We start from the raw sequence: 102,382 nt of genomic DNA, 5'->3' as shown, positions 1-102,382 counted from the left end.
TAATTAAAGATATTTACTAATTGAAATTATTAAAGTAAGAGAAAATCCAAGTTAATCTCCGAGATAAACGAGTATTGTTTATCTCGTGGCAAAATGGTAATAAAAGTACATTGATTTAAGTGCTGGAGCAATAAACAAATGTTTTCTAAAAAAAAAAAGTTCTGACATTGAGCACGTGGCTTCAAAAAGTAAACTTCACACCGTTATTTGAACCATCCATCTAGCTGAACCCAGCTTAACTCACAATAACCAAGGGTTCATGGCCAATTCTTCTTCCTCCATTCTCTCACCTCCATTAGCAGATCTATAATGGAGAAATCGATGCGAAAAGCATGAACAACTTCAATGGAGAAGGAAGACAAGCTTTCCCTTAAGGGTTAACCATGCCCTAATTTCTCTAATTTTCCCGGGGTTTTTCGTTGGATTCGGCGGCGAAGCCGCCGAAAATCCGCCGCCGAAAAAGTGAAAAAGGGTGAAGAAAAGACAGGGGACAGCGAGTGGAGAATTGAAGTCAGACCCCTTAATGGAGTAATAAGGAGGACAAAGCTACACTACACTCACGAGATTTGCAACTAAACCAATTAAATTAGAGAAGAAACACAAAGTTTTAGCTGAATTCAAGAAGTAACATTTAAATTTTTGCTCGATAGAAAAACAAAAAAAATGTCATCAATTGAAGAAGAGTCAGTCAAATTGAAGAAGAAGAAACTTGGGTTTGGGTATGTCAGCGGACTTGACGGCAATTTAACTGCGGATTTCCGTCTATTTGCTTTGGACGTTATCACCCTTGCTTTTAAACGTGAAATGACGACTTTACCCTGAGATAAGCAGTCCAGGTTAATCTCTGCTCTTAAAGTAAAGAAGAGAACTGAGCATATGACTAATAGTAGGACCCACTACTATTTTACAAGTACTCTGCATTATTGTTTTTTTTTTTTTTAAATCAAAGTAAGGAAAAATTTGTCAATTGCAGCCATTTAAACTTTGTATTTTGTAAATTGCTGCCATTTAAAAAAAATTGCAAATTGCAACCCAAAAGTGTTATAAATTGTTGCCTAATTCAATTTTTCATCAGTTTGCGTGTCGAAAAATGTTCGGTTAAAGTCGTAGCAGCCATTTCAAAAAATTGCAAACCAAACCGCATTGTAGTGTGGTTTGCGGTTTTTATATTTTATTTTTATTAAAAAAATATAAAAGAATGATAATATATGAGCTTAGTTTTTACTATTAATTAATTGAAGGTTAAAAAAAGAGTTTAATATTTGAATTATAAATTAATAATTACAAAATAAAATAAAACTTTTGTTTTTAAAAAAAAATTATAATTTTTTTTTTTAAAAAAACATGCTGGTTAAATTGCAAATTGCACGTTGGTTAAATTGCAAATTGCTCCGCATTTTGCACTGTGGTTTGGTGCGGTTTAGAAAAAATACAAAGCGCACTGGAACACTAATCATATATGCATAGACTTTTACTTTAACAAAAACCTTACTATTCAATTTAAGGCAATTAAGTACTCCGCATTTTTGTTTATTTTTTTTTATCAAAGGAAGGAAAAATTTGCCAATTGCAGCCATTTGAACTTTATATTTTGTAAATTGCTGCCATTTAAAAAAAAATTCAAATTGCAGCCCAAAACTGTTATAAATTGTAAATTACATCTTAATTCAATATTTCATCGGTTTGTGTGTCAAAAAATTTTCAATTAAGATTATAGCAGCCATTTTAAAAAATTGCAAACCAAACCGCACTTTAATGTGGTTTGCGGTTGTTATATTTTATTTTTATTAAAAAATATAAAAGAATTAAAATATATTATTAGTGCCAAACCAAACCAAACCAAACCGCACTTTAATGTGGTTTGCCAATTATATTTTAATGTGCTTATTTTTCACTATTATTAGTTAATTGAAGGTTAAAAAAAGAGTTTAATATTTGAATTATAAATTAATAATTACAAAATAACATAAAACTTTTGTTTTTAAAAAATAATTATAATTATAAAAAAAATATGCTGGTTTAATCGCAAATTGCACTGCATTTTGCGCCGTGATTTGGTGTGGTTTGGTTAGAAGTGTGGTTAGGAAAAAATACAAAGCGCACCGTGAACACTAATCACATATTCATAGACATTTACTTTAACAAAAACCTTACTATTCAATTTAAGGCAATTAAATACGACTTACATAAGTTACATTACATAATTAAATTAATTAGGAATTCCCTTGAGGGGAGGGCTTACACGATAAGTTTTGCCACCTTTTCTTTTTCTTTTTTCATTTTTTTTTTCTTGCAGCTATTTTTATGTTTTTGGTTGGAAAACTTGATGAAAAATACTTAGTATTAGTCAGATTGTAAAAATTATATGCCATGAACTCTATTAAAAGGTTAAATTCTTATACGCCATTAACTCTATTAAAAGGTTAAATTCTTATGTGCCATTAACTCTATTAAAAAGTAACTCTATTAAAAGGTTAAATTCTTATATGCCATTAACTCTATTAACTAATTAGTATTAGCTTTTCTTTTTCAAAAAACAAAATCATTAAAAATATTGAGAATAAAATAAGACTATAAAAAAATTTATAACCACCAAAAATCTACTAAGGTAAGGGTGTCTAAGTCGTCTAAGACTAATAAATAAAATTAAAAAAAAAAACAAAAAAAAATAATCTAACGATCAATATGTTGTGAAATCTATTTGGTCCAATAATACATCGGTCATTATTTTGTCATAAAAACTATCAAAATCCGGCACTAAATCCTGAAGATCAGCATAGATGGAGTTATTCAGACCATCATTGTCGGAGCTGATGAGGTCGTTGTTGCTGTTAACCAAGCCATCATTGTCGTAGCTGATGAGGTTGCTGTCGTTAACCAAGCCATCATTATTGTCATAGCTGATGAGGTTGTTGTAGTTAACCAAGCCATCATTATTATTTTCGTAGCTGATGACGTTGTTGCTGTTAACCAACTCATAATCATAACCTACAAATTGGTAATTGTTGTTGGTGACAGAAGAGGGGTTCGAGCTAGTGTTGGAGAATTGTTGATTGTTAATTTCTTGTTCGTGGCTATTGATGTTTTCCTCCTCCACTTCTTTATTTTCTTCTTTAACTTGTACATCTTTTATTTCTTTTTTGGCTCCTCTATTGTAGTAGATTCTACATAGCACATAATCCAACTGTATCTCATCCAAAAAAAAAAAAAAAACAATTAGAATATATATATTATCTCCGTTAATTTTTAGTTGCAACAAAGAAACGATATTATTACACGTACCCTCATACTAGTATTGGTATCTTGTTGATGATCTCGTTTCCTCTTAGGTATTAATTTGGGTTGATCAGGGACTCGTAACTCTAGCATATGCCAGTGCGTCTTCTGATTATTATTCTTTTTCTTATCCTTTTTGTTATTGTTAGGTTTTCCCTTGAAATACACCAATGATCTTTGGTGTCCGATCAATGTACCATCATCGTCTTTGATTGGGTGGTCTTTTCCGGTGGCTTTCCAAAACCCATCGCCGGCTTTTCGGTCAGGACGACTCCCGTTCTGGTATTTTTTATTCCGTGATGTGAAAAAATACCAACTTTTACTTTTTCCTTTTCCTTGTGGATTGAATCTGGCTGCAAGGGTTAAATTACAAAAACAAATTACTCTAAACTAAAAAAGTCATCATATACGATCCTAAATGATAGTCTAATTGCAATATCTGAAAAAGAAAAATACATGCTTATGACAAGTAGGTTTTTTAATTTATTTTTATTTTTTATAACCCTAATCCGAGTAATTTACTTAAATTCAAAAACCCTGATTATGCTAGGGTTACTCGGTTAGGGGATACTTAGTCATGGGTTACTCGGTCAGGGAATACTTAGTTAAGGGTTACTAGGTCATCAAGATTTATCCGGTCAGGGTTTACTTGTGTGTCAGCCGGCCACAATTACGCATTGAATATGTATTACTACCTCCGGTCCAAATTACTCGCAACTTTGGAATATTTTATGTCTCACAAATAATACCCCAAAGTTACGAGTAATTTGGACCGGAGGTAGTATATGATTAATTTTAATTTATAAAAAGACTGCTAAAACGTAAGAATACGAAAGATTAATAATTACATCCAAACAACAAAGAACAGAGTAAATATGCTTTTGTGATTTTAGTTATTTTCGGCTTGCATAAAAAAAAAAACGTATTAGTAGGGCAATTGTACGTACCAGTGAGATCTTCAGGACCGTAGACGTTGATATTGTCAAGTTCGTGTATTGGATTCAGAGGCAAATCAAATCCATTGATCTTGGGTTTGAGATAATGAGTGATTAGTTCTTTATTATAAGGCTCAAATCTGTAGCCTGGTGGAAGGTTAACGAAAGATTCTCCACGTTTTTCTTCCATTGTATATCTTAGAGAGGTTTAGAGAAACAAACTTACGTTGTTGATGAGTTAATAATAATTGCGATAATCAAAATTTACTATTATAATTTGTCTTCACTTCGTCTTCACTTTTATAACCTTTGGCCATGCAACGTGAATTTGATGAAATTTGATACGGAGTATAATTCTATAGATAATAGGATAAGATATAGTTAAATATATATCATTAACTAACCGTGTGCAAAAAAAAAAAAAAAAAAAAAAAAAAAAACACCTAACCAACTAACCGAGTATAATATCTATTACTAGTTGAATTTTGTACAAATTCTATCTAATACTAGTATGTAATTTACAATAGGCCCGCTTGTTCAAAATTATCCGCAAAAATTTGATAATTTGATCTACAATTGATCCGAAATTTCGGAATTGGATGCGGATAATTCGATCCACAATCAATCCGAAATTTTGGAAATTGGATGTGGATTTGGATATTAATTTTAAAATATTTGGATATCCGATTTGATATCCGAAATATAAAGGCTGAAATAGTGAAATATATATAAATTTTTTTAATTTTTCATATAAAACGAATCATGTTTTATTCACTTATAATAATATACTCCCTCCGTTTATATTTTATTGCACCATTAGGACTTTTACACTATTCACTTAATCTTCTTTAACCATCATTTGTGATTTATCCATTAGAAAAAATATAGTCACGTGGGATCTAGTAAGATTTGTCTTGAAATCTTCTTTTCAAATATCAAATTTTTATAATTTTTGCAAAAGTATAATTAAAGATAATAACAGCTAAAGTAATGCATTGGCAAGCGTGAAATCCCTCAGGATGCAATAAAAAAAGAACAGAGGAAGTATTAATATTCTTAATATATTGATGATAATTTTAATTACAAAAAGACTATTATTTTTCCCGTAAAAAAAAAATTAGTATATAAGGTGTACAACTTAGCAATTAAAAAGATAAAGTTATAAATTTAGAAAATAATTATAATCTAATATATATATATATATATATATATATAAAGTAGGCATTTTTTGGGAGCATTGGGAGCGCCACATAAGAAAAGGTATATTTTCGATCAATCAAAAATTAGATTTTTATTTTATTTTAGAATTAAAAAAACACTCGCCACCTAAATAAAAGTGACGAATGAAATTTTAAATTTTTACCATGTAGGTAAAAACGACGAATAGTAATTTATTAGGATTTTAATTATTTAAGAACACTAAATTTTATCATTTTTATTTGTTACAAAACTAAAAATTATCTTTAGATATTCGGATTTATATTATTTAAAAAAACTAAAAATTATATTTTGATATTTAAAAAATATAAACAATCATTTGATGTTAATGGTTTTATGTAAATATCTAATGATATGATACTTTCATACAAAATTTTAAAACTTATAATGCAAGAAAAAAATTAAGAGATCACCAAAAAAATATTTATATAAAGAATGTATATAAAAATTCGTGCATCGCACGCCACATAAGCAAAAGTAATATTTCGACCAATGAAAAATTAGATTTATAATTAATTTAGAATTTTAATTTCCAGTCGCCATTTAAGAAAAAATTAACAAATGAAATTTGAGAATTGAAAACAAAAAATAGTAATTTAATATTTAAATTATGAAAAAAAAAAACAAAAATTATCTTTTATATTATCTTTTACATTAGGATTTATATTATTTTAACAAATAATTAGAAATTAAAAAATATATTTGGATTTAATGATTTTATCTAACTATCCGATGAATGAGATGATACTATTTATTTCAATTTATATATTCAAGTTCTATATACGTAAAATTTGAATAAGAATAATTTAAAACTTAACAAAATATTTTACCTTAAATTAATGTTAAAATAATAGAATAGAAAATAAAAACAAAAAAAATTAAGAAATTACAAAAAAATATACAAAATGAAATATTTAAAAACCATGCATCGCACGGGCTTACATCTAGTCAATTTTAATTAATACTTCGTATTGGATAATGGATATCCAGAAATTTTCAGATGGGATTTAGATATTAATTTTTGATATCGGAGTATATATTCATATATCTAATGGGTAGGGTAAAATATATCATGAATATGGGCCTGTTCACATTTACTTAATTTCAGTTCAGTTCAGTTCAGTTCAGTTCAGCTCCAATCAGTTCAGTTCAGTTCAGCTCTTAATTTCCCTCTCTCATAAAATATTCATTTCAGCTTAGTTCAGTTCAGTTCAGTTCAGCTCCAATCAGTTCAGTTCAGCTCCAATCAGTTTAGTTCAGTTCAGTTCAATAAATGTGAACAAGCCCTATATTTAGTTCCTCAGCTAAAATAAACTACTCTAATACAGTAATAATTTTTTAAAAAATGTCTTAAAAAAGTCATCTGTATAAATCCCTTTATAAATTAAACGACTATTTCACCAAATGCCACTGACAAATTTAAAAATTCATCAAATGCCATCGCACTTTTCAGAATTCACCGAATGCCACTCAGTTTTTTAAAAATTCACCGAGTGCCATTAATGACCAACGGCCGTTAACTCCGTTAGTCATTAGGGGTTATCATGACACATGTCATGATATTATTGGTCCATTTATCTTTATTAATAAAAATTAAAAAAAAAGCTGAAAATATTAAAAAAAAAAATCAGAAAATTTTAAAAAAAAACCCCAAAATTATTTCAAAAACCCCGACCAGCCAAAACCCCCATCAGCCACAACCATCCTCCCCGCCGCCGTTCCCGCCGTCCCAGCTACTGGATTCTGTTGTCCCACAGCACCGACGCCGCCCAAGAAGCTCTCCCGCAGCGCCGACCACCTAGAAGCTCCCTCGCAGCGCCGACGCCGTTCCTCCCCCTCCCCCTCCCCCTCCCACAAAACTCCCTCCCCACCGCCACGAAACCCAGTCCTCAACCCTCAAAATCCTTTCTCTGTCCCGATCCCAGCCCCCTTCCCTTCCCCAATCCCTTTTCCGGCTACCTCCCCTTCCCCACGCTCCGATTTCGACCCTTATCCCCTTCTAACTTGGCGATTTTGGCCCTCCTCCTCTTCACAACCTTGATTTCGTTAATGGTTGTGGTGGGTAAACGGGTAGGGGAGGGTTGGAAAGCAGCTCCGAGTTGGAGAACGGCGTGGCAAATCTGGCTGCTCTAGGCCTCGTCTGGCTGGTGGTAGGGGTGGCGAGGTGGTTGAGGTCACGGTGGGGCTAGGGTCTGGGGTTAATTTTAGGTTTTAAAGGGTCGGGGAAGTTTGTGTGGGTGGTTTTTGGGGTCGACGGTGGGTCAGGTGGGGCGCAAAAGGGCCGGCCGGTCGATTTTCGGTGGTTAAGGTGGTGGCCGGCCGTTTTCCGGCGATATAAGGGGAGGGGCTAGGGTTTGGCGGTGGTAGGGGTGGCTGGGAAAATTTTGGGGTTTTTTTTTTAATTTTAATTTTCTGTTTTTTTTATAATTATTTTCTAATTATTTTCAGCTTTTTTTTTAATTTTTATTAATAAAGATAAATGGACCAATAATATCATGACATGTGTCATGATAACCCCTAATGACTAACGGAGTTAACGACCGTTGGTCATTAATGGCACTCGGTGAATTTTTAAAAAACTGAGTGACATTTGGTGAATTCTGAAAAGTGCGATGGCATTTGATGAATTTTTAAATTTGTTAGTGGCATTTGGTGAAATAGCCGTAAATTAAATATGAAGTATAATTGTATAATTACCATGATATGGATACGGATACGAAGCACAAAAAATAATACTTGTGCAAATCAATACTCCTTCGTATTTAAACAATTTTATTTTACTTTTTTTTTTTTTTTGAAGGGACAATTTTATTTTACTTACTTCCTCCGCTTTCTTTAAATTGGCACGTTTCTTTAGTCACGTTTACCAACGCACAACTTCAACTATTTATATCTTTAATACCGATAAGCAAAAATTATGAAAATTTGATATTTTAAAAATATATATCGTGATGAATTTAATAAGATCCCGCAGGAGTACATGACTATATTTTTCATTATGTATAAATCACAAAACAAGATCAAATGAAAGTGTGTAAATAGCACTAAAGTAAAAAACGTGTCAACTAAAAAACGGAGGTGGAATTTATTTTTTCCAACCAAAAAAAAAAAAAAAAAAAAAAAAAAAAAAAAAAAAAAAAACTCCTTATTTAAACGAAATACTCCGTTTTGGCGCCAACCATGATTCATTCTCCACAACAACATTGAGAAGCTGGTGCCTGAAAACAGAGAAAAATGGCAAAGATTAAAACCCTTAGTTTCGAACATTATCATTTATTCTTCAACAATCCTTTAATTTCTTCATCTTTCAACTTCGACCAACTCAATCACATTCTTTACATTCATGGATTCTACAGACTTACTCGCCGAAATCGCCGTAAGGTATAATCATACCCATCTCCCTCATCAATTCACTTGTTTGTTTTTTAATGGATTATTTATTGTGTTTGAAATTATTGAGTATGATTTTTTTGTAGGAGATGATTTTGGAAGCATTGGATGCAATTGATGAGTTCATTAATCCTCATCGTTCAACTTTGAATGAAACCCAGATTTCTACCAACAATGATGTTTGTCTAAGTATTGATCAAGTTACTGCTGATCTTGATGCCCTTCAATGGCATGATTTCAACGATGACGACGACAATGACGATGACAATGAAGGTGGAAATATGGAGATAGTTGAGTACAAGAGGAAGAGGAAAGAGTTTAACCCAGTTCATTTGAAGAAGCCCAGGTCTAAGATTAAGACCCACAAGAGGAACAATATCAGTGAGATTTCTTTATTTATCTGATCTGCTTGTTTTTAATATTATGGGTTTGTTTTGAGGTTTGCCTGATAGGTGTTTGTTAAAATGTCCGAATGAAAATCCACATGTTCGTTGTAGTATAATTGAGGGAAGCATTTTGTGCAGGAATTTCAGGGTTTTTGCTTGTCCACTACTCCATATGTTTGTAGAAATGTCCAAGTTAAAACACACATATTCTCTTGAATGATTTAAAGGAGCATGTTACACTTGATTCTATAAATTAATGACTATTTCTGCGACTCGATTCTCATATTCTCATGTTACACTTGAGGAGCATGTTACTCAAATATGTACTCTTGTGATAAGTCATAAGGAAATAAAATGTGTCTATGTAACATGTCAATAATAGTTCCTCATATAAATTGATCTGCACATTTGATTTCAGCGAGCCTAGTCTATCTAACTTTCAATTGGAATAGACTTTATATCTGTCTTCCCTTATTCTAGTAATCGGCTTCTTCAGCACCATGAGCAAGCCTCAGATCATCAGGGAATACAATGCAGATGCTTGAGTAGAATTGTGCAGTAGGTTCTAATAAGAATGTCTCCATATTCAGTGATATGACGGGTGACCCTTTATGTAGGATCAGATTCTGTCCTGTTCACATTATGTTGGTGTATGAGGCTAAAAGAAAATTTAACTTGTTGAACTCAATATTATCTCTGTTCTCAACTTTAGCTGCATAACTTTTATGTTGGGTTCCCCATGTCATGCTTTCTAGTAGGTTGGGCTACGGGGGCTCCCTAATGCAAATTTCACTTGTTTATTAATTAGCCAAAAAAAGTTGTGTGCTACTAATTTGCTTCTTGCCTTATAGAGTGTCTTCTTCCTTAGCTTCGTAACAGGAATTTTAAATTTCTACCAGGGAAAGAGCATTTTTCTTTTCCTAACTTGACTACGTATAGATCATTCATATGTGCTTCAAACTGGACAACAGGTCGCAGAGATCAAGATGGAAAAGCTTGGGGAGCTTGTTGGAGTTGTCCGAGGGTGCATAAAAGAAGTGGGGTTTGGTCTCAGGAGATCAAATTTGAAGATGGGATACATACTTGGCCTTCAAGTCTCTCCAAGACACTGGTACTTCCTTTATCCCACTCTTTGTAATTATTACTGTACTAATTGTTGTACCATCACTGTAATGCCTGTTGCACAAGAATTTAGTGTTCGTTATAGTACAAAACTACAGATGTTATGGATGAACTAGATACTCCTATTAATCCTCTTCAATAACTAATTACCACAGCTCTGTTTTAGGTATGATTCTTGAATCATCTTTTCCATAGTGATTGAATTAATTTGACTTAAAACAGATGGTATGCTTCCATAGTGATTCTATTAATTTGACACATTGCTCTTGGTCTAGAATTCTGTAGGCGTATTTACCCTTTTATCCTGTTCGTATTTGGCACTTACAGGCATATGGGAATTGGACTCAACCTGATGAATGCAATTGAAGAATGGCTCGCAAATTATGGTGCAGAGTATGTATACCTAGCTACCGAGGAGAGCAATGTTGCTTCTAGAAATCTGTTTACCCTAAAAATGCCACTAGTATTGATTTCTATGCTTATATATGTTCTTATGGAAATATAAATATAGAGAAGTTGCACGTCAGCCAAGCTGTTTCTGTTATAAAATCGGCTCAAAATGCAAAGACTTTTATCCAAATGATACTGAAATAATCTTTAGTGGTAATCCAAGCCTCGGAAGATGGGCATGTTATTTCATAATTTCAATGATGAGGGTTGGGAAGGTCTGCATATCAAGGATCACAATACAGACACTACAGAGCCGAGCTCCTGGATAATTTTCAGCATATGGAATAGCCGTGAGGTTTACAAGCTTCAAATTCAAAGGTGTAGTCATCAATTTCAGTCCTTTCTATATGCAGCCTTAAGCCATGCTCTTGAATTCTAGACAAGAGGCTAGGATTTAGTTCATATTTTAATGCCATAGGCCATGTCTCTTATTATTGGACCTTCCAGTTAGTTACACTGTCATTGCCGGAAAGTTGCTATTGAATGAATTAATCCATTACACACTCTATCTTCTCGTATTTTAATTTTTTTTTTTTTTTTTTTTTTTTTTTTTTTTTTTTTTTTTTTTTTTTTTGTGGGACTGTGTTAGCTTGGTTTGAAGTTAAATCTATACTAAAATAAAATTGCAACAAAAAATTTAATCTCATGGAATTATGGAAATGATGTATTAAGGGACCGGGCAATCACATGCTTCATACTCTGTTTTCTGTATAAATGTAAAGTAATTAGGCAAATTCATTCCATTAAATGGAAATTGGCTGGATAATATTTGCTAGAAATTTTGTGGTCACAATATCACATCATTTAAAAAGTCACAAGTCCACAAGATATGTCAAATTATGATTTTTTATTTTTTTGAAATGTGTGTGACATGCTGACATATAATCAACGAAAAAAATTACAAGCCATGTCCATCTTTCCATGATTTAACTAGCAAATTCAATGCTTCTTCAGATGAGCCTCCTTCACTAAATACAACCTCAGCCTGGTTTTTCAAATCCAACACACGTTCCCTAACCACATCCCCTTCTTCCGAACTAATAATTTGCTTGACTCGCCTCTCAATTTCACTCGACCTCACAAAACTATCCTCCGATTCATCCATTGGTAACGCAATCCCAATCTCCTCCACAATCAAAATCTTATTAAATCTTTGCTCGGCATACAAAGGCCAAGCCACCATAGGCACTCCAGCACACACTGCCTCTAAAGTCGAGTTCCATCCACAATGAGTCACAAACCCACCTACTGACCCATGTCCTAACACATCAATTTGCGGGACCCACATCTTGACCACATGACCCCTATCTTTAGTCCTTTCCAAAAACCCCTCAGGAAGGAATGAGTCCAAATCTGGCTCCACCAATGACCTTGAAAGCACCTTAGCCTTATCTTTTTTAGGTGGCATACGAACCACCCATAAAAACCTCACCCCACTATTCTCCAACCCTAGAGCTATCTCCCTTGTTTGCTCCTTAGAAAACACACCTCCACTTCCAAAGCACAAGTACACCACGCTTCGACTTGGTTGTGAGTCCAGCCAACTTAGACACTCGTGTCGACTTTCTCCTCCTCCTTCACCGCCTCGATTTTTAGCTATCAAAGGCCCAACACAATAAACATGTGGAATTTTAGCTCCTGGAAGACAAGTCCCTTGTTTTAAACCCTTAACAGCTCTAATCTCTAACGACTCGAAAGTATTAACGATAATCCCATCTGATTTAAGAAAAGTTTCACCTAACTTGACAAACTCCTTATAACTTTCCCCACGATCAAGCATGCATTCGATCATACTACTAGTAGGAAAAGAAAACATCCCAGGAATCTCAAGCGAAACACGAAGATTCCTATAAGAATCGGTATATGTTCTATCATAGATAGGAAGGTTAAGGAAGAAAGCTAGAACAAAAGCACCCGAAGCAAAGAAAAAGTAAGTAGGGATATTGAGTGATTGAGAAACTTCAACCGCCGAGTAGCAGAAGAAGTCGAGGATAAAAGCGGAAATAGTTGAGGATTGAGCAATAGATTCGAGTGATTTGAGAACATTGGTGTTGTTACTTCGGAGAGTTTCGTACGTGATTTGTTCGACATCGTTGTATTTGGAAAGGTCGCCGAGAAGAAGAGGAACGGGAGGGTGGAAGACGAAGGTGATGGAAGGGAAAGAGGAGGAGATAAAGGAGACGTAAGAGGAGTACGTCGAAGATCGGCATATCGGAGAATCTGGGATGATAATGGTGATGGAAGAAATAGAAGGAGAGTGTGTTAAAAGGAGTTTACCTAGTTCAATCATTGAGATTAAGTGGCCTACAAATGGTGCAGGGTATAGTACTATTGTTTCCATTTTAATTGTGATAATTGTAGTCGTGATGAATCGAAGATGATCTCTTAAGAGATGATTGTAGGTTCGTTGGTGTATACTTGCAAGATGGGGAGGGTTCTAAAGGTGAAAACTTCTCCGATGATTAAGTTAGTACTTGATATTTTATAGTACGATGGAGAAATATATATCGAATGAGGTAGATGAAGGAATTAATTAAACATGGGATCGATTGGAGATGGGTGATTTTAAAAGTAGGCGAGAAGAATTGAGAAATTGAGTTTATATTAGGGGGAAGAAGCAAGGGAGGAATAACGTGTAAGAATAAGCTAGTAGGGATTTTATGATATGGCTATGAAATTATGACTTATAAAGTTGTGGTTGATTATTATTTCATACGAAGTAAATTAATATCACGTTGTACAAATGATGATGATTTTTTGTACAGTAGGTGGTGCATCTTATTCAAAATGATTGTACATATGCATGGTTGACTATGTAGAGATCGAGGGACGATGCAATGAATATGAATTGAATCGTGTGATCCATGTTTATTACTAGTTATATTCTTATCTAAATGTACTGTACTAATTCCATTTATTGTCATTTACTTACACTTTAATTATCTATTCCGCCCCCACCTAGACACCTTTCATTCGTAATCTTTTGGTGCAATTAGTAATTGAACATTAAAGGTTTCTATTTAATGGATATAAACAGTTAGGGTCTGTTCACATTTACTGAACTGAGCTGTTGAACTGAACTGAATTGATTGGAGCTGAACTGAACTGAACTGAATTGAGCTGAAATGAATATTTTATGAGAGAGGAAAATTAAGAGCTGAACTGAACTGAACTGATTGGAGCTGAACTGAACTGATTAGAGCTGAACTGAACTGAAATTAAGTAAATGTGAATAGGCCCTTACTCCATAGTATTTTTCATTCTGATGCATAAATGATGGTATGTATGACAAGTTTTAATAATTTAATAATCCAAAGTTAATGACTGAGATAAATTTAATCGTAGGATTAAAGGAGGGGCCAAGGGGGTGAGGATTGAACCCTATCACTTAAGGGTTGATTTTCATTGACTAGGTTATTTAGCAAAGATAAAAAGTATGTATTTGAGGAAATATTAATTTAATACTTACTCCTTTCTAAAATATATATATATATATATATATATATATATATATATATATATATAAATCGTAATAAAAATTCCTCAAAAATCGTGGATAATAGCCTTCAATTTTGGAATTTTTTGACATTTTTTCGCCCGGAAATAAAAATTGTCGAGAAGTTTGCCATGGTCCCTAATACCCTCTGGGTGTCCAATAAGGTGGGTGGAACCATCCAATTTACTTTAAAACGGTCAATTTACCCGTTAACAACTTGCACCGATTTCGTACACTCAAGCCTACCACGGACATTTATAATAGTGTATAAAGGTCATATATGGTTCCAAACGGCATTATATGATCCTGAGATGTATCCCCAAGGTCCCCAAGATTTTTCGCCACCAGGCCCCGTAACCTTCGAAATTCCTCAAAAAGCATGGATAATAGCCTTTAATTGTGGAATTTTTAGACCTTTTTTCACTCGGAATTAAAATTTGCCGAGAAGTTTATCATGGTCTCTAATACCCTCTGGGAGTACAATTAGGTGGGTGGAACTATCCAATTTGCTTTTAAACGGTCAATTTATTCGTTAACAACTTGCACCGATTTAGTGAACTCAAGCTTTCCACGAATATTTATGACATCATATAACGGTCATATATGGTTCCAAACGACATTATTTGATCCTGAGATGCATCCCCTAGGGCCTCAAGATTTTTCGCCGCCGAACCCCGTAACCTTCGAAATTCCTCAAAAATCGTGGATAATAGCCTTCAATTATGGACTTTTTTTTTTACCTTTTTACGCCTGGAAATAAAAATTGCCGAGAAGTTTTTCATGGTCCCTAATACCCTTTGGGTGTCCAATTAGGTGGGTGGAACCATCCAATTTGCTTTAAAACGGTCAATATTCCCGTTAACAACTTGCACTGATTTCGTAAACTCAAGCATACCACGGACATTTATGACATCATATATTGGTCATATATGGTTCCAAACGGCATTATATGATCTTGAGATGTATCCCCAAGGTCCTCAAGATTTTTCGCCACCAGGCCCTGTAACCTCCGAAATTTCTAAAAAAACGTGGATAATAGCCTTCAATTTTAGAATTTTTAGACCTTTTTTGTCTCGAAAATAAAAATGGCCGAGAATTTTACCATGGTATCTAATATCCTTCGGGAGTACAATTAGGTGGGTGGAACCATTCAATTTTCCTTAAAACCGTCAATTTACCCGTTCATAACTTGCACCGATTTCGTGAACTTAAGCCTACCACAGACATTTATGACAGCATATAATGGTCATATATGGTTCCAAACGATATTATATGATCTTGAGGTGTATCCATTAGGGCCTCAAGACTTTTCGCCACCGGGCTCCATAACCTCCAAAATTTCTCAAAAAGCGTGGATAATAGCCTTCAATTTTGGAATTTTTTGACCTTTTTTCGCTCGGAAATAAAAATTGTCGAGATGTTTACCATGGTCCCTAATACCCTCCAGGAGTCCAAGTAGGTGGGTGGTTCCATCCAATTTGCTTTAAAACGGTTAATTTACCCATTAACAACTTGCACCGATTACGTGAACTCAAGCCTACCACGAACATTTATGACAACATATAATGATGATATATGGTTCCAAACGGCATTATATGATCATGAGATGTATCCCCTAGGGTGACAGGGTAAAGTCGTATCCCCTAATCAAAAATAATTACCTAAATCACTAACTAAGGTAGATAGGGAAGTAGGGTCGATCTCCACAGGGAAACAAGTCTTTTTACTCCTAATTAATTATTATAATCTAAATTACTTAAGTAACCAATATTTATAGTTGAATAAGAAACTAAACTACAAAGAGTAGGAATAGGGAGAAAATAATATATAAAAGGATCTAGGGCATAGGTTCACCAATAAATAATACTCCAGGGTAAAACAGAGTAATCAATCATTGACATTGCATAAATAACATGATTAACAGGCTCTCGCAATTTATTAATCAACATAGATCTAACAGGCTCTCGCAATTTACTAGATCTAAGTTCTTATTGAAAATGGCCTTTAATATCAAATTAACATCTGCTCGATTCATCAATTTAATATTGCTATACTTTTACAAGCCGCAATTGTAAAACATTAAAACAATCCAATAAGAAATTATCATGCAATACCAATAATCAATAATAGTCAATCATCAATGCATCAATTAACCAGATTGTAAAGGGCTTTCGCTACGTATTACAATCACAGAATTAATCTACCGGTATTAAATCTCATCTCTCGAATCTCGACTTAACCATTTATAAATTAATCTGCCTATTGAAACTAGACCTAAACATTAATTCTCATCTCTCGAATCTTGAATCAATATTGTCAAACTCATGCATAAAAGATAGGCCTAATCTAGTCACAGAGTATTAAATCAATCAATAGGAAATTAATCTAGCATTGATAATCAACAACAATAATTTACCCCTTCATATTAATTATTAGATCCCCATAAACCCTATAAATAAAACTACTCACACATATTAAAAACTAGACAAATCAAAGCAATAAAATAAGACATGATTAAAGGAATAGAATAAATAACTAAGATTAAGAGAATAGGAATCGTTACCAAAATAAATCTGGAATTAAGAGTAGATTAAGAACAAAGGTTTAGAGAGAGAATTCTAAGAGAATAATTAAGAGAGTAAAGAAAGAGTAAAGAGGAGAAGAAGAAGAAGTCCTAAAAACGTATTACGGAGGAGTATTTATACTCCGTACAAAAATCCTAAACTAAAACAAATTAAAACTACGTTAAACATCTCCTAAGAAATACACGCGCCCGATCGGGCGCGCCTCCGGGCGCCAGCCTTTTTGGCCAGGCGCCGACCTTTGCTTCTCCCGCCCGGCCGGGCGTGCCTCCGGGCGCCAGCCTTTTTGGGCGGGCGGCTCTCTTGGGCCACTATTTGGACTACGATTGGGCTCCAATTCTTCGGGCCAATCTGGGTTTCCTCTTTGGGTCTTGAATACTCGGTCCAAATGCCCCGGTATCACCTATACTGAGCCCTTAATCACCGGTTCGATGGCTCTAACCGGCCCTGGGCTATAAAATCTGGTCGTGTTTCTCCAATGCTCGTGATTGCTCCAAAATATCTCGGGAAAATACTCCAAAAGCATAAATCCCTACAAAAGTCAACCAAATCTACGAAAACACTAGAAAACCCCAATTAGTAATAAAAGTGGCTCTAAAGAGCCAAAAACACTACTAATTATGACCAAGGGACGGGGGTAAAATACTATATAAAATAGACACATCATAGGGCCTCAAGACTTTTCGTCACCGGGCCCCGTAACCTCCGAAATTCCTCAAAAAGCGTGGATAATAGCCTTCAATTTTGGAATTTTTTGACCTATTTTCGAATGGAAATAAAAATTGCCAAGATGTTTACCATGGTCCTTAATACCCTCTAGGAGTCCAATTAGGTGGGTGGAACCATCCAATGTGTACTAAAACGGTCAATTTTCCCGTATATAACTTGCACCCATTTCGTGAACTCGATCAAGCCTACCACGGACATTTATGACAGCATATAATGGTCATATATAGTTCAAAATGGCATTATATGGTCATGAGATGTATCCCCTAGGGCCTCAAGACTTTTCGCCACCGGGCCCGTAACCTCCAAAATTCCTCAAAAAACGTGTATAATAACCTTCTATTTTAGAATTTTTAGACCTTTTTTCGCTCGGAAATAAAAATTTCCGAGAAGTTTACCATGGTCTCTAATACCCTTCGGGAGTAAAATTAGGTGGGTGGAACCATCCAATTTGCTTTAAAACGGTCAATTTACCCGTTCACAACTTGCACCGATTTCGTGAACTCAAACCTACCACGGACATTATTTATGACAGCACATAATGGTGATATATGGTTCCAAACGGCATTATATGATCCTGAGATGGGCCTTAAGACTTTTCGCCACCGGGCTCCATAACCTCCGAAATTCCTCAAAAAGCGTGGATAATAGCCTTCAATTTTGGAATTTTTTGACCTATTTTCGCATGGAAATAAAAATTGCCGAGATGTTTACCATGGTCCCTAATACCCTCCAAGAGTCCAATTAGGTGGGTGGAACCATCCAATGTGCACTAAAACGGTCAATTTACCCGTATATAACTTGCACCCATTTCGTGAACTCGATCAAGCCTACCACAGACATTTATGACAGCATATAATGGTCATATATGGTTCAAAATGGCATTATATGATCATGAGATGTATCCCCTAGGGCCTCAAGACTTTTTGCCACCGGGCCCGTAACCTCCGAAATTCCTCAAAAAGCGTGTATAATAACCTTCTATTTTGGAATTTTTAGACCTTTTTTCGCCCGAAAATAAAAATTGCCGAGAAGTTTACCATGGTCTCTAATATCCTTCGGGAGTACAATTAGGTGGATAGAACCATCCAATTTGCCTTAAAATGGTCAATTTACCCGTTCACAACTTGCACCGATTTCGTGAACTCAAACCTACCACGAACATTTATGACAGCATATAATAATCATATATGGTTCCAAACAGCATTATATGATTCTGAGAGGTATTCCCTAGGGCCTCAAGACTTTTCGCCACCGGGCTCCATAACCTCCAAAATTTCTCAAAAAGCGTGGATAATAACCTTTAATTTTGGAATTTTTTGACCTTTTTTCGCCCGGAAATAAAAATTGCCGAGAAGTTTACCATGGTCTCTAATACCCTTCGGGAGTACAATTAGGTGGATAGAACCATCCAATTTGCCTTAAAACGGTCAATTTACCCGTTCACAACTTGCACCGATTTCGTGAACTCAAACCTACCACGGACATTTATGACAACATATAATAATCATATATGGTTCCAAACGGCATTATATGATTCTAAGATGTATCCCCTAGGGCCTCAAGACTTTTCGCCATCGGGCTCCATAACCTCCAAAATTTCTCAAAAAGCGTGGATAATAACTTTCAATTTTGGAATTTTTTGACCTTTTTTCGCTCGGAAATAAAAATTGCCGAGATGTTTACCATGGTCCCTAATACCCTCCAGGAGTCCAAGTAGGTGGGTGGTTCCATCCAATTTGCTTTAAAACGGTCAATTTACCCATTAACAACTTGCACCGATTACATGAACTCAAGATTACCACGGACATTTATGACAACATATAATGGTGATATATTGTTCCAAATGGCATTATATGATCCTGGGATATAGCCCCTAGGGTCTCAAGACTTTTCGCCACCGGGTCCCGTAACTTCCGTAATTCCTCAAAAAGTGTGGATAATAGCCTTCAATTTTGGAATTTTTGACCTTTTTTCGCTCGGAAATAAAAATTGCCGAGATGTTTACCATGGTCCATAATACCCTCCAGGAGTCCAAGTAGGTGAGTGGAACCATCCAATTTGCTTTAAAATGGTCAATTTACTCGTTAACATTTTGTACCGATTTCGTGAACTCAAGCCTACAACGGACATTTATGACAACATATAATGGTCATATACGGTTACAAACGGAATTATATGATCCTGAGATATATTTCCTAGGGCCTCAAGACATTTTGCCACCGGGTCTCGTAACCTCCGAAATTCCTTAAAAAGCGTGGATAATAGCCTACAATTATGGAATTTTTTTACTTTTTTTCGCTTGGAAAAAAAAAATTTCGAGATGTTTACCATGGTTCCTAATGCCCTCCAGGAGTCCAATTATGTTGGTGGTATCATCCAATTTGCCTTAAAACGGTCAATTTACCCATTCACAAGTTGCACCGATTTCGTGAACTCAATCTTACCACGAACATTTATGACAATATATAATGGTCATATATGGTTCCAAACGGCATTATACGATCCTTAAATGTATCCCCTAGGGCCTCAAGACTTTTCGCCACCGGGCTCCATAACCTCCGAAATTCTTCAAAAAGCATGGAAAAGCCTTCAAGTTTTTTTATTTTTATTTTTATTATTATTTTTTTTTGAAAGCCTTTGATTGACAAGGTGGTTGCTAGAGCTAAAGTTTTGACTGCTAAAACTCTTGCTTACTCAGGTAGGCTGCAATTGGTCAAAGTTATTCGTTTGAGTTTACGGTCTTATTTGTGTCAGATTTTCATAATGCGTAAGAAAGTAATTAAGGAGATTAAGAGGATCTGCAGATTGTTTTTATGGACTGGCAATACTGTTTCTTATAAAAAAGCTCATGTCTCTTGGAACACTTTATGTCTTTCTAGAGTTGTTGGGGTTTGGAACATTAAGGATATGGTTTTGTGGAACAAAGCTGCTATCTGCAAGCTTCTTTGGGCCATTTCTTGTAAGAAAGATAAGCTTTGGGTGAAATGGATTGATGCTTATTATATTAAGAACAGGGATGTTTCTAGTGTTAGTTGTCCTGCTAATAGCACCTGGGCTCTTAGGAAAATCTTCGACTGTTCTCAAACCATTATCTCTGCAGGTGGTTGGGACAGATTTGTTAAGAAGGGGTCCTTTTTTATTCATCTTTTTTTAGTTCAACTTATATATGTATGTTTACTTTGTTACTTCGTATTAAGCAATAGTTTTCGATAAATCCTGAATTCTTGTCGTGTGACGAGGGAAAGAACTTTGGATGACTTGATCAAATACCTTACTTTCGCTTTTGGAACTTACAATTTTTATAGCTTTAATTATTATGGTACGTACGTAGCAACTTTTCCTTGCAACTCACGGCTACCTTAATTGGACCATATATACACAAATTAAAATTAAACATCTGGATTATTGTTATATGAAACCCAACTTAGTTCATTTAACAAACTCTTAGACTTTTACAAAGGTGCAATCATCGTTCCAAACTAAGGTATGTTGAACCCTTCCATATAGACTAATATGTATTTTATGAGCAATTAAGGTAGATTTTTATTTTATTTTATTTTTTTTTAAATGAATGAACCACAAGCTAAGGGAGATATGAATTGCTTGTGGGGTAATGGATTTGATCGAACTATAATTTTAACATATCACACATATGCAGTGATGAGAATCGATCCCAAGATTTCTTAAAATCGGGAGGGGAGCTCTAACCACTTGAGCTATTCCTCACTCTCGTAACAAGAGTTTTTTTAAGTATGAACATTTTGTTGTAACAATTATTCTACTTGTCTAGGTAAATCTAATTTAATCCCCCATGACAAAGGAAGCTACTCATCAAGAAGAAGAAAATGCGACAACAGTAATGCTAAAAGTGGGTCCATTTCCAAGTCCAAATAGTCGATTTTATCCAAGAAGCAGTGATGATGACAAGATTATAGTAGCTGATTGGGATGAAAAGGGAAGAACGAAAATTGCTCAAATGTTCATATCATATGACAATAATTATATCAAATCCCTTTCATTCCAATACATTGAAGATGGCCAATTGATTCTTTCTCCTATATTTGGCTCCCAATATCTCGATGGTCACACCTTTGATACGGTCTCTCTTTTCTCATTCTTACTTATATATATATTTCACGTTCAATTAATTCTCCATATGAGTAGTCTCACGTTAAATAAGTAGAGGCGTTTGATTTGATCCAATTAATTATATTGATCTCTTTAGCTTACATACTGTGTTGATCGAGACACATCAAACAAGATCCTCAGCTAGCTAGGGAGTATCTGTTAGTTACTAAGTGTCTAATTGTTGTGAATAATAATGACGTACAGGTGGCGTTGATGGAAGGCGGAGAAAGTGAGTACATCACAAGAGTGAGTGGGTATCATGGTTATAGAGACCAGAGAGGGCGTGGATTGATGTCATTGACAATCGAAACCAATAAAGCTACCTATGGCCCGTATGGAAGTGAATCTGTCTACGTCGATAAATTCAGCTTTAGCTTGGGACAGGGTGATCAATTTGGTGGATTTCATGGCAGCTCTTCTTCTGACATTATTACATCCATTGGAGTTTATTTGAAGCCTATCCAAAATACTGTTATCCTTACCTTTGTTAAAAGACCTGATCATCTTCCTATTGAAAATAGTGACTAATTATATACACATATGATGTATAAAGAGTGTGTAGAAGCACGCAAGGAAGCTATCAACAATAATGAAATTAAATTTGTACTCTTTGATTAAGATTCTCTCGTAGATTAATTATAATTGCATTTGGAATATTACCTAAAGATGCAAATATTTCAAAAACAATAAACCTTCATTTTCAATACTAAGGCCATGTTCACTCACTATTAAAAAAAAAAAAAAACCCTTAAACTTGGAGTACTATGAATTCAACCTAAACTACGGAATTAAAACAATCAGGCTGATACTTGGGGATTTGGGATTCAAAGAATCTATATACTGTAATTATTGGAGGGTTAAGTTCCCATAATATTGTTGGAGTTGGAAAAAATTCAATGTGATTAGCCTCTTCGTTTGCCAATACTATTCCGTTGACGTTTTGTTTGATTAGGGTTCCTAAAGTACGTATCATTGAAAAAACAGGGTGAAGGGCACGATTTCAGAATTTTTGTCTTTGATCCTTATGCTTGACTACAATTGGTGAGGGAAGGGAAAAACAAATACTTGTAATGCAGTTTTCTTAGCACAAATCAATTGCCTCAATAAAATGGAATTTTGTTATAACGCGACTATGTTCTCCAGTAACAAGAATAGATTTTTCTGTTTCATTACAATGTATACACAGCTCATGAAATGAATTTTTCTTGTCATACTATACAGAACAAGATTATGGACTTCAAATTTTTCCAAGGCAACAACTATTTGTATCTTTGCCTTGGTCTGAATGCAGTTCTTTGTTCCTTACTTTTTGCTATGGACAACAATGATGTTTCCATTTGGTCATCGAGTTTGTTTGGGTCAAGGGAAAATTTTTCTTTGATGAATGAATCCAAGTCAAAACCACTCTTATACCTAGCATCTTTTACCTCTGATGAGGGCGATGATCCTTCATCATTGTCCTTGGCTTCTGATGAATCTGGGGTCTTTCCAAATGGATCCTGCTCTAAATTCAAGAGTCTCTTTATGCTATCGAGTGCTGGATCAATGATGTCTAGAAACCCGTTCACCCAGGAGGCATCATCTACTACCTCTGTGCGCTGTCAAAAGTAGGTATAATTGAAATTAGAAACCATGTACAGCAGGACCTGAGCATTAACTATGCCTTAAGTTTCTAAAACAGTACTATCTCCAAGTTTTATAAGTTAGATTGTTTTCATTGGAAAAAAAAAACTTATGTAGTAAGCTATGCAGTAGTAAGCTATGTAAAAACAAACAAAGTGTGCTTGGAGAATATGTAAATATATAGTACTCCCTCTGGCGATAATAAAAACATTTCATCACTTCCATCTATGTTTTATTTACTTTGAGATTAAGGATATTAAAAAGACAGAATGAAGTAAGTGGTTGAATGGTGAGCCTAACGTTAGAGAAACAATATTATATACCTTGCTAGAAATGGGTCAATCAACTTCAAACATTCTATATTGCAATATGTTGATTTGTTTTAGGACTGAGTATGAAAAAAACAGGACAATAGTATTCTACTGTATATAGTAGATCATGTATAATTAATACTGATATGGGGATCCTATTTGGCTAAGCTAAGCTTGATTAGAACCAGAATCATCCGCATCATGTATATGAGCATCAAGCCCTAAGCCAGACTGCCAGTTACTTACCTGCTGGAAGTAGAGGTTACGGATTTCCTCAGCACGCACAGAGTTCCCTTGATCCTCCTCCAAAGAAGCCCAAGTCATCCATGTCACATAGCTTTGTGAATTTATGTTGAGTGACGATCTGAATAATCTCCTAGCTGCAGACAGGTTTCCAACTTTTTGCTCCAGAACACCCCACGCCTGAAACATATATACACCAGTTTTATTTGAAGTGCAAAAATAGGTGCAATGTACCTTTATCAGCCTTTATTACAAGTTACACAGAAAGCATGGTTTTCTGAAGTAGCATATCAGCTTTGATTGTTACCTGAAGGCAACGAGCAGCACTTTCTGTCGTTGAGTTGATGGATAGAGCTTTCTGGTACAGCTCTCTTGCAGTAGATATATTACCTTCCTTCCATTCCATCCAACCCCAGGCCTGAATAGCAGCGTAAATCATTAGTCACTTTGTGGGCAAACTACAAGTAATAACAAAAAAAAAAAAAAAAACATGAAAAAGGTTGGTGAGGCTCCTCTTACAATCCATACGGGTTGGTGCCTAGGATCCAACTCGGATGCCCTCTTGAACAAAATCCTGGAAGCATTTGCAGTGGAGTGCCTGTACTCCAGCAAAGCAAGAGACTGAAGAAGTACTGGATCCCTCGGGTTTACAAGATGACCTATTTTTAGAATTTTTCTTGCTTTGTCAATGTTTCCAAGATTAGCCTCAAATAGCCCCCATACATGCCAGGCAAACCTGTTTTTTGGGCTAGCCTGAACAGCTTTCTGTAAACGGAAATTGGGGTTGGAATTTCATGGATTAATCCATAAATTTTGTATAATTTCATCATGATTCATAGTATTCCATATTGTTATGATCAGTTACCTCAAACAAATAACATGCAGCTTGATTGTTTTCCTGCTGCATCTCTAACTGTGCCCAGGCCTGATTTTGGAAAGACAAGAGTTGCATAGGAAGTTTCAGCATAATAACCTCTATGAACAGAGTTAAACATTATTAATATTCATTGCTTTAATGCAGAAATTGACACAAGTTGAATGACAGGTTAATAAGCAAAAATCAAAAGAACAAGGAAAAAAGAAACACTTACAAGCCAACTAGCACAACTTTTGGGATTACACCTTGTTGCTTGTCTAAACAAGTAGCTGGCCTGCTCATAGCGATTAGCCTTAGCTTCAAGCAACGCGAGAGTCTGGTATACATACTCATTTCCACCACAGTATTTAATACCTTTGCCAAGAAGATTCCTAGCCTTCTTAATATTACCTTGTTTTAGCTCCAAAACTGCCCACCCATGCCACGCTGCAATGTGCTTCTTATCAGCAACTGTAGCCGCATCAAATAGTTCTCTCGCTTTCCTTGTATTTCCCAAGTCACTTTCTAGCACAGCCCAACACTGCAATATATTGAAAGGAAAATGTTGGATAGATTCGTAGCAATTCAACATTGAATGAAGCTGCTAGTATTCGGAATAGTAGATCATCAGAACAAACCTGCCAGATATAAGGGTTTTCACCCTGAGTAGCCTGAGAGCCTTTTTCATAAACAGCCCTTGCTTCAGTTATTCTTGATTGCTTCCTCAGTACCTTCCCCAATGCCACATATGGCCTCCCGTCTTCAGGCCAATAGTATATACACTTCAAACATAACCAAATCAAATCATTACTAATATAAGTCTAACAACAATCCTAACATATGAGCCATTACAGACTGTTGTATAGATTGTATTCCTTAAATGTTCTGAATTACTTGGTTTTGCAAAAGAACTAATTTACTTCATTTGAAAAGTTCTTTAATATTGAAAATGTCAGTGCCTTGTTATTAATCAAGGAACAATTTGTTCTTTAACATTAGAAGGGCAATGATCTAAAACTTGTTCAACACCGAAAGGCAACATCTTAGCGAGGTAATTGGCTATAGAATTATGAAAGAACTCTACTTGCCTAAACGAAGTTAGGCACTCCGGAAACAATTACCTCAAGTTGTGGTAACTAGAGCCTATTTCCGATGTGCCTACTTAACAACTTTATGTTTCCCACTTTACAATCCAATAAACTCCGATAGTTTGGATATGTCAACCAAACGACCACAAATGGATACAATTTTCAAAAAATTTCTCAATAAGATTATCTTTTATTTAACCAATACACTAACTTTTCCCATTAATATTAAACCATCTAAAATTCTAATGCTCATTGGTTCATTAAACTATTAAAATATCATTTCATCAACCAACAATTTCGCAAATAAAAATAGATAAAGAAACAAAAAATAATACTTGTATAATACAGAATAGATAATAAAAAATACCTGTTGTAGTATATTTTCAGCATCATCAAACTGAAAATTCCTAGTTAAAATCTTAGCTTTATACAAAGCCAAATCCAAATTAATCTTCAATGGCTTCTCAATAACTTCACCATTTTCATCTCCATCTTCACCTCTACCTGGTTCAAATATCGGCAACTTCTTCGCAAACTTCTCCAAACTCCGATCCAACGCCGACTTCTCTTCTTCCTCCTCCTCATCCTCATCATCACTGCTACTTCCACCACCTTCGACTTCATTTTCTCTCTCCTCATCTCCGCCGTCCGATTGAATCATCGGACGGCGAACAAGGAGTTGCTCCAAATTCTCTCTCCTCGATGAAACCTCATCGAGTTTGGGTTCCTGTAAAACAGGGGAGACCTCATTGTTGGAAGAAGATGAAGAAGAGGAGGTGTAGGAAGGTACAGTGAGGTTCGAAGGAGGAGATTGTAGGGACTTGATTGGAAATAATCTAGCTTTGGAGGACTGTTTTGAAGAATTCAAGAAAATTGTGGTTGAAGTTGAGGTTGAAGATGATGATGAAGAGAAAAGTTGCATTTTCTCTCTCCTCTGTTTTTTTTTTTTTTTCTTTTTTTTTTTTGGGAGAGGAAATTAATTTTAACGGATTGAAACTGTATGTGGTGTGAGTGTGTTCGTAGAAGTTACTTTAGGCGGGAGCTTCTTACGTGGCTTTTCATACACCTCAAGTATCCTTACTTACGGAGTATAATTTTTTGAAGGTTGAGGTAATGGAATAATGGTATCGTTCTATACATAATAATTCTTCTACGGAGTAATAAGACTACATAAGTTTAAACTATTGGAATTATCTCCACTATCAAATAGTATATTCGGAATTTTACTAGTAATGTGACATTTAAATCGAGGTCAAAGTAAAAATTGAATATGGAATAGTGAAAAAAAAAAAAAAGTGGGAATGTAGGATGGAGTGGTATAATCTTCTTCTAATGAGAGGGGAAAATAAAATGGTGAGCCTGACGAGAGGGAGTAAACTCCAGTAAAGGAATAAGATTTTAAGAGTGTTTAGATTTTTTCGGCTACGTGGCAGTCGCTTGTTGGTTAGATATCAACGTTTAATCTTCTTGCCCATTGCTCACTTGATCTTCAGACTCCCCACCATAAGAGCCAGCCAAATGTGGCAGTATTTTTAATTTTTTTGTTCTTTTCAGACAGTGGTTACAAACAAACGCCAGTTATGGACCGGGCTGTGCAGGTTTACATTTTGTGCTATGTTAGCGTGTCACGTACTTAAGTGGGCTACATGGAACGAGCAAAAAATAAGTCGGGTGCCAAACTCGTCCAATGTACTACGGAGTACATGGCAACATGTAGTTTTCGGGTTGTACTGTGCTAGCAGGCCTTCTAAATAATGTTTACATTTTTAGTAAGTTGGTCAAATATAAATAAGCCAATACGCAAATGAACCCACCATACTCATGTCGAGCTCATGCCAAAATTCAAAAATAATGTTCATATATAGGACATGGCCATCAATCTAAAGTCAAGTCGTATCAAGCTTGTGATGGCTCTTGCCCGATTAGGTCATTTTCGTATCAGCTTGGCCCATTCCTAGCTCTATTTGTAACTTTGTTCATTCCGAAGGATGAAGTATTAGATACCTCGCATTCATGTACTCCATAAGAACAACACTAATAATAATTGTGAACCTAACTTTAGGTGTGCCCGTAAAGCAAAAACTATGAAGTGGTAGGGTACTTGGGGCCATGGGCAAAACAAAAAGAATTTGAATTAATCTCAATTTCAGACATTAAGAACTTTCATCCTTAACTTGGGTGTTCGACATAAAAGTGGATTGATTTAATTTCAACCTAAAAAAATTAGAAAAAATTTGGACAAAAAAGTAGAAATGAAACACAGCTACCCATCTTCTTGGACACCCTTGAGAATTGACCGCTTTGAGCAAGTGATCAAAGAGAGATCAAGAAAGAACTAACATCCGTAATTTTGCACCAAAACCAGAAGGTAAACTGCGAAAACTGATATCTAGATTTCAGCAACTTCTCATCAATTGTACCATACGGAGTATATTGTAATGCAGACTGCAGCTACTTAGTATTGTAAAGCAACAAACCGAACATACAAATTTACAACTAATAGTTAAAATTCTGTAATATCACATAATGCAAGATACCACAATTTACCCCATGAAGGTAACGGGAATTCCTTTCGATTTTATCCAAGTTCCCTGCTTCTTTTCAATCGTTTGGTGAAAAAGCGGAATGTCCATTAGCACAGCACTAGTCAGCTCCTTTGCCAGCTGAGGAAGCTGTATCACCTGAAAGATGGGAGGATTTGATTTAACATGGGTGAAGAATGAAGACAAACCATTTATAACTTAGGAATTGCACTTTTGAGTGCTTATTACCATGTCTTGTAAACTACCAAGCTTCGATACTGATTCCTTCATACAAATTGCTTAAGAAATTCGGTAGCCACAAGCCTCCCCCGAGTGTTTACTGACAATTTCAACTCATTGATCTCTTTATCAATGTCCTGCAATTTTTATTTAACAACAAATTTTAGTAAGCAATCAAGTAACTTCTCTACTTTGTGAATATTTTGGTAACAAATCACGATGTCACTTGTCAGATTCCGAAGCTAACCACACTTCAATACTGAAAGAACTAAGCTCATTACATGAGCATAATTCCAAAAGAAGTTTAATACACAGCCTATGAGATGTCTATCTCTGCCCCTGACAGGATTGGGGAATGATGGGGCCTCACAAAAAAAACTGATTACTGATTGAGGAATTATCAAACCTCAGACCACGGTCAAGCTTTAAAATTTAACGAGTTGCTCAACTTTAATTTAGATATACAGGGCTTGGCAATTAATCCAACAGAAGAAGCAAGTTGGGATAGCGCAATGAGGTAAGGATACTAAGATCAATAACTCAATAACCTGAAATGAATATAGACACATCTTTTCTACACTCTAAATATTGGCCTCTTGCAACGGTGATAGTCCAACACCGGCATCACATACAGATCTTGTTTGACCAAGAAAGGGTTAGCTAAAGGCCTAAACCTGTTTGCAAGTCTGGATAGCTGATTGTGATTTGATTTGCTATCAAGATGCGAGGCAAAGTTGTCAGCCTTGCAGCAGTTTGAAAGTGTAAAATGGTATACAAAGGCATAATTTTTTTTATTTTTTTCTTTTCAACAAATGTGGCATGACACATAATTTTAGTAAAGAGTTGAAAGTATATGTCTTTTAAGTTGTTGAAGTACATTTGACAAGAATGTAATTTATTCTAAGGAAGCCAATTGTTAATCTATAGAAAGATTGCTGAATACAGGGTTTTAACAACATGAAATTGGTTAGGAGAGATATTTAAACTAATACACTACACACAAAAATCATATAGCCATAATATCAAATGGGAATTGACGGAAAAAGTCTTACCTCCATAAACTGCACAATAAAATCTATAAGTCTCTGTTTTTGCATCTCCTCACAATGGAAATTGGTGATGAGAAAGCTAATGTCATATCCCTGCAAAAGTGAATAAAGTGGTCGTACAATGTTATTATTTAGTCTGTCGGAAAATGAAACATCATTCAAAGTTCAAATCAGCATACACATGAATCAGCAAGTGACTGCCAGATCGTTTTGTTTACTCATGACTAACAGAAGTTGAACATTAATATGATACCTGTACAGGTTTTCTCCTCAGAACCTGAAAAGCTTCAGCCCTCATTGACAAAAATCTAAGGAACTTTTTGGCAAGTATATTCTCAAGTTCATCAGCCTGTTTTACCTGTAAACGTAAAAAATAATATGGCACAGAATGAACTTACTTATGAGACCAACCTTAAGTTATCTAAATAATCCATAAAACTGAGAAAACATAGCTACCTTAAGGCTGATTCTAAGGGAATTTATTGATGTTTCTATCAAACACTTTTCAGCCTCATTTCTACAAATCATTACCTGCAATAACATCCACAAAGACATTATTATATAAAGAATGAGTGGAAAGACTGACACAAAACATACAAACTAACAACTTCCATACATATAAGCTAAGATATCCGTTGCATGCACCATGAATGCTAAGCAACAAAACAACTATAACTAATATGACCCGAAATAGGATACATAACTAGCAGTTTTTGTCAATGGTTCTCTTGAATATTTTTTTCCCCCCTACTAGAACAGTCCTTCAGCAGCTAGACTTCTCAAGTTCTCGGGCTGTTAGTACTCATGCTCATCACATTGCAGGATGAAAGACGATAAAGATTTTAACACCATCTAGATAAATGAAAATGATATGCCACATTTGACAAGAGAGTTTCACATTGCCATCCTCATAAAACTGCTAGCTCCCCAGTCTTTTAGTTTGAAGATCTGAAGAAATATTCCAGAGCTTCCCTAAAATTTTCCTAAGCATGGGTTCCAGATTTCAACTCTAAGAAGCCTCAAATCTCCAACAGACAATAAAGAATTACACTCCAATGTCCAATGTAATTAGGAAGAGTCATCAAAATGGCATCCAGAAAAATCCATTCGAATTAGCAGCCAAATGAGATCACAACCATTGGCAACCAAAGTAGCTAATTTGATAAAGAAGTCAGAAGGCCTTGACAGAAAAGCTGAAACAGCAGCAAAATGCTTACAGTCCAAATAGATGCAACTATATACATGCACTGAAACAATCATGTAGATGTGTTTATGGGATACAGTGAAAACCTTATTCGAAGGCACATTTAAGAAAGCAAATCATAAGGATAGGACTTAAAAGGCAGATTTATATTGTAGCTCAGGATATTACTCAAGAAACTGCAGTCTTACTGAATATAGGAAATCTTCTTACAGGATTTAGTAGAAGCTCAGGGCTCGTCCTGAAAAGAAAAATTAGAAATATAAGAACCAAAGTGCAGCTTTCTAAGTAAATGAAGTAATGGACCATTATCTGAAACGGATAGGCCAAATTTCATGAAGATTGTAGAAGTAAAATTTTCCAAGGACATGAACACGAGAATAGAATAATTTTCAGACATCGCATATGATCATTTTAGCTCGAAAAGATCTAGTAAAAAACCATAGAAAAACCCCAAAATCTAACAACAGAAGAAAAGATACTATGTCAAAGTCACTCACTTCATTTCAACTTCTGGTTTATTATGTCTTTCTACTTCTTGACATGGAAAATTCTGCAACAAACACACCACAACACATTGAATCCTCCAAAAAAAGCAAAAAATATTTCAGCAACATTAATAAAAGAACCAATGCAGAAAATCAGAAATACCTGTAGACACATAGCAGCCTCCAAAGTGTTCCTTATGCAAGTCAGATACAACCGCATTGTGTTCGCCTGCACATTCAACAAGACTAATTAACAACACCATCGCAGCGCCAGACGGCCAGCTACAACTTAACCAACAAACACAACCCCTAAACATCAAGTTCACTTAACCAACAAACACAACCCCTAAACATCAAGTTCATATAGACCAATATATATATTTCATCATATACAAGGCATCTCAAAATCCTCAAATTTCATCAATCCCACACTCCCATTGCATCCGGCATTCGAAAATTCGAATAATGCAACCATCATTGAAAATAAGGATAAAACTTGTGACAGCAACTCTCCAAATAAACCCAAAAAAAATAAATTGGTAAAAGCAGCATAAGCATAACCCTACAATTCTTTCAACACAATCACATAACAAATTCAATAAAAAAAAAAAAACAGATCTAGACTTGCTTACTTTTTCTGCAGTAGAAGACATCCTTGAAATTTTTCACACAAAAGAAACCAAATTTTTATTGAGAACAATAAATTTTCATAAAACAAAGACTTGGGGTAGTTGAGCTAAGATCCAAAACATGTTCTTCTAGCATGACTTCCATTTTCTACAATATTATTTAAAAATTAATTGTCAATTATATAGACGTCATCAATCCAGCACCACAATATATTATAATAAGAAATTAAACAATCACATTTGAAACTTAATCTAAAGATAATGACGTTCAACAGAAATAAGAAATAAAATACATATAATTAACTATATTAATTACAATTGGTGTAAACTAACAATGAGAGAGATTACATATAAATAATAGATTACATCAAATTCCTTAATTACGCGAGATAATACTAACAAGAAATGATGAACCCGGATCAAAAGATCAAATTTTTAATCTGATTTGGTAGATTAGAGAAGACATACCATAGAAAATTGGGATTTTGATTTTGCAAAATTCTTCTCAGAAAAGCAAAATTATTGGATCAGCCAATTGAATTGGAAAGTGGGCAGTGAAATAGTGAAGGATTAAGAAGAAAGTTAAAAACTTTTAAAATAAATAAATAAATAAATAATTTTAAAAAAAAGGTGAAAAATAAAAAATCCGACCTGCCGGAATCGAACCAGCGACCTAAAGATGCCTGAAGGCTAATAACCCACTACAGTCTTCCGCTCTGCCAACTGAGCTAAGGTCGGTTTGTTGATTTTTTATCCCTAACAAAAGGATTTATATGTAACTAGATATGTCAAACAAATACAATGGGTATAGTCTTTAAACTATGAAATTGATAATATGTTATTGGTTGGTTAATCCTTAGGTGTAGGAGTTTTTTTTTTTAAAATTATTATTCATTTTTAGGTTTGGTTTTAAATGGGCAAAAAAATAGAGATTATAAATAGATATGTTGTGTTATGTCGTATCGTGTTGTGTCGTGCCGTGTCATGTCAAATTTGTGTTCGTACTATTGTACTAATGTGACTAGATTCATTAATTGTGTTTGAACATTCGACTACTTAGATAAAATTAAACAAATGTGTGTGTTGAGCAGACATGATTAAAGTAAAATGTGAAGAAAATTATAACAGTGATTAATTCCTTATTCCCAATTGCAACATCGTTTTATAAATTCATGTGTGACAAACCCTAACTTCCTACTCAAAGTATAGTTGCAGAATGTTAATCTCATATCTTATTTCAGGCATTCCAAAATGGTGTATATCGTGTCAATTTTGAGTTGAAATCACAGTAATATCTCGACACATCTACTAAACCATAGGGTTATATTGATCTATTTGAATTAAGGGACAATTGTTTGAAACTAATCTTTTTTATTGTATCATATTGTCATGTCGGGTCAACTTTGTTGGGTCAACTGAAAGAGATTTACAAATATAATAACTACTTCTTACCATCATAAGCAAAAGCTTGCCTTGTTTTCTTGGCAGTAAAAGGTGTTTAAAGAAGCACGATCTAGATCCAAAAATCGTGGTAACACTTGTTCAGTGCTCTTTAGCATTTTGCTCAACTATAACTTGGTTACTCCAAATCCATATTCAAAGATCTACTGTAAATAATTTCACTTTAGTAGATTTCAAGTGAGGAGAGCAAAGTCGAAGTGCCATAACTTGTCCAATTGCCTCAATTCTGAAAAGCCAGTGATTGGTGTTGCAATTGAGTGATTTGTAACACCAACACAGCACACACAGGCTATGAGACAGATTAGTGAATCACCTAAATATATGATGACAATGCAAAGCAGGGACAATTTATGCAGAACAAATATACGAGTACGTTTACTAATAAATTTATTGATAGCAAATGAAGATAGCAAATGAAATTACTGTCAACTTCCACCAAAATTTTACACAAGAATAAATCAATGTGACATTGTGATATGAAACTCATCCTATGTTTATTGTCTTTGCTATATAAAACTAAACCAAAGAAAACCAGTACCTCAGCTTCCACCCCATTTCCTTTTTCTTGCTGGCCGTTGTCCCTTGGATTCAGCTGTTTCAGCTAGTCTATCGCCTTCTGGCTTAGGGTCAGGATCTGTATCTGTTTTCACAGATACTGGCTCCTTAAAGCGCTCCATTCTCTTTTCCATCTTCGCCTTAGTCTCAAGTATTCGGTTCTCATCGTATACACAAGCACCATTCTGACTCACAGGTTTCTGATTACGAAATGGTTTTTCTTTCATAGGGACTTTCTGAGTTAAGTATACAGGACCAGGACCGTTCTTTACCTTGAGAAATTCAGCTTCGGGTTCTGCAGGTATTTGATCCTCTTCTAGATCAGTAGCATTTTTATGGTTCATTATAGGTAGCTTATCCCGCAGTGCTTCACTATTTAAACCTTTGTTCACCATCTTTTTGTGAGGGAAAACTTCAACTGGTTTCTGTTGCCTTTTGAACTGCTTCTGGAACCTCTTGTCAGACTGTTTACAAGCATCATCATTTGGCAGACTTCCAGCATTTGAAAATTTCCCAAGTAACTGCAGAGTGTATCATAATGAATTAATGTTACAAGATCAGGCATGTATACCCGTCATTGTTGATGGGGCGATTAACAAGTCTCATAAGGAAATGCAAGACAACCAATGCACAGCTTCAGAGGTTTCAGAGACAAACAAAACATCTAGCAATATGATTAATCTTAAAGTGGATAAAAGGAAGATGCGACTATATCAAAGACTGCTCATATAAGGGATACCTATGAAGCAGAGTACAACGCACTAAATTGAAACTAAATGAAGAGCCAACACGAACTGCCTTGCCCTCTTTATCATGACAGTTAAAGCTTAGTTTGCAAGCAATGGTACCCCGTAAAGATAAAAGATGAAAACATGAGGGCACTAGAACATATTCTTTGACAATTAAACTATATATGTGAACCTATTTCGACATGAATTTCTCCATCCCAATGTCACTTCCAATGTCAATGCTGCAGCCTGCAACCTTGTCAGTCCTAAAACTTCTTTAAAACTAAAAACACATGACTGGTGCAAACCCATTACAAATAAAAGGAAGGGCCGTCTATTTTCATCAATCCTCAACACAAGTTATGCAATTAGTATACCTGATACATATAAAAGCCTACTGTCACAAACATTCGAAACAACACCCCCTCTGCAACTGATTGATCAAGGGGAGGGGGGACAGTGGTATAGAAGAGCACATTAATGCATATTCAGTCCAAAAATAGATAAAAACAAACACATAAAAGGAGACAAAAAGCCAGCATTCCAAGAGAGATACAGCAACTAATAATGATAATAGCATTATCCAACAATGGACATGGGTCTTTACTGCAGCCCAATCACATCTACAAATTTTCATGAGAAGAAACCACATACCAAGATTACCAACTACTGCCTAACGCATAAAACATCAAGCATCAACACTTAAAGTTAAAAAGAAAAGTTCAAAGTTTTCCAGGTCCTTTGCAGATAGGAGCTAAACTCTTGGCATTAGAAATGCTAACATAGGAATAATGCTTGACATTATAAAAAATGAACAAGTATCCTCTTTTAACTCTTATCAAATGACTAATAGTTTGACTACCTGTCATTCCAAGAGTAATTGATACCAAAGTGTTCCAGTGAAGAGTTATCTTGATAGGTCTAATACTTCAGAATGCCTAATAATGCAATGATAGAAATGCTAGATTCAACTTGTGATCAGATACACAGGAAAGCTTGACAGACTTGTTCTACCATTGAGCTATTGAGGAACAAGAAATTCATCTTATTGTTTACTATCATGTTCTTGAATCATCACCTACGTGGTGTCAAAGCTAATGTTCCTCAAAGTCTTCGTTTATTTTTTTTAAAACTAAAGCAGAATATGTTTCAGAACAAATCTCACAACTCTAGTTTGAGAAGTCCATCTTCAATTTCACTTTAATCCAACATAAGATTGCATGGAGCTATGAGCCCTATAACCATCATCCTCAACAAAAATCCCTGTTTAAAGATGATAGAACATGAAATGAGGAGTGGATACAACCAAGTGACGTCCAGCTTATCATAACACCGACCAATACAAAGTCTAAATAGTATATTTTTCAGGTAACAATCTAGAAATGAAAATAATGATCATTTTTTCACCAGCTTTTTTAGACTCAATTCATTGCCTAGTCCAAAGAAATTATGAGCTAGCATGCATTAGCAATTAATATTTCTAAAATCAGCATATAAAGCTGTCAAAGAAGCATGTGTGCATGCATAAACTAAAAAGATTCAATCATCAAAGATCAGCATTGTGACATGAAGAGGACATTTTCGGAAAAGTGTACCATGACATAGGAACTATATATCAAGAAGCAGACACAATCAAAGAAAATGAAAATAAGTACACTTAGCTAATGATCCATATCGTTCACAAAATCTTATCACCAAACATTGACTCACATTACAGCTATGTGGCAGACTACATCAATCATGCCAAAAGGAATCCTGACATAAGAGTATAAGACCAACATACAAAAAAGCTAACAATTGCTAGCTCAGAAGTCAAAATTCACAAGCAATGATAATATTTAAAAGCCATTTTCTCATAAACATAGAATGGAAATCCTACAAAGTTAGAAGTGCACAGATACACTAAACTGTAAGCTACCTACTCCCTGCAATATTAAGACAGTATAAGAAAAGTTCATTTAATTGAGCACTTCAGTACAGCAAAATTTATAAATTTAAAAGATCTAATAGTAATTCTGAAGCCACTCATACTAATATTGTCTGAAAAAGGACAAGATAATCAAACATTTATGATCCCATAAATCTTTAAAAAAAAAAAAAAAAAAAAAAAAAAAAAAAAAAAAAAAAAAAAAAAAAAAAACTCAGTAATAAAGTCGATATTTTTCATAAATGGCATGGTCAGTATTTGTGTTCTTTTTTAAGACAGTGTATCCATGACCTAAGTTTTGAGTCCATACATAAGTGACACTAAACTATGTACCTATACTCTACACTTGTACCCGCGTAGAAGCCCTTGGCTCCAATTGTACACTACCCTCAAGTATAGAAATTACCTTGGCATGATGAAGCTTTCCCCTGAGAAAATTTCCAATACCTCTCCCACAACTACCACCAAAATAGATTCCACATTTCGCAATCTACTTGTAAGATAACTTCTTCTTCCAAGCCACCAGAACATCATTTGATTTACAGGATTAAAATCAACTAATCCAAAAGAAAGATAAAAATAATTGCAATCAAGAAACCCTAGGCAATAAAAGTAGGAAGTCATCAACTAACTCCTCATCAAGATTTCCACCTGCTTGCAAGATAATATTCCTTCATTCAAGTTCACGTCTGTAAGAAACCTTGCAGCTTTCAAGCAAAGAGCAATCTTTTTCTGGGGACTGCATGCTAAATTTTTACTACAGTAAATGTTGCATATTAACTAAGAAATTAAGGGATGACAACACAAAATAGGTTGAGTCTACATGTACAGATCGAACAGGCAAATACAGAGACATGTATCCAATTAGCACAATGATAAGTAGATATTACTCACATCATAAAAAGCAACACTAAGATTCACAATGATGAATATTTGAGCAATGCTAAAAGCTTGCGATTACATGAGTAATCAATTGCATTAATAACCATGAATATAACGTAGAAAAAAAAAAGGTTCAGAGGGAGAAATATCTGCATAACAAAATTAGCTTAAGAATGCATGCATAATACATCAAACATCCATGGACATGTTCTGGTGCAGAGAAAGAGATGTGCGCAATACATAAATGTAGCATCCCAATCAAAGCATAAGTGAAGATCCTAAGGAGAACTAATAGCTCTTTAGGTGGGTGCACATGGTTAGATGAAACAGAGATGATTGACAGAGATGGTAATTGGTGCATATCACTCAAGCATGAGAAACATAATTTAAAGACAAAGTTGTCAGAAACTAGTCAAGAAGTGATCCTTAATAACCAGTTACATGGACATTGAGTACATGAAAGTTCACAGTACTATAGCAATCACATTCACACCTAAAAGAAAACAAGTAAACAACAAAGATTGTGAGAGCTGCTTATAGCAGATGCAAATAGTTCCCCACAGTTATAAGCGCTGATTTGCACAACAGCAATCGCACTTAGATGCATGCCTTCGAGGATCCAAATAAAATTACACAGGAAAATTGAAGTATATTCAATACAAGAAACAAAATAAAGAGCATAGTCAATCCAAGTGAAAAACATACACCTTATATCTATAAGCACTCAATTATAAGCAATTTTTTAAAGTAAAGAGCCTTGCTACAGAGTTTTGTACAAAATTTACAGTAATTTTCATCACTGAAAAAAAGGTATCTAAAGTTTCTTTCCACTTTTACAATTAAGGAAATAAATTCAAAAATAAAAATTTTGAACTACTCAAACGCCCAAGACAATCTAACTCTGTACTCTGAGTGTTCCACTATCTATAAATTATATTCAAGCATAAATTTGACAGCTGACTATAATTAATAGTGAAGACAAGAAATTGAAACCCTATCTAGATCTTGTTAGGTTCCAAAAGTATGATCAGGTTAATTTATCTACACAGAATTTATGTTCCAATTTCATCTACAATGGTGCTACCACCACCAAAGTATAGACAGAGCAAGAGGATGAACAATCTTTAATAAATTGTTTATAGAGATCATGAAGAAGAAAGTACAAGGTATTACGCATTTGAAAAGAGATATGCATAATGCATTAAGAAAAATGATTCTCCCCAAAATATGGGGAGATATCATGGATACAAATACAATGATATAGAAGATCAAAAATAATTTCCCCAGCTTTACCTTTTTTTCCCTAACAGTATTTTGCACTTCCACTGAATTCCTGGCCCATAGCCCAATGCCTTCACGTACATATCTTGTTGAAGACTTGAAATAAGATTTACTACCACCACCACTTGCCACTCCAAACCTATTCTTCATTGTCTGTGTATGCATAGTAGTTCTACCAGGCCCAACTCTATGTTTGGCCCCATGCCAATTACATCTTGGAATACCATTGAACGAATCCAACATATTCTCAATGCTAAAATCATTATCAGAACATCCATCTAAGAGTTTATCTTCAGCCCAACTCGAACCCTTGGACCGAAAGGTATTTCTTCTTTCCTCATAATCCTCAAAATAGTCATCCTCATCAAGGTAGTTAGCAGCATCATATCTATTATAGGCATCCCTGTCATCATAAACCTGCCTACTACCTGTGCCCTTCTTGGCAGAAATAGACCTACTATGTCTTTCATGTCTTGTATATAATTGAGGATCATCCATATCATCTCTGTAGAGGGTGTTTTGATGCTTTCTTTCACCATGAGTAGGAAACCACTCATGATAATCATGAGCAGATGTGGGAGTTTGTCTGTTCCAGCATTCATCAACATCATCTAAAGTATATCGCGGATAATCCTCATCAAATGGACTTTCCAAACATTCATTCTCTCTGCCAGATGCTCCTACCTCTACTCCAGAATACCATAAGCGTCTTTCATGTCTATTCTCCAAATCTAGATAATTATTTTGCCAATCATCCAAGGGATTGGACCTGGCATATTTATTGTGCTCAGACCCATTGGAATTCCTAAATTGAAATGGCCGGCCATGTTTTCTTCTTTTATCAAAGTGAACATTGTCATATTCCCTTTGTTGTTTAGGCCAATTAGTATCATGGGAAGAAGAAAACCTCAACGTGGAATGTTCTTGGTTCCGAAAGAAAGGTTTTTCTTCCCTAATTAAACATTCTCTTTCCTGAAGATGCCAATCATCTTTTTGGACAGTTACACCTCTCATTCTTTGCATGCGTCTGTCAGAAAAGTATTGCTCCTCATCCCACTCTCTTTGAAAATTCAGATCTACTTCATCTCTTGATCCCCAATGATCTTGTTGATCAAAATCCATCTTTCGTTTGGCCCGAAACCTGTTTTCAACAGACCTTCTATCATAACATCCAAAGGAGGATTTGTTATCCCTATAACTAGGCCAATATTCATCATCAGAAGCAGAGGTAAGGCACCATTCTTCACTTCTATGATGGTGTACGCTTGAATGGTGCACTCCATAGCTGTGCTCTGCCGTGTCAATCAGATAGTTATTATCTTCAGAACTGTGGCTCTTCCACTTCAAATGTCTCCGAACTCTCCGTTCATTGTGCTTCAGGTCTTCTTTGATGAAGTTTCTGACTCTTACACGATACCTACCACCACTTTCATTCAACTTCTTATCATCCCTTCTGTTCCTCAAGTGACAATAATCAGCTTTAGCCACTTGGTTCCTTTCCTTTTTGGAATCTGAAGGTGATCTTCTCGGATCTCGATTTCTTCTTGAATCACAATAATCATCTTTTAATGCCTCAGACCAAGTATTAGAATTAGAAGGAGAAGGAGAAGGGCTAGTGCATCCATGATTATCATATGATAAATCTATATCTGCCACACATGGGTTTGCTTCTGTCGTATTGCTACCATTATCTGCATCCTCCACAGAGCTATTGAGAATTTTCATGACTCTCGGATTTTCTCCATAAGAATCCTGAAGCTTCTGACTGGATACTGCTGCAGACTCGTGTGATCTGAACAGACACATACATTTTCATAAATGTTTTAAGATTTTATCCATAGTGAGATAAAGTTGGATAGATGCACTACCAAGGTGTAACAAGAGAAAAGAATTATAAATGTCAGTTTAGGTCTTCAGAAGAATGTATACTGTTTGGATTCTTTAGAACATCCGAAACAGAGAGGAATTTAGATTTTGGAGAGGAGGGTCATGAGACAAGTATGAAGTTTTGCTACACATAGCAGAACCAGATATATTAAAAGGAGCCAACACAATAGTTTATAAATAATTGAAGAAAAAGCAATTTTAGAGTCAGATAAGATGAAAACCTTTTGCAATCAGACGACACACTCGAACTTTGAAATTTTTCCTCAGAATTCTTTAGCATTTCATAAGCGTTGGAACCACCAGATTTCTCGGCTTTAAGCTCAACTTGTCCAACGCCAAACCCTTTTTCAGACATTTTACATTGAGTTCCAAGTGTATTATCTGGCTCCTCAAGGCCAGAACTGGAGGGCTCTTCTGGATCTTGCACAGTTATCTAGCCAAACACAGTTTGTTTAGAAAACTCTTAATGTGAAGTTAATTGTGATACATGTTAAAATAATACCTGTATGACAACATCAGAATCACGATTACGTGGACGCCTTCCATCTGTAGATGGCTGACGCTCAACATTGCTGTCTTCTACATGGATGGCTTGACCGATTTGCTGCACAAAAGAAGTGAGTGAGCCCCTTATGGAGAATCATACATCATGAAGCACAAGATGGAAAACGATTATTCCTCTTTTTTAAAGAATAATTTTTGTAAATGAGCAACTAGAAAAAATAACGGAGGCAAATCGCAGTAATAACAGCAAAAAATAGATTACATAGTGAACAAACAACTATCCTGATGGTAAAACTGCAAAACAAGTTAACAACAATAAGGGTAAAGTATATTTAGGGAACTACACCTTTTTGAACTGCTTAGTAGCAAAATCTGACTCATGAGAAGTAATTTTTCTAAGCCCATTGAGGGAAGACTCTGCTTCAACAAATCCTTCAGACTCTAATTCCTTAGTAGCTCCAGCTTCAGCTTTCTGATTACAAGCAGAAGAAAAGCTCAAAATCCCAATCAGAGTAGCTTCAAAAGTTCTAATGCAACACAAATCCTACCAGCTTGAAGCTATTGTTAACTTTGTTTCTGGTCTGACTGGTCGTTTGATGGCGTAATTGATCCTACACAGTCAATTAAGGTCAAAAATCCCTTCAGGAAGTCATAAATAAAAATAAATAAATATTAAATTAAATAAATAATCAAGGCTTTAGAAACATAAGTCCTGTTTGAAAAAGGAATGTGTCACAAGATAGTAAGGGTGATAAACGGCCTGACCATCTCAAATGCATAAGGAGTTTTTCAAAATCAGATAAACATGCATGCTGGCTGATCTCAGACAAGACAAGAAGATATATAGCCATTAACAAGTAAAGGTCAAAGCTGTAAAAGGATACTTCCATGCGGAAAAGTTCCTTATTCGAAAACTAAGATAGATATCCATAAGATCACTACAAGGACCACAACTGGGCCAATTTTTTAAAAAGCCCCTATTCTGGGGATGAAGGGGGTTCTTATTTGGCAGTAGAGCTCAGAATTACCCACCAGTGAATGACAAAAGTTTCTCCAACTTTCCTCATCAAAACCAAAATTAAAGTAGTCTGTTATATCAGCCCCAGGACGTGTCCATGACTTCTCCTCTAACGTATCAATGTCCACATCTACAATAGTTCTGAAAAACAATAGCAAGATGTCCACATTTTCTTAGAAAAAAAAAAAAAAAAAAAAAAAAAAAAAAAAAACAGGCAAATTAGAACCAAAAAGGCAGCATCAAGAGAAATTAATAGGAGTAGCACATGGTGCCAGGGGAAATTTCCAAAGCAACAGACAGTACAAATCTCTTTTTATCCCCTCAACCAAAAAAGAAAAAGAGTGTTAAGGGGAGAGACATTACCAAAATAAAATACTTTACAATTTATAGTCCCTTGTATTGAGTTCAGCACAAACAAAGACTATCCAAAAAAAACATTTCCATTTGCGCTTACCTATACCATGGAAGCCAAAAATTATTTCCATTGCCAGAAAAACCGTGAACAAAGCCTGACATTGTATTTTGACCACACCAAGCATCCTCTCTGTTGAGTTTCCAAGAGCTTATAGCTCGTTGATTTCCCGCAAAGACCGAGCCATATCTTCTTAGATACTAAGCATAAACAAAACATGAAATCAGTTTCTAACACAGAGATTATCCATCTACAATACAAAAGAAAATCAATACAAGTATGGGTAAAAAAGGATAACAACTGACGAGGCATCTAAACAGATTTGTCCTCTTATTATCTTTCAAATGCTATACACAGTTTCCATGTCAAAATTCAACTCAAAGAGTCAAAGCCTACTGAAGACAGAGCAATAAATCAGTAAAGGCAGCTGATATCATTTCACGACAAAGTATATTACCTACACCTATAAGCCAGGATCAGATTCAAATGACTGCAACCTGATGTGTAAATGACTCAAAAAACAAAAAAGAGCAATCATGACCTGAATATAGGCTATAAATGGAAGAAAAAATAAGTTCTAAGCTACCATTCTCCTAACTCTCCAATATATAGGAGAGTAGGAGACTAACACTACTTTTCCACGTATTCAACAGCACCATAAACTACAACTTACTCACAATTAATGAAGGGCATGTGCAAAGTTGAGTTATGTATGAACAGATTGATCAAGTGAAAATATATTTTTACCATGACACTAGTGTGATCACAAGAATTAAACCCGAGTATTAATTGTTATCTATCGCACTTTTAATTGCCACTGCAATGTTGTATATCACTTCAAAACACCCATGAAATTTTATCAATCCGTCCAAATATCAATGTGACAACTAACAACAAATATGTGCTTAACCTTTAAATACAACTAAAATGATCAATGCACTACATCAATTATGAATCATAATTTCATAAGCAAACAACATAAGAAAACCTTGCCATTGATCAAATCATATCGCTTCTCTCATATACATAGCTATAATCTAATTGCAACATCAATTATGAATTCAATGAAATTTAAATAATGCAAAACAGACACCTCCATATAAGCAAATAAAACTAGGATTCATGATCAACCCAAATGCAATTCGAATACACATACCATGTGTTGCGAATTGCAACCATTCTTCCCTACATTCCCTCTCTCCCCACCACAATCACCGCCACTCGGCTCCGTTCCATCCACATCAACCCGCATTGTCTTCTTTCCCGGCAAATTCTTCTCCGAAACCCCGGCAACAAACTCAGCCTCCGTACCATCCTCCGCCTCCTCGTGACAATTCCTCCCATCTCCACCTCCCTTCTTCGGCCCGATATCCTCGTCATTGACAACAATATCAAAATCATCATCAGTATCACTGTCACTGTCACTGACATTTTCCACTTCAAAATCATCAACCCCATTAATACCCATCTCAGAATTCTTCTCAGTCATCTCACCGTTTCCATTTGCTGAATCAATCTCTCTCTTCTCATCCACTCCCACCTCTTTGCAATGCTCCTGCTGTTGCTGGTTTTTGTGCAATTGATAAAAATCTGGTACTCCATTGATTGCTGAACTCGTATGAACTTCAATGTCGGCGTATAACTCGCCGAAATCATCGCCGAAATCTTCCATGATTATGGAAGAATTAGTTCACGAAAATGGGACGCATTCGATTGCAGAGTATGGAGATGAAGGGTTGAATGAAAGATAGCAGGAAGATGATTAGGGGTTTATCTAGGGTTTTACCTTAAACCCTACTTAAAATTTCAGGAATGAAGAAGGGTAATTTGATAATTTCATTGAGCAGGTCTGCATCAATTCCACATTATAATATTATGTGCAGCTACAAGCCTATACATGTAAATCTAAATTAACTTTTTTTTTTTTTTTAATAGTAAATTAACTTATTAAGTAACCTTTATCTGATAAATAACATATGACCAATTGAATAACCCTGATCGACTTAGTAATTTCTAACCGATCGGATAACTTCAAACTGATCAAGTAACATTTGACCAAGTAGTAATTCCTAACCGAGTGAGTAACCCTATAACCCTAACAAAGTAACAATCATGTATAAAAGCCTGGGTAAAGTTAATTGAAGTAATTACCGATTGAGCGAAATTGGAGGATCTTTCATGTCCTAAGATAAAGCGCTGAATTAAACAATTTAGACTTAAATAAAAGGAAAAAGATATGTGCAGCCCTTAAGGCTGCATATAAGAAGCTAAAAATGAAAAAAATAGGATCTTGCTAACGAGCGCCCCGGAGCGTTAGATAAGGATAAATTATATTGGTTGAAATGATATTAAGTTAGAAATTCATGACAAAAACACGCGTCGTTCGGTGTAATTAATGTTAATTTTATTCTAATATTTACAATTTAATTCTCTTATTTAACGCCCCGGGCACTCATTAGCTTTTGCCTTTTAAGTTTACCTCCACAATTCTACATTAGCTCAATTTTTCTATCAATAATCACCCATAGTCCATATTGGCATGGCCTTCACCTTATCTTGCTGCAATTCACTCTTCCTCCATAACCAACAAGGTACTTTTCTACTTACTTCCCCTCTCTCTCTCTCTCTCTCTCTCTCTCTCTCTCTCTCTCTCTCTTCAACTAGTTTCCTCAATTCTTACCTCAAAATTCAAACTTTGGTTTTTTTTTTTGTAGTGAAAGTGAGTAATCATGTCAGCAACAACAACAACAACAACCACCTTAAAAGTGTCAAAAACCTCGTACTCTCAACTGGGGTTCCTTCAATTGCAACCCCACCTCAAGAATCCCTTCAAAAGGGCAATTGGGTCAAGCTCATTTGTGGTGCTAGCTTTGAGGTACTAATCAATTTCATCTATTCTTAAACCCTTACAAACCCCATCTTTCAATTTGTAGAATTGAAGTAATTTGATCATTTTGTTTGTCTGTAGGATGTTGTTGACATAAGGAATCTGTCTCTAGTTTACACCCTTGCTGGAGGTACACTGTGTTATTACTTACTACCTATGTTACTCAGACTCGGGTACTCGTGTTGAACTGGGTATGTGTCTAAGTGTCCTACCCATGTCCGAGTGCTGATGATCCAGCACGGCTGCACGGGTACACTTGAGGGAAATGAAGAGTTCGAGTAACATAGTTTACTGCCTATGTAACTTGTAAATTGGTTTTGAGTTTTGTGTGTGTGTGTTTTTTCTTGGGGTTTATGGTGGTATGTTGTGTTTGTAGTTGATTGTATTGATTGTGCGGCGGATGCATCGGTTGTGAGTGCGGTTAATGAAGGAATTGAAGCAGCCATGAAAATAGTGTCACTTCGCCGGCCATGGGTTATGATTAGTGTCAATGATGATGAAGACCTTCATTTTCGTAAAGCTGGTAATCTGTAATGCTTTTATTTGTTTATCTTCAATACTTGCAATTGTAAGAAAGATTGGTACTTGTGACTGTTAATAAGTTGCTTGTTTTGGTCCTTGATTAAGTGGAGTTAGCTAGTTTAGATACAATCTAATTCCTACTTTCAAACAACTTGAAGATTGTGCATTTGTGCTGGATAACAAGTGAACATAGTCTAATAGAAGGATGTATGCTGTCAAAAACAAAATTCATCACTACAACTTTGAAAAAACAGTGATAATTAGGCTGTAATTATGATCAGAATCATAAGTTAACATATAAGTACGCTAGAAAACACATTTTAGCACAGTTTGAAGGCATTAATTGATGATTGTTTACCAGTACATAAAAACCTGTTTCTTTGTTGTCTTGTCTTCCCTTCATTCCTGTGCCCTCTGATCAATATGGTATTGATTATAACTCTGGTTTTATTACCAAGTTCTCATTTGTAACCATACTGTTGCAAACACTATAATGGTTTCATATAATGTGAGCACAGGAATAGATGCCTTGAAAGTTCTAACAATTTTATTGGCTTTGATAATATAGGGTAGCAATGCCAATCATCCCTAGTGAAGCTACTGTAGGAGCCTAGGAGGGGTGAATGCGTACGCATTTCATTTGACAACTTGTAGCTTCCGGCTTCATTTGCCCCTTTGAGTGTGATGCTCTGTGTCAAATGGACTTTTCATTTCACACTATCTGTATTGGGTTTATTTATCATTACTGTTGAAATGGGACTATGGTAGTATGGTGATAGTATTAGGATGGACACTTGGGACACTCTTCGGACAATGGCTGAATCCCATACCTAGACTGTACCATTCTGATACTAATAATCAAGTCCCTTGAATAAAGCTCGTGTAGGATTGACGACTTTGGGGTTACCCACATTGCAGTAACTTCAGTTATGCAAATATTAAAGTCCTGATATTTCTTCGCTACATCAACTCACATTAGGCTACTTTTTTTCTCTTAGTAACTTTTCGTATTTAACAGCCTTTGATCCATCGGAGTGTCCACTAAATTGCTCGAGACCATGTGAGGCTGTTTGTCCTGCCAATGCTATTGTATTAAAGAAAGGAGACTCCTTGGAGGTATGTCCTTATGCCTAAACAATAATTGTGTAGATGTTTATATATCTTGCTTTTTCAAATATTGCAGCAGTTTTTATTCTATGTATTTGATATACGTACCAATTGACCTGCAGGGAGGAGTGATTAATGAGCGATGCTATGGGTGTGGACGTTGCCTTCCAGTCTGCCCATACGATAAAATAAGTGAGTAGTTCTCCATAGGCACTTCACCCCTGGTCCTTTGTCCTCTTGAATATTGTTGTAGGTAGTGCTCAGACTTATTTACAGTTCTTCTGTATGCTTTCAGCTTTTACTTTGGTATTTATTCATTCATCATTCATGCGCATTATTTTTACAGAGGCAGTTACCTACTTGAGAGATGCTGTTTCTACTGCTCAACTGGTCAGAAGAAATGATGTTGATGCTATTGAAATCCATACAAATGGAAGGTAATCCCTGAATTTGTTACATCTAGTTGATTTAGTTTTATGTACAAACTACAGAGTTCTATTGTGGAGCTACCTATTCTCAATAGGTGTATTTTAAAGTCAAGATGGCTAATGTTTTAATTGTTAAAATATCTAAAAATAACAATTAATGTAATGTATCCTCTTCATTGAAGTTCTCATAATAAAAGCTTTCCACAAAACGTCCTTTTTCTTTCTTTTGCTTAACCTGTAGTGGTTTTCGACAGGCAGACTGATTCCTTTAAGGAATTCTGGAATGGAATGGGAGAATCTGTTAGCCACCTGAGATTAGTGGCTGTAAGACTGGACATGTTTCTTCATACACATTGAGATCAAACAGCTATATTTGATTTCTATTAATGTGCATTTTTACCTTCAAATACTCAGATAAGCTTACCAGATGTGGGTGAAGCGACTACAACCTTAATGAACACGATGTTCTCAGTCATGAAACCAAATTTGAGTTGCTTCAATCTATGGCAGGTTTCTCTTCTCTTTTTCCATCTATCATCAATGTAAACTATTCTGAAGTATTACATTCCATTCTTTGTTTTTGAAAACAAGTATTACATACCATTTGTTATACTGTTATTCCCTTTTTCTGCTGGTCCAGCAACCCAATAATTTTAAGTTTAATTCTGGCATTAGTTGGATGGACGCCCAATGAGTGGAGACATTGGACGAGGGGCCACCAGGGAAGTACTTGCTTTTGCTGTTCGCTTGGCTGCTGCCGAGGATAGACCCCCTGGTTTGTTGTGAATTTTATGAGCATTATACCAATTATTTCCTTTCTTAGTAGCTAATTGGTAGCTTCACAGGCTTTCTTCAATTGGCTGGTGGCACTAATGCTCACACCATAAATGGGTTGAAGGAACGGGGAATTTTTCAAACCATGAGTAATATTTATGACACCTACAAATATGTTAAGTCTTTATTGGTCTCATTTCTGCTTAACTCATTCAAACTGTTCATTAGGGAATCCTGAAGATGGGATCTTAACTGAATATATACCTGGTTCATCAGAATCATCACTCATTGGCGGTATAGCATATGGTGGTTATGCTAGGAAGGTACAATTGTACATCTGTATAAATTAACATGTTTCTCCTTCATTATCATATACTGCATGGTTAAAACTCAATTAGCCATCTTTAGCTCTCCATCACACAGTAAGGGAGGTCATCAAGATTCATGCATTGCTTTTCAGATTGTTGGAAGAATATTGAGATCCATGCAATCACAGCATGGTCTTGCTTATATAGAGGATTGTCCTGTGTATCTAAGTGAGGCACTTAGAGAAGCCCTTGCTCTGGTTGGATCGGTCAAATGCTATACTCACCTTGGCGTCCATCAAGAATAGTCAAGGTCACAGCTATATTTATGTAGTTTCGTCTTTTCTCAGCAAATCAATGATCTTTTAACTGCTTATTATCAGTATTCCTGTCACATATAAGGTATTCCTGTCACATCTTTTAACTGCTTATCAATGTGACTTTAAGCTTGATTACTAATTATCGAAGGATATTGTTATTCTGATTAAACTGTGGCCATATTTTTACAGTTTATGAAGCTGCTATTGTCAACTTTGCTCTGATATAAGCCTGGGAAACTATGAATCTACAATCCTCTGAACCGGATTCAAGTATCGACTTAGGTATGGGTTTATATATATCTGACATGGGATATACTTAAGTTTTACAGTTTGGGGACTCAATTGAGTGTCCTTATGAACGAATACATGGAAATAATTCTTTGTTATACATGTACATAGAAGTAGAAAAGTATTAATGTTCCTTTCTTTAGCCAAATTTGATGTGTTCAAGTGCACATCCATTATTCCTCATTCCTGTTGAAACATCACAAATTAGAAATATACCAATAGGTCCTAGTTGGATCAAATTATAATATAGAGATTATTGGATTGAATTTTGTTAAAAATCTACCAAATTTTTGTTCAAAGGACGACATATATTTTTGGCATGTCTTTTGATACAGGAACAGGTAAATGATGCTCCAAAATTCTTTGAAAATGAGGAAATTGAGTTCTCTCTTTGTTATAAAATAGAGATTATGTGCAGTTGGATGACTTGGATCATGAAGTCGTCATTAAAAAAAAAAAAAAAAAAAAATTTGAAGTTGATGTAAATTTGTATAAAACCTTATTCAACTAAGATCCCCTTATTTTTTGTATACTTTGTACTGTATTAGATTGAATAAATATATAAGATTTCTTCTTTTTTTAAAAAAAAAATAAAATTGAATACTTAAATTCACAAGATTTGTGTCGATGAATACTTAAAATATGGTATAATAATAGTTATTGTAATTATAAAAGCAAGAAAGGGTCCATAGCTCAGTGGTAGAGCATTTGACTGCAGATCAAGAGGTCACCGGTTCGAACCCGGTTGGGCCCTTACAGTTTTGCATTGAATACTTAAGTCTAATATCAAACTTTGAATTATATCCCATAATGTTAATGAATTGTATAACCTATGGTCTATCTTCTGGTGCACCATTTTACCTCTCTGTTTGTTGAAAGGGGCGGGCATTAATTTGGTGGATACAACTCTGCAAGACGATCCAAAATCACTCAGTCATGTGTGGCAGAGGATTTAACACAAAGGAAAGGTTGATTGGTAGTTGGCTACACATTAAATTACTACTACACCATACCACATCATGGATTTTTAGTCATTAGTGTTGCGTAATGTAAACACAAAGATAAGTCTTACTTACTAGATTTATTATTTTCCTAGCTAGTCATCCATCAACTACTCAATAGTTTATACATACTACGTGAGTAAGTGTTGTAACGGTATTCCTACTAGTAAAAATATATAAAATAGTAAAAATTGCTTAATTGGGTCGAATATTTCTACAAATTATAGGAGGTTCGAACATTGAGTCTAGTACTCTAGTTACTCCGACAATTTGGGATTTTTTTTGTCCGTTCATGTTAAGTTTTATTTTATTATTTTTTTCCAATCAAATGGGCGCAAGTGTGGTTTATTCTATTGCTAGTAAAAATTTGACTATTTAAAGGAGTGTGTACAAAGGAGCACTACTTTGAATAATAAGATTAATGCTACGAAATGTATGAAGCAAATGCCAAACTCGGGATTGTTAGAAAAGAGGAAAGTCAAGCTCTATGTTGTTGATTTTAAGCTATAACAGTCAGTATGAGTGTTCATTAGTAATTTAGTAGTAGCACTTTGATTAGTATTGTTTTGACTTGGCCAACTACAAATCTTCTTATGAGTAAAACAAAATGGGCTGTAAATTTGATTATTGTAGCTTAATCAATTATTTTGAAATGAAATAAGACTATTATTTTGAAATGAAATAAGACTATAAGAGTATAATACAACTTACATGATTATTATTAATTTTATAGACTTGTTTACATAACATTTTCAACATGTATTGTATATAATTAACCATACTTATTTTACTTAGATTAACTAAGCTAAGCAAATGGCATAAGAGTAAAATGTTATTTTCAGATTGATCTACTTATTAGACTCATTTACCTCGAAAATCTCTATAATCTAATGTAAGAGGACTTTTATCGAGTGAGTTAAACCTTTCTTGATTGGTAAGACCGTAAGAGTACAATATAATTTACACTATTATTTTATTCAGACTAATTTATAAACATGTGTAGTCTATGAATTATGGGTGTATTAATTTACATGCCTCTTGAAGACTCAAATTTGAGTAACGTTAGTTGGTAATCTTTGCAACGGCAGCAGCATGTGAGACACGAGGGTGAGCATTTGGACCGACCGTGCAATAATATAGCACGAGGTGCACGAGGAGAGTGCGTGGGAGACTACCCGAGAGAGATACTATTATTAATTTGTTTTATGTTGCTAAATAATGACATAGAATATACCATAAATCACTAATTATATTTTTTAAATCAAAACTATGATCCTCGTATCTTTTATACATGCTCGTTTTAGTCGTGTTGTGATTCATTTTGTGGGAAATTATTATTATTATTTATGTGTAATAGCAGACTAATGTATCACAAATTTAAATAATTTTAAATTTTAGGTGATTTGTGAATAGTATATATAGTTGACTAATGTTTACATTATTGTTAAGAATATATTCTGTAAGATGATTTGATTAACTCAAATTAAGATACACTCAATTTGAACCTATGCAATCCAAAATACAAACATAGCTTAGAAGCTGGATAAATAAAAAAAAATGTTGATAATATTATTTTATATCTAAAATGTTAAACTACATTATTATTAAAACATTATGGTAATTATATTTTAAAAGACCACTATATAATTTTCATTAAAAGATAGTTTATGTTCGATTATATAGTATACAGGTTCCTTACCAACAAAAAAAAATATACAAGTTTACAAAAGACCTAGTAAGCATCATAATAGTCAATTTATAATATGTGTATGTGTTATGTAAGTGAACCACAAAACCAATACTCATTCAATATATATTAACAACCTATAGAGCTACACAAAGTAAAATGATCATCGCATACATAAAACCTTAAAGTAAGAAGATTACGAGATTAAGTATTCATTACCAATGATGTGAAGCTGAGTAACTAACAAATTAATTTAACTCCAAATATTTGACTATAATCATCTTTTATTGGAAGTATATAGTTACGTACGTATATCATTGCTAGGGAAAATAATATCATTTGTAAATTTGTGACATTAACTTACATCGCAAGAAAATTAAATATGAATAAAGGAAATGCAAGCATGCATGCTACAATTTGTCGTCAAAATTAATACTCCGTGTTTAATGTTCTTTTAATTTCATGCTACAATAGAATCGTTAAGGAAAAAGACATGCAAGCACGTAGTTTTCTTAGACATTTTCAAATCATGGTGATCATGAGATTCATGACAATATGGATATTGAAGATGGTATAACTCGTATAAGAGATCAAATGCGGAACATTATTATATTAGATGTATCATTTTAGTTTACTTTATCGTCCTAATTAAAAAAAATAAATAAATAAATAAATAAAAAACTTTTGATAAACAAATCAGTTTTGGAGTTGCCTGCGGTAAATTGTGAAAACCTCTTATAAAATTGAGAATTTTAGGTCAATTAAAGTTGGAATAATTTATTTTTGGAACATTGAGGTCTAAAATTGTGTTTAGTTTTATAAAATGGAAAATGAAGGCTATGTATAAGAAACTACAAATGGAAAGATTGAGGATAAATTAACATTAATTACATCGATTTGCTCGTGACTATGTCATAAATTCCCAACTTATTTTCATTTTAAAAAATATATTTAATGTTTATATATAACCTAAGGGCTACATGGCCTACATCTATCATTATCTAATATCCATCCAGTCGCCCTGTTATTCATTGATCTTTCTACTTCTTTATTATGTGTGCTTCATTAGGGTAAGTTTATCCCAAGACTGAGATTTATACTTCAGACTCTGCCACATCAGATTTCCACTAACTTTTAATTACTTTTTTATTATTCAGACTCATACAAGACTTTCTCCAATTTCACACATTATTCCAAGACCCACTTCAGATTTACTTATCCAATTAATATTTATAACATTAATTTATTTATATATTTATTAATTATTTTAGTGTGGTGAGTTGGCAACTCATTATTGGACAACATAATTATTTTTGTCCATTTGTATAGTCTCAAGATGGGTTTTGGAATCCAAAACTTATCTCAAGACTATATGTAGTCTTGGTAGAGATTATTGCTAGAATCTTACTCAAGACTTGTCTAACGACTCACCTTAAGACTAGGGATAAACTTACCCTTAGGGGTTGTTTGGTTACACAAAAAAAATGGGGGAAGTGGAAAATCATGGGAATTTGAAAATGCATGAGTTGTTTGGTTGACAATAAAAAGTGTAAATGAGGGAATTGCAAATTCATGGGAATTGTGACTTCCCACAAAACATGGGAAGTTAATTACCTAACCCCCCCTAGGTAAGTCAAATTTCCCATGATTTGCAACTTCCCTCTTGCCAACCAAACAACTTTATACAATTCCCATGATTTTGATGCAGGAATTTAATTCCCATGAAATACAAATTTCTATGGGAAGTGAATTCCCATAGCAACCAAACGACACCTTAGCCTTTTTACTTTGTACTATCTTTTCTTTTTTTTTTAATTTTTAGTACTTGCCTCATTTAAGAAACACACAAAAACTTTACATCCTCCAATTTTATTTTATTTTATTTGAGTTTTAGAGTGTTCCAATTTATATGTTTCATTTTGTTATTACTCAATAAATTTTCCTCTCTATTAAAAATAAATAAATAAATAAATTTTCCTCTCTACTATTTCTCTTGAATTTAGATTTTACGCTATTCTACTCAAATCCTTCGTACTCTGTACCTATACCACAGAGTATTTACTTTTTCATTAGCATTAAATCTCGTGCTACTAAATTAGAATGAACGGAGTAATAAGATTGCCCTTCTCATATTTACTTGTCCCGTTTAACCATTACAATATCTATAAGGATTATTAAATCGATTAAAACAAGTAAAATAAGATTGAACGAGGATTAAAAAAAAAAAAAAAAAGTCGCAATCATAAGTTATAACCCTACGATTCACCTACCCCAGTCCCAACGGTTCTGCCCCTGCGCATACCAAAATTCTTGTCTTCGGCAAGTCTTGAGCTTTGACAAATGAGACAATCAAAATTTGTATCTAAAGCTTGTGAGCTAACTACCACATCATGTAGTACTAGTACCATCTGCCACGTGATAGTTATTTTAAAAATTAAAAATTAAAAATTAAAAATTAAAATTTAATCTTATCTCACGTTGCCAAAATTCTGACATGAATAGTACATCAAAAATTTGCACGAGATAATTTACTGCTCTAGTTACTTGTTCTTCTAAATTTTCACTATTTTAAGTAAAATCTATTCATGGTTGATGGCTTCAACTTATTGATAATAAATAAATTATTGATTTACTAGATTATGGTTCAAAGTTTGCTTATGTTACTGAATATTTATCAAATTTAATCAACTACTTTGACATTGACTAAGTTTTCTTATATGAATCACTACTCTGTATTACATTAATTAATTTCAAATTTTTTTAAAAAAAACTTGTATATTTGATTCAATATCACATTATGTAATACTTATGTAAAACAAAAACAATTATGCATGACATTTGATAAATTCATGCAACTAACAATTTTATTTACTACATTTTTTCAAAATGATTGTGATTTAGGATGTACGACAAAATCATACATGCATTAACCTCCGTAAGTAATGTTTATTAAGATTCAAGAGTTTGCTTACATACGTATCAAATTTTATCAACTACTCTGACATTGACTAGTATTCATAATCAATTAATATGTGGTTCCCTATCATATAAAATGTCATTCGCAATTAAATTTTTTTCCCTTCCTATTTTTGTGTAAATGAGTTTTGGAGATAACATACACTTATTAGAATTGTTGTAACACCCCGACCCCAAACAAATTAGGGAGGGGCCTATTGTCACGAAATGCGCATCGAGGGCCAACAACTGTCCCCACAAACCAACACAAGTCCTTCCGGCGCATTTTGTCCTCACTCATGCACACCCCGAGAAAACTTCCCAGGAGGTCACCCATCTCAAGACTACTCCCAGCCAAGCCAAGTCAAGCCAAGCACGCTTAACTATGGAGTATCTTAGCAAATGAGCTCCCTAAAAGGAAGATGCATCTTGTTGATATGAGTAGTATATCAAACTCTTTTAAAGCAATCATGAGGGGTATTACAATTGTACTTTATAGGATTAACTAATACATTATTTAATTGATTTTAGTTTAGGTTGTGTGACAAAAATAAAATAAAATAAAAATTATGCATGCATATATCGGTATAACATAATATTGATTTATTTTAAATTTTCATCGACCTTTAACTCTTTATATACAAGTTTGTGCATGGGATGCTAAAATCTGTTTAATTGTGGGTTGTGTAATTAATCATTTTGATTGAATTATTAATTCTTAATTGAGTACTTTATATAAAAAAAATATCAACAAGATATCAATAATAAAGAGCTTATTTAATTAGCGATATTCCATAAACAATGTAAGCAACATCGAACTTTTGAGTAAAGTGTCCACGTCATGCACACGCTATCGAGATTATCCATACAAAACCTATTAATTACTTGTTGCCATTTTTTGCTGATTATAAACTATATATACTTCGTAATTAAATAACAATTGCAAACATTCTTCCTCTTTCAAGGTGGATTGAGTTAAAAGATGTGATTATTTTGTAGCCAATTTTCAACGATCGTAATTGATACTCATACTTCGTATCCGAACAACAATTGCAGACATTCTCTTTTGTAGGTGGATTAAGCTGAAAGATGCATTTGGTAATTTAATCAACTGAATCAACAAAATTAATTTAGATTAATGGATAGAATTTTTACGCCATCATCAATTTAATCTTACATTTTTTATGATCAACCAAACAATAAAAGACGATTTTTTTCTTAAATATGAAGTATTTAACTACATATAGAGTATAAATAATAAATAAGCTTCGCAACCCCAAATCTTGAGTACCTACAAGTAAATAAAAACACAAGAGATTTCCCTCGTTCTCCCCGTTCATCATCCCTTCCTCACTCCTCAACTGGTCGCTGGTCAGAAAAATATAACCAAATCGAATTAATTTTCTCTCTCTTCAACGACTATAAATCACTAATCTACCATTCTCAATTTCCAACAACACTACTCTACTTTGTTTTCTTCCTCTCATTTTCTCTCTCCTCGTTTTTCCCCCTTGATCCAGGTTTGATTTTTCTCCCATTTATTTCTCATCTTAAATTCCGCCTTTTTTATGCTATTAATTCGTCAAATTCATTTGATTTCGGCTCACCTAATTGTATGATTTCATCTCAGATCTAGATTTTTGGCTTTGGTTGTAGTTAGTTAGGTCACATTAATTCATGATTGTTTTGCGTAATTTAGAAATTAAGTAGTTGGAGATCTGTTATGTGTTTGTTCACCTACATTTGCCTTGATTTTTATGTACTATCGATTAATTTGATGTGTCTGTTTTGGTTCTAAATTCTTAATAGCTTCTGTGATTTGTGTATGATCCTTTGTTGAGGAGTGAGTTTCGAGGTTTTAAGAGTTTTTGATCAGTGTGTGTTTGTGTTGTATGATGATGTAGACGGGATTTGATCTCGGGTTTTTGGTTTTAATCCTAGGGACTTTGATTGACTAAGCTAGTTGAGATCAAATCTATAATGTACTGTATATTTTTATGTTAATGAAGTTATTGGGGTTGTGATCGTATGTAATATTGTACATTGTATTAAGATCTTATAGTATACAATATTAAGTTATGGTGTATTTGTTCATGAATTTGTTGGGTATTGTTATTCTTGCAGTTTATGTTCTTTATAGATGTTCTTTTGATTGGCCTTCTAAGCTCTTTATGATTCGTCAATTTGCGATGATACACCTCGGGATTTCGATCTATGAGCTTTTGTTCTAGGGGAAGTAACTCTTTTGAGAGTCTAGAATTTGTAGAACTAACAAATGCTGTTATTAATTTCAGTATGCAATGATTGTCTCATGAATAGATGACAAACCATATTTTGAAGGGGGATAATTGCATAAGAAAAGTGCAACTTTGCAAGTTAAGCTCTGTTCTTTCGTTAGGAAACCCAGAAAAGATGTGGGATCCGGAGTAATTGTAGGGATAGTGCAAATTTATAATTTTTGAGTGGTAGTAGAAAATTAGACATATTGTTTAATTGGAAAGTTGTCATTTTTAATTTTAGCGTTCTCACGAGTCATGACAATCTCAAGTATGAGTGTACTTTGATGGTCATAAATAATATTGTTTTCATTTTGTCTGAAATGTAGTATTCTTTTCTTCTCTTGTTGGATGATGTAAGAATTTGCTGTTGGACCTGTAGTTATTACCGCGTTAATGATCTTGTCTGTTTTCAGGCCTGGTTGAAACTGCAACATGGCCACCGGTCAGATATTCTCGAAGACTACACAAGCACTATTTTATAATTATAAACAACTTCCTATCCAGCGGATGCTCGATTTTGATTTTCTCTGCGGTATATTTAGTCCCTTATTCCTTTATTATGTTCTCTGTAGAGGGAGAGATCTATTTTTGAATGATTGTTCTAATGTAAATTATTCCTTTGCATAGGGAGAGAAACACCATCTGTTGCTGGAATCATCAACCCTGGTGCTGAGGGATTTCAGAAATTGTTCTTTGGTCAGGAAGAAATTGCCATCCCAGTACATTCCACGTATGTGTGCTTGCCACTCTTATATACGCACTATTGGAATAAAATTGGTTATGAATTTTGAATTTTATCTTCATAGCGGTATTGCTGAATTTGATGATCAGTATAGTTGGTCAAGGATGGTCAATAGTCACATCCTTGAAAATGAGAGTTAGTAAATAAAAGTGGAAAGGTTCAAGGGTATAACAGGTTCATGAAGAAATTGCTAAATTTGAAGATTGGTATTAGTATAGGTTGTTAAGGATGGTTTGTTCTAACTATCGAGGAATTAAGCTTATGAGCCATACTATGAAGTTGTGGGAAAGGGTGATTGAACAAAGGTTGAGGGCATGCACAAGCATTTCAGATAACCAATTTGGTTTTATGCCTGGGAGATCTACTATGGAGGCAATCCATTTGATAAGACAAATGATGGAGTTTTATAGGGTAAAGAAGAAAGATCTTCATATGGTCTTTATTGATTTAGAGAAGGCATATGACAAGGTGCCAAGAGAGATACTTTGGTGGGCAATGTTGAAGAAAGGTATCCCACGAAGGTATGTAGACCTAGTTAAGGATATGTATCGGGATGTGTCAACAAATGTGAGGACATGCGGAGGGTTGACAAAAGATTTCCCTATTACAATCGGATTGCATCAAGGGTCTGCATTAAGCCCTTTTCTTTTTGCAACGGTTCTAGATGAATTAACTAGACCAATTCAAGATGAGGTTCCATGGTGTATGCTGTTCGCAGATGATATCGTTTTGGTGGATGAGACTAAGGATGGGGTTAATGTCAAGTTGGAGCAATGGAGGCAAAGGTTGGAATCTAGAGGGTTTAAGCTAAGTCGGAGTAAGACTGAATATTTGGTATGTCGTTTTGGCACTCAGAGGGGGACAAGCAATGAAGTGGTGAGTTTGGATGGAAAGGATTTGACCATGAGTGAATGTTTTAAGTACCTAGGGTCGATCATCCAGAAGAATGGTGACATTGATCAAGACGTGACCCACAGGATTAAGTCAGGGTGGCTTAAATGGAGAGCGGCCACGGGAGTGTTATGCGACCGCAGCATTCCCTTAAAGTTGAAGGGAAAATTCTACAGGACTGCCATAAGACCAGTGTTGCTCTATGGTACAGAATGTTGGGCTTCTAAGAAAGAGCATATTAAAAAGATGGAGGTTACGGAAATGCGCATGTTAAGGTGGATGTGTGGAAACACTTTAAGAGATAGAATCAGAAATGAGGTTATTCGCAAGAAAGTAGGTGTGGCGGGCATTGTAGATAAATTAAGGGAAAATCGGCTGCGTTGGTTTGGACATGTAAGACGGAGACCCGAGGGTGCACCGGTGCGAAGAGTGGAAGAGTGGGACCATGGAGGGATTAAACGAGGAAGAGGGAGACCAAAGATGACTTGGTTGGAAGGAGTGAGGAAGGATATGAAGTGCATGGATTTACGTGAGGATGAAGTTTTGGATCGTAAGGGATGGAGGAGAAAGATTTATGTTGATGACTACACGGAATAATCAAATTTGGTTCATGTTAGCCGACCCCACTTTTGGGATTAAGGCTTTGATTGATTGATTGATTGATTGTTAAGGATGGTTTGTAGTCATATCCTTGAAAATGAGAGTTTAATGAATCAAAAAGTGGAAAAGTTCAAGGGTTTAGCTTCATGGAAAAGCATCCTTTAGTAAAATGCCTGGTTTATTATGCTTTTATACTAAATTTAAATCAATGTATATGATCGCTGTTTTTCTAAAGACTTACAACTCCGACATAAAGTATGACTTCTTAGGCTTCCGCTGACTAGATTCTAGTTATATGATCATGGTATTATATAGTTGATTATATGACATTAAAAACCAGCAACTGTTTACTTTGTCAGCCTACTTTGTATCGAGAATCGTGTTTTAGTTGTCCCATCAGACTTGATTATTGATTAGGGTCAAAGCACAGTCATTATCAGACTTGAAACATAGAATATATGATGGGGGTAGGATATTTCATGGATGTGGACTTTTTTTGGTGATTAATTCTCATACTTGGATTGAGGAACATATCAGTTGGTGAATTCATTAGCAGTGTCATGTGGCTACGAGTCATTGTATTTTCCAATATGTAAGGACTTTTGTTTATTATTCTTTTTTTTTTTTTTTTTTTTTTTTTTGACTCTTTGATTTGATGTATCCGTTTGTCACATGGCTGTCCAATAAATACTGATGATGTTCTGACATTGTGGCTTTTGTTGGTCTGAGACTCTGAGTGGAAGTGAACAAAATTCCTTATCCTTTGTTGGCTGATTTGGATTTCCTTTATTTTTTGCAGCATTGAAGCAGCTTGTGCTGCACATCCTACCGCTGATGTCTTTATCAATTTTGCTTCTTATAGAAGGTTAATTTCAGTTCCCCGTCTGTGTCTCTTCAAATGTTCAATAATTGAGTTGTAGTCTCACTTTCTCTTTTGAACTGTAGTGCGGCTGCTTCTTCCATGTCAGCATTGAAACAGCCAACCATTAGAGTGATTGCCATTATCGCCGAAGGTGTTCCTGAGTCGGACACCAAGCAGTTGATCGCATTTGCTCGGGCCAACAATAAGGTAACATCATAATTTTTTGGCTCATAAAGTTGATATCTTCTCTACTATCATGATCATTCTGCATAAGAATCAGCTACTAATATGTTTCGTTTATTGTTTGGGGCTTAAGATTGTTATTGGTCCTGCTACTGTTGGAGGTATCCAAGCTGGAGCCTTCAAGATTGGTGACACTGCTGGGACAATTGACAACATTATCCAGTGCAAGCTTTACAGGCCTGGATCTGTTGGATTTGTTTCTAAATCGGTAAGTGGCTTGAAAAGTTTCATCAGTGCAGTTCCAAGGTTCTTGATAGTACAGCTTTATGTTCTGGCCTTAGTTTAAAGTTCCATGATCAATTTTCACTGCTGCAGGGTGGCATGTCTAATGAATTGTATAATACAATTGCACGTGTAACCGACGGACTATATGAGGGTATTTAATTCTCTTAACATTTTTTCCATGTTCATTTCAAGCTCATAGACTTCAACTAAAAGTATTTAAACTCTCTCTTAGGTATTGCCATTGGAGGAGATGTGTTTCCTGGATCAACTCTCTCAGATCATGTGTTGAGGTTTAACAATATCCCACAGGTACCAAAATAAATTATTTATACATCTTTATGTGAAGAGTTGCATCCTAGTTATACCTGCTTGTTTAGTTGAAAAGCTTTAATCTCTATTGTTTAGTTGCAGCATATCAAATACTTTTTTAGATTGACACATATCTATTGTTGATTTTTCTCTATTATCTTGATATCCTTCAAAGCATGTTGTGAAATTATATTTTCTTATTCATGTATATTATTTCATTTATTCTTTGATGAAATTTGAGCTGCTTATGAGCTTATTAAGCCAAAATAAGGTTTGCTCAGCTCTGTTTGTTTGCCTTGTTATGGGTCTGTGTTGAGTTCAAGCTTGAGTCGTGTTCGCTTGACCATTCTTTGGCCGAGCCAAACTTGTGTATTTGGATAAAATGATAGGGCCATTATGTATTGGAAAGGGGGGGGGGGGGGGTTGGGGGGGGGGGGGGGAGGATAAAGGAATGAATTCAAAACAAGGATCACTTTAAAAAATTATCTTATGTAACCTGCAGTTTGTACTTTCTGCTTATGCTACCCCACAACACAAGCCATGAAATAAAGTTGGCCCTTGGAGTTACTCCATTTACACATATATAGACCTCCAAGGCACAATATCCACTTGCCCTCCCTTACAATCTTATTTATGCTGCCATTTTGAAAATTTACTCTCTAAGCTATATACTCCATTGTCCAACAGACTGCAAGTGATTATTTGCCCGTATAATCTTATTAACGCAGCCATTTTGTAAATTCACTCTCGCTAAGCAGTAATACTATGACGTTCAACAGATTGCATGTGCTTCCTAGCATTTTAAATCTTCCTTACATGATAAATTATTAGGCACCCTCATTTGATATACATCTTGATTTGTGATAGTACACTTGGAACCACCTTATCCATAAATATCTTTCTTTGGTCAGAGATCCCAGAAAGGCTTTAACATAGCTGCTTGATTTCAGTAACCTGAATACAAAAAATTAATCCGCCAGTAGCCCAGGTAATGACGTAGTTCATATATAATACCACCACAAAGCAACTTTTTTCTCATGAGTGTCTTCACAACAACAATTAAATAAATAAAATGGGGTCAATTACACTTGGTTTTGAAGTCTTGCTGCTTCTAACTCATCTCTATGCTCTTGTATGATTGTATCTATTTAATATGCATTATAAATTGTATGTGCGCTTGTGCTGAACTGCTGCTTGCGTTTTCTAGTTTTTGACTCTGTCCCTTTACCATGCAGATTAAGATGATTGTTGTACTTGGAGAGTTGGGTGGACGAGATGAGTACTCCCTTGTTGAAGCCCTGAAGCAGGGGAAAATAAGTAAGCCAGTTGTTGCTTGGGTCAGTGGAACCTGTGCAAGGCTCTTTAAATCAGAAGTACAATTTGGTCATGCTGTGAGTTCCTGTTTGAATATCAAATTGATCTTACAGCACATTAGATAAATAAAGCACAGCTAGATTACTTATGACGTACTTTGTTACATTAGGGTGCAAAAAGTGGTGGTGAAATGGAGTCTGCCCAAGCAAAAAATCAAGCATTGAGAGAAGCTGGAGCTGCTGTTCCTGACTCTTACGAAGCATTTGAGGGTGCTATCAAGCAGACTTTTGACCAATTGGTTAGGATTTCACAATTCATAATTTTTTTTTATTCCGTTGTAACTGCCTTTATCTTTCTGTTATTCTTCCCATACTAAATTACTACATTTGCTATCCCCACGGTAGGCTGAAGAGGGCAAGATTGCACCAGTGAAAGAATTCACACCTCCACAAATACCCGAGGATCTTAACTCAGCAATTAAGAGTGGAAAAGTCCGTGCTCCAACTCACATTATCTCCACCATCTCTGATGACCGAGGTATGTCGCATCAGTTAAATTCTCACCAATTATTGAAATGCTCTGTAGTTTGGAAAAACTCAGTTGCACTTGGGTCTGATGTTCTATGTTGTTTTATATTTGTTTTCTTAGGTGAGGAACCATGCTATGCTGGTGTTCCTATGTCTTCTATCATTGAGCAGGGCTTTGGTGTTGGCGATGTCATTTCTCTGTTGTGGTTTAAGCGTAGTCTTCCTCGTTACTGTACTCATTTTATTGAGGTCAGTATATAAATTGATTCTTATGTTTCTTCATACTCTCAACATCCCAAAAAGGTTGTTCATTTTGGAATGTGTTGTAAAACATGATGACTTGCTAATTGCGAAGTGTACAAGTTTTCTGGAGGGTATTATCTTGTTTCTTATGAAAGCTAAGTCATTATTTGTGACTTACTACTATGTTTGTTTTGTTTATAGATTTGTGTTATGTTGTGTGCCGACCATGGTCCATGTGTGTCCGGTGCTCACAACACAATTGTAACAGCAAGAGCTGGAAAGGACCTTGTTTCTAGTCTTGTTGCAGGTAATATGATCTACTCTTATATGGTTCATCATGGTGTTTGCAATTTGCATTTAGTTTGAATACATTGATTGCAGCTTATGTAGTGAATAAATACTGAATGAGTGAGTTGAAAATCCACTGCTAGGTTTGCTTACCATTGGACCTCGATTTGGTGGGGCCATTGATGATGCTGCACGATACTTCAAGGATGCATATGACCGGGTAGGTTTCATGGGCATTAGTGGCTGTATCGGTCTTATCTTGTTGTAACTCTGAGTCTGAGATTGTTTTGTTTTTTCTTTCCAGAATTTGACTGCCTATGAGTTTGTCGAGAGTATGAAGAAGAAGGGCATTCGTGTTCCCGGAATTGGCCACAGGTAAGGGCATTTTTAATTGCTTTACCCTTCTTAAGTTCTATATGATTGACATGAGAGTCAATGCTTCTTAATTTTCATTGTTATTTTATTGTTATTTTATCCATACTTAAATTTACGTGTGCGCTTATTGTGGAGCTTCCTGAAATTTCTGTGTTGTTTTGGAACAGGATCAAGAGAGGGGACAACAGAGACAAGAGAGTAGAGCTCTTGCAGGAATTTGCTCGTACACATTTTCCCTCTGTCAAATACATGGAATATGCTGTTCAAGTTGAGACCTACACCCTTTCAAAGGCCAACAACTTGGTTCTTAATGTAGATGGTGCTATTGGGTCACTCTTCCTGGATCTCCTATCTGGCAGTGGAATGTTCACAAAACAAGAGATTGATGAGATTGTTGGGATTGGTTATCTGAATGGACTCTTCGTGTTGGCACGTTCAATTGGTCTGATTGGGTAAGTTCTTTTTTTTCCATTTGGTCCATCTTCCAATTGACCTGTTATCTGGGTCAGTTACATCTGTTAGTTACATGTCTTACGTAGTTACATTTGTGGTTTCTTCTACAAATAAATATACGATTATATGTCTTTGCATTAGTTCATAAGTAAAGAGCATTATTGATTAAGATTTGGAATTATATGACATGAAACTGATGGTATCATTGGGAATCCAGGCACACCTTTGACCAGAAGAGATTGAAGCAGCCACTATACCGCCACCCATGGGAGGATGTTCTTTACACAAAATGAAGTGGTTCCTGATAGCAGGGACTGATGCGGATGCGGATCCTTGGGAGGAAGTTCTCTACACAAAACAAACTGCTTTCTTCAATCATTCTTTTCCATTATGTTCTGATCTGGGGTGATTTTAGGTTTTTGCATTTCAGGAATCTTTACTTTTATTTTTTATTTTATTTTTTAAATTTTTTTAATATAGTATTGTATGTACTGATTATTCCCAAATTTGGACTTTTTACTTGAAGTCTCAAGGGATTCTTAGATTGTAACCCGATATCCATCCTCCATTCTTTTGAATTGAATCCCTTCTCATAATATACGTCTTTCTTTTAGATTATGTGATGAAGGATTGGCACTTTGTTGTTTTGTAGTGACTAATAGCAAATAATGGAAATTTAAAGTGACAAGTACTATTGCGTTTGTAGTCAAAAACTCAAAACTACCAAATATTATGAAAATCAGGTTTGAGGAAAAAAAAAAATTGTCTGAGCAATCACTGAATTTGTGAATTATTTTTTATTTTTTTAAAAGAAAAAAAATAGGCCTTGTTTGCTTGCATTTTACTAAACCTTTTTTTTTAAGGACGCCTGAACTTTAATTATATTAGTTGCATTAAATTATTTATTAAAATAAATTTATTTGTATTAAACTTATCGTATTTCTTATTATGTGCAACAAAGGGGTATTAAAATAAGAAATGATGATAGTATTTTTACTGATTTAAAGTTATTTCATTAAATGTAGAGCTTCAATTGTTTAGTATTCCCTTCCTTTCTAATCACAATTATGCTATGTTTGGATAAGAAATTAGAAGGGAAATGGAAGGGAGGGAAATAGGAGGAACGGGAAGGAAGGGAAAGTGGAGGAAATGATGAGCTTCATTTTCCCTCCAAATCTCTCCAATTTTGAAGGGATGGTCTTTATTAAAGGAGGAGGGAAAATGGATCTCTCCCTCCCCCTTCCCTTCCTTCCAAACAAGGAACTTTGTATCCCTCCCTTTCCCTTCCCTTCCCTTCCTTCCATTTTTTGTTATCCAAACATAGCCTTAGTGTCACCTTGTTTGTAACCTTTTCTAATTATGAACAAAAAAACAAGCATGATTTTTTTTATTCTCTTTTATTGTTCTAATTGAAATTAATTCTTTTTTTATATATATTAATAAAAAATCATAGGATGATAATTCTGTAGGCAAAATTTACTAAAAATATAAAATGTTAAAGAACAAATGACACAAACATATCAGAATTACAGAATACGACTAAACAACTAATTAGATTCTTCTATTGACATGACAACATCTTTAACCTCAAAATACCATATCTAGTTTTTTTTATTTTTTTTTTTATTTTTTTTTGGGGGGGGGGGGGGGGGGAGGACAGAAAAAGTTATTATTGAGTAAGATAAGGTAATCTAAAGTTGTTATACTATAAAGATAAGGTTATCTTATACATTTCACATACCTGGGATAGTAATGATGTTATGTCCATATTGTTACACAGCTTGTGTACTAGTAACAATAATTAGAAAAATGTGATTGGCCAATTTAACATTTAACTATTTCATTAAAAAGGGTACGGAGGATTTACCATTCAATTTTATTCTCTAATTTATCTATATCTAATATTTAAACCACAAATCTCTACCTTTATTGGTCCATTTTCCCTTTAATTTTTTTCCTTTTTATCTTTTTTATTATTATTACAAATAATATTTCTATTTTATGGTTTAATTTTTATTCCAAATTTAATATAGTAAAATTATTTTTTTTTTCATATCCTTGGCAACTTAAAATCTTAAATTTAACAAGTATGTTAGTGTTTATTATTTGACTAATGAGAAAAAACACACAATAAAAAAACATATTTTTTGGGTTTTACTTTAAAATATTAACATGTAGTCACACTTGGGGCAAAAAACTAGTGATAGAAATTGAGATATTGTAAAAATATAAAAGTGGACCTTAAATCAATAGAGTCAGGAAATTCAACATGTATTATTGGTTAGTGTATTATTATTTACCATATGTTTTCTCTATTTACAACTATCATAGCTCATAAACTAAAGAGCTATGCACTTTTAATTTTAAAATATCAAAAGGCACAAACTCAATACCTTAATGAGAAAATTATGGCACAAAACACTCTTTGTAATTAAGTATTATCTAATTTCACATATATAATTAAGTTTTAACACGCAAAACATCGTTACAAGATCTTTAAACTTGGTTTATCTAAATATTTTCAAATCTAATTAATCAACTAAACGCTATTTTTTCATATTCACATGTCTTGTTTAAGATTATCTTAATTAGAACTTGATATACATGAGCATTTAATTTTCTAACAAAAGATTTAAAAAGCTAGTAGTTGAGAAAACAATTGTTTAGCCGGTGTATTCTATCAAAAGTTTAAAGACTAATGAAGTTAGGTACATGTGATAGATGATGGATAGCTAAGAAGAAGAAGAATAATAATAATGTTGAAATTCCATTTTCTTTTCTTCTTATTCTAAAAAGGGAAGAGAAAATGGAATGCATTTAGGGATGGCAATTTAATCCGAGTTCGATTCGAATCCGATCCGATCCGAAGAAAAAAATCTAATTCGAATACGTTTAAAATTAGTCCGAATCCGAATCCGATAAAATAGATCCGAATTCGAATAGGAGGTGGATCGGACTTGGACCCTACGCAAAGTCCGACAGAGTCCGATCCGAGTACGAATCCGAGAGTATAAGCATATGCTCTATAACTTGGGACAATTATTTGCTTGTTTTGTAGCAAAATTTTGTTATGTAACTTAGTTTATTATTAAAATATGTTATGTTTATACTTTAATTGGTATGACAATACAAGCAATTATAGGTATATGACATTACAAAAATAAAAATTAAAATAATATTCGGATCATTTCGGAGGTCCGTATAAACGGACCGGATTCGGATCCGAAAATTACGAGTCGGATCGGATTCGGACTCGGATTTTTCGGATTCGGACTCGGATTCGGATCCGAGTCCAGGGTCCGTTTAGTAAACGGATCGGATTCGGATTTAGCCACATCCGACCCGAATCCGATCCGTTGCCATTCCTAAATGCATTAATTGTATCTTAGGGAAACCAAATTTGTTGAATCATGATATCACACGCGATATCTATCTTTTTTTTGAGAAATTGACCCATTGTTTCAATTGAAAGGGGGACAAAATCACATGGACTAGTTTTTTGTGATACTGAATCAGCATCCGAATTGAAGAGGAGTCTTTAGGTCCAAGGGTTTCTTCAAATTATATTCTTAACTTAGTGACTAGCATCTATTGTAGCTTTAATGGAGTTTTATGTCATATGTTCTCTCTACAAAACTGTCGTTGTTTGCCAACCAATGAATTAAAGTCTAAAGAAGTGATGTACACGCCTTAACATTGACATAAAAAGCCAATTTCCACTTAGTCATGATAAGAAATAATGAATGTGACTATTATGAATAGCATTCTCTAAATAGTTTATTAGATAAAGATCGATAATTTAAAAGATTAGATAAACACATTTTATCACACCTAATTAAGACATACAAATACTATTTTCAATAATTCATTTATCTACCTACAACTATAGTCTTTTGTTTATACTAAGGAAGTAAAATTTCAAATAATTGTGATCTTAGAAAATTGCTTAATCCAACATAAAAATGTATCTTCGCAAAATATTTAGTACCCATATTTAATTTTTGCCCTAGTTTCGAATTTTAATATAGGTTCCGTACCAAAAAATGGAGAAAAAAACAAAGCAAAAATGGGCCCAAATGTAATTGATCAGTCAGAGAATAGTTAGTGGAGTTTAGTGAGAGTTGGGGTTGACCACAAAGTTTTCACGTGGGTGTTAAGAGACGTTTTATATAATTTCACGTGGGATGCACACTATTTTGTGACCCAATGTCACGTGGAGGAATTCTTGCTCTTTTACCCCACTTATTACTACTATTCCTAGCTCTCTCTTTTTTTTTGGCAACTCTTTTTTTAATTTTTTTTTTCAATAATTGATGTAATGTCTTTCTCATAAATATAGCTCACGGATGGGACCATAATAAAAAATACTTGTATATAATATTACAATATGATTGTATGAAGGTACTCCATACTTGTTTGAAATTTAAATTTGATGGAGTGGGGATATTTAAATTCGATATAATAGGTATGAGCTGGCTGGCACGATCCAATATGACTTGATTTGAATCATTTGATGGGAGTTTATTAGTAATGCGTCTGAATACAATGGTCATGTCAAATGACTATAATTTTTAAAGTATTGGGCGAGTTTAAAATGAGCGCAATTTGATAGTTACTGTATCAAGTTGCTTATTTTCTTGATGAATCAAAATTAATAGCTGAACACAATATAATATGAATTTTCTTGATCATAACGTGTCTATTGTAATAGGGGTTTTAAGAAAACTTACTCTACCCCTAGAATTAAGATAATGGTTTAATATTAATAAAATACCATAAGTGTTTTTTTTTATACTATCAACATCAAAAAGTACTTGCAATAATTTTTTAAATTTGCAAGAGGATGTAATGGTTCACAAAGAGAGAGTGGATGAGTACTAGCAACAACAAGTGGGAACATGTTTCTATTAATTGACATTATGACATACCCCATAAATGCAAATGATATTGGTGCTTATGAAAAAAACTTTCCCTGTATTTGGTTTTCATAAATGTGTACGATCATAGCTTAAGGATTTAGACCCTATTCAATTCACTTCACCTAAAAAAAATATATATATATTCAGTAAAAATAATTTTAGTTCATAAAAAATAAGGTGAAGTGAACGGGACCTTAAAAGACAATGGAATTGTACAATTATCATATAAGGAGTACTAAATACTTCGTATATACTATGTATAAAATACAAATTTAATATATATTATCAATTAAGATTTGATATGATACTTTAAATATATATTAGAGATTTAAGGTTTGAAGCTAGCTTATTACTTGTATAAGTATATAAATAACAAAAACTGAACCAATAGAATTGAAAATCTGATCAAGGTCTTTCTTGCCTAATAAAAAATAATACGCAAATAGTGAAGATTTGATAAAGCTTTCTTCTCTTAATTTATCGTTCAAACTCATACAATAATGTTGATATTATTCTCTTGAACACGAATTTGCATTATTGTATTGAATAATGCATTGAATTCAATAATTAACTTGTTTGCATATGATTGTGGTTTAAGTAGAATGTGTAAATAATAAAAAATGTCAAAATTCGAGTAATTTAACAATAATGATGGATAACCGACATCTTCGTGCAGGGTGATTGCATGTCGTTTATAATCATAAAATTGGTTGATCATAGAGAATATCAAAACCAATTTTAGGCATGTTTGTTTTCCAATAATTTTTCATTTTCTAGGAGGCATGCAAAATTATTTTATTCGTCACACAAATTAAAATTATTGTTATCTAAAGAGACATAGCCTTCACAAGAAGTGAAAATTTTAAGAATATCCATATATGTTTTTGTCAATCAAACAAACGCCTTTCTTAATTCAACTTCATAATCTCATAAAATTTCCTTTAAGGAATGTCTTGATATCAAGCCTCATCGAATACAGAAAACTTTGGAGATTCACCTACCATAAGTTAGGTGTGTAATTCGAATCAAATTCAGATTTAGTTAGAAAGCTCTAATCAACCAAGTGAGGAAAAAAAAAATCGACTTCTCCCAATTTCATATGTGAATCAAACAAACACAATAAATATTCAAGGTATGTCTATATTCACACAAAGTAAACTTCCTAGCTTAGAAAAAACAAATGAATAAGATTCAATATTCCATGTCATAGTTTAATTTATACTCCACATAGCTTGTCAAAATCACCAAATTTATCTATGATTTTTTATGATTATATTCCATCATTAAAATCGATGATCAAATTATTCTGTCCGATGGTATATACCTATGAGATTGAAGAACCGTTTTGAAAATGATGAGAAAACCGAGGAAATTAGGATTTTTTTTACTTTTTGAAAAGAACATAAATTTTTTTCTTTTGATCTAATAAATTATTGTATAATTTAGCACATAACTTTAGGCATACAATTATTGTATATTTTCTCGAAACATGACAAAATGTATCCAAGGTAAAGTTTCTAAAGGTGGAAGAGCACTAGAGCTTACAGAAGTTTGATGAGATATTGATGGGACCAAATGGCCCCAATTCGCATGTAAATCTATAAGATCAAAACATATAGCATACTTTTTCTAATAAGTGTGATAATTATTGGTGTTTTGATATGACATTCCCTAGTCAATAAAAAATAAGTTCTAGGTGTAATTTTTTTTAATATATTTTTTTTTAAATAGAAGATAAATAATCAAATTGGTCCATATGAAATTACGCATCCCAAAATACATTTTATATGCTAAATATCTATAATTCTGTAAGAGTAAAAATTATAAAAAGTTGATATTGTGAAAGTATTTTATGAGAAGAATCTGTTAGAGATATGAGATATCGGAAAATATATGTATGATATATTTTCCGTAGATATCATTCAGGGATTTATTATGTGTTAAGATAATATCATTCAGGGATTTATTATATGTTAAGATAATATCATTCGGATTTATTATATTTTAAGATATTATTTAGTGAATATATCATTGGGATATATGGTATATCTTTTGGGAAGATTGTTTCCTATCTTATGAGCATAGGTAAGGTTGTATAAATACTCAACCTATTGATCAATAATAATCAAGCTATTCATTCTCTCTTCTCTCTAATTTGTCAGAATCCAATAAGATTGCACATGACTATATTTTACTTTACTTATAAATCATATTATATGGTTAAATAAGAATGATGAATATATAGTGCAAAAAGTGAATTGTTGCAATATTAATATAACGGAGGAAGTATATAAAAAATGATTGTAGCATAATCGTTTGGGGAAAAAAAAACTCAAGCAATTTCATGATGAATATATAATTATTGAAAGCTATAAAATCAAACAAGTTTTTAAATTGGTTGAATATAATAATAATAATCAATACTTTAATCCTAAGCTCCATCCTCAGCGCTTATTCACCCTCTCATCACCTCTTTTAGTTGATCCTAACCCTTCCTTATTTCATGCTTGTACTTTGTAGGTATCTCATTTATTATCTATTTATCTCCGATGGTAGAGATACATTTCTCTCTTTCGTTTCTTTCGTTGTGAAAGAATCAACTTGAGTGAGATCACGTCATTGCGAAAAGAGAAGAAAGGGCTTGCTAAGAAAGATAATGAATTGATCGGGTTTTTCTATTTTTATTTTTATTCAGGATAAGCACAAAAGACATCTGTATCAAAAAAGATATTTAATGTTTCAAATTTGTACTCGATAATGCTATGAATAATAACGATATGAGAAAGAAGTAAATTTGAAAAGGTGGGGGGGGGGGGAGATAGTGCTAGATTTTATTCTAAAACTTTCGTATCTTGTTTAACAAGTAGTTTTTAAATAATAACATTATTTTTTGAATAAACTAAGTAATGATAAAAATTGTTTATGATGGAAAAAATTAAGAGAGTTATATTATTAACTAAGGTGTTGAAGTATGAAGATAGGAACTATAAGCAAAAATTGGAGAGCACATCCTACTTTGCTAAGATGTAATTTGCAAAATATAACCATCCCTTTTTACACATCTTTAGTCAAATATAAGGATCACTTAATTGTGACTGTAAAGTATGTTGGAACCACTATAATATTTAGAGAAGCATTTTTTTATTATATAGACCAATCAAGACATAGATTAAAATCAAGCTAAGATCCCTTAGTAAACCACCCATTCTTGTCTATCTCCCTCTATGATATGACATATTACCATCTAATTAAATAGGCTATTGTACATACTATAATCTTATTTATTTGGTTAGTTGAATAATATACTTCCCCCGTTCTGTTAATATTACAACAAGGAAGAAATTACGCATCTCAAAACACATTTTATATGCTAAATATCTATAATTGTGTAAGAGTAAAAATTATAAAAAGTTGATATTCTGAAAGTATTATATGAGACGAATCCAACAAGATCCCACTTGAATATATTTTGCTTAACGTATAACTCATATTATATGGTCAAACAAGAGTGATGAATAGTGCAAAAAGTCCATTATTGCAATATTAATAGAACGGTGGAATTATTATATTATTGTTCACTCTTGCCCCCCTTTCCTACTCTCTATTAGTTAAACATTACATCATAATCGTCATAATTTTCGTTGATTTTATTGTCCTTTATAGATTGGGGAGATGAGAATAGGAGAAAGTTTTTCGATGGTAATGAATCCATGAACTTATATCAATTTAAATTTTTTTATTCAATAATCTCCCCCCCCCCCCCTACATACCATAGTTAATACAATCAGAAAATCAAACTAGTTAACATCTATTGTATTAGTTGAGAGATTATATAATTGACAATACACTAATCATCAAACTAACCAATACAAATATATATAATTAGTTGACATATAATACAATCTATTATAGCTAATATCATCAAATATAAGATTTTTTATTAATGAGATTAATAAAATTGATGGGCCGTTTGGTCGGGGTTAATAATCAAAGAGAAAGGGAATGAACATGCCTCATTCCCTTTGTTGATGTTTTTTTGTCACTTTTTTCATTCGCTTTACCCATTTTTATTTTTGAGTTTACCCAAAATCAACCTACATTGATTCCTCTCGTAGACTTTTCCATTCTCATTCCTAAGCCACCACCACACCACCATACCCACACTAGCAACTGCCTTACCCATTAACCCCCACCACCCAGCCACCTCGCCAGAACTCGCCATACCTTCAATTCGCTAATCTTCGCCAGAACTCGCCGCACCTTCCCCAATCCTTGCCGGAACTCGCCGCACCTTCCCTACTCCTCGTCAGAATTTGTCACATCTCCATCTCTCCTCACTAGAACCCACTTTTCACCATCGGAATATCAATCTCTATCCTCCGACACTTTCCCGTTTTGGTCCATTTTCTTTCTCCTCCCCCCTGATTCGCACGGTGATATGCTTCGACTAGACCTAGAAAGTCGAACCTCAAGATCTGTATGATAAGATTGAGTTTTCTCGAAACCCGCTAGCGGCTAAGGGAAGGGACAACCGACGATTTTAATGGGTGGAGAATCGTTTTCTAGGGGTTTTGTGTGGGTAGTGGAAGGTTTTACTGGGGCGGTGAGGGGTGGAAGAGTTTCGACGAAGGGCGGCGAGTGTTGGCGAGGTCGTGGCTGGGCGGTGGAAAGGCTGGAGAAGAAGGAAAGATGGGTTGTGTGGTGGTGGTGATTCCTTTTTTTTTTGGTAAACCAAACAACATGCTATATGGAAAGGGTTTTATTCCATTCTCTTTCATTCCCTTTGTTCATTCCATTCTGATTACCCTGTGCAAACCAAACGACCCTTGAATTTCTCAACCCTAAACTCGATGATACAAAATGGTCCATATATAGCCAATTTAGATAGAGTGTAATATAGGAGGAGATATTTCCACGAACAAAGAAAAGAAATTAAAATGATATTCTTCTAAGACTTTGTTGTGTGCAATGTGCTTGATAAGGAATTTTCACAATAATTTTTTAAAGTTACGACACAACACAACATAAGCACATAATAGACATTGCACAACACATATACTATGATGGACCATGTGCAATATTATCTAATTGAAAAAATCACGATAAAACATGACACGACACGACATGATAAAATATATCAAATTAAGTTAAATTTTAGCCCAACACAATACAAAACTCCTAGGCTAAACCATGAGCCAAGCCTAAACAACTCCTAAACATGCAAGTTCAACATGAGACACAACCTGAAACGACGTACAACCTATCTTTATCATCTAATCAACTAGAATACACACAAATTCAACATGAGACACAACTTGACACGACCCACAACCTATCTTTATCGGATTATCGCACATGCTCATGGAGGGCAGTAATCTATATCTATCTATACTTAGTATAAAATAACACCGACCATCACTCAAATCAAATGCGCTACATGTCACACTTACCATTTAACTTATTTTTTATTTTTATAAAACATTTTTTATATTAAAATCATCAATAAAATTAATTCATTATTACATACCATTAATATTAATCTTTCACAAACGGTTAAAGATTTTAGGTATTCTGGCATAATTTAAGTAACAAAATGAAATGTTATAAAAGGCATAATAGAAATAACTTATGCATCGACCGAGCCAAAAAGCTATAAAAGGTAAAAACTCGACAATGCAAAAGTAGAAAACCATTTCAAGAAAAGAAAAAAAAAAACGAGATTATGAGAAAGTGTGTTGGCTTACAGTCCATCTAAAAACAGCCACGACCACCAAATCCAAAATCCAATATTTCACTCACTCTCTTTCTCTCTCCTACGCCCCCCTTCTTCCCTATCACTGTTGTCTTTGCCACCAACATTTTTCCGCAGCACCCCAATTAACACCCTCTCTGTCTCTCTCTACTGTCCTTGTTTCTCTCTCCTCTTTGCTAAAATAGGGAGAAAACAGCATCATCTGAAATGGGTTCTGCTAGCAGAGGCTCACAATCCCACAATCAAGTTCATAATCCTTCTGATTCAATGAGCAAAGCAATAGCCCAGTACACTGTTGATGCTCGTTTACATGCTGCTTTTGAACAATCTGGGGAATCTGGTAAGTCTTTTGATTACTCACAATCTGTAAAACCCTCTTCAATTCAATCTGTTCCTGAAAAACAAATTACTGCATATTTGTCTAGAATTCAAAGGGGTGGTAAAATTCAGCCATTTGGGTGTATGATTGCTATTGATGAATCCAATTATAGGGTCATTGCTTTTAGTGAAAATGCAAGGGAAATGTTGGGTCTTAATCCTCATACTGTACCTTCAATTGAGCAAGAAAGGCCTGAAGTTTTGATGATTGGAGTTGATGTTAGAACCCTATTTATGACTAATAGTGTGATTTTGTTGGAAAAGGCATTTGGGGCTAGGGAAATTACTCTTTTGAACCCTGTTTGGATTCATTCTAAGGTTTCTGGGAAGCCCTTTTATGCAATTTTGCATAGGATTGATGTGGGGATTGTTATTGATCTTGAGCCGGCTCGGACCGAGGACCCGGCTTTGTCGATTGCAGGGGCTGTTCAGTCTCAGAAGCTCGCCGTTAGGGCGATTTCGCATTTGCAGTCTTTGCCTGGTGGGGATATTAAGATTTTGTGTGATACTGTGGTTGAGAGCGTAAGACAGCTTACTGGTTATGATAGGGTTATGGTGTATAAGTTCCATGAAGATGAGCATGGGGAGGTTGTGGCTGAGAGTAAGCAGCCTGAATTAGAGCCTTATATTGGGTTGCATTATCCTGCCACAGATATACCACAGGCGTCGAGGTTTTTGTTTAAGCAAAACCGGGTTAGGATGATCGTGGATTGCCATGCCAAACCTGTGTCTGTGGTTCAAGATGAACGTTTACAGCAGCCTCTTTGCTTAGTTGGCTCCACACTTAGGGCTCCTCATGGCTGTCATTCTCAATATATGGCTAATATGGGCTCGATTGCCTCTTTAGTCATGGCGGTGATCATCAATGGAAGTGATGATGAAGCTGCAATTGGAGGTAGGAATGCGATGAGATTGTGGGGTTTGGTGGTATGCCATCATACATCTCCACGGTCTATTCCTTTCCCGCTCAGATATGCTTGTGAATTCTTAATGCAAGCGTTTGGCCTCCAATTGAATATGGAGTTGCAATTAGCTTCACAAATGTTGGAAAAACGTGTTCTAAGGACTCAAACTCTGTTATGTGACATGCTCCTCCGAGATTCTCCCACTGGAATTGTTACTCAAAGCCCTAGTATTATGGATCTGGTGAAGTGTGATGGGGCAGCCCTCCTGTACCGGGGTAATTATTATCCGTTAGGTGTGACCCCAACTGAGGCCCAAATAAAGGATATTGTGCAGTGGTTATTGACTTACCATGGGGACTCTACTGGTCTGAGCACAGACAGTTTAGCTGATGCAGGTTACCCTGGGGCAGCGGCACTTGCTGATGCAGTTTGTGGCATGGCTGTTGCTTATATAACACAAAGGGATTTCCTTTTCTGGTTCAGGTCACACACTGCAAAAGAAATCAAGTGGGGTGGTGCAAAGCATCATCCTAAGGACAAGGATGATGTACAAAGAATGCATCCGCGTTCTTCATTTAAAGCTTTTCTGGAAGTTGTCAAAAGTCGGAGCATGCCATGGGAGAATGCAGAGATGGACGCTATTCATTCGTTGCAGCTTATTCTGCGAGACACGTTCAAGGATGCAGACGCTGCCAATTCCAAGGCAGTTGTGTATACTGAGGGTGGAGATATAGAGATGCAAGGAATGGATGAACTAAGTTCAGTTGCAAGAGAAATGGTTAGGTTGATTGAAACTGCAACTGCACCTATATTTGCTGTTGATGCTAATGGATGCATTAATGGGTGGAATGCAAAGATTGCTGAGTTGACTGGGCTCTCTGTGGAGGAAGCCATGGGAAAATCTTTAGTTCATGACCTTGTCTTTAAAGAATCTGAAGAAATTGTTCAGGAGCTTCTTCATCACGCTTTAAGAGGTAACTTGCTAACATAAATTTTTGTTTTGATAGATTTACGGAAGTTTGGTCTTAGAAACTTTATTGGAATTTTGGATTACAAATGAGGACTTCCTTTCCCTTTTTATGGTTAATAAAAGGTTAATTTTAGCTTTTCTTATTATTAGACTGCTGATTTGAGCTTTTCCACTGCAATATTAATGGTACAAATTGTCCGTAAATTATTGTTTTCAAGTAACCAAGGTCTTGGATTAGAGGGAGCAAGAAATCAAGGTGCGTCATAGGTGATTTATACAAAATATTAAGATAAATAGTTAATTAATTTCTTTTAAAAAACTCATAATTTGAAATGTAAGTACAGTCTGATAAACCAAATGGAATTAACTTATTGCCAATGCTTTGAATATATCCTGTATTGTAATTTTATTATGAGTAGATTACATGGTTTTGTTGGTGATAAGAAAGAGATTAGTGTAAACAATAACAGTAACAGTCCTTTGAGTAACACTCCAATATGAATTGTTAATTTTGTCTAAATTGGGTAGATCCATTGAAAGGATGACGTGTTGAGAGATACCTTTTTAACTTTATATTTTTCTTGTTTACAAAAGAGAGGTGTGGAAGTGGTGCCTCCTATGGTTGTGGTGGTTCCATTATGATTAATGATGGTATTATGGTATATGTCTTATAAGGATGCTTCGGGAAACTGTGGTAATCTGGTAGTATATTTGGTAGAATGGTGATATGTTTAATACACTTGATGGTAGGGTGAGTAATGTGCAAGACTTGGTATCTTTTGAGGAGTTATCTCACTTTACACGACAATGACACCATCCTTTTGACAGCAATTATAAATAGATCACCAAAGTTGAATTTCACCCTTACTTAGGTCCTTGTAACACCATAATGGGATTTCCAAACACCTGAGCATTTATGTTTGGCTCTCTTTGTGGTGCTTCTTTTATCCTCTAGGATGACAACTTTTAGAATTTCCTTGGCATTCTTCATAAAGGTAGTAACTTGACAAGTATTTAACTAGCTAAATTGGATGTTTCAGGTGAAGAAGATAAGAATATAGAGATTAAGTTGAAAACATTTGGTTCCGAGCAGCATAATAAAGCTGTTTATGTAGTTGTTAATGCTTGCTCCAGCAAAGACTACACAAACAACATTGTTGGTGTATGTTTTGTAGGCCAAGATGTTACCGGTCAGAAAATTGTAATGGATAAATTCATCAATATACAGGGTGATTATAAGTCTATTATTCATAGCCCAAACCCTTTGATTCCTCCTATCTTTGCTTCGGATGAGAATACTTGTTGTACTGAGTGGAACACTGCCTTGGAGAACCTTACTGGATGGAGCAGAGGAGAAGTCATGGGAAAGATGTTGGTTGGGGAGATTTTTGGCGCTTGTTGCCGGCTTAAGGGTCAAGATGCTTTGACCAAATTTATGATTGTTTTACATAGTGCCATTGGAGGGCAGGATGCTGACAAATTTCCATTTTCTTTCTACGACCGTAACGGAAAATTTGTGCAAGCTCTCTTGACTGCGAATAAGAGAGTTAACATGAATGGCCATATTATTGGAGCCTTCTGCTTCTTGCAGATAGCAAGTCCCGAATTGCAACAAATGATCAAAGTCCAGAGACAACAGGAAAAATTGTGCTTTGAAAGAATGAAGGAATTGGCTTATCTTTCTCAAGAAATTAAGAATCCCCTAAATGGGATACGGTTTGCTAATTCACTTTTGGAAGCTACGGATTTGAGTGAAGATCTGAAGCAGTTTATTGAGACAAGTAATGCTTGTGAGAAACAAATTCAGAAGATTGTAGAAGATATCAATCTGGAAATCTTTGATGATAAGTAAGTTTTCAATTGTCATAGCTCTACATTTATTGCCATGTTCAAAATTCTAATATTGAACATTCTTTTCTAAATATATTGCAATTCATGCATACAACCCTGTACTTCATTCTCTCACCGACCTGATATTTTGTGGCCTATTGTTATTCTTGTATCATGCTATTTTAACGGGATCAACATTATATTGGTAAGTGTTTATTAGATGTGTTTCTCAGAACTTAGAGCAATTTTTTTTAAAAAAAAAAAGTTCTATGGATCTTATTCAGCAATGTGCTTGCACGGGCAGGGAAGGAACTTATACTAGTGTCACCCCTTATATTAATCTGCACCGTTATTTTCTTGGATTCTACCTCTCCTCGTTTTTTTTTTTTAAATTTTCATTGCTTCTACTTTCTGCTGTGATGTATGAAATGCTTAACTTCCATCTAGATTTCCATATTTCAACAGACATTACTTTTAATAGTGATTTAAGACTGATATATAGATTTTTTTCCCTAGTACTTTAGAACTGGACAAGGCAGAGTTTATGTTGGGAAGTGTCATAAATGCAGTTGTCAGCCAAGTCATGATACTGCTGCGAGAAAGAGGCTTACAGTTGATCAGGGATATTCCAGAAGAAATCAAAACTCTGGCTATTTGTGGGGATCAAGTTAGAACTCAGCAAATTTTGGCAGAATTTTTGGTAAATATGGTTCGTCATGCACCTTCTCCTGATGGCTGGGTGGAGATTCATGTTCAACCAAGACTGAAGCAGATATCTGATGGGCAAAATGTTGTTTACATTGAGTTCAGGTATGCTGCAACGTTATGACTGCTTTAATTCATTAAGTTATTATTTTATCTAATGTGACTTGGATGAATACATGATCCCTGAAGTTAATACTTTTCATTTTCATTTGCTTTCCTCCTGTTCAGTTCATACATCAGTGTTTTAGTCATCACTCTCTATCATGTGACTATGAGTATATTGGAAATTTTGGTTAGGGTGTTTTACTGGAATACTTAAATATTTTTGCTGGTACTTTTTCCTTCGAATTTCATCTTTTATTAAAAGTGTAGGTTTTTTTTTTTTTTGGAAGGACATTATTAATTAAATGTGTAGTTTGCTACGCGTGGACACACGGTCAAGTCAAATGACTTGGTTGAAAATTTTTTAAAAAAATTGCAGGTGAGGCGCTGTCGCGCTGATGTATTTTATTTGAATTCTCAACTTTACCCTCTTGTGGTGTATTTTTATGTTAGTAATTTGTATCATACGGTACAAGTGAATCTTGCTTGTGGACTTGTGGTTCACAAGCGGTATCTTGACGTGTTTACTGTATACCCACCCAAACACCCAAGATTGCAAAGTTCAGGTGTATTTCAGAAAGACACAAATTGAGAAGCTACTTCACTATAGAATGTAGTCCATTGTAACCCAAAACTGTTAAGTGTTTCTAATATCACAAGACCTTTCTAGTTTTTCCTCGTTCATCGTCTTTCTTATTAAATCTACAAGTTTCTGTTAACATTTAAAAAATCTTTGCATTTGTTTCCTCTGAAAATGAGTGCAGAATACAAGCAAAGTAACTATTCCAAATTTACAATTATTTAACTGAAAAACTTTCTTGACATTCCTAAATCTCTGTTACAAACTTTGCTGCTTAGAATCCCTGGCCTATGTTACTTGGAAATGAGTGTGTGTCCAACTTTTCTAGTGGCAAAGGCTGCCATTATGAAGGTTTGGGTACTTTGGGAAAATTTAGGTGGTTTAACCACCCTTAAAAAGCTTATATTGGGAAATATATGATATTTTGTATAGCATTATGAAATTATATGTGAAGGCTTCTCAATACAAGCAGTTATCACGAGAGTACTTAAAGACTGAACTCCATTTTGTTTCGATGTCTTAATTAGGGAGCTGGGGGAGGTAGCTGTTAGAACTTCAGAAACAATGCTTTTAGTCATACAGTCTCCAAAATTATGGTTAGGTTTCAAGTGACTGACATTTTCCGTATACATTTCTTGTGGTGGAACCACTCGCCTGCTGTGGACATAGATATTAGCCCTGGAAGATGTAACCCAGTATCCTTGGAGGCATACTCTTTAGAGTCACTTATTTATGTCTGAGGAGATGCTTTAGGCCTTCTTATAACCGTTAAATGTGGGCTGTTTTACTGTATTCATGAAATATTGATGAAGCTGGAAGTTTCTCATCATTAGCTATTTAGCTGCTCAAAACTCAATAGTGTATTGTGTCATAAATAAATTGGTAATGCAAGGAACATTTACGGGCATGTATGAGAAAAGCCTTCTGTGACAAATGTGAAAAAGGGTTAATGATCATGCTAACACAGTTACTTGAGTCAAGTAGAAATATATTTTAAGTTATACGTGCAATGACGGTAGTACTTTACTAGATTTACAGAGAACAAACTATGGTTTAAGGAGTTTACTTCCAGTTGTGGAACTTCCCAAATTTTGTCTGCATATATACACAGGCAAATCCCATTCACATGGTCATTTCTTTCCATGATCTTCCGTTTGTTGATGATTATTGGCCCCGACCTTTTCATTTGAAAAACAATATGCATCCCTTTGAGTGAACACCATTCAGAAAATTTTCCACACATAGGTTATTATTCTAGCTCCCAATAAATCAATGGGAAAATCACCCTGCACCAGGGATAAAGGTGCTTGATTAAAGTTGGCTCCTGAATTTCAAACTTTGACTTCTTGGATATGAGACCATTTGCTTATAACAAAGATGATCCTGATGTCATATTGTTTAGGCATGCCTTGGAGCATTAATTACATAAATTTATGATCTTTTAATCCATTCTCACTTCATCAGTCAGCTCTTTTAAAGCAAATTTGTCTGGGCCAATGCTGGCTAACCTTGTCACATCTTGATCTGTGGGTTGAATTTCGATTTTTTTTTTTTTTTTTGTGTGTGTGTGTGTGTGTTTATCCCCTGTAGAATAGTGATGAAAGAAAGGGGGGCCAAAACTCAATTTTCTTAGACGTTAAAATTGTCAGTGTTAAGTCAGGAATATAATATGTACCAATGTAAAAAAAGTGGAGTTAACAAGTAATTTGGAACATCATCATATAGTGCCATACTAAATTGGCTGTTGACAGAGATCCTTAATTTGTTGTGATTCTGTGAGAAAGTCGTGTTGCTTCTTCTCATGATGCTAGTATTGTCATACAAGTTTAATGCTATTACTGGAGGTAGCATTTGAGATATGGTGGACTAAAATGAACAGTTACAGTTTTTGTGATTGTCATATAACCCTTAAAATTTTACAGACATTTCTTTTATTCACATAGTTTTCAGTTTTTCATATGAGCAAATTGTACGAGCAAACTGTTAGGAACTTTTGTATCAAACTCAATTGATTTTTCTTTTTTTTACTGTCTGTTAAAAAGGTTGGTGTGCCCTGGTGAAGGCCTACCTCCAGATTTGGTCCAAGACATGTTCCGCAACAGTAATTGGGAAACTAAGGAAGGCATTGGGCTGAGCATGTGCCGAAAGATTCTGAAGATTATGAACGGTGAGGTTCAATACATCAGGGAGTCCGAAAGAAGTTACTTTCTCATCATCCTTGAATTTCCCATGCCTTGGAGGGGCCTGAAGGGTGTCGACTAGTCTGCTCATCTCACACTGCCAAAAGTTATGCTCGGAGATTAACCAAGAACCATCCCATTTTTTGGTTGTCTCCAAGAGGGTGGCTGGACCTTGCACATGAACCAAACTATATTTCTATCAAACATACTTGCCAGTGGGTAGCTTCAACTTATCCGGCAGAAGTATTGAATTACTTATGACTCAGTTATGACTATCATGAGGCCATAGTATTAACCTAACCTGCATTAGCTGTATTTTGTTGTACTTAAATCTTAGATTGAGTGATTAGCATTTCCTCGCCTGTAAGCAGTGTATAAATAAAAATATTGTATGAATGGTCCATGTATCTGAGTTAGGATATTTATTTAAGATTGTTGTATTAGTTGAAAGTGGCTTAGTCACTATCCTCCAGATGCAAATAATCTTTTCGAGCAAATTCGAAAACCAAATGTAATTAATCTAATTGAAGTACGTTTGCCGCATTTGATGCGACAAAGCATGGTGATCTTGCACAATCAAGTCTATTATATTGTCAATCTATCTTACTGAGTCATGCTATGCTGGTTGCACACTTGCACCTGATGTAAGTAGCCAAATGTATTTACACTTTCCTCTAGTTGCAATAAACTTTTTTGATAGAACTAAATGTAGGATCATTGTTTTGTTGCATACGATAATTTTTTAAGGGTCGTCTTCTCTCAAGACTAAGTCCGATTGCATATGATATTAATGAACTGTCATTTTAACTACAAATTTGTGTGACAGGCTGACAGCATATCTCTAACAAGTTGATGTGGATGTTATCTATCAAGTATTGTAGGCAGCTAATATTTTTTGGCAAGTTGTCCATTGCCTTTTTGTAAGGCTATGTATGTCTGATGTACAATTAGGTAGCAAAGCAAATTAACAAAGATTAAATAAATCAAAGCTTGTCTGACTACTCCTTTTCCATTTTCCGAAGGACTTCAATTTTTAAGAATTTGCTTCATGATTTTTTTGTGACAAAGGGTATGTAACCTACTTCCGTGGATCCTTAATTATTGTAACATGTATGAGATGCAAAATATTATTTTAGGAGATCATGTGGTGATCATCGGGATGAAGAGAACAATAAAAATGTACTCACGTAATGAGGAAGAGATTGAGAGAAATTATGTGCAAATTTGAAAGAATTTTAATACTTTCATAAAAGAAAATATCAACGTTGTCATAAAAGAAAATATCAACTAACGTTGTAAACTTGTAATATTTAAAGAGCAGATGAAGTATGTAATTGAGCTCCTATTTAATAATATATTAATATGCTACATAAATATCTTGATAATGCTGATTTTATAGCTGATGTCTTAGTTGCTGCCCCTCTATCCTACTTTAGTTGATAGAATTGTTTATTTATATAGATGTTGACTTGGAATATTTGTTAGCTTTTCCATGGATGATTTTATCCTTTTCGTTATGGCAAGAGACTTTGTATGTTCCGTTCTTACAGTAAATTATTGAAAAATTCAGATTACTTATAAGTTTGTATACTTACTTTAAAGACAACCTGCTTAAAGTCATAAAATAAATCAGTGTGAAACAATCTCGCATATAGGCTCTTTATAATTTCTGAGGCATAACGGGATAATAACCATCACCACCAAACTACAACGAACTATCCAGCATTGGCCTGGTAATAATCAGGCTGGATTTTTGATGGTTTAGCTCGATAAATTGGCAACTACTATTAAATATGAATTATACAGCTTAATTGTTAATGATATCTAATGAAGTGGGAAGCACTTTGAAAGGAACGATGTTCCTCACACTTTGAAGAATACCATTGTGGGAAATTCATGATCAAGTTGAATTATTGTGCTATGTACATATAGAGGCCACCACCTTTCCTCCATTCATGAGATTATAAAGTATAGGTTGAAGTTTTTTCAAGGAAACATTTACCATGACCAAAATAAGAAAACATATATATTTTGTTTTTGACACAAAAAATAAGTTTTTTTTAATGTACTTGTATAAATTCAAATAACCTCATGCTTGCAAAATAAGTTGAATTAGATAAAGCTTGAGTTTAATGAAAAAAGAAAAAAAAAACCCAACTATCAACACATGCTAAGTTAAAAATAAGCTTAACAAAACACATGTATGACTTCATCAAATTACCTATAAGTAAACAATATCCTAAAAAGAAAAAAAATACATGTACTTCTTGAGCCATTATCGGCTATATGTATTATTGAAAAAAAAAAATCCTTATTAGTATTAGGCGTATTCTATACCTAGTATTAGAGATTTTTATTTAGAAATTAATCAATAAATTAAAGGTTCTCATTTGGAATCGGAATTACTTCGATTTTAATTAATTTGAAGGTTAGCAATATTTTCTATCATGATTCACTAATATTTTATTATTTTTCTTCCACTAACCCCACTTATATCAACTTTCTCATTAACAAATAAATAACCCTATGTCGCTTCATATATTTTGTGTTACTCTGTGTAAGATTTTTACTTTGGCTCTTGCACCTATACGGCTATGTGCATACCTAACTATTGCAATTAATAAATTATAAATAAAGTACATCTTTGATTAGTAATATTCGTACTAAGACAAGTGCTTAAAGTTCCAATATACGTAGAGGTTATGATTGATCATTTATTTAGTTTTACAAATGTGATTAGGACTTTAGGAGGAAATTCAAAGAGGTCAAACTTAAAGGTGGTGCATGATGGATGATCTCGTTAACCTTGAGAAACTTAAATTATAATAGATAATCCCAAACACAATTCAAAGCCAAAAGTTATCGTGTCGTGTCATGTCGTGCTTGCATGCCTAAATCAATTTCTTTTAATATTGACATGTTTTAACATGCACTTTTTTTTTATTTTTATTTATTTTATTTTATTTATTTATTTATTATTATTATTATGAAAAAGTGGATTATGTCAAGACAAACACACTGAGTAATATGATATGCTTATTATGTGCCTAACTATCTATGTCATTACATAAATCCGACCTAATGTCATCTTTAGTCAAACCTATTCTAGTGGACTCCACTCACTTTATTTTACGGTAGATTAGAGTATTGACCTTGGCCAAGCACCCATGGCCCTACCCCTCCTAATAAGAGTTCTAACAATACTGGCTTCCCTCTTTCTCCCTAATCAAACCCGCTACTACTCTCTGTTTCTCACCAAGTCACCATTTTCGCAGACCACTCATTTACCCCCTTTTTGCAATACAAGGTGTAGTTGTTTATGCACCGTATTTGTCTTCAATATTCACCTTAAGACGATTTGTTTTTGTTAATTATGATGCCTTAATCCAAGTTATTTTAAAATTAGAAGTAACATATATTATGTCACTTGTACATAAAATATAATCCAAAAAAGAAAAAAAAAAAAAAGCAAAACTTGCACGAAGGGTGAAGGGGAGAAGAGGTAGCCTCTGCACTTTGACCTTCATCTTTCTCTCTCCTCCATTTTTTCTTCTTCTTTTTCAGTGCTTCTTCTCAATTAAGTGTGTTTTAAAAAAACCCCAGAAAATTTGCAGAGAGGGGGAGATCCATAAACCCATGAATCTCTCACTCTCATAATCAAATCTGAAAAAACCCCACAAAAATTGAACAAAAACCCATTATTAATCCCCAATATTTGGCCATGGAAACTCCACCAGCAGAGGAGTTACTGAGGAAGATCCAAGACCTAGAAGAGGGGCATGCCCACCTTCGAGAAGAGATGTCGAAGTTGATTCTAGCAGATGGGGTTCGCCAAAGGAGGGCCCACTCTGTTTCCCCTCAACGCTCGAGGTTGCCGGCGCCGGTGCCGCTTCACCGGAGGAGAGAGAGTGAGTGGAAGAAAGGGTCGATGTCGTTTGGGCATTCTTCGACGTCTGTGTCAATGGGGTCTTCGTCGTCGCCGTTGCAGCGAGAGAGTCGGTGCCCTGATGAATTGCCGCCGCCTGTTGGCGCTGGTAGCAGTGGTAGTGGTAGCGGTGATTCGACTGAGCTTCGGAAATTGACTGATAAGCAGTGTTTGAATATATTGCAATCTATGGGACAAGCGGTTCATATATTTGATCTTGATACTCGCATTATTTATTGGTAATTTTTACTGCATTTTTGAGGATTTTGATTATATGGGTTTTTGAATTTGGTTTAGTGGTTTATTGCTCTTGTTACCAGGTATATAAATCAGTAGATCATCATATGATTGTGTTATACACTTATACTCAAAGAAGCAACATAGTATGTTAAGTTGATTATGCCATAAGTTTTTTGGTTCTCGAAATTGTATTGTTCTCGAAGTTGATTATGTTAAGTTGATCTCTTGGTTGTCGATAACTCGATATTATATTGTTGTTTACAAGATGGTGTGATGATTGACTCAATTGAATGTTAAGTAGTAAAATTTATGTTGTTCCCAGAGTTATATTGCGTGTGTTAAGTCGTTGTAGTTGTTTTAGATAAGTATTGCATTTAATCCGTAAATGCCTCAATTCTTTGATAGATATGAATTTGCTGTATTATATACTTAGCTAGGCTACTGAGTTTTGTAGTTACTCTTGTGTCAAATTGGAGTTGGAAATCTGGAATCAGGGATCCTATGAAGTTTGTTGATTAATGAGGGGTCTAGGTTTCTCAGACAATATCATCATGTTGAACTTATGCAAGCAACGATTGACATGACATTAGTTTGCTCCTCAACCAATTGGTTTGCTAAGAAGTTTTCCAACTAAAATTCCTCAGCTGCAGCACAAATGAAAGAAGCCACATTTTATTCGGCTGCTGAGTCAATTATTGCATCTGTGTTCATAAAGGCCATACACTTTGTTGGGTCAGTTTCAGACTTTAATAGATTCCAATCCTGAACAAAAAAATAGAGTATTTCTCAATAGTTCTATGTATAATTCTATGAAGAACAGTGCTGGTGGTTCTGTTAATGTGCCCTGGATTAAAGTTGCTTTGACTTATCCTGCCTTAGTTTATTTTAAAAAATTGTTCAAGCATGAATAAAGAAAGCCTTGAAGTTTTGAAAGTTAAAACCTGAAGTCCATTAAGAGAGTAGCTGAGAGTGGAATAGTCAATTTGTTTTGCCTAATGTTATTATGGCTTTATGGGCTGTTAGTAGCTTGGTCTATGATTTAAATATAATGTGAGGGTTATTTTCTTGTTTCCTGTTAAGCTTTTTTTTGCCTTATCAATCAACATTGTTTTCCATGTTCCTTTGAATGCCAATTGCTAAGTTAATAATGCAGGAATCGTTCTGCTGAAGAACTTTATGGTTATTCTGCAGCAGAAGCCCTTGGTAAGGATCTATGTGGCCTACTAGTTGATGATCAAGATACAGGTGTTGCTGGTAATATTATAAATCGTGTAAAATTGGGAGAGAGTTGGACCGGGCAGTTCCCTGTCGTAGATAAGAAGGGACACAAGTTTCTAGTTGTTGCAACCAACACTCCATTTTATGATGACGATGGTACTCTCATTGGGGTTATTTGTGTATCAAGTGACTCAAAACCATATCTGGAAATGAAAGTTTCGATTTCAGAAGCAAAGGAACAGCAGGAGGCTAGTCTAAATTCTAGCAAGCCCAAAAATAGTGTTGCGACCAGGCTTGGCCTCGATACTGAGCAGCCTTTGCAAACAGCTATTGCTTCAAAGATAACAAACTTGGTAAGTTACTTGATGTAGTATTTTGGTTAAGAAGCAGATACTCTTCTTTTCTTTTCTTTTTTTTTGTTTTGTTTTTGAAAACAAATACTGTAGCAAATAATCTTAATGAATCAATTTTGTGAATTACTCTATGAGCCCATTGTTGATTGTCTGATACAAAATTATATAGGCCTCAAAGGTTAGTGACAAGGTTCGATCTAAAATAAAGACTGGAGAGAATAATGTACTCCGAGAAGGTGGGAGTGGAGATAGTCGTCACTCTGATCATGGGTTTTCTGATGCTGCGTTCTCGGATCAAAAAGATGATGGAAACTCTAGTGGAGCGAGTACACCCAGAGGGGATTCTGTAGGCTCCGCTCTTGGTGTTTTTTCTCAGTTTGCTGGTGGAAAGTCTCCTGTCAAAGCTCAGAAAGAAGCTAGTGAAGAAAATGAGGGTAAATCTGCTATTCACAAAATGATAACTTCCAAAGCCGAGGCTTGGATTGGTAAGAAAGCAATGCAGTGGCCGTGGAAAGGAAACGAAAAGGAAACATCAGACACCAAGAGTGGGCAATTTGGTTGGCCTTGGATTCAAGGCGAACTGGATTCTGATCGTTTACATTCTGCTGCAAAATCCGAAAGCCATACCGGCGAATATAATCGGCCTGCTGGTAATGAGGCCACTGGGTCCTGGTCATCCTTTAATATAAACAGTACAAGCAGTGCAAGTAGCTGTGGAAGTGGAAGTAGCAGTATTGTAAATAGATTGGATGTTGATACTGATTGCTTAGACTATGAAATATCATGGGAGGATTTGACAATTGGAGAGCAAATAGGGCAAGGTATGGATAATCGTGACTTCCACCCCTTATTTCTGCTCTTGTGCACCATATTTCACTACTTTGTTCTTAGCTTCACTAATTTGGCTCAAATCTAAACTGTGCTTGTCTCATTATGATCAATTTGTTGGAGCTTTGTACACCTCAGTATATACCATATAGCTCTACCACACTTGACAATTTTTTGCGCTCTTAATCACTGGAGTCAAACCAGTCATCCAGTCCCCTGCTCATTTCTGAGTTTGTTCACCTTGGTCTGTTTGAATCCTGTGTAGGAGATAAGATCTTCTTCCCTTGCATGAGAGAGATCTAGAAATGACCTTTTACGATCCCTTGTTTTGTAGCAATATTTGTTAACTACCCCTTGGAAAAGCCTCTGTGATATGGGTTAGTTATAAGAGTTTTGGGTTGTCTTGTGGCAGAGTGATTGGTTTGGTTTTTGATATTACTTTGCATTTTTTTTTTCCTTTTTTACGTTAAGTGCATTGAGTTATAGTCTGTTTTCTTCAATTAGCACTTTTCATCTAAATTCTGAACTTCAGACCTAGGTTGTAAGCACGTAGCACCACAGGAGGACCATATAACCTGTTTTTTTTGTATTTATTTCCATTCTTGATGTGTTTTATGCCAATAAAGAGACGAGTTGAAGATTTGAATCGGCGTGACAATACTTTTATGTGCACTATGTTTTGTTTTATCTGAAATGATATATTTACCTCTTAGTTTGGTTTTAAACCACAAGAATCCCTGTGTTTCATGACATGCATGAAACAGGTACTTTCAACACAGGATACTAGTGCATAGAGCAGTGTTGAGACAATGACAGTCAATTGGTATATATATCAGATATATATACAAATTGATTGGTTAGATGGTGGAATGTTATGTTTAATTGATTTAATTAGGATACATCAATTCATCTAGCATTCTATTTGTATTGTTTGTCTATGATGCTCATCCAAACCTTTTCCTTTTCCTTCTCCATATGTTTACTCGTATTTTTTAAAGTATCAGAAACTCTTATGCACTAGAGGGCCTTGTGATGTTATAGTTTCTTACATGTTAACTTTCTGAAGGGGGGGGGGGGGGGGGGGAATTGGGAACTTGTACATTGTATATGCGACATTCATTTTTATGTTGAGGAACGTTTAGCCTTTTATGATCAGCCATGATCCATTTGAGAATTGTGTAACCATCTATATTGCTTTTAGTCTCAGTATTTAACTTCCTTCCCCAGAAAAGAAAACTCTCGAAATGTTACTTTGACATTTATTCTTAGCCTTCTTACACCTATCTTGTTTTAACTTGTGTGCAGGTTCCTGTGGAACCGTGTATCATGGTCTGTGGTATGGATCGGTATGTTCCTATTGACTCTTCACTTGGTTTTATTTTATTAAATTGTTAAATGTTTTAATGGGAAGTTTATTACAGACTGGTCAATTTGTCTGATAAATTGAATAATTTAATACAAAAAAATGACATTATATTTGAGTATTGTGCTGTAATCATGGCCTTAGTAACCTTCAAATATGAGCAATTTCATGTTAATCCTTCAATAAGCCACCAATCTATCAAAGCCTTTGTCTTGGAGTGCCACATAACCTAGACTTGGAGATAATAGGATCAATATTAAGAATGCTTCTAAAATTGGCTTATAAGGATAAAATTAGTTTTTACAATTTGAACATGGGATCCCTCATGTGTCTCACTTTTTATCACTGTAGATTTGGATTGGCGTGAGATATAGGTCTATATTTCTATATTCTTTGTATTCATTCATCTTTGAACGTCTTCATTTCAAGTGCTTCAAAGAAGTTGATGTCAGATTACTTGTGTTCCATGCATGATCATATTGTCCATCTGTTTGTTATTGCAGGATGTTGCTATCAAAATTTTTTCCAAGCAAGAATATTCTGAAGACGTCATATTTTCTTTCAGACAAGAGGTACTTTATGTCTTGGAATTTGTATTTCTTTCTTGACAAAAATGTGTTGGTGTGATTTTTGTAATCGCTTTTACACCACTTTTTCGAAAACAGAATACAGTTGTGATGAAATGCATTTTGAAACTATTGACATGAAAGTAGTTAATCTCCTTGTACCATAAACTGACATCTTTTTCTCCTTATTTAATATTAATGTAATTATTTAAAATTCAGGTGTCCCTCATGAAGCGACTTCGGCACCCGAATATTCTACTATTTATGGGTGCAGTAACGTCACCTCAACGTCTGTGCATTGTCACCGAGTTTCTTCCACGGTTCGTTCAATTTCAACTTTCCATTCAAATTTGACCTCTGAATAAGATTTCCTTTTGACATTTAGGCCATATCTTGTGATGCTTGTTGTGGTATTATTCCGAGATATTATGAATTTGATTTCTTTGAATTTTTCACTTGTCAAGGCGCGAAAATTTGGATTTTGCACTTTTCAAAGCTCAAAAATCACTAGGCTTATTAACTTTCTAAACCTTTTTGTTTAATACAGAGGAAGCTTGTTTCGTCTACTACAAAGGAGTACAGCCAAACTGGATTGGAGGCGACGGCTTCACATGGCTATAGACATAGTTGAGTATTATGCTGCCCAAATCTCCCCACAGGATTTTATGTCTAAGATTTAGTTGTAACCTAAGTTGTGGTTGAGTGTTGCTTACATTAGATATTCATTTGCTATCGTATGCAGGTTCGAGGAATGAACTATCTTCATAATTGTAACCCACCTATTATTCATCGTGATTTGAAGACTTCTAACCTTCTGGTTGATAAGAACTGGATGGTTAAGGTGTGGCATTGCTCAACTTTGTCTCTGTTGTTGTTGCTGACTTTTAGACTTTAGAGAGTAGTCTCTCCAATCAACACTTTTACGTTGTTTTGAGCAGGTTGCTGATTTTGGCCTTTCACGTGTGAAACATGAAACTTACCTAACTACAAAGACTGGAAAAGGAACAGTATGTTGAATACCTTTGTATTCTTGTTGTGTTGTTTGTGTGGCTATCGACCTGATTTTCCATGTCAGATCTTCATTAAATGTTGCCATTTTTATTTTTTTTTGGTTTTGTAGCCTCAATGGATGGCACCAGAGGTTCTTCGCAATGAGCAAGCTGATGAAAAGTAAGCAGATTGTTAATAGCTGTTATGTTTATTTCACACACTTCCTCCATTTTTATTTACTTGACCCATAGCTCTTGGCTCAATATTTAGGAGAGGAGAGAGAAAGTGTAGTTAGAGCACATGATTTACTTTATTACTGTTTGGAAGCGCATGAGTTGTTATCAAGAAAATACAAGATTATCTCCTTGATAAACTTTGATTGTTTATCAAGTGACAAACTTATAATTAAATTGCGAAATTCTATACCGTTCATAGGTTAAAAGGCTAATAGTGTTAGTGGTTTTACCTTGTTTTATCTGAAATATTACAACTTTGCTGCATGATATATAATCAATGTTTATCAAGGTGATAAACCTGGGTTTGCTCGTTGTTGTACCCTCGTGCACTTTATAAGGAAAATTTAATGAATCTGATCACCAAAAGCTTCCCAAGTATAGTATGGGCTGGGTTAAGTAATATGACATTTCAGCTTTAGGATTTTAGTCAAGTAAATACTACGTAAAAATGGGGGAAATATTTTCTCTCTTTAGATTAGGTGAAGGTATTCTCTGAGGTATAATCTATTTAAGAGTAAATCTTGTATACAACCTACTTAGTCATACCAAAACCAAATCAGTCTTTTATGTAATTTGGGACGATTAAACCTGTTTCATACAATATACCCGTTGGATACATGTTTTTGCCTTTTGTTTTCCTTGTATGATTTCTTCTAACCAATCAATTGGTATATGTAGGTCTGATATATATAGCTTTGGGGTCATATTATGGGAGCTTGCTACTCATAAGATTCCGTGGGAAAATCTCAATGCAATGCAGGTAGGATTCTTCCTATTCCCTGTGGTTATACTAGACATGATATTTATGCATATAACGATGGTATGGACAATAAAATTTTTTTAATCTTTGTGTCGGTTGTTGGGTGTGTTATTAGTTTTATGTTTATTTTTTGCACATCGGCTTCCATCACTATCATTCTTAATTGCTTGTAAAGAAAGAGCAAATTATTTTGCCGAAAAGTGCGAGAAGGACAAGTATAATGAGAATCCCTTTATTAAGAAGATCTTCACTCTTTCTTTTCTTCAACTCTCACTGCTGATAGCCAAAGTCTGATACACGTTCCAATCTCTGTTATATGACTTATATCTCACCTGTGGTGTGATTGTAAAGGTGCTTTAACTTGTCCGGATATTTTTAAAATTAAGTTTAGTTTATTATTTTCCCTGATAGCCACACCCGCATGGCATAATACATTGTATTCACGATTTGAAGATGTGCATATGTTTTTATATATTTTCTTATTAATCACTGAGCAATAACTGGTGCATGCAGGTGATTGGAGCTGTTGGGTTCATGAATCAAAGGTTAGATATACCGGAGGATGTAGATTCGAGGTGGTCTTCCATAATTGAAAGCTGCTGGCAAAGGTTGTTCCTTGTCTCAGTGCTTTGTCATTTTTTCCCTCATGTATTCTGGCACTGGAATAACAGTAGCAATTTGCAGACCTCTCTGTCTGTGGCATGAGCAAGTCCTGAACTTGTGGAAGTTTTGGGGGTTTGATACCTAGAGGCCTAGATGCTTTGGTTCTTTCTAAGCTGGATGAGGTTGGTCCAGTGTAGGAAATATTAGCTGTTAACAGGCATTGACTTGTAATTGAACAGAATTCTGCTACACCTCTTTCTTGGCTCTTCAGAGTTCATAGTCTCCATCATGGGCCTGCTCCTTCCCGGGGAGGGGGGGGGGGGGATTTGGGTTGTGGGGAGGTGCATTGGTTGATAAATGGCTAGTTGAGTCTAGATAAGGAGTGTTGGATGGGACGGAGTAGTTTTGTGTCAAAGGAGGGATGGTGAGATTATTGCCTTCATTTTAGAGGTCACAATTTCCATGCTCCTTCCTCCCTCAACCACAACCCATCTCCCTTTCTTTATTCTATCTCCTATTATCCCTCATTCCAACACTTTTTAATCCAAGTATGCTACTTGGGGCAATCAGCCAACAGAAGTAGAACTTGCTCGGTAGACCAAAGTTGATCAGATTATCATTGCCATTAATGCCTCCACATAGTGAAGTGATTAGTGATAAGTGATAGGCTTGGGTTATCGAACAAGTTGCTTATTTATACTTGTTCAGGCTTATGCAATGACTTTAAATAACCTTTACTCTTTCCATACAGTGTTAGCCTTGATTCATTTGCATTAATTTGATCAAGTCATTGCTGAGAATCTGTCTGTACTAATATATTGAAAAGCATTCTTAAGTAGGTGCCATGTGGGCAATGTGGCATTAAAATTTGGGTGTTTTATTCCGTGTCATCTACATACAATTTAAAAATTAGATCATGCTTTGTACAAGATATCTTATGACTTCAAGTATGAAATCTGAAATAATAACTATAGCATGCAATATTTGATGTTATCCTAGTTAAGTAAAATATTTACAAATGAATTTATTGACCAAGGGCATTATCTTTTTTTTGACCAAGGGCATTATCTGAACCTCTAGTTATGTATTTATTTGTTTACTGTGCCATCAGAATATATATATATTTTTAGATCAGTTAGTTATGAGTTTGAAATATATTTTTGGTTCTAATTCTTTACTTGGTTACTTATGGCCTTATGGGTCTCCAAAGGAGGTTCATGTACTCTCTACCTTTATTAGATGATTATTTGGGACTTACAACACATAGTATATTTTGAACTAACATAGCCCACTATTGCTTAATCTACAGTGATCCTCAAAGCCGGCCAACATTTCAAGAACTGCTGGAGAAGCTGAAGGATTTGCAGAGACAATATGCAGTCGAGTTCCAGGCTGCCAAAACTGGTTCTGCAGATGTTGTCGTGAAAGAACTATGACACCTCAGTCTTGGCTAACTCTTATATGTTGCTGATTTCATTTGGCACAGCTTTTGGTAAATTTTGATGGATTGCTGGTGCCCTCAGTAAGGATTCAGTAATCACCTTACTGCGCCCATAATTCTTGATAGCCACTTGGAATTTAATCCCAAATTATCATGGCCTCTATGAAAAAGCAGAAAAGAGACCTTGATTGATTGAAATGGCTGCAGGGACGGTTGGTTCTAATTGAATTGCAAGCATTGACTTCTTTCGCGATGATTGATATTATTGAAGTTTTGGTAGTAAACAAATAGAAAAGAATGTAGTGTTCAGCACTTGCCGTGTGCAAGCTCTTGGATGCATGGAACTGTACAAAACGCTTCCATTGTATTGTAAATATTTGTACCACACACAAGTTGTGTCATTGGTGTAGATTATATTATTCTTTATCCTAGAAATTCTTTTATACATTATACCTAGTACTTGTTTTGGGTTTGCAATACTTTTGTCTACTCTTGTAGAAAACAAGTACCAACATTCAACTGCTAATATGCAAGCAAGTTTCCAAACTTCAGTGATTGTTGAAGATGCTGAATATAAGAAATGTAATGTTTAGGGTTTGCAATACCTTTTGTCTACACTAATTGCAACCAAGCACAAACATTCATCACAAACAAGTAACAAAGTCATACCGCGATTGTGCAAGCAGATGATAAATATAAGATTTGTATTTAGGCCAAAACATAAATGAAATATGGAAGGAACTAATAGTAATAAATATGATAATTAAACATCAAGCTGGTTTTAAGCTCGCCAAGACTACCGAGTAATAAATAAGTACAAGTCTTTTAGATTATCAATTAGCAAAGATGTCATTGTATTGTACAAACATGATGGAGGGAAATTACTGAAAAAGGTCCATCTTAATCTGTCTCAATCAGCATAAAACTCTTCTGAACAATTCTTTATACATCATACTGGCTTTGGGTTTGTCATTCAAGAATACTGTGTAGCAAAGCAAACTACGGATACAAATACCAAATTTGCCAATAGGCAAGGAATATGCCGGCACTGGCACATAGCTAGGACCCAAGAAACAAAATTTCCATGAAAATTCAGAAAAACAAGTATAATAGATTGGATGTTCTAGGATAATTCAGCATGCATATCTGCTTCAATTCACAGAACTTCTAGTGAAGCAGGGATCGTATGGCTGCCACAGCATCACCCTTGTGCTCTCGCAAGGTTCTCTCAGCAACTTTTTTGTCCAACTGTCACGAAGAAGATTTCAATTATTACTAAACATAGAAAATGAACCTCAATGTATGCTATATAATGAAATTAACCTCAAGTTCATTTGCAATAACATCAACATCAGCCGCATTGATCTTTACAGCAGCCAATTCTTTTTCCCTATTAGCAGGTGAAAAAGGAAGAGAGTCAGTTTAGGACAATCAAAAAGAACCCAAGTATATGCTATTTTAGAAATGACAGCTATGAAGATTGGTAACAGAGATGAGGGTAGGTCATAGGCCAATCTTATCAAATAGGTCAACTCGGGGCCAAATTCTCGTATTGAATTGAAATAGCAGGCCCAAACTATCATAGTGGAAAATATTTGAATATGCTTAATGCTTGCATCATAGATAACAGTAGTAAAGAATAACAAGAAAGAACCAAGAGCTTGACATAACTCTCAGAAAGTGATCAGATATATATATATTGTTCCTGATAAGTCAAGTTTTGCAATGAACTCTATATATGATACATCACGTTCTACATGGAATCCAGAGAAAAAAGTAACAATGTCTGACAAAGAAAAAAGAAATTGGTCCTGAAAGCAAGTGCTTCCTTTGTTCACAATTGCACCATTTGAACTTACTTTTACAGAATTTACACTAATCAGACATTTAACCATCTTTTGTGATTTCATGTATGTAAAATTACAGTCATGTGCAACCTTGACGGTAAGCATGATAAAATCTAACTGTCCATAGACATGTTTGATTTTCACAGAATAATCCATCATGTGTCAGAAACTCGGGATTCATGTCCACCCTTCAGTCTCATGGCCATATATATAGCATAAAGAAGATAATATTGCTATAAAAAGAGGGCAATAGAATTATTTGGGTCTTAATGTTTAAAGCAAGCTAAAATACAAGTTCTTTAGTAGTGAGGAAAAACACATCATAGGAAAGGGTATATTGCCAATTGCCATACCAGCATAACAAAAAACACTGAACTGTACTCAAAGACTTGCCACAAAACTGGATGTTAGATTATTTAAATATCTTACCTTACAAAACCAGAAGATACAAGTTTGGAGGAAAGAAGATGTGCTCTTACAACAGATGTTACTACAGTTTTGGTGTTCAGTGTTCACTGATTGCTAAATCCAAAATAAAGCTCTAAGGAAATGATACTTAGTTAAATAAAAATCAAAGCTTCCTACCTTGGCAGTTAGCACATGAGTTGTTTATTGCCTCTGTTTTAATGCCCCCTAGTCCCTCCCTAGGCATGTGTTACACTGTAACTCATAACTCATTCTCTTCATTGGCCCCACTTGTCTTGTTTAGTTGCTTAAAGCGTCCAAGTGCCAAATTGATCCTCATCCCTCATTTTTGTCACCCATAGGCAAGGGTGTCTTTTCCTAAAGTTGAAAGTGTGCACAATACACATGAACAAGCCTGCCCACGGCCTGCCTGTTCTTTCCTTGCTCCCTCACCACCCTGGAATGATGAACTACCTATGTACCCTATACTTCATACACAAATCAGAACTTTATTAACAGATGAGTTGTACTTTCATAGTTTCATGTGTACCATGGTAAAGGAAACACCCACAAGGCCACAATATGACAATCTAAGTCAATTCTACAAAAATTCTCTAGTAGTATGTCCATCAAAAACCAACAAGCCAGGAAAAAGGAGCAGATCTTAGTCTACCAGTTTACCTTAGTACTTTAATAGTTTAATGACAAACTATCTTCAACTAAAACTTGTATTTACCACCCCCTAAAAAGAATGCTTGAGTGATAGACTCATCCTTAGTCACCAAATGGTCCACTGTATACTTAAATATCAAACCCATATATAATTGTTGAAGATAACTTGCAGTTAGCCGTCGGACCCAAACTGAAACCTATTCCAGTCAATCCATCATATGAGCTTTAAGATGGCAGCTTGGTTTGGACATACTACCAACAGATAAGTAGCAATACGATGACACTTAATGAAATATTCTGATTTCTAGTCCACAGGCAATACATGACATATTAGATGTCCTAAATGATTTGACCTTTGTACCTAAATAGGATGGCATCACTCACATAATGTATGCTACGAAGAAAGTTGTTCATTTCAGGAGAAGGAAAGACCCTCCTAAAGTATATTTCAGTCCACGACATGCTACAGCCCTAAAGTCCATGACCAGCTAAAGATCTAACTTCTTAGGCACTAACTTCCAACATAGGCATTGGTAGCTATCAAAAGTTATGATAAGATTTTTTGCTTGTTGTGGTCAACTCCTTACTCTTGCCAACCATTTTGCAAATTATGCACTACTTCGCCAAACAATTTGACAATGTACAGATTAGATAGTAGCAAAATTTGCATCCATCACCACTTCATCAGTAATAAGAGCAAGCTACGGAGAATGTAGTCTTGTAACATCACCAACTCATTTCATCCTCAACATCATTTACAGACAAAGAGAGCATTCTATATTTTTACAACAAATTCAAAAACTCTAGTGATCACTCTTCCCAACTTCTCAAAACCTCGTCGAGTTGCCACCGTTGGGTGTAAAGTTTATATCTGTCATCACCTAGTTAAATTGCCTAACAATAACCAAAATATTCACTCCCACATCTCCTCCATTTCAATTAATCTTCAAAATCTTTCTATTCCCCAACACTATTCCATCACTAATCAGGATCAGTTCGAACCCTAATGTTTTTATCTAACGCAATTAAAACCAACATTTCCATGAATTACGCCAACTTTTCATTGCTAAAAGAATTCAATTCTACAGAAAACTACAAAATTAAAATCACAGCAACTAATAAATAAATAAATAACCTCAATCTCATAGCATTGGCATCAGCTTCAGCAGCAGCAGCAATCGACGCCATAGCCTACAACCCACCATTATTAATCAAAAAAATGTCAAAAAAAAAACATGAAATTGAGCAGATTAATTGACATAAAAGTAGAATAAAAAAAAAGTGGGAAAAATGGAGGAGAAAGAAAAAGACCGTTTGAACACGAGAAGAATCAAGCTGACGATCTTCGACACGATCAGTAAGCTTATCGAAAGCTTTACTTTGCTGCTGCATATCCTTAGAATCCACCATTCTATCAACTCCTTCATCTCCTCCCTCCATTGTTTCTCTCTCTTCTTTCTCTGAAAACTGGGTTTTTCTTCAAAGTAAAGAGTAGCCTAACACTGTTTGAAAATATGAACTGCTGTTATTTGGAAATGAAGGTTTTTTTGTAATCTGGTTCTATTTTAGGGCATTGCATCTTGGCTCACATCTTGGGCTTTACCCTTTCGGCTGAATTTTAAGGATGGTAAAGTTTGTAAAAACTAGTAGTCCAATATACCAAGTACAAAAAGCGTACCAAACTGGCACCTCTTGGCCGAAATCTCTAAAATTTCTCAAAAAACCGTGAATATTAATCTTTAATTTTGGAAATTTTTGACTTTATTTCACCTAAAATAAAAATTGTCGAAATGTTTACCATGTTCCCTAATAACCTCCGGGAATCCAATTGGCTAGGTGGAACCATCCAATTTGCCTTAACACAACTAATTTACCAATTTACAAGTTGCACCGATTTCATTAACTCAAGCCTACCACGAACATTTATGACAACATATAATGATCATGTATGGTTTCAAACGGCATTATATGACCCCGAGATGTATCCCCTAAAATCACAATTCTTTTTGACACCGGGCCCCGAAACAGTCGAAATTTCTCAAAAAGCGTGAATATTAGCCTTTAATTTTGGAATTTTTTGACTTTTTTTTGCCCGGATATAAAAATTGCCGAATGTTTACCATGGTCCCTAATACCCTCCTGGAGTCCAATTGGATGAGTGGAACCATCCAATTTGCCTTTAAACGACCAATTTAACGGTTTACAACTTGCACCGATTTCATTAATTCAAGCCTACCACGAACATTTATGCCAACAAATAATGATCATATATGGTTCCAAATGACATTATATGACCCCGAAATATATCTCCTAGAATTTCAAAACTTTTCAACACTAGGCCCCAAAACCTCCAAAATTTATGAAAAAATGTGAATATTAGTCTTCAATTTTGGATTTTTTTTTTTTATTATTTTTCGCCCGAATATAAAAGTTGTCAAAATGTTTACCATGATCCTTATTATTCTCCGGGAGTCCAATTGGCTGGGTGGAACCATCCAATTTGTCTTTAACGGCCAATCTATCGGTTTACAACTTGCACCGATTTCATAAACCCAAGCCTACCACGAACATTTATGACAACATATAATGATCATATATGGTTCCAAACGGCATTATATGATCTCGAGATAAATCCCTTAAATTTTCAAGGCTTTTCGACACTGGACCCCGAAACCTCCAAAATTTCTCAATAAGCATTAATCTTAGCCTTCAATTTTGGAATTTTTTTGACTATTTTTCGCCCGAAAATAAAAATTGTCAAAATGTTTACCATGATCCTTAATATCCTTCGGGAATCCAATTGGTTGGGTGGAACCATCAAATTTGCCTTTAAACAACCAATTTACCGGTATATAACTTGCACTGATTTCATTAATTCAAACAAACTACAAATATTTATGACAACATATAATGATCAAATATGGTTCCAAACGGCATTATATGACCCCGAGATGTATCTCCTAAAATCTCATTGCTTTTCGACACCGGGCCCTTAAACCTTCAAAATTTTTCAAAAATCGTGGACATTAGCCTTTAATTTTGGAAATTTTTGACTTTTTTTCACCCGTAAATAAAAATTGACGAAATGTTTACCATGGTATCTAATACCCTCTAGGAGTCCAATTGGATGGGTGAGATCATCCAATTCGTCTTTAAACGACCAATTTACCGGTTTACAACTTGCACCGATTTCATTAAATCAAGCCTATCATGAAAATTTATGACAACATATAATGATCATATATGGTTCCATACTGCATTATATGACCCTGAGATGTATCTCCTAAAATTTCAAGACATTTAGACACCGAGCCCTGAAACCTCCAAAATTTCTCAAAAATCGTGGATATTAGGCTTTAATTTTGGAATTTTTTGATTTTTTTCGCCTGGAAATAAAAATTGCCGAAATGTTTATCATGGTTCCTAATACCCTCCAGATTGCCAATTGGGTGGGTATAACCATCCAATTTTCCTTTAAACAGCCAATTTACCGGTTTACAACTTGCATTTATTTCATTAATTCAAGCCTACCACGAACATTTATGACAACATTTAATGATCATAAATGGTTCTAAACGGCATTATATGACCCCGAGATGTATCCCCTAAAATTTTAAGTCTTTTCGACACCCGTCCTCGAAACTTCCAAAATTTCATAAAAAACGTGGATCTTAGCCTGCAATTTTGGAATTTTTAGATATTTTTTCGCCCAGAAATAAAAATTGCCGAAATGTTTACCATAGTCCCTAATACCCTCCGGGAGTCTAATTGGGTGGGTGTATCCATCCAATTTTCCTTTAAATGACCAATTTACCGGTTTACAACTGGCACCGATTTCATTAAATCAAGCCTACCAAGAACATTTATAACAACATATAATGATCATAAATGGTTCTAAACGGCATTATATGACCCCGAGATGTATAGCCTATAATTTTAAGACTTTTCGACACCGGGCCTCGAAACCTCCAAAATTTCTGAAAAAGCGTGGATATTAGCCTACAATTTTGGAATTTTGTGACTTTTTTTCGCTCGTAAATAAAAATTGCCGAAATGTTTACCATAATCTCTAATATCCTCCGGAAGTCCAATTGACTAGGTGGAACCATCCGATTTCCCTTTAAACGACCAACTCACCAGTTTATAACTTGCACCGATTTCTTTAACTCAAGCCTACCATGAACATTTATGACAACATATAATGATCATATATGGTTTCAAAAGACATTATATGACCCCGAGATGTATTCCCTAAAGTCTCAAGGGTATTCGACACCGTACCCCGAAACCTCCAAAATTTCTGAAAAAGCGTGGACATTAGCATTCAATTTTGGACTTATTTGACTTTTTTTCGCCCAGGAAAAAAAATTGC

At 34.8% G+C, this 102,382-nt stretch overlaps 10 protein-coding genes, 2 non-coding genes and 2 pseudogenes across 13 annotated transcripts; 8 read left to right on the top strand and 6 right to left on the bottom strand.

Annotated features, from left to right (window-relative positions):
• The first annotated feature begins 8,663 nt into the window (after positions 1 to 8,663).
• On the top strand, positions 8,664 to 9,223 carry LOC145631268 (uncharacterized). The gene is made up of 2 exons (XM_081683355.1): positions 8,664 to 8,810; positions 8,906 to 9,223. Exons 1-2 carry the CDS (start codon positions 8,664 to 8,666, stop codon positions 9,221 to 9,223), a joined length of 465 nt encoding a protein of 154 aa, XP_081539481.1.
• On the top strand, positions 9,066 to 13,719 carry LOC145631397 (putative N-acetyltransferase HLS1-like; annotated as a pseudogene).
• LOC145631396 (UDP-glycosyltransferase 88A1 pseudogene) lies at positions 11,606 to 13,118 on the bottom strand (annotated as a pseudogene).
• Positions 13,720 to 20,991: 7,272 nt separating the features above from the next.
• LOC145629944 (inactive protein RESTRICTED TEV MOVEMENT 1-like) lies at positions 20,992 to 22,330 on the top strand. The gene is made up of 3 exons (XM_081682183.1): positions 20,992 to 21,068; positions 21,375 to 21,683; positions 21,917 to 22,330. Exons 2-3 carry the CDS (start codon positions 21,396 to 21,398, stop codon positions 22,238 to 22,240), a joined length of 612 nt encoding a protein of 203 aa, XP_081538309.1. The 5' UTR covers positions 20,992 to 21,068; positions 21,375 to 21,395; the 3' UTR covers positions 22,241 to 22,330.
• A 477-nt stretch (positions 22,331 to 22,807) lies between these two features.
• On the bottom strand, positions 22,808 to 27,050 carry LOC145631394 (protein high chlorophyll fluorescent 107-like). The gene is made up of 8 exons (XM_081683468.1): positions 26,201 to 27,050; positions 25,384 to 25,527; positions 24,981 to 25,286; positions 24,755 to 24,814; positions 24,409 to 24,654; positions 24,197 to 24,307; positions 23,893 to 24,069; positions 22,808 to 23,310 (listed from the first exon to the last, which is right to left on the bottom strand). Exons 1-8 carry the CDS (start codon positions 26,753 to 26,755, stop codon positions 22,972 to 22,974), a joined length of 1,938 nt encoding a protein of 645 aa, XP_081539594.1. The 5' UTR covers positions 26,756 to 27,050; the 3' UTR covers positions 22,808 to 22,971.
• Positions 27,051 to 28,202: 1,152 nt separating this feature from the next.
• LOC145631395 (actin-related protein 2/3 complex subunit 4) lies at positions 28,203 to 32,553 on the bottom strand. Of its 2 annotated transcripts, none has more exons than XM_081683470.1 (9): positions 32,431 to 32,553; positions 31,497 to 31,562; positions 31,346 to 31,398; positions 31,059 to 31,086; positions 30,101 to 30,175; positions 29,898 to 30,002; positions 29,648 to 29,737; positions 28,605 to 28,732; positions 28,203 to 28,514 (listed from the first exon to the last, which is right to left on the bottom strand). In XM_081683470.1, exons 1-8 carry the CDS (start codon positions 32,431 to 32,433, stop codon positions 28,643 to 28,645), a joined length of 510 nt encoding a protein of 169 aa, XP_081539596.1. In that variant the 5' UTR covers positions 32,434 to 32,553; the 3' UTR covers positions 28,203 to 28,514; positions 28,605 to 28,642. The 2 variants fall into 2 exon arrangements, with proteins under 2 accessions (XP_081539596.1, XP_081539595.1); XM_081683469.1 differs by lacking the exon at positions 32,431 to 32,553 and adding an exon at positions 31,966 to 32,124.
• A 54-nt stretch (positions 32,554 to 32,607) lies between these two features.
• On the bottom strand, positions 32,608 to 32,700 carry TRNAY-GUA (transfer RNA tyrosine (anticodon GUA)). Its single transcript has 2 exons — positions 32,664 to 32,700; positions 32,608 to 32,643 (listed from the first exon to the last, which is right to left on the bottom strand). It is a non-coding gene; the product is annotated as a tRNA-Tyr (tRNA).
• Positions 32,701 to 33,809: 1,109 nt separating this feature from the next.
• Positions 33,810 to 42,812, bottom strand: LOC145629943 (uncharacterized). Its single transcript, XM_081682182.1, has 8 exons — positions 42,660 to 42,812; positions 42,220 to 42,346; positions 41,736 to 41,798; positions 41,534 to 41,659; positions 41,186 to 41,287; positions 40,905 to 41,116; positions 38,809 to 40,588; positions 33,810 to 34,499 (listed from the first exon to the last, which is right to left on the bottom strand). The coding sequence occupies exons 1-8, from the start codon at positions 42,719 to 42,721 to the stop codon at positions 33,963 to 33,965; spliced, it is 3,009 nt and encodes a 1,002-aa protein (XP_081538308.1). The 5' UTR covers positions 42,722 to 42,812; the 3' UTR covers positions 33,810 to 33,962.
• Positions 42,813 to 45,156: 2,344 nt separating this feature from the next.
• Positions 45,157 to 49,514, top strand: LOC145631267 (uncharacterized). The gene is made up of 14 exons (XM_081683354.1): positions 45,157 to 45,208; positions 45,332 to 45,492; positions 45,586 to 45,634; positions 45,881 to 46,027; positions 47,045 to 47,142; positions 47,256 to 47,325; positions 47,480 to 47,570; positions 47,816 to 47,885; positions 47,976 to 48,071; positions 48,237 to 48,336; positions 48,407 to 48,484; positions 48,564 to 48,658; positions 48,796 to 48,953; positions 49,150 to 49,514. Exons 1-13 carry the CDS (start codon positions 45,157 to 45,159, stop codon positions 48,946 to 48,948), a joined length of 1,260 nt encoding a protein of 419 aa, XP_081539480.1. The 3' UTR covers positions 48,949 to 48,953; positions 49,150 to 49,514.
• A 416-nt stretch (positions 49,515 to 49,930) lies between these two features.
• Positions 49,931 to 50,002, top strand: TRNAC-GCA (transfer RNA cysteine (anticodon GCA)). Its single transcript has one exon. It is a non-coding gene; the product is annotated as a tRNA-Cys (tRNA).
• A 6,183-nt stretch (positions 50,003 to 56,185) lies between these two features.
• Positions 56,186 to 64,840, top strand: LOC145631393 (ATP-citrate synthase beta chain protein 1). Its single transcript, XM_081683467.1, has 17 exons — positions 56,186 to 56,411; positions 57,584 to 57,702; positions 57,798 to 57,900; positions 60,203 to 60,268; positions 60,349 to 60,472; positions 60,582 to 60,716; positions 60,824 to 60,884; positions 60,966 to 61,042; positions 62,278 to 62,433; positions 62,526 to 62,654; positions 62,761 to 62,893; positions 63,005 to 63,132; positions 63,328 to 63,433; positions 63,558 to 63,634; positions 63,719 to 63,789; positions 63,957 to 64,241; positions 64,460 to 64,840. The coding sequence occupies exons 2-17, from the start codon at positions 57,603 to 57,605 to the stop codon at positions 64,533 to 64,535; spliced, it is 1,827 nt and encodes a 608-aa protein (XP_081539593.1). The 5' UTR covers positions 56,186 to 56,411; positions 57,584 to 57,602; the 3' UTR covers positions 64,536 to 64,840.
• A 9,957-nt stretch (positions 64,841 to 74,797) lies between these two features.
• LOC145631392 (phytochrome B-like) lies at positions 74,798 to 83,143 on the top strand. The gene is made up of 4 exons (XM_081683466.1): positions 74,798 to 77,170; positions 78,207 to 79,014; positions 79,513 to 79,806; positions 82,426 to 83,143. Exons 1-4 carry the CDS (start codon positions 75,121 to 75,123, stop codon positions 82,643 to 82,645), a joined length of 3,372 nt encoding a protein of 1,123 aa, XP_081539592.1. The 5' UTR covers positions 74,798 to 75,120; the 3' UTR covers positions 82,646 to 83,143.
• Positions 83,144 to 85,829: 2,686 nt separating this feature from the next.
• Positions 85,830 to 95,637, top strand: LOC145631390 (uncharacterized). Its single transcript, XM_081683463.1, has 13 exons — positions 85,830 to 86,727; positions 87,882 to 88,299; positions 88,469 to 89,120; positions 90,433 to 90,473; positions 90,994 to 91,062; positions 91,276 to 91,376; positions 91,604 to 91,682; positions 91,799 to 91,897; positions 91,995 to 92,063; positions 92,177 to 92,226; positions 92,961 to 93,042; positions 93,556 to 93,650; positions 94,955 to 95,637. Exons 1-13 carry the CDS (start codon positions 86,285 to 86,287, stop codon positions 95,079 to 95,081), a joined length of 2,325 nt encoding a protein of 774 aa, XP_081539589.1. The 5' UTR covers positions 85,830 to 86,284; the 3' UTR covers positions 95,082 to 95,637.
• A 355-nt stretch (positions 95,638 to 95,992) lies between these two features.
• LOC145631391 (uncharacterized) lies at positions 95,993 to 99,611 on the bottom strand. The gene is made up of 4 exons (XM_081683464.1): positions 99,322 to 99,611; positions 99,146 to 99,201; positions 96,410 to 96,476; positions 95,993 to 96,334 (listed from the first exon to the last, which is right to left on the bottom strand). Exons 1-4 carry the CDS (start codon positions 99,448 to 99,450, stop codon positions 96,254 to 96,256), a joined length of 333 nt encoding a protein of 110 aa, XP_081539590.1. The 5' UTR covers positions 99,451 to 99,611; the 3' UTR covers positions 95,993 to 96,253.
• Positions 99,612 to 102,382: the final 2,771 nt, after the last annotated feature.

The sequence above is a fragment of the Chenopodium album genome, chromosome 5 (genome assembly GCF_948465745.1).
Source record: "Chenopodium album chromosome 5, dcCheAlbu1.1, whole genome shotgun sequence".
Classification (NCBI taxonomy): domain Eukaryota; kingdom Viridiplantae; phylum Streptophyta; class Magnoliopsida; order Caryophyllales; family Amaranthaceae; genus Chenopodium; species Chenopodium album.
Note: the sequence above shows the minus strand (reverse complement) of the source record. Positions and strands in the feature narration are given on the sequence as shown.

What these genes read in the sequence shown, in the direction of transcription:
- LOC145631392 (XM_081683466.1), top strand. Translation starts at nt 75,121, where the DNA reads ATGGGTTCTGCTAGCAGAGGCTCACAATCCCACAATCAAGTTCATAAT. An exon ending in CTGGAAATCTTTGATGATAA is followed by an intron (nt 79,015 to 79,512) that starts GTAAGTTTTCAA and finishes TTTTTTCCCTAG; the next exon opens with TACTTTAGAACTGGACAAGG. An exon ending in GTTGTTTACATTGAGTTCAG is followed by an intron (nt 79,807 to 82,425) that starts GTATGCTGCAAC and finishes TCTGTTAAAAAG; the next exon opens with GTTGGTGTGCCCTGGTGAAG.
- LOC145631393 (XM_081683467.1), top strand. Translation starts at nt 57,603, where the DNA reads ATGGCCACCGGTCAGATATTCTCGAAGACTACACAAGCACTATTTTAT. An exon ending in ACTGTACTCATTTTATTGAG is followed by an intron (nt 63,133 to 63,327) that starts GTCAGTATATAA and finishes TTTTGTTTATAG; the next exon opens with ATTTGTGTTATGTTGTGTGC. An exon ending in CGTTCAATTGGTCTGATTGG is followed by an intron (nt 64,242 to 64,459) that starts GTAAGTTCTTTT and finishes TTGGGAATCCAG; the next exon opens with GCACACCTTTGACCAGAAGA.
- LOC145631391 (XM_081683464.1), bottom strand. Translation starts at nt 99,450, where the DNA reads ATGGAGGGAGGAGATGAAGGAGTTGATAGAATGGTGGATTCTAAGGAT. An exon ending in ATTCTTCTCGTGTTCAAACG is followed by an intron (nt 99,202 to 99,321) that starts GTCTTTTTCTTT and finishes GGTGGGTTGTAG; the next exon opens with GCTATGGCGTCGATTGCTGC. An exon ending in TTATTGCAAATGAACTTGAG is followed by an intron (nt 96,335 to 96,409) that starts GTTAATTTCATT and finishes TCTTCGTGACAG; the next exon opens with TTGGACAAAAAAGTTGCTGA.
- LOC145631394 (XM_081683468.1), bottom strand. Translation starts at nt 26,755, where the DNA reads ATGCAACTTTTCTCTTCATCATCATCTTCAACCTCAACTTCAACCACA. An exon ending in CTGCATGTTATTTGTTTGAG is followed by an intron (nt 24,655 to 24,754) that starts GTAACTGATCAT and finishes TTCCGTTTACAG; the next exon opens with AAAGCTGTTCAGGCTAGCCC. An exon ending in GTGCTGCTCGTTGCCTTCAG is followed by an intron (nt 24,070 to 24,196) that starts GTAACAATCAAA and finishes TATATGTTTCAG; the next exon opens with GCGTGGGGTGTTCTGGAGCA.
- LOC145631268 (XM_081683355.1), top strand. Translation starts at nt 8,664, where the DNA reads ATGGCAAAGATTAAAACCCTTAGTTTCGAACATTATCATTTATTCTTC. An exon ending in CTCGCCGAAATCGCCGTAAG is followed by an intron (nt 8,811 to 8,905) that starts GTATAATCATAC and finishes ATTTTTTTGTAG; the next exon opens with GAGATGATTTTGGAAGCATT.
- LOC145631390 (XM_081683463.1), top strand. Translation starts at nt 86,285, where the DNA reads ATGGAAACTCCACCAGCAGAGGAGTTACTGAGGAAGATCCAAGACCTA. An exon ending in GATACTCGCATTATTTATTG is followed by an intron (nt 86,728 to 87,881) that starts GTAATTTTTACT and finishes TTAATAATGCAG; the next exon opens with GAATCGTTCTGCTGAAGAAC. An exon ending in GTCACCGAGTTTCTTCCACG is followed by an intron (nt 91,377 to 91,603) that starts GTTCGTTCAATT and finishes TGTTTAATACAG; the next exon opens with AGGAAGCTTGTTTCGTCTAC.
- LOC145629943 (XM_081682182.1), bottom strand. Translation starts at nt 42,721, where the DNA reads ATGTCAGGCTTTGTTCACGGTTTTTCTGGCAATGGAAATAATTTTTGG. An exon ending in TTAACAATAGCTTCAAGCTG is followed by an intron (nt 41,660 to 41,735) that starts GTAGGATTTGTG and finishes GCTTGTAATCAG; the next exon opens with AAAGCTGAAGCTGGAGCTAC. An exon ending in ATTCTGATGTTGTCATACAG is followed by an intron (nt 41,117 to 41,185) that starts GTATTATTTTAA and finishes GTGTTTGGCTAG; the next exon opens with ATAACTGTGCAAGATCCAGA.
- LOC145629944 (XM_081682183.1), top strand. Translation starts at nt 21,396, where the DNA reads ATGACAAAGGAAGCTACTCATCAAGAAGAAGAAAATGCGACAACAGTA. An exon ending in ATGGTCACACCTTTGATACG is followed by an intron (nt 21,684 to 21,916) that starts GTCTCTCTTTTC and finishes AATGACGTACAG; the next exon opens with GTGGCGTTGATGGAAGGCGG.
- LOC145631395 (XM_081683469.1), bottom strand. Translation starts at nt 31,986, where the DNA reads ATGTCTTCTACTGCAGAAAAA. An exon ending in AAACCAGAAGTTGAAATGAA is followed by an intron (nt 31,087 to 31,345) that starts GTGAGTGACTTT and finishes TTTTCTTTTCAG; the next exon opens with GACGAGCCCTGAGCTTCTAC. An exon ending in CCCTTAGAATCAGCCTTAAG is followed by an intron (nt 30,003 to 30,100) that starts GTAGCTATGTTT and finishes TTACGTTTACAG; the next exon opens with GTAAAACAGGCTGATGAACT.
- LOC145631267 (XM_081683354.1), top strand. Translation starts at nt 45,157, where the DNA reads ATGGCCTTCACCTTATCTTGCTGCAATTCACTCTTCCTCCATAACCAA. An exon ending in AGTTTACACCCTTGCTGGAG is followed by an intron (nt 45,635 to 45,880) that starts GTACACTGTGTT and finishes TTGTGTTTGTAG; the next exon opens with TTGATTGTATTGATTGTGCG. An exon ending in GCCACCTGAGATTAGTGGCT is followed by an intron (nt 47,886 to 47,975) that starts GTAAGACTGGAC and finishes TCAAATACTCAG; the next exon opens with ATAAGCTTACCAGATGTGGG.